General features: G+C 44.4%; 7 protein-coding genes and 1 long non-coding RNA gene across 21 annotated transcripts; 4 read left to right on the top strand and 4 right to left on the bottom strand.

The window, feature by feature from the left end:
* The first annotated feature begins 990 nt into the window (after positions 1–990).
* Positions 991–6,093, top strand: DDIT4L (DNA damage inducible transcript 4 like). Of its 2 annotated transcripts, none has more exons than XM_083459364.1 (3): positions 991–1,105; positions 1,738–1,879; positions 5,543–6,093. In XM_083459364.1, exons 2-3 carry the CDS (start codon positions 1,792–1,794, stop codon positions 6,025–6,027), a joined length of 573 nt encoding a protein of 190 aa, XP_083315490.1. In that variant the 5' UTR covers positions 991–1,105; positions 1,738–1,791; the 3' UTR covers positions 6,028–6,093. The 2 variants fall into 2 exon arrangements, with proteins under 2 accessions (XP_083315490.1, XP_083315489.1); XM_083459363.1 differs by lacking the exon at positions 991–1,105 and adding an exon at positions 1,171–1,389.
* Positions 6,094–27,140: 21,047 nt separating this feature from the next.
* Positions 27,141–49,077, bottom strand: LOC310686151 (uncharacterized protein). Of its 10 annotated transcripts, none has more exons than XM_083459370.1 (7): positions 49,033–49,077; positions 47,171–47,883; positions 41,851–42,130; positions 37,702–37,843; positions 37,046–37,091; positions 28,738–28,824; positions 27,141–27,726 (listed from the first exon to the last, which is right to left on the bottom strand). In XM_083459370.1, exons 3-7 carry the CDS (start codon positions 42,043–42,045, stop codon positions 27,633–27,635), a joined length of 564 nt encoding a protein of 187 aa, XP_083315496.1. In that variant the 5' UTR covers positions 42,046–42,130; positions 47,171–47,883; positions 49,033–49,077; the 3' UTR covers positions 27,141–27,632. The 10 variants fall into 10 exon arrangements, with proteins under 10 accessions (XP_083315496.1, XP_083315499.1, XP_083315492.1 ...); XM_083459373.1 differs by having other exon boundaries at positions 47,171–47,819; positions 49,033–49,062; XM_083459366.1 differs by lacking the exon at positions 49,033–49,077 and adding an exon at positions 28,575–28,631 and having other exon boundaries at positions 28,734–28,824; positions 47,171–48,581.
* Positions 48,695–53,142, top strand: H2AZ1 (H2A.Z variant histone 1). Its single transcript, XM_083459382.1, has 5 exons — positions 48,695–48,874; positions 49,406–49,483; positions 49,998–50,111; positions 51,717–51,846; positions 52,594–53,142. Exons 1-5 carry the CDS (start codon positions 48,872–48,874, stop codon positions 52,653–52,655), a joined length of 387 nt encoding a protein of 128 aa, XP_083315508.1. The 5' UTR covers positions 48,695–48,871; the 3' UTR covers positions 52,656–53,142.
* A 1,771-nt stretch (positions 53,143–54,913) lies between these two features.
* Positions 54,914–86,749, top strand: DNAJB14 (DnaJ heat shock protein family (Hsp40) member B14). The gene is made up of 8 exons (XM_083459424.1): positions 54,914–55,405; positions 73,093–73,267; positions 76,802–76,947; positions 78,160–78,342; positions 79,263–79,357; positions 80,141–80,250; positions 82,071–82,243; positions 83,593–86,749. Exons 1-8 carry the CDS (start codon positions 55,273–55,275, stop codon positions 83,715–83,717), a joined length of 1,140 nt encoding a protein of 379 aa, XP_083315550.1. The 5' UTR covers positions 54,914–55,272; the 3' UTR covers positions 83,718–86,749.
* LOC310686233 lies at positions 86,377–92,023 on the bottom strand. Its single transcript, XR_014515781.1, has 2 exons — positions 88,850–92,023; positions 86,377–88,577 (listed from the first exon to the last, which is right to left on the bottom strand). It is a non-coding gene; the product is annotated as an uncharacterized lncRNA (long non-coding RNA).
* A 2,143-nt stretch (positions 92,024–94,166) lies between these two features.
* Positions 94,167–101,019, top strand: LAMTOR3 (late endosomal/lysosomal adaptor, MAPK and MTOR activator 3). 3 transcript variants are annotated; one of them, XM_083459383.1, is made up of 7 exons: positions 94,167–94,311; positions 96,415–96,457; positions 96,712–96,746; positions 97,626–97,684; positions 98,783–98,916; positions 99,379–99,442; positions 100,191–101,019. In XM_083459383.1, exons 2-7 carry the CDS (start codon positions 96,449–96,451, stop codon positions 100,262–100,264), a joined length of 375 nt encoding a protein of 124 aa, XP_083315509.1. In that variant the 5' UTR covers positions 94,167–94,311; positions 96,415–96,448; the 3' UTR covers positions 100,265–101,019. The 3 variants fall into 3 exon arrangements, with proteins under 3 accessions (XP_083315509.1, XP_083315511.1, XP_083315510.1); XM_083459385.1 differs by having other exon boundaries at positions 94,292–96,060; positions 96,121–96,457; XM_083459384.1 differs by having other exon boundaries at positions 94,301–94,429.
* Positions 101,020–101,639: 620 nt separating this feature from the next.
* Positions 101,640–137,227, bottom strand: DAPP1 (dual adaptor of phosphotyrosine and 3-phosphoinositides 1). Of its 2 annotated transcripts, none has more exons than XM_083459350.1 (9): positions 136,913–137,227; positions 113,868–113,990; positions 112,970–113,103; positions 107,975–108,105; positions 106,634–106,681; positions 106,165–106,227; positions 105,675–105,760; positions 104,198–104,285; positions 101,640–103,029 (listed from the first exon to the last, which is right to left on the bottom strand). In XM_083459350.1, exons 1-9 carry the CDS (start codon positions 137,011–137,013, stop codon positions 102,976–102,978), a joined length of 828 nt encoding a protein of 275 aa, XP_083315476.1. In that variant the 5' UTR covers positions 137,014–137,227; the 3' UTR covers positions 101,640–102,975. The 2 variants fall into 2 exon arrangements, with proteins under 2 accessions (XP_083315476.1, XP_083315475.1); XM_083459349.1 differs by having other exon boundaries at positions 105,675–105,751; positions 136,913–137,226.
* On the bottom strand, positions 129,872–132,475 carry LOC310686579 (syncytin-1-like; the record flags this gene model as incomplete). The annotated part of the gene is made up of 2 exons (XM_083460411.1): positions 132,258–132,475; positions 129,872–132,086 (listed from the first exon to the last, which is right to left on the bottom strand). The coding sequence occupies exon 2, from the start codon at positions 131,891–131,893 to the stop codon at positions 129,872–129,874; it is 2,022 nt and encodes a 673-aa protein (XP_083316537.1). The 5' UTR covers positions 131,894–132,086; positions 132,258–132,475.
* Positions 137,228–141,876: the final 4,649 nt, after the last annotated feature.

The raw sequence follows: 141,876 nt of genomic DNA, 5'->3' as shown, positions 1-141,876 counted from the left end.
GGAAGGACAGATCGTGAAGCTGAGGCTCCAGTACTTTGGCCACCTCATGAGAAGAGAAGACTCCCTGGAAAAGACCCTGATGTTGGGAAAGATGGAGGGCACAAGGAGAAGGGACGACAGAGGACAAGATGGTTGGACAGTGTTCTCGAAGCTGCCAACATGAGTTTGACCAAACTGCGGGAGGCAGTGGAAGACAGAAGTGCCTGGCGTGCTGTGGTCCATGGGGTCACGAAGAGTCGGACACGACTAAACGACTAAACAACAACAACAACATGTATTTTCTATTGTTATAATTTTATACTTGTAAAACCAAATAAGGAAGGAAGGAAGGAGCCCTATTTGCCCAACATGGGGCTTGTACCTATGACCCTGAGATTAAGAGTCTCATGCGCTTCTGACTGAGCTATCCCGTTGGCCAGAAGGAAATGTGTCTTTACCCCTGAGTTAGTGTGCCAGGCTAGGACCTGGGTTCAAATTCCCATTTGGCCACAAAGCTGGGGGGGGGGGCTGTCACCATCTCTCAGCCTGAACTACCTCACTGGGTTGTGATGAGGATTAGGAGGGGGTTGTGGGGGCTGGTTGTGAAAACCACGTGTGCCCCTTTGAGCGATTTGGTGGGCTTTAAATGTAGCCATCAATAAACTAATAAACAAGTGGGCCTTCGGGAGCGGGGAGGTGGGAGGAGAGGAGAGGAAACGACCACTTGCTCCCATCACGTCACCCATTCACACGCACACGTGCGCAACCAGGTGAGCAGAAAAAAGCAAGAAGAGAAGCGGATCAAAACACTGCTGTGAGTCAAACATTGACAGAGAAGGATGGATGTGTGTGTGAGAGAGAGACAGAGACTGAGAGAGAGGTCAGGTGACCGATGTTTTCCTCTCTCCCAAGTCTTTCTGACATTCAATCTGACCAATCCAGTGATCAGCTCGCCTCCCCCCCCCCCCGCGCCCCGCTCCGCATCTCTTCTTTCACATGGGTGAACTGAGTTAAGAGGCTGTTTGCTCCTCTTCCCCCGACGCGCAACTCACCTTCACGCAGCCGCCAATGGCGAGAGAGATTCGCCTGCAAAGTTTGCCGCTGCCCCCAAAGACCTGCGGAGGAGGTGGAGCATTGGGCGGGGGTAGCAGAGAGATATATATTTAGATATCTGTATATATAAGTCGCTCTCGTAGTACGAGAGAGAGAGAGAGGAAGGGTGGGTGGTGGTGTGGAACAACGGGTGGAAGTTTGCACTTATTTATTACTTTTTGTATACCTAGGTGGGTTGTTGTCGTGTTTCTTTTTTTTTTACACTTTTTATTTAAAAACTGTGATTTCCAATGAAAGCTGAAGTTGCTTTTCTAGAAAATTAAAATTTCCGTGCACTTTACTTGACATTTCCAGCAGGTAAGAGGAGCTGTTTGTCTTGGGGGCTGAATTAATGGATTGTGTTTATTGTTCTGCAATCTGCCTGTGAACTGCTCTCCCCTTTTTAAAAAAAATAAATAAATTCTCTAGTTTTCTTTAAAAAATAAGTGTTTGATTTCACTCTCTCCCCCATCCCCCAGACTTTAAACTGCTAAACTGCTAATGGATTGTAAATAACACATAGATTGTTTTCTTCAAAACCTTGTGGCCTGATGCATATCAAATTTCTCCTGCTGCAGCTTTTCCAGTTTTGAGAATTGTGTGCTGCTATCTTTTTATTGTCTAACGGCCTGTCAATAAACTATATTTGCTTTTTTTCCCCTTCAGTTAACCCAGAGAGGTAAGCCCGCCTCTTGGTGGCAAGGACAACTGTTCTTCAGAATGGTGGCATCCAGCAGCTTAAACATTAAAAATTCTGCATGTATCTCTGAACTGATACAGCAACGCTTTCAGCCAGCACCCGTGACTGGTGAGTGGGTTCAGATGCTGGTGGTTAATGCCACACTTACTAACTGAATGCAATCCAGGATCCATTAGGCTGTGATGCAAGATGTGCAATTGTGCTTTTGGGCTTGCATGTATACACAGAGAGAGGTGCTTAGGCTACAAGTCTTCTGCAATAATAATAATTATTATTATTCATGCAGTTTGTTGGTTTATGAACGACCCTAAAATTGAACTTGGTGTCAGCTAGTGTGAACAGCTGGAGGATATAACACTCCCCCCCCACCCAATTTCAACTTCCAGAAAGATCGAAATGATGATGAGATTCACACCGAATTAAAATTGTTTGTGGATGCGTCATGGAAAATTATGCAAAATGTGTGTAGCATGTGTGGAATGGATCACAGACTCTTCCTAAAGCCCTGAAGCTCTTCCTAAAGCCCTGAGGTTTGGTCATTCAACTGCATGTTAAGCAGCAACCCCCCCCCCCCCCATTTAGCCTGCAAGAACTGAACAGTGTACTATTGTTAAGCCTTTGCAAAACATTGCGCAACACTCTTAGCAACTTTTCGCTATGCTATGTGTGCTGTGCCCAAATTATCACACCAAACAAAGTAGTTGGAGACAAATCACATTTTCATGGGGAAAGCATACTGTTTTCCTGATAGGAACATGGGAAGCTTCCTTATACTGAGGTCATTGGTCCAGCTAGTTCAGTATTATCTACACTGACTGGAGATTCCCTATCTGGCATTGCTGGGGCTCAGACCTGTGGCCTTCTGTATGCAAAACAGATGCTCTACCACTGAGCCTTGTGACAACTTTGAAGAAAAATAGTATACACAAAGGACTGATGGACTTGTTAATTTTGTTTCAATAGGTTGCTTTCAATGCCTTTAGTGATTTTTCTCTCTTAATGCTAGAACTTCTGGTCATCTCATGAATCTGAAACAGACAAGAAGTACTTCTCCCCCCCCCCCCCCCCGGGCATGGTTACACAATGGAATTTGCTAGCACAAGATGGCTGTGAAATGGAATTTGATAAATTCATGGAGAATAAGGCTATCTGTGATTACTACAATGATGGTTATATCCCCTGAATAATAGTCACTGGCTGAGGAGCAATACTAGTGACTCATTGTGTTCATGTACTGCTTAGAATCATAAAATTGTAGAGTTGAAAGGGACCCTGAGGATCATTTAGTCCAATCCTCTGCAATGCAGGAATCTCAACTAAAGACAGACAGATAGTCATCCAACCTCTGCTTAAAAACCTCCAAGGAAAGAGAGTCCACCACCTTTCTAAGGAGTCTGTTCCACTGTCAAAGAGCTCTTGCCATCAGAAGCTTCTGCCTGATGTTTAGTCGGAATCTCTTTTCTTGAAATTTGAATTCATTGGTTCAGGTCCTACCCTCCGGAGCAGGAGAAAACAAGCTTGCTCCATCTTCCATGTGACAATCTTTGAGATGTTTGAAGATGACTATCCTATCTCCTTTCAGTCTCTTCTTTTACAGGCTAAACATACCCAGCTCCTTCAACCATTCTTGGTGTCCAGACCTTGAAGCCCTCCTCTATGCACATTCCAGCTTGTCAATATCCTTCTTGAACTAGAACTAGACACAGTACTCCAGGTGTGGTCTGACCAAGACAGTATAAAGTGGTACTATTACTTTCCTTGATTGGGACACCATGCTTCTGTTGATACAGCCTAGAACAGCATTGCCCTTTTTGCTGCTGCATCACACTGTTGACTCATGTTAAGCTTGTGGTCTACTAAGATCCCTCAATCCTTCTCACATGTACTACTGGTAAGCCTGGTGTCCTACATCTTCTATTTGTACATCTGGTTCTTCCTGCATAAGTACAGAACCTTATATTTCTCCCTGTTGAAAGTTGGGGCCCAAGTCTTCAATCTGTTAAGGTCATCTTTAATGCCAGTTCTGTCTTCTGTGGCACTTTGGCACCTGCACATTTGATGAGCATCCCCTCATTTCCTTCATCCAAGTCATTTATAAAGACTTTGAACAACAACAGGCCCAGGACAGAACCATGAGGTACCCCACTTGCCTCTTTTTCCAGAATGATGAGGAACCATTAGTGAGCACTTTGGTCAGCCAACCAGCTACAAATCCACCTTACTCATCCCACATTTTACCAGCTTCTTTGCAAGAATTTGCAAAAGACTTTGTCAAAAGCCTTACTGAATTCAAGATACACTATGACCACAGCATTCCCCTGATCCACCCAGCTTGTTTGTAGACTTCCCAAAGCATCTGGTTGTCCACTGTAGGAGACATGATGCTGTACTACATGGACCATTGGACTGATCCAGGAGAGTTCACCATATAAACTGTTCTGAACACTAACCACAACCAATAGGCGACATTTGCAAACCAGCAACATGGCTGTGTTCACCAACTATGGTGAAAAATCATACCTTTTTTTTTTTTTACACCAGCTGGGTATCAACTTTGATTTTTTTAGGGCTGGTCCTTGGAATGTGTTCTACCAAAAGAAAACTACACAAAATTTTGCAGAGAACCTTTCACCCAAGGACTGGAGAAGTTATTGCTTACCAAAATTATAATGCCATGAAATTCATTTTCTAAGCACTATCTTTATCAGTATGCATCCTAATATGAAAGTCAAAATGAATAAGGACTAAATAAGTGGTTGTGATTTTAGCAGAGCTATCAAACTAATTCAATAGTTTCCAGATGATTAGTATCTGTGTTATATTTGACATCTGCAGGCTAAGCACTTATTGGAAGTAAAAGAGCTACCACTCGGCCCTCTCTGGCAACACTACCTGAAATATTTCTAAAAGTTCCATCCCCTTTTAAAACTATCCTGCCACAATCAAAATAGCCCCAAGAAAAACAAGCATGTTTGCTGATGAAAACTAAACCTCCTCCTCACCAGCTTAGTGACCGGATAGAGCAACTGAAGCTTGCATCCCTAAATTTGCACATAAATATTAGCAATGTATTGACATATACCTTTTAGCAAAACTGAAGCATTGCTATAGGTGAGAAATAACTTTTCATCCAACTGGACTCAGCAAAATATTAATTCAAATTGATTGCAGCCTTACAGTTTTGCTTGCTACTCTCTTTGCCACATAAAAAGATGTGGTGAAAACTGTACCTAACTTTCATCCAACGTTTAATTCAGTGAGGTAAACAAGTTGCTTCGTGTGTGTGTGTGTGTGTGTGTGTGTGTGTGAAGCAATTTGGCTCAGCTTCTGACAGCCTGCCCAAATGTAATCTATTAAGAAAAGCATGATTGGGTCACTTGCTTAGGAGTCTTGTATGTCATCTCTGTGTGTTTTTCTACTAACATCTTCTTCTGTTCCTTTTTAGTAAATAATCAAATGTTTGTTAGTGGCAAAAGGGCCATATCCTGATTGCAGTGCACTTCATGACTCTTCTGTTGTAACCACTTTGTCAAGGGAAAGGCAATTTGATAAACTGTTTATTTCTGCATGAAGTCAAAGTGGGGTTGCTTGTTGGCAGCCGATACAGTAGACCTAGCTGCTATTTTACATTAGCTTGGGGGGACAACAAACACACTATATGTAATATGTGAAATCTTGGCTTGCTGTAATTATTTGATACTGCAGGTGATGGCTGGCTGGCTTCTTGCCTGGTAACTGAGAATCTCTTTCCTCTTCTCCTATCCTTTACAGATTTTGACTACTGGGATTATGTAGTGCCCGAACCCAACTTTAATGAGATGGTGTTTGAGGAACAGAAATGTCAGAGTCTAGTTAGAATGCTGGAGAGCTGCCTGTCTAAATCAAAACAGACTAAACTGCGTTGCTCTAAGGTTCTAGTCCCTGAGAAGCTAACCAGGAGGATAGCCCAAGACGTCTTGCGTCTCTCTTCCACCGAGCCTTGTGGCTTAAGGGGGTGTGTCATTCACGTCAACTTAGAAACAGGAAATGTGTGTAAAAAGCTGGATAAGATTGTCTATGACCCCACTGTTGTTCCTACTTTTGAACTGACGCTGGTGTTCAAACAGGACTGCTGTTCATGGCCGAGTTTCAGGGATTTCTTCCCCAGAGCTTGCTTCACTTCCGGCATCAAACGTACTCTGATCCTGAGTCCTGGGTTTCGTCTGATTAAGAAAAAATTGTATTCCTTGATTGAAACAGTTGTTGAAGAATGCTAAATGCACACACATAAAAACACCTGTTTTTAACATTTTAAATAACTGAGCCTGAAACCCTTAGAAATATGATTTTTATTTTTTTTAAGAAGATTGCGACTTTTGCACAGATGCCCTCTATTTAGGCTAGCTAAACCTCAGTAAAGCTACTTGGTACTGGGTAGAATGAGAAGGAACACAGCTATTAATACTTGAAACATTCCGTGATCAGCACCAGAAAGTCCCAATAGCCAACATGATTGCTGCTTATTGCTGGCCGCTATACTAAATGTTCCCTGTTAACAATTTGGCATTCTTGACCCCTACCTTCCTTTTTTTTTTAAAGAAAAAAAACTAAGTTCTCTAAATTCAGCTTCTTTAAGAAGAACTAGGGGAAGTTATCCTTTATAGCCTTCAAAGAACAAAAACAGCCGGCAGTGTCCTTTTGACATAAATACAGGAGTTGGGAACCTTTGGGTCTCCAGGTGTTACTGAACTACAAAGGTCACCATCCCTGCACATTGGCCATACTGGCTGGGGCTGATGGGAGTTGTAGTTCAGCAACTACTGTGTTAATCGGAACCATGCTTCCAAATGTTGTTTGTAGCACCAAACACAGAGGTAGAAAGTATTGGAAGGAGGTGGAACTAAAGTCTTTGTGGGGAACCTGTTCTTCAGCTGTTCCTGGGCTACAACGCCCATCATCCCTAGTCGTTGGCCATGCTGGTTGAGGCTGATGGAAACTGGAATCCAACAACAACTGATGTGCTACAGATTCCCCATCCTGGAATGAAAAGTTAAAGCTTGGGTGGCAAAGCAACAGTAGCTTCAGTTTCATCCTGCTAGTATTTTGTGGGGGACGTAACAAAAATTAGCATAGTTCTGTTCTTATGGGATCCTCAAGATGTGTTAAAATAGTTTCCCTAAAGTGTCAGTAACAACTGCACTATATTTCAATTGAAATGTGTATTTTGAATTTCTGGCTTTTGGCACTAAATGCTGCATTTATTTTTTCTCAGTCTCGTAGAAGTGCTGGTGGTGTCCATCAATACTCCTGACCTACCTCACATCTATTTCTGAAAAAAGAGGGGGGCTATTGCTCTAGTACACAGTTGCCTTCCATTTTTGGTGTGAAAGAACACCTCATACGACCACTTCTTGGGCTTCCCTTCAGTGGTGGTGATGCCTAAAACGATTGCTGGTTTTCAGGTGACTGCTTGATCATCTGAAAACCACAGCCGGTTGACTTTATTATGGTCCCACAAACGATTCGTATTTGATGGGTTCAGAAGGCTGCTTTACCACAGACTGGGAGGAACACTTTGGTTTTCTTTCAGCAGGATATTTTTAAAAGGAGTACCCAATTTGATGTTCACTGTTGTTTCCCTCTTAGAGTTTCTTGGCTTAGCTAAGGGGAAATCCACATGGCCATGGGGGCAAGAGAGGCCAGCTGAAGATTTATTTTTTATTTTTGCTGACTTGCCACCCATGCGTACTCCAGACATGAGCCATCTATGATCCAAAGAGCAACATATATGTGTGTTTCCTAGTCTCCATAATCCTTTTGTCAAGGATGTTCCCCTACTTCAGCAGCATTAGGAAAATGTTCCTTATTAATTTTAAGGCTATGAAAGGCTTATTTCCCTTGAAAGTGCTAAGATGGAGGTATTTCATCTTGGTCATGCCAAACCTCCAGCTTTTGTCTCTTGCCAGGGCTCCATCTATTAAGTTGCCCATTACTGTCCTTTCAGAAACCCAGTAATCACATTGAGGGTCGAGGGGGGTGAGGTTTGCCACTCTTTTAGCCCCCATTGAATGAAATTGGCTGCTTGTGTCAAGCAAAGGTATTGCACTGAATGTCTTTCTTTAATGCCTCTTGGCTTTAAACTCCTATAGCTCACAGCGCTGAGATTTAAGCACTGTTCATGCAGATGGGTCATGTTAACATACCAGGATTTGTGGCTTTCTTTGGAAAAAGCACTTCATGAGGGACCAGATCCTACCATACATAAATATCAGTGGCGTAGCGTGGGGGGTGCAGGGGGGGCCGGCCGCACCGGGCGCAACATCTGGGGGTTAGGGTTAGGGGGCGCAAATACACGGGTTAGGGGGCGCAAATTACTTGCCTTGCCCCGGGTGCTGACAACCCACGCTACGCCACTGATAAATATTGAGAAACAGGGATATTGAGAAAAGACTGTTGTAGTGGGAATAGTAGGCAGCATTGTCTAATGCCCCAGGAATTTTTGTTTCTGCGTCTGTGCTAGTTTAGCATTTTGCTAATATGCAATGAAAAAGGGGTGTGATCTTGGAAGCTTCTACAGGTGACACTCCTGATTTCCTTCAAATGCTATTATTGGGGGGGAGGGCAAACTTCTATGTACATGGCATATATTTCAGAAAGACTAATAGACTTGGGCGGGGAGTGTTGCAGAGAAAGGGGTGTCTCTGTTGCCTGATAAGTTGCAGAACACTAAATTTTAAATAGCTGACATTGGAATAAAAATTGGCCCATTTCTCTATACCAGCTACTGAACTTCTGTCTTGTTGCTATTAGGACCATTGTAAACTCACGATGCACTTAAAACCGCTGTTAACCTTCTGGTGTTAAATGGCCGCCATTTGTATGGGTGGATGTTGCACTGATGCAGATGCCAGAATTGTTTTGAAGTTGCAAAATGTTTTTGGTTCTTGCATTGCCTTGTTGTTATGGTCTTAGCATTGATCTTAAAGTGTTGGTTCCTATGGAAGGAGATGTAAGTCTGTCTTATAAATAAAGGTATATTTTTAATTCTCAGATCTTGGGTTTTCATTTTTCTTTAGTCTCGAGAATAATTAAGGTGTCTGGCCTGTCACTTCAGGAAAAGGCCACCAAAATGTAGAAGGGGATGTAGCGTTGCAGAAAAGTTTTTTTCATAACACTAGAAATTGTGGACATTCAATGAAGCTGAACTTAGGACAGATAGACTATGGAATTCGCTCCCGCAGAGACAGTGATGGCCACCAACTTGGGTGGCTTTAAAAGTGGATTACACAAATTTATGGAGAAGAGGAGTATCAGTGGCTACTGTCATGAAATTCTGCTCAATATTGATCCAGAGTAGATTCCAATGTATAGTTAGCAGAGTAAAAACTTTAACATGTTCCAGGATTCCCAAAAAATAGATCAGAGGCAATTGCATTTCATACAACAGAGCTTTACTGCTACTGAAGGCAAATGAGCATAATGGTCACAGATCCAATACATTCAGGATTGGCACTGTCCATAAGAAATCCAGTTGCAGCGTACTTAACTTAAACTTACAATAACTTGTAGTAAGTCTAAACCTTAACATTATAGCATACTATGTACAGAACACCACACCAGAAGGAAAAGACATAAAGTGAAACCCAGGCTCCTTCTGGCCGTACAGTGGTACCTCGCAAGACGAATGCCTCGCAAGACAAAAAACTCGCTAGACGAAAGGGTTTTTTTGTTTTTTGAGCTGCTTCGCAAGACGATTTTCCCTATGGGCTTGCTTCACAAGACAGAAACGTCTTGCAAGTTTGTTTCCTTTTTCTTAACACCGTTAATACAGTTACGACTTGACTTTGAGGAGCAACGCATAGAACGCAGTGTGGTAGCCTTTTTTGAGGTTTTTAAAGACTTTGGTGATTTTTGAAGCTTTTCCAAAACTTTCCCGACACCGTGCTTCACAAGACGAAAAAAATCGCAAGACGACAAAACTCGCGGAATGAATTAATTTCGTCTTGCGAGGCACCACTGTACTTTTATAGTCAGCAAGATTTTGACAGAAGAGATAAGAGAACCAGTTTGAACCAGCTGTACAGTGGTACCTCTGGTTGCGAACGGGATCCATTCCAGAGTCCTGTTCGCAACATGAGCAGAATGCAAGCGGCATCTGTGCGTGCGCTGCGTCTGCGCATGCGCGTGACGTCATTTTGCGTGTCTGCGCATGAGCGAGCAGTGAAACCCAGAAGTAACCCTTTCTGGTACTTCCGGGTTGCGGCGGAACACAACCTGACAAAATGTATCATGTAGCAAACACAACACGAGGTATGACTGTACTCGGCTTCTCTAGAAGTATAACCCAAACATCATTAACCTTCTGCTTTCAGAACCCTCTAGAATTAAGTAGAATAGGAAAGATCTCTACACATCAGATCAATACTTTCTGCACCAAGAAAGGCAAACTGACAGCTACAAGGCATGGTGGCTATTCTCTGTCTCCACATATGGAGGCAGCAATGCTTCTGAATTCCAGTTCCTGGGAAATCATGGGAGGAGAGACTTCTCTTGTGCTCATGTTCTGCTCCTTGGTTTCCCATAGACATCTGGTTGGCTACTGTGAGAACAGGATGCTGGACTAGATGGGCCATTATCCTGGTCCTGCTGACTATTCTTAGATATGCTTCACCTTTTGGAAAAGCAGCATGGAGGTGGGAAAGAGGAGAGGAGAAATTCCACATCTCAGAAATGCCCCATTCAATTCTTAAAATAGAGGGAGATCTGAATTCTTCAGATTGACAGAAATAAGCCTAACTAGCCTGTGTTTGACAAGGTGTATTTCTAGGTACAGAGTGAGCTCCCATTCATTAAAACATACAATGCAAATTTTGACTGAGTGGCCATACGTTCTTTTGCACAAAATGGAAACTTCAAAACCACAGGTTATGCCAAAGTTAAGCTTCTTAAGCATACATTGATACTTAATTCTCCTCTCCAACGTGTTGTTAGACTCTGGAAAAATCATGCAATTTGTTCTGCATCCACCGTGGTCTTGGGGCTTGAGGATGGGAGCCTTATATGACAAACTGCTTTGGAAATTGAGGAGATTTCTCAGAAACTCTGTGATGTGGCTTTGGAACTTGCAGAATAGCTGCTAATGTAGTTCTGTCCAAGTAGCAGCAAAGAAAGCTTAGTAAAATTGTATATACATATGCCAACCACAGTTTTCTCAGAAGCTAATGTGCTTTCCAACCTGTACTCTGCAAACAATACTTACACTAATAATAATAATAATAATAATAATAATACATTTTATTTATACCCCACCCTCCCCAGCCAAGACCGGGCTCAGGGCAGCTAACATCAGATATAAAACAGTTGATTAAGATACAACTTAAAAACAAGATTAAAATACAACATTAAAATGCAGCCTCATTTCAATACAAACTCAAATAAAAAACTTTTGGGGGATGAAAATGTCAAATCTTCACCAAGGATAACTATTCAGACTGGTCCTACGTGGGTCCAAAAAAAGCCAGGGAAGTCCCCAAATAGGAGTTCCATCACAGAAGGAAAAAGGAAAGAGGGGGAGGGGATCAAGTTGCTTCCAAGCCAGAGGCCAGGCAGAACAACTCTGTCTTACAGGCAGAGGAAGAAATCAGACACTTAAAACCGACTTGGGTCCCATTGGGACTGGTGGTGTGGAAGGCAATGTGCTTAATGGCTGGTGGAGACAGGTACAGCCAACTAGTTTTAGCTTGGTTCCTATTAACAAGAGCAATGCTGAGCCTAAGGAGAAGGAAGCACACAGCCAGAACCAGCCTCTGGATTGGTTGTAAGTAAGGACTGACAGACAGTAAGAGCTGTTCAACAATGTAATGGTCTCCTTCGGGAGGTTGTGTACTCTGCTTCATTAGAGGGTTTTAAGCTGAGGATAGATGGCCATCTGTCCTGGATGCTTTAGCTGAGATTCCTGCATTGCAGGGGGTTGGACTAGATTAACCTTGGGGTCCCTTCCAACTCTACAGTTCTCTGATGCTATGATTCTATGAAGAAAGCACAGGTGGTTTTGGAGGAATCAAGACCGAGGTTGGTGGAGCAGTGCTCCATTTGCTGTAATGGCCCAGTCTTCACTGCTCAAGGTCCTCCACTTTCTAATGGAATTACACTGTTCTGAAAGCAACTCTGGGAAGAACTGCATACTTGTAGGAGTGATATTGCAAGGTGAGGGTCATCAGTACACTGGAAACATTAACATGGAGCGAGGGTGGTTGGGGCCTGAGTACCAAGTATCTTGTGAGCTTTTACGTTGCATGGAAGTTTCCTTGACAGGCAAGGCTTGTTCTTAAGTTTGCTCTTAAGCACTTTGGGCTAAACAAGCTTCCTAGGCCTGGAATAAGGAGTACACATCTCAGGGTACACAGAGATCTGAACGAAGAGCTTCCTGTTTGCTGAGACATGCTTGAACAGTCTGTGTAGAACACCCTCGCATCTAGTCCTTTCCAAAATAAGCACTTGGATTCTTAAGACTCTTAATACATCCCCCTCATGCTTATTTTGGTTTTCAAAAGATGTTTACTTGCAGAAGCGACTTTCCCACCAACGAGGCAGCCCTTCTCCAACTGAAATCAACCGACCCAACTCCCCATTGATGGTGTCATTTATTTTGTTTTCCTGGAGCACAATCTTCCCCAGAAGAAGAATTCAGTGAAACTTAAAAGGCTGCACACTTGCAAGAAGATGTGGATGTGAAAAGCACAACTCGAGGATTAATTGGGGAACAGAAAGGTTGTTACTTCAACCATTTCTGACAGGCTCTTGTGCAGTCAAAGTTTCAGAGGTTGCATTCATCTTTATAGTTAGGCAGCAATGAATCAAATTCTATCCCACACTTTTCTGTGCATGGAAGAAGCTTGAACCTTATTTATAAGTTGATTTACTTTATTCCCTTTTCCTATACAGTTGTCTTTCCCCCATCCTTAAAGTTATTCTGTGGTTTGTCACACTGGATTCCAGCAACATGAGACAGAAAGCCATTCCCTCTGGACTATGAGCACTGTAGTTTACTCCTCACAGAGAGAACAATTCCCAGCAGCTGTGCCTGGAATTCTCTGCTCTGAAGGAAATGATATGCTCCAAAGGTATAGTGTGTACACAGCTTTAGTAATGAAAGTCAAAAGCAGATATAAGTGCCTGTAAAAGGGCTGAAACAAAACCCTTTAACAGGGCTGAATAAAATTAGATCTGTATGTAGTTTTTCTCCCTTGCAAAGCATCCTTCAGAGGGCAATTTTGAGGGAGTAGGGTGTTAGAATTCCTGCTCCGTGACTGCAGTCATAGGATTGTTGTCTAACCCCAGGAGGGAGGGAACATGCCAACATGTGTCTCTGCCAGGGTCCTACTCAAGTGTAGGACAAGCTCCTGACAAAGGGTGCTTCATCTTTTCCTTACCAACCTGCTTTTTTGTTTTTACCCCTGAAATCCCCCCCCCCCGCCCCACAAGCTCATTTTCTCCACATGGTATTCTGAAGTATGCTGGTGGAAAGAAGTTCAGGGGAGGTCAGGATACCAAGGAAAAGGGTTCAGCACTCCCTCCGCTTCAAGTAACCCATGCTGAGGTTGCTTCTCAAAGGAAAAGCAGTTGCAGAGTTGACATGACACCTGGCTCCCTCAGTGCAATTTTAGCTTGTTCCTGAACGCTTTTAGCTTGTTTGCTTTGGGTATTCAGAATGCTGCGCTCTTGTTGTTGTTCTTGTCGTTCACAAGACATTAAGCACTTTTGAGGCATCTTCCCTTGATGGTGGGTGACATCAAGGTTGGACATCAAAGTAATGGCTGATGATGACACAGACTAGACCACATACTGTGGAGTGCAAGAGACTCCAGGGGTGTCTGCACTTACCCATGATTTGGCTTCCTTACAGTGAAGGCCAATGGAGACTGTGGTGTCTTTAGGACAGTGTTTCCCAAACATTTTTGGGCAACGGCACACCTGTTTACTGAAGAAAAATCTCGCGGCACACCACCATTAAAGCCCCGCCCCGTGACGTCAGCGCGCAGCGTCACGCCGGGAGGGACGCACAAAAGTGAAAGTTTTTTCCCTCGGCGGCTCCTCTCAGCTGCGCTCAATCCGCCTCGGAGCGCAGGAGCGATGCCTCTCTCTGGCTCTCCCTCCGCACAGGCTGAGGGAGGGAGGGAGGGGCGCGTGTGACCCGTCTCTGCTGGGAGACCAAACCCAGCGAGGCAGAGTCGCGCGGAGGCGCCCAGGCAGCGCTGCCGGCTGCGAGGAGGAGCGCCAGGCAGCAGCAGGAGGCGCGGCCTCTCCTCGCCGCCGCCGCCCCACCTCTCGCCGCCCGACTCGCCCGCCTCCCTCCAGGCATCTCGCAGCACACCAGCCGATGTCTCACGGCACACTCGTGTGCCGCGGAACACCGGTTGGGAAACACTGCTTTAGGATATAAGGTTTTATTTACACATACATACAACCAGTGCTTTAAAAAAAAATGTTTAGGGGTACTCTCATTTTCCTACTCATATTGAAATACTGCCCCTCAATGAGGCCAAACTTAGATTCACAAAATGTTTAGGGGTATGCGTACCCCTGCATCTCCCCAGAAAAAAGCACTGCATACAACCTGAGTGTAAAAGGGAGGGACTCACAGGATTAGCACACCAACAGCTCTTGCCCTCCTCGTTTGGTTTCCTGGGAGCCCCAAGCTACACCTCTTGGGTTCAGCACAGAGCAAGACATGCCTCTGTGTCCCCGGCTTCTTGCATCAGTCAAAACACACAAATTCTCTCTCCCTCTCTCTTGGCCTATTGTTTCCCATCTTAGGATGTCTTGGCACCCAGGAGATGATGTGGAGAAAGGCCCACTTATTTGTCTCCATGACACTCTCTTTGGGCATCTACATGGCACTACTTAACGGGCCAGCCAAGGCCATTACCTTAACAAGGGAACTGGTTGGGTTGGTTTCTTCTCATAGTTTCTAACCTCACATGCACAGAATCATAGATTTGGAAGGGACCTATGGGTATCATCCAGACTGACACACACACACACACACACACACACACACACACACCACATACACACACACCCTGTAATAGTAGATACTACATATGCCTCATACAAGGAAGAAGGTAAACAAAACAAAAGCAAAACCTCCAAGCTGTGAAGCAATGAGTTAAAAAGGAATGTTGGAAAGTAGAAGTGCCAAACCAGTACCACTGTTATACTTGCTTTTCCTAATCTTATTATTTGATAGGAATTGCAGCAGTGTAGGATAATCACAGCATTTTTTTGCCTTTATGTATCAAACCATTACGAGCTCCACATGACACCTATTAGGTTCTTTTTCACCCTAAGCAAACAGAATATTTGATGTCGGCTAACTACAGATTCTCCCCCCCCCCCCCCCGCTAATCTGAATCAATGTGATGAGATTAACATCATTTTTTTAAAAAAAAAGAGTGCAAAAGTAATAAAGTTGCATAATCAAGTATCTGTAGGGGGGGATAACATTTCAGTTTGTTGGAACCATTTATAACTTTGAATGTCCTGATTTGCATAGCTTGTAGCAACGAAAATGATGCTTAGTCCTGATTCAACATTAGTTTTGTTTTCACTTAACAAAACAAATATATCTCTTTGAATGATTAAATCCAAAAATATATTGAACACTGGGCTTAGCTCTTTTTCTCTCTGCCTTTGCATACTGGGATTAAGCTGCACCTTCCCAGTTTGAAAAGAATCCTTTGGAGCTCTTACAGGAATGATTTGGTGTTTGTTTGCTTGTTTGTTTGCTTTTCTAAACCACTTAATATTGAACCAATGTCCTATTAAATGTCCCATTTTAAAACTTTTACCCCATTGTTCAGTTCAGATGAAAAGTCAAAGTAGCTGACAAAAGAAGCAGAAATACAACATGCAATATTAAAATTGCTAATTGTTGCTGCAACAACAACAACACGGGGCATTCATTAGCAGCAGCAAAGGAAGTGTTGCATTTACCTGCAAAATTCAGCCACTTCACTATTCACACCTAACTTCGGATAATTTATGAACACACTGCTGAATCTTAAATACTAGATGCAAGGACAAGAATGTGGAATGATATCATGCAGAAAGCAAGCAAAATGTCTGCATTGTAAATTAACAAGAATTGACAGCGACAGGCTTTAAACCTACCCTTTAATCTTCTCATAACCTCTTCTTGTAAACTAAAGAAAATGCTGCCTTAAAAAAAAAACTTCCAGAAATGCTGGCAGGATCCCACCCCACGTCTCCCTTGAAACCAAGGCAGAAAGTAGTAAACAACCCATTCATCATTGGGTGCTGTGAAGTGCTGAGAGGTGTGAGATTCAGCAACAGGGACATGATAAATTGTCCCGAGCCCCTCATGCTTCTCCACTGCAAAAATATATTTTAAAAATTTGCAAGCTGATAGTCACATTTAGTCCCTCAGCATGGCAGATTAGCAGCAAAGGGCAGGATTACAAAGATACATGGGTGGTGCTGCGGTCCAAACCACTGAGCCTCTTGGACTTGCCGATCAGAAGGTTGGTGGTTTGAATTCCTGCGGCGGCATGAGCTCCCAGGGATCCCAGCTCCTGCCAACCTAGCAGTTTGAAAGCATGCCAGTGCAAGTAGATAAATAGGTACAGCTGTGGTTGAAAGGTAAACAGTGTTTCTGTGCGCTCTGGTTTCCATCACGGTGTTCCATTGCGCCAGAAGCAGTTTAGTCATAGTCATGGCATAGGATTTGGTTCCCCAGAAGTACTCATGCCCCACAATACCCATGCCCAGGAAAAGAGTATTTGCCTTTGGACATGCTGAACCAGAAGTTTGTTAACTCTGGGGAGCCAGAGTGGTGTAGTGGTTAAGAGCGGTGGACTCGTAATCTGGGGAACCGGGTTCGCATCTCCGCTCCTCCACATGCAGCTGCTGGGTGACCTTGGGCCAGTCACACTTCTCTGAAGTCTCTCAGCCCCACTCACCTCACAGAGTGTTTGTTGTGGGGGAGGAAGGGAAAGGAGAATGTTAGCCGCTTTGAGACTCCTTCGGGTAGTGATAAAGCGGGATATCAAATCCAAACTCTTCTTCTTCTTAAGTGCTCAGTGTTGTGCTTAAGAATAATTCTGTTGTATTATTCGTGTGGCATTTCTCGGTAGATCATTAAAAAAATTCCCAGAGTCATCAGAGTGCAGGGCACTGACAGGTTTTGGACACTTAGTCAATGTTTTTGTTCATTAGCTCCACTGGCAACTTCAGAATACCTCTGACACAGGCAGTCATTGTTCTGCATTAACTCTGCAGAGAAGGTGAGGGGAGTATTTATTTCGTTTGCTTGCAGGCTTGGTATGCCAATCTTGCTCTCACTGTAGTCAGCAAAAAAGAAAAGAAAAAAATCATGCTGGTATATTATTTATTTTGGGCATAATCCAGCCAAGGGTAAGCAGTTTTGAAACCCATGTATATTTATTTATTCATGGCAACTGTTTTAAACTAATGTTCTCTGGGAGACTTACACTAAAAACATTTTTTTAAAAAAATTAAAAACCCCAAAACCATTTAAATGCAAATTTTTTGATCTCAATAAAAGAGGAATCAGCATGTGGTTCATCTCGTGAGGGCCATGGAAGGTGTGCACCCACCAACAATTCTTTTTGCTTAACTGTTGTCATGGACTGGCTGGCTGCAGAGAAGTGGTGGAAGGCCCTAGTCAGGGAATCGCCGAGGGCAGTGTTCCCCAACCTTGGGCCTCCAGCTGTTTTTGGACTGCAGTTCCCATCATCCTTGACCACTGGTCTTGCTAGCGAGGGATGATGGGAGTTGTAGTCCAAAAACAGCTGGAGGCCCAAGGTTGGGGAACACTGCCCTAGGGAACCCCCAGGGGAGGAAGGCTCAGAGCCAGGGGATTGGTGCTGGGACAGTGATGAGTGCTCAGAGAGAGAAGGAGCAGACTGGGAGGAGGAGGTGTCAGCAGCAAGAGAGGCAAAAGGGTTTAGTGAGCAGGAAGAGTCCGTGGCAGAGTGCAGTTCAGATTTGGAGGCTGAAGCAGAGGGTGGAGAGAAGTGAGGTGAAGAATCCAGGGAGTCCCCCTCCTGCTGTGACCAGCTCCCTTCGCTCCCCCCCCCCCCTGGTCTTCAGGAACACGCAGAGAAATGAAAAGAACAGAACAGAAATTAGTTGTGCACAGGCACAGCTTGAGACTGCATGGGAAAAACCCTGGAGAGAAGGAGCCTTAGAGAGGGGTGGGAAGGACCTTCAGTCCTCGCAACTGCTTTATTGGGGCAAGACCTCCTTGGAAGACTTGCTGAGACCACTAGGCCGGAGTTCTATGGTTTGTTTCATTGAATAGAGATTTAACTTCACTGGCCTCAGGTGATTTGTTGTTTTTGTTGCTGACCTTTGCCTGACTCAAGCCCTGACAGCTGTGCTGGCCAGCCAGGAGCATCACTACAACTGCACAGCTGTCATGCGGCTTAGAAGTATCAGCAGCTTTGGAGCGGCACCTCAAGGCTCCACCAAAGCCTTTTTATGTGTGTGACATGGATTTGTGTGTGTGCGCGCGCGCTTGTGGCAGTCATTCCAGGCAACATCCTATGAATACCAAGTGTTCCACTTGAGCTGGCCCTCACTGAACAAGATCACCTGTTTTCATCTGACAAATGTTTTAATGCATCTCGGCAGCTTTGTTTGCAACCTTAAGGCCAAACTCAATTCACTTTCAATGATTCGGAGGGCACGGTTTCCGATTGCTTTAATTTGTCTTCCCATTTCTTTACTTATTCTTTAGCCTGAGGTGCAGCCAAAGGCATCCAGGAAATACAAAATCAGCTCACGGTTCTTTGGCGTATCCGACACCTATCATTGCTGAATGCAGCTGCCTCAGCAATCCTTTACGCCAGGCTTTGCCAAGCTGGTGCCCTACAGGGGTTTTGAACCACAGCTAGGAGCTGATGGGAATTGTAGTCCAAAACAGCGGGTGTGCACCAGATTGATGAAGGCTGTCCCATAGAATTGCTGAGCTGGTTGCATTCAGCAGGGGTCAGCAGTGTACAACTGGCAAAGTGGCTGACATATTCTCTATCAGCACAAAACAGAAAGGGAGAAGAAAACATGATAATTCAGAAAACTGTTCAAACTGCCCACCACGGAATAACAACACCCACATTGCAGCCCGTGTAGCCAATAAACTCACAGCAATGAGGATACGTTTCCAGAGCACAACTCTGCATTGCTACACACAACCAGCATGCAACACCCAGCACCCTGCATCACCCCAGCCTATCGGTCCCTGTGGCATAGGCAGCAATGGCCCTGCTTCTTCCAGTCTTTGGGCATCACTCCAGGTAAAGGTTTGATTCCCCTGTTGCTGCTCATGAGCACAATTTTGGAGGGAAAGTAGGAAAGCCTGTGCAACACAACACAGCACCTAAACAGTCCCTCCCTGGGCAGGAGGTATGCCCAGTCCTTCAGAGACAAAGGGTCCAGAAGACCCACTTAGAGAGGGAAGGGCCCTTTTGCAATGCAGCCCAGGTCACACAACTAGAGAAGTCGCAGAAAGTACTGGTAGCAGCCGCATCTAGTGATTCACTGCACGGAGTGGAAAAGCAGGAGGTGTGTGTTTGGTTCCAGCAGGGGCTCAAAACTCATACCTTCTGCTCTGACACACAACTTTTTGCACACCTGGCCCCAAAATCATCATGTCAGGTCCAAAAGAAAGGGAGTTCCCAGGAATCAAACTCATTGTCAGGAACTGGCAGGGCTCTGAAGAGTGTGCGGCAGGGGACCAGGGAGGGACCCAGAAGAGATCCAAACGGACCTTGGTCCTTAGGAGTTGGATCCCATGCTCAGTATTATTGACACTGACTGGCTGCAGCTCTCCAGAGTTTCAAGCACATTTCTCTTCCAGCTCTACCTGGAGACACTGGGGATCAAACCCGTGACCTTCTGTATTCAAGGCAGGTGCTCTACCACTGAGCTATGGCCCTACCCCCAAAGCTCTGCTTAAGTGCAACCCTCCATTGAAGACCTGTCTAATCCAATTTCGCTTTAACAAAATAAAGAACCATAAGGAGGGAGAGCAGGGACCTTGAAGTTGCCCAGCAACAATAAGCCAACAATCTGGGTAGCAGATGGAGCAGACACATAGATAACCTGGTCGCAGTCCTCTGCACCAGGATGAGATTTCTATTTACAGGATGAGATTTCTATTTAAATTATAGCCCTTATTTTGAAGTTTGCATTGCTGCAAATAAATTAGCACCTGCAAGCGTGCCCCCTGACCTCGGCCCTTCTTTTTTGGTGGCCGCTGTGGGTTAAACCACAGAGCCTAGGACTTGCCAATCAGAAGGTTGGCGGTTCGAATCCCCGCAACGGGGTGAGCTCCCGTTGCTCAGTCCCTGCTCCTGCCAACCTAGCAGTTCGAAAGCACGTCAAAGTGCAAGTAGATAAATAGGTACCGCTCTGGCGGGAAACGGCATTTCCGTGCGCTGCTCTGGTTTGCCAGAAGTGGCTTAGTCATGCTGGCCACATGACCTGGAAGCTGTATGCCGGCTCCCTTGGCCAATAAAGCGAGATGAGCGCCGCAACCCCAGAGTCGGTCACGACTGGACCTAATGGTTAGGGGTCCCTTTACCTTTAAGCAGCCACCTTACCAACAAACCAGCATCCCAGCCAACAGGCATCACTGTCCCACTGCTCCTCCCTCACCATCGTCCAACATTTATCCCTCACTCTCCTTCCACTTCTGCCGATTTGCCACCTCAGTAGTGCGTCCTGGTAGGTCCGTCTTCTCACAGTCCAGGAAACCTGAGTGAGCGGGTTAAGGAGCCCCCTGGCCCTGAGCCCATCACACTGCCTGCCTCCTTCTGAATGTCACCCTGAACTCATATTAGGGGGTTGGAAATGGATCTCTTACCTGCCGCCCCCTAGCGACCAAGAAGCAACACATGGGACAATGCCAAAGTCTTCGCAGAACAGCATCTGGGCTGGAGGAGGTCCCGAAAGGGAAAACCATATTGTGTGATGCTTCCAACTACTCACCCGAGCACCAGCTAGAGACTTGGCACATGCAGTAGAGTAGCTGTAGGTGCCGTGTCCCTTGTGGCACTGGCTCCATGCTAGGAACATCTTCACCTGTTGCATAAACTATGTCACATATGTTTTGAGGCTACAGGAGCTTGTCTGCAGCAAATACATTGTCATTCACATACAGGCTTTCAGGCTGCTATCTCTCCCGACCCCCACCAGGAGATGCCAGGAATAGAATCTAGGGGAGCTGAGGGATAGCTCAGTCAGTAGAGTGTGAGACTCTTAATCTCAGGGTCGCGGGTTTGAGCCCCATGATGGGCTAAAGCTTCCTGCATTGTATTGGACTAGATGATCCCTGTGGTACCTTCCAGCTCTATGATTCTATGACTTTCTGCGTGAAAAATAGATGCTTTACCACTCAGCTAAGGCCCTGTGTTAACTAGCCCAGTGCATAAATAGATCACCAAAATGTCTTGGGCCGGCCCTGGTTTTAAAGCTTTATTATACCACTTTAACAGTCATAGAGAATCCTGAGGACTGTAGCTCCATGAGGTGAGACTTCAACTACAAGCTTAACAAACGAAGAAGAAGAGTTTGGATTTGATATCCCGCTTTATCACTACCCTAGGGAGTCTCAAAGCGGCTAACATTCTCCTTTCCCTTCCTCCCCCACAACAAGCACTCTGTGAGGTGAGTGGGGCTGAGAGACTTCAAAGAAGTGTGGCTAGCCCAAGGTCACCCAGCAGCTGCATGTGGAGGAGTGGAGACGCGAACCCGGTTCCCCAGATTACGAGTCTACCGCTCTTAACCACAACACCACACTGGCTCTCCAATGCTCAGGATTCTCTGCAACTGTTAAAGTGGTATAATAGTGCTATAACTGCATAGTGTAGATGTGACCACAGTTCGGAAGGGTGCTAAAGCTGGTTGTTGTGTTTTGAAGGGAATGTGCCATGCAGCAGTGTTCTTGCAGTGCTCACTTGCAGAGAAATAACTTCAGGACCGAATTTGGCTGGGACTGCAATGGGGGGGTGAGGATAGTTTTTTAAAAAACAAAATCACATCCCCACACACCATTATATCTGTCCTGAGTAAACTCCACCCCTCCCACCTCCAAGGAGGTGTTTTAAATAATGAGGTGTGTGAAATGCATATACGTACATATGACCTCAACCCTTCAAGGATAGTTCCTGATGTTGAATGCACCATTAAAACATTCTCTCCTCCTCAGCTATTTTAGAATTCCAAGCAGTTTCATAAGAGACATGAACCAGTAATTCCCTTTTGGCAATTATAGGGGCGGAACTACCCAAAACGTATAGAAATTTATTCATGTATGCAACTACAGCGGCAAGAATGTTATTTGCCCCAAAATGGAAAGAAGATGAAGTCCCGATGAAAGAAGAATGGATACAAAAACTTGTGGAATATGCAGAAATGGCGAAACTTACCAGAAAAATAAAAAAATCAAGATAACAAACATTTTATAAAAGAATGGAAATGGTTTATTGAATATTAACAAACTGTAAACAGATAAGAACACTAGCAGGATTATTGTAATAACCTGCAGTTTTATAAGAGTATATATTTAAAGTAGATGAGTAAATGAATAAGTTAAGTTAATTTGGAATATGAAGGATATATAAAAGAATAAATTTAAGGAACTGCAGAATGAGGGGGAAGGAAGTCAAGTTTCAAAATGTTGAAATGACTGTAAAACTATTGAAATGTATATAACTGAAAAATATAAATAAATTGATAAAAAGAGATATGAACCAGTAGGCTGAATTATATCTGAGCTCAACTTTTGTCAGGGTTTGTGCATTGGTTAGAACAGACCTGCCGTGCAAGATCTGTGGCCCACCTTGCTAAATTCAGCCCACTTGACTTGTACATGTAGCCCAACAAAGCCTTGCCCTCATATCGAGGCTGTAAAATAGGAAGCTTTTCAAGTGTTTTTGGTAGGCTTCAACTCATGGTTGGTGAGTTGCTTGGCAAAGCAGGTCATGCATTAGTTTGGGCAGAGGAAAAGGACACAGGTCTGAATGTGAAGCGGCTTGGTGTGGTTAATGTTCATTGGATTGGTTAAGTTGTCTCCAGCCTAATCTAGTTGGGCTAGATACAGTGGTACCTCGGGTTACAGACGCTTCAGGTTGCAGTCACTTCAGGTTACAGGCTCTGCTAACCCAGAAATAATACCTCAGGTTAAGAACTTTGCTTCAGAATGAGAACAGAAATCGTGCGGTGGCAGCAGGAGGCCCCATTAGCTAAAGTGGTGTGTCGGGTTAAGAACAGTTTCAGGTTAAGAACGGACCTCCGGAACAAATTAAGTTCTTAACCCGAGGTACGACTGTACCAAGGGGCTGAAACACCTCTCTGGGCTGCAGATGGTGACAAATGGAAAAGGCAATTACAGGGTACATCCCTTAATGAATTTCATCCCCATGATCATGTTCACTTAATTGCAGCACCTCCAGCCTGAAAGCTATTTTGCAAAAACGAAATAGAAGCTAATTAAAACATATTACCTGCTTTCCTCAGGAAAATGACTGCCTCAGCCTAACCAAGCTTTGGGGCACCGCTCTGCAGAAGTCCTCTTTGCCACCAGCAAGTGAGTAGCAGTTACAATATGTGTGTGTGTGTGTGTGTATCTGCACACCACTTTGAAGGAATGGGGGTGGGATATAAATGGCAATAAATAAAGAGTATTGTGCTATCTGGGAGGCTTACTGTATTTCACCAGGCACAAGGCATTGTCCTTTTGAGTCTGGAGGAAATGTGAGAACTACAGTAGAAAGACTACTTTAATTTCTGCATTGCAAGGTGTTGGACTAGATGACCCAGGGACTCCTTCCAACTTACAATTCTATGAATCTATGATTTTTCCCCCCCAAAATTTTATTGGTTTTCACAATATTATAAACAGACAAACAAGCACACAAGACAAACAAACATAAACCATAGCCTTATTGAAAATTACACTTATTAACTTTGTTAAGTGACTTCCTCTCTTTCTCTTGGTTGAATTTCATTGCATGTCCTTTTAACGGTTTTCCAAATCCCAGTTCTTATGAAATTTAACTTAAACATTAACATCCTTAAATCTTCACCTTATGGAATTAAACATATTAATTCATCACTTAACATAAATAAAATCCTAAGCCAATTACGGTAAGTATCTGCAAGCTATTTTCAATTAATTTAACTTAACAAATTTAACTAGATAATCATTAAATTTATTCCACTCTTCTTGATACTCCTCCTCCTTCTGGTCGCGGACTCTTCCGGTTATGTTGGCTAGCTCCGAAAAATCCATCATCTTCATCTGCCATTCATCTGCCATATGAATCTATGATTTAAGGCTTCTGGACCCTCTGGAATGCCGTAAAGAAGAGGGTGGAAAGTGGATGGGGTGGGATGAGGAAAGGTCCTTATTGAGGGACATCTCTTATTTCTGGAGGGACAGTGGGGAGGGATTTGGAGGTTAGAGAAAATTCGTGAGTTGCAAGATGTGCAGGAAGGCAATGGGGTGGGGTGGGGGTGGTTAACTTCAAATCTTCACATTCTAACCTCGTCTACCAACCTCAAGCCTATTTGATATTCACATTTGGCCGTGGTTTTCACTTAAATTAATGGCATCGGTTGCTGATTGGTATTAGGAATTCAGCCAAAGAATTGGCTTCATTCTCCCGGGCCAATCCAGTACAATACACTTTTAATTGTTCCACTCAGTAACCCTGAGAGGACAGGAAAAGCAATCACAGAGGGCTGGAAGAGTCAACAGTCTGCTCCTTCCAGAGTTATTGAGCTCATTTTATCTGCCCTAGGCAGAAAATACCCAGGAGACTAATCTCATTAAAGCAGGATTTCTCCAACCTTGGACTTGATATAGTTGTATTTTTCCAAGCCAAGATACTGTCGTGATGAGGAGACATGGGGCCACAATCCTACACATACCTCAGAGTAAGCCCCATTGAACTCAATGGGAATTGCTTCTGAGTTGGCTGTAAGTGGAGACGATGCCACTTTGATCTCCCCAAAGGGCTCACATACAATGTTTGAACTTCTTTTCTTCTTTTCTTTCACATAGACTATTAAGTTAAGAACTACTACCGTTAGCTGGAAGACCGGGTCTCTAAAATCACCCCTCACTTTCACAGGAAACAAATGACACTGGTAGAAAGAGGGGTAATTTTCTGTCCACATTTAGTTCAGACTAGTGCAGGGGTTCTCAGACTTACTTACCTGCAGGGCCCACTTGAGACGACTGAAAAGTTCTGAGGTCCATCAGTCACAACATGGTTGTGCAGGGACAGAGCTAGTCCCAAAATGGTGGCAGATGGAGGCAGAGTGTGGCATAGTAAGATGGCAATCACTAGCAACATTTTCTACTGGTATCTAAACCATCTAAGGAAATGACTAAATTCTTTCCCAAAACATTTTCCCTGTAGCAAGGAGTTTCATAGTTCTTCCTTTCCATCACCTAAGTGCAGGCAAAGGCTGTGGAATTATAGTGACTCAGTGCTCTCATTTTAGGCAGAATGAGTTGACCCAGAGCCTCTAGAACTCTCTTATATTTTTCCCTTCCCATTCCTACATGCCTCTCAAAGTTTTTTTTATCCCATCTCCTATAATTTCTTCCTCCAGTCTCCCTTCACACTCAGCCCTAACCCTCCAGCACTCCAGTTTCTTTCACACCTCCTCTTTGGTCCTTTTACATTCACTTCTTCCTCCTGCAATGCTTTTCTGCTCTTATGCCCTTCCTTTCTATTCCCAGTTTGCTTGTTCGTTGTAAAAAAAAATTATTGCCCAATACCTATTAACTTTTATCTCACTTTCTGATTTCCTTCACCACCTCCTCCAGCCCTTCTGTTCAGAGAAGGAAGTTCTTCCTCTCCTCAACCCAACCCATGTTGTATTTCTCTGTCTCCCAACCACCTTTACTCAGCAAGGAGTCCCTTGATTCCAGGGTATTAATCATCTTGAAATGTATTGATCATTTTGATGAACAATTTTTGATATTTTGAATGACTATGTTCTTATTAAACTGATTAATTCATTGTTGTTTGCTTTATTTGCATGTTCTTGTGTTTGATAGTATAGCGGTTGTAATGTTTGTTGTCTTTTGATGCTTTTATGATTATTGTGAGCCGATTTGAGCTCAGTGTTGGTTATTGGAAAAGCAGAATAAAAATGTCATATCAAATATTAAATCAAAATAAGGGTGGGGCAGGCAAGTGAGGAGGCCCTGGGCAGGTTGGGGCGCCAGCGACCACCTAAAACGGGGCCCAAGGCCCACCATTTGAGAAGCACTGCGTTATATATATTGTCTGTACTGCTGTGACCTACACGAAGAACTGTGTCCCTGTGAAAAGTTCAGACAGTGCTTTGGGGACTCCTAGTGTTCACTACATGGAATGTCACATCCTTAAACCAAAACTCATCACCTTGAAATCAAAAGCAGCAAAAGAGGAATCATTTTATTAGGAGGACGAAGGAAAGGTTGAAAAATAGTGGTCAAGCTTTTGAGTAAGCTCACTGTTTTGCTTGGGGGATTCCCCCCTGAATGGACTAACATGGCTGGATGATTTATATTGTGGTTTTATGTTGTGAACCACCCTGAGACCTGCGGGTATAGGGCGGTATACAAATTCAATGGACGATGATAAGATCAACAACAACAGCTCCATAAACCTTAAGGGGAAGGGCCACAGTTCAGTAGCAGAGTGTCTATTTTTCCAAGTATCTCTTTATCATATCCTCCAATACCTCGCAGCCCCAAACAGGATGTCCATGGCACATACCCATCAACTGTCCAAGACATCCTCTTTTGGGGGTCCATGCTGTTGCACAAGACCACAGCTGCCCAAAATGTGTGATATGGCGGACAGACACACATCTCACATGAGAGCATGGTGCCCAAAAATGCACTGGAGCGCAGCCTGGAACATAACAAAAACCACCACCAAGATATCAACATTTTCAAAAGTAGGGGGTCTTGGCTTTTGAAAAAACATGGGGTGCACAGTACTTAGCTAATAGGGATCCACTGTTCTAGAAGAACACTAGAAAGGACGTGAAAGGATATGACAAGTGAAAGGAAACAACAAAAAGCTCCCAGAGCCAGACTTTCATCACTTAAACTCTTATAGTTTTGATTAAAAACCGCTGTAAAATGGCAACTCTTCAAAACTGGACTCTGTCATGTGCCTTGTGATCCTGTTCCTATTCCCAGGTGCTCTTGTAAACCCCAAATTTGACTGTAGCAACAACCTTCCAGATCATGCTTGTAAAATGCCCCATGTTGCGTCATAAATATTTTTTACCGAGCAGTCGTGACAAATATATGAGAGAGCACAGAGTGAAATTTCTCATGAAACAAGACTTTATTACCCACAAAAATCATATATATCTAGGCCTAGGAACTGTGCCTTCTGCTCAATGTAATTATTCCCCTGGTAGCTTGAAAATGAGGGTATCATGAATGTGGAGGCAGCTTCTGTTCAATGTAATTAGTTCCCCCAGCTACTTGCATTGTGAAAAGTGCAGCTGTTAAGCCATAGTGAATGCTAAATGAAGGTAATTTCCATTATAGATTGCATGGTAAAGATGCGCCATGTTCGCTTCTGTCACAGCCGACTATTACAATGCATAAATAAATTCTACTGCTCCAGTGATGGCCTTAAATCCTAAACCACGCTGTCTGGTACACCGTGTTGTCATGAATGGGGTATTTCTTCCTGCACCATGCGGTAAATCATGCCAATTAACTCCACATATAAGGAAGCAGCAGAAACACAAGCAGAACCAAAACACACAAATATACTTGGGAACCATGTTGTTCAATAGCCCTGGTCTCTCAGGGTAGATGTCTGTTTCGGATGTTATCCAGGAGATTTTGGGCCTCTTGGAGTCCATGACCAGCAGCTACATTCAGAAGCTTTTCTACATCCCTGGAAGATGTGCAATCATTATCAGATAAACAGGCAGACAGAGAGGAGAAATGAGAACAGTGTGGGAATGGGCAGTTTTGTGCTTGCGTTGCTTCTTCATTATCTATATGTTTGCAGTGATGCCCATTGGTGTGTCCAATGCATTGCCAAAAAAATAAAGACTGGTGCAGATTTGCATAACATTTGCATATGCTATTGCATACAATGCAAATTAAGAAATACTAACAGAATATAAGCAAAAATAATAATACACCTCACCAGTGAGGAGCAAGACTGTGACCAAGTAGGTGCATGCCTGCTTAGTCTGCTGTGGGGAGCTACTTGTTGATGGGCAACTTGAAGCCCCCTCCTGGGTAGCTAGATTGGTAAAGAAAAAGCATTGTATATGCAATATAACACTGTGACACCAGATGGCGCTGTGGAGTCCCATCTTTCCCTATCGGGTTTTTCCGTTAGGGTTGCCATATTTTGAAGAGCAAAAAAGAGGACACTTTTGCCGACTTCTGCTATTAATTATGGATCTCTGTGACGACTCTCATCATGAAAAAGAGGACGTGTCCTGGAAAAAGAGGACATAGGGCAACCCTACTTTAAATTTACAAAGTGTTTAATTGAAACGCTTCTTTGATGTGTCTAGATCCAGCCCTGCTCTCCCTTCTTGGGGTTCTTTATCTTTAAGTCACACTTGGACTGAACAGCACTTCAAAGAGAGACAAAGAACCTTGTTCAGCTCAAGGGCTGCATTCCCATCTGGCTAGTTTTCTGGGGGACATATGCTGGCAGTGAACAGGGCCTGAGGCAAAAGTGGATGAATTGTAATCTTTGTGCTATAGGCTATGCATACTCACGCCCCCATTCTGTCCTGTATCCAGACAGAGAAGAAGCGCAATCAGAATTTAAGGAAACTTTTTAGTCAGGGAAAGACAAGGAGGGTTGGTCAAGAACATGTTCATGGAGAAGGGAGAACTTTGATTGACTATTGCCCTAGGAGCAGAAAGAAATGAAACATACCCTTCTTCAAGGATAGTTGTCATGTTCTTCAGTTTCCCTACAGCCAGGTTGAAAGAGGAGTGTGGGTGGCCTTGCTCTGCTGCTTGTCTGAAAGAGAGAAGACGAAGGAAAGAGGCTCCAAATTAGGGTCAACATGGTGACCAGGTCAGACAGACTTGCAGAATGTGGCACCTTCCAACATTTCGCTGAGGAAACGGGGGCATGCTTGAAACACCTTTACTGCCACACCAGAGACATCAACTTGTGAGGGAGATTGGGGGAGAATGTTGATTTAAAGCAGAGTCTCGTGCCCAGCGGAAGGATGAGGAGTACGTGCTGCATACTCTATATTGCTTTATTTATAGTTCAAAGCAGGTATATTACAGAAAGACATCTTGCCTCTGCCGGAGCAGAAAAATGCATCCTCTCTCCTCAACAGCTTGGAGAGAATCACCCAGTGAAAAACAGGAAACCAGTGTACGTCACACCCAGCCTCCCTTTCCCGTGAGAAACTCCAACAGTACATACTGTGGAATGTAAACACCTGTCTTGTGACAAGCACTTTAGCTGCACAGTGAAGGAAAGCAGAAACCAACATCCTCCCCCTTTCTGTGAACATCACTGGGCAGCGTGTTCGTACAATATCAGTACAAACCCAACTTCTGCACATAGGTACAGTGTTGATCCCTTGATACAATCTTGGACAATACATCAGCAGGAATTTCATTACCTGGCATATAGGACACCGTTACGAGTCCCTTCTGAATACATTCCCTAGCATGCTGCAACTTTAATTGCAAGTGCTTCGTGCTTTGCTTACAACCTTCAGATTCCAGCAAAGCCAAACATGCTTTGTTGTCCTGGTAAACCTGGATTGGACATTTGACAGGAATTTTCATATCTTTGCACAATCGTACTAACCATTCACAATCCTTAAGTGAATAAGACAGTGCGTTCAGTTCAGCTTCACAAGTACTTAAGCTAACTGTTGTTTGCTTCTTGCATGACCAATCAAACAGACCCTGATTGTACATGTAGCAAACTCCAGATGTACTTTTCCTGTCTGTAGTGTCACTTCCAAAACTTGCATCTGCAAATATCTCAAGACCACCAGACTTCTGATTGTTAAGTCTCAGTCTGTAATGCATAGTGCCTTTCATATACCGCGCTATGCGTTTCAGAGCTTTCCAATCCTTGACACTAGGATTGTTGACTTGTCTGCTTAGCAAATTACAGCTAACAGCAATGTCTGGTCTTGAACATCTGGCAATGAAGTTTAGCTTGCCTAGCACACTTCTGTACAGTGTAGTGTCAGAAAATGCTTCTTCAGTGTCATCTACCTGATAACCTGTTGTCATCGGTGTGTCTACAGGGTTAGCATCCATCAGGTTTAGTTTACTTAACACATCAGCAATTTTCCGTGACTGGTGTACTAGAATGTTACCATCTTGATCTTTCTCTATTTCCAGAGATAGGTAGTTGTTTACCTCACCAAGATCTTTCATGTCAAAGTGCTCTTTCAGTTGAGCTAGGGCGTTATTGTACATTGCGACATCTTTCCAAAAGAATAATAAATCATCAACATAAAACAAACAGTACAGTTTCTTTTGCCCCTCCTCTTTGACAAATACACATGGATCAGCTTTCCCTTGCTGAAAACCTAGAGAAAACAATACTTCAGTGAGTTTTGTGTGCCAACACCGTGCACTTTGTTTGAGACCATAAAGGGATTTCTTCAGAGCACAAACAAATCCCTGTTTTACCTGTACGCCATCAGGTGGAAGCATATAAAGTGATTCATCCAGAGATCCGTACAGAAAAGCTGTATTAATATCATGGTGACTAATGTGTAGATTTTCCTCTGCAGCTAGCTTGAGCATAAGCCTAATGCTTTCATACCTCACTGTGGGTGAGTAGGTCTCATGATAGTCTTCACCTGGTACCTGTGCAAAACCTCTGGCTACCAATCTGGCTTTGTGTCTGACTATCTTGCCATTTTGATCTGTCTTCGCTTTGAAGACCCATTTGCTTCCAAGCAGTTTCATTCCTGGAACTACTGGAACTAGTTCCCATGTTTTGTTCCTTTCTAAGGAATCAAGCTCAGCCTTCATGGCATTTAACCATGGCTCAGCTTCCTTTGAATCCAAACCCTGGATTTCTTGGAAACTTGAAGGTTCAAATACCTTCTTGGAGCTTTTAACAGCTGTTACTGCTATCGTAGCAAACTCATCAGCAAATCTCTTTGGAGGTTTGCCTTTTGTGGCTCTCTGTGACCCGCGAATTAGCCTTAAGTCTTCAACACTCTCCTCTTCCTTCTTGGGAGAAAAACGACCTATTGTGAACAATGGTTCCTCCAATTCCTGATCAGAGCTTTCAGAGGGTCGCATAGAGGCTTTCGCACTCTTGAAATCCTCTGAATCACCCGATTCAGTTTCAGATTCAGACTCAGAACCTTCATCAGTGGGTTGTTGTGGTTGCTTTTGACTATCCTCAGTCTCATCACCGTCATCAGGATAACATTGGAAAATTCCCACATTCTCCCCCCACTTTGCATTGTACTCAACACTTCTCGTGAGCTTAATTGTTTTAGAGTCAGTCATCATTATTCTGTAAGACCCTTTCTGATAACCTAGAAAGATACCATGCAATCCACGCTTGTCTAACTTGGAGTTTTGTGGTGAGTGAACCCACATGTCAGAACCAAAAATCTTCATGTGTTTGATGTATGGCTTCTTGCCAAACATCTTCTCATAGGGGGTACAACCAATCGCTGAAGATAACCTGCGATTGTAACTGTAAACAAAACACGAGAGAGCTTCGGCCCAATAACTCTCTGGAAGATTGGCATCATGCAGCAAAGTTTTTAACCCTTGAAGCAATGTCTGATTTGCCCGTTCCGCAAGTCCATTCTGCCATGGCGAGCGAGGACTAGACAAATCGTGTTGAATTCCTTTCTCAGTCAGAAAAGCTTCAAACTGCTGAGAAGTGAATTCTCCCCCGCGATCACTGAAAAGAGTCTTTATCTTCTTACCATGCACATTTTCCAACCAAGCACAGAATTCCTTGAACCTAGGAAAAGCCTCTGATTTCTGCTTGAGATTATACACAAAAATATATCTAGAAAATGCATCAATGAGAACCATGAAGTACCTATTGCCACCCAAAGAGGGCGCTAGTGGTCCAACCAAATCTGCATGAACAACCTGGTATGCTTCTGTAGCTTGCCTACTAGACACCTTACCTTTCGCAGCCATTTTCACCTTGTTTGCTGCGCATGCTTTGCACTTCATGTGGTACCTGCAAGGTTTAATAGTCATACCTTCAACCAAGGCAGGCATTTTAGATACTGCCTCAAAATGCAAATGACCAAATTTTCGGTGAAAATCATGAATACATTCTGCATGCAAACTTTTGTTAGAACCTGCAATGCAACAAATGTCATCCTTTTCAACATCATCATAATACAAAACAAACAAACGATCAACATATTCAGCATGCAATACATAATCATTTTTCTTTGTGATGATGCACTTCTTGTTCTTGAAGGACACGTCAATGTTCCGCTCATTCAACTGTCCAACGCTGAGTAGATTATGTTTGGCGTCTGGCACGTAAAGCACATTCTGTATCGATAAGTCCAAACTGTGAAGAACAACAGTTCCGTAGCCTTTACTGGGAATAGTGTGGTCATCCGCCTGGTGAATCGCACCTTCCTGCGGTGTAAAAGACACAAACAGTCTCTTATCGTTGCACATGTGGTGGGTTGCCGCTGAATCAACAACGAAGAAAGATCTAGACGTCTTCTGGACCTCTGCAACCTTTGGAGTGAAGCGTGAAACCATAGCCTTGTGCTGCGTTGTCCTAGACACCGGACCTTTGCCTTTGCCTCGGCCTTTTCCACGCGATGAGCTTTCGCTGCGCTGCTCTGTCTTGGCCCTGGGATATCTGCATTCCCTCTTCATATGGCCTAGACGTCCACACGAGTAGCATTTCACTGCCTTCAAAGCTTTGGCGCCATCTGGTGGTTCCACTGCACTAAGGGATGACGTCTGTGAAGACTCCCCCTTGCCCATGCAGCTAGCACCCCGGCAATCTGCTTCATTTTGAATCACGGCAGTAACAAAGTCCACTGTTAGCTGAGCGGTTGGCTGCACAGCAATCTGGGTTGCAACAGACTCCCAACCTGAACCCAAAGATTGTAGTATCATGAAAGAATACACAGCCTCTGGAAAGTTGAGTCCTCTCTGTTGCAGCTCATGTCTCAGATTTTGCATCTCCATCAGATGTAAACGCACATCTCCACCTTCAGCAAGAGCCATATTATGCAGCTTGTTAAAGTAAAACATAGTGGATCCAGCTTCTGTCCTTAAGTGAGCCTCTCTCAAAGCTTCCCAAATTTCTCTGGCTGAGGTCTTATCACGCAATAGACAGAGCTCTTCTGGGGATACTATCAATGTAAGAGTTCCCCTTGCTTTGGAATCTTTAGCTTCCCATGCATCTGTAACTGGAACTGGGGGGGTGTCTGTAATCACCTCAAACAAACCCTCTTTCCGCAGAATTGCCTCTGCATATAAAACCCAGTCGTGGTAGTTTTTCTTGTTGAGCTTAGGAATCCCACAAGCATCCTGAAGGGCCATCATGACTCTGGCATTAGCCTTCAGCGTCATATATGCTGCTTTAAATCTTGCTGCGTCACTGCTGCAGCTGCTTTATTCCAAAAGCGCACTTAAAAGTTACTTTCGATTTCCCCAGCATAGTGACTTGTGCCTGGGAGCCTTTTGCCTGTTCCCGGCAAAACGGCTTTAAAAGTTCAAAGTCCAGCCATAAAGCAATTAACTAGAAGCTGGCAGGCTGCCCGGAGCAGTAGCACATACCTCATCAATCACTTTTACGCGCAGAGCAGATTCCGATCTGATCTGTCCCTCTGCTTTCCGATCCTTTGCCGGCACTCCGATTCGACTTCTGGAGCCCATAACCACATGTTGATTTAAAGCAGAGTCTCGTGCCCAGCGGAAGGATGAGGAGTACGTGCTGCATACTCTATATTGCTTTATTTATAGTTCAAAGCAGGTATATTACAGAAAGACATCTTGCCTCTGCCGGAGCAGAAAAATGCATCCTCTCTCCTCAACAGCTTGGAGAGAATCACCCAGTGAAAAACAGGAAACCAGTGTACGTCACATCCAGCCTCCCTTTCCCGTGAGAAACTCCAACAGTACATACTGTGGAATGTAAACACCTGTCTTGTGACAAGCACTTTAGCTGCACAGTGAAGGAAAGCAGAAACCAACAGTTCTGGGAACTGTAGTTTACCCCTCTCAGAACTACAATCCCCACACTCTTAACCAATTATAGGTCCCAGAATTCTTGGGGGTGGGGTGGGGGCTTTAAACATATGTGTGTTATGCATCCATACCTAGCTAGGCCCAAAGATCCCATACCAGAATATGACGTGAATTAAGTGCAGGCCGCATAAGTCCAAAGAAATCTTATGGTGACCATGTGTCCTATTTTACAGAGACTAGACCTCCATTTTGAAGGCCTCATAGAGAACAGCCCTTTATTTAACGTCATCCTCAATTTGAGGACTGTTGAGAAGTCTGGTTTACAGTTAAGGAACCATAAAAAGAAGACAGGAAAAGCCTTGAAGTTGGCCATCCACAGTCAGGAGTGCCTGGTCAACAGACTGAGCAGGCACACAAGTCACCTAGTGTCTTCTGTACTGTAATGAGATGTATTGTATTTTTATTTAAATCATGGCAATTATTTCTTAATTTGCGTCTATACTTATAAATTACCATGTACAAACTGGCATCCTCCTTTGTCCTCTTCTTTTTGGCTATCCAAATCTGTTTTGGCAATGCATAACTGGCCACCCTAAAAAAAACCCTGTCCCATCTGGACTTCCTGCTGGCGTGGGACCTTCAAACCGCTCTCCAGATGGCTATAAGCTCAATTACTACAGCTAGAATAAATTATTCTCATCGATTACTTCTTCATATCAAGGTGCTTAATGGAGAAACATTTAGGAAGCATGTTGAAGAGATAGGTCGAGCATGCCCGGCTGCAGGATTTAGCAGAGGAAGGGCGATCAAGGGCAAAGGGATTTAGCTACTATCCGTGGCTACTAGACACGTTGGCTATGTTCTACCTCCCATATGCCTTTGAATCCCAGATTCTGGGAGTCGCAGGTGAGGAAAGTGCTGTTGCACTCAGGTTCAGCTTGCAGGCTTTCCAAGGCCATCTGGTTGGCCACTGTTAGAACAGAGTGTGAGGCAAAATGAGCCTTTGGCCTGATCCAGCTGAGCTCTTCTTATGTTCTTAAATTCAGCAGGTGTTAGTGGTACCATCAAGGCAGGGCTTTGGAGCACATGTCCAGGGCCCCATGTAGTGGATTGATCAGGAGGACCCCAAATGCAGAAATGGCTTAACACATCAAAATGTATGTGAGGGAAACCCTCTTAAGACTATTTCATAGAATCATAGGATTGTAGAGTTGGAAGGGATCACAAACAAAGGCTTGGGGGCCGGATCCAGCCCAATCGCCTTCTAAATCCGGCCCACGGACAGTCAGTGTGTTTTTAGATGAGTAGAATGTGTCCTTTTATTTAAAATGCATCTCTGGGTTATTTGTGGGGGCTGCCTGGTGTTCTTACATGAGTAGAATATGTGCTTTTATTTAAAATGCATCTCTGGGTTATTTGTGGGGCCTAGGAATTCATTAATTCCCCCCCAAAAAAAAATATACAGTGGTGCCTTGCAAGACGAAAAGAATCCGTTCCGTGATTCTCTTCGTCTAGCGGTTTTTTCGTCTTGCAAAGCAAGCCCATTGACGGATTAGAGGATTAGCGCTATTAGCGGCTTTTAGTGGCTTTTAGTGGTTTATCAGCTTATCAGATCAGCTGGTAAGCAGCTTAGCGGCTTAGAAAAAGGGGGGGAAAGGAAAAAACCCCCGCAGGAACTCGCAAGACATTTTCGTCTTGCAAAGCAAGCCCATAGGATATTTGTTTTGCGAAGCATCTCCAAAACGGAAAACTCTTTCGTCTAGCGAGTTTTCCGTCTTGCGAGGCATTCGTCTTGCAGGGCACCACTGTAGTCCGGCCCCCTACAAGGTATGAGGGACAGTGGACTGGCCCCCTGCTGAAAAAGTGTGCTGACCCCTGATCTAGTTCAACCCACTGCAATGCAGGAATCCTTTGTTCAAGGTGGGGCTTGAACCCATGACCCTGAGCTTAAAGATCTCATGCTTTACCAACTGAGCTATCCCATGGATAGCAATCCCAGACCCAGAGGCTAAAATTGCCTATTTGCAATATCAGCAGGTAAAAGGTAAAGGTAAAGGGACCCCTGACCATTAGGTCCAGTCGTGACCGACTCTGGGGTGCGGCGCTCATCTCACTTTATTGGCTGAGGAAGCCGGCGTACAGCTTCCAGGTCATGTGGCCAGCATGACTAAGCCGCTTCTGGCAAACCAGAGCAGCGCACGGAAACGCCGTTTAACTTCCCGCCGGAGCGATATCTATTTATCTACTTGCACTTCATGCTTTCGAACTGCTAGGTTGGCAGGAGCTGGGACCGAGCAACGGGAGCTCACCCCATCATGGGGATTCGAACCGCTGACCTTCTGATTGGCAAGTCCTAGGCTCTGTGGTTTAACGCACAGCACCACCCAATATCAGCAGGTACAGTCATTTAATTCTTACTTCTTCTTCACGAGATGCACTTGCCCACATTACAGTATCTACAAAGAACTGTTAAATGCTCAGGAGCCCTTTGCTTTTGACCATCCCAATGGAGATGGCTGTTTGTTGTTGGAACTGAGCCCTCAGATCCCTCACTATGCCTTTTCATAAACAGGGGAGTTTTAGAAACCAAAATACCAGGAAATGGTTACTTTGCTGTTCCTCCCATTGGCCCTGGAACTCTGGACAGCTATGGATTTATTTACAGTGGTACCTCAGGTTACATACGCGTCAGGTTACATACGCTTCAAGTTACAGACTCCATTAACCCAGAAATAGTGCTTCAGGTTAAGAACTTTGCTTCAGGATGAGAACAGAAATTGTGCTCCAGTGGTATGGCGGCAGCAGGAGGCCCCATTAGCTAAAGTGGTGCTACAGGATAAGAACAGTTTCAGGTTAAGAACGGACCTCTGGAACGAATTAAGCACTTAACCCGAGGTACCACTGTATTTTTAATAAATAGCCACAGCAGGCACTGCGAACTTCCAACAGTTTGACTTCACCCCCAAAGGTTCACTCCTCCATTGTCTCCTGAGACAGACGGATGCCAACAACAACAATAGAACGAATCATTACCCGCTTCTCACCTGAACCACTGCATGGCTTTCTCTTCATTCTTTTCCACACCAGCTCCTAGCAATGAGGCAAAGTCACAATCAATATGGTTGCTAACTTTTTTTTACTGGTCCTTGCTTCTGCATTGTTAAGGGCAGCTTGGTTTACAGACCTTAGCAGACAATGGTGATACTGATCATCTCCATGCTTTGAAAAACTTGGCTTGGCTCATTTCCGCAAGTTGCTGTTAAAGCAACACGCCAGACCATCTTTTGATGATCAGTTGACAACCTCACAATACAGGCCTGTTAGGTGAAAAGCCTACCCCTATTATCCAAAATATTGGGGACAGCTATCACAGTAGCTGAAAATACAGAGGGGGAACCAGGATGCACTTGTGATCATGCTGTGCAACAGCTGCTGCAAGCCCACACATTCAGCCTAATATCTGAAAGGGTCCATGTACACACAGAGATCTTCCATCTAATCAAGAAGCCCAGATTATTTATCTAATGTTTTCCAATGTTCTTGTTCTCTATTTGGTGCAAAAAAGAAGTTCAAGTTCAATCACGGGTAGCCTAGATCTGTGTGAACAGGGCAGGATCCTGCACTGATGTCCTTTTCACAAATTCAAAGGTTGATAATTGGGCACAGAAGTTATCTGATGGCGACCAAAGTTAAATATTACCTTTTAGGTATCTCTGTCCCACAATGTGCTGGGCACTGGGGTACCCTAGATGAGCGTACATGTGAGCCACATGGAAATGGAAGTTCTCATAACACAGCATGATGTAAAGCAGAAGAAAGATGGAACCAATGATAGCCACCAGCTGTGAAGAAAGAAGAAAGGACTGAGAGGTTTGCTAGTAGTATTTTTAGACCAAAGACCACTAATCCCCAGGCTTGTGACTGTAGAAATGTTTCTCCTCCTCCCTCTGTCTCACAGTCATTCTCCTTTCACTCTTTCTTCTATCCTGGGTGTGTACACACACCATATATTTTAACCCCCCAGCCCCCCCCCAAAAAAATCCTGAAAACTGTAGCTTGTAATAGGTGCTAGAAATTATAGGTTTGTGAGGTTAGGGTTAGGGTTAGGGTCCTATGATGGACGGGCTCCCAGCATTACACTCTAAGAGGGTTCTGCGTCTTCTGTTGCTGCAAGCCTCAGAAACAAACAGAAATCAAACAGGCTCCAAAATGTGACTCTGGCCCTCTCACCAGCTTTCCGACTTTAACAAACTGAAACGATTTTCCTCCAGCTCACATCAAGCAAAAGCTGCTAACCTGAAACTCCACTGCTGGCCTTTGTTTTTCTAGCTAACCCTGAGCTCAACCCCTACCCCTCCACATCCAGCAAAGAGTGTTTGCCTTCTTGATGGCTTTCCTGATGTGTCACCACCCTGTCTTCGTTTGCTTAATGACTTGGCCATTATCAGGCTGGATATGGGAAGCTAAGTGTGGCTATTAAGAGTGTGCTTTCCAGTTTAACCCTCCAGGCATTGATTACATTCTAACACTTACTAAATCTAGAAATTATGGGTGCCTGACACTCACAAACTCTGACACCCGAACCTGCTAACAAAACAGTCCACAAACGGGATAACAGGCGCTCTCAATGAGCAGTTATTACCCACCTAATTCCACCTGGAAGGGCACTCAGAAAAGGACCTTTGAAACAGATGGTTAAATTTTGGACAGCTCCATGCAGGAGAAGGCAGTCCTTTAACAACTCCCTTAGTCCCCAGCCATTTAGGGCTTTGAAGGTTAAGACCAGCATTTTGAATTGAGCCTGGAAACAAAATGGTATGATTCACTGTACTGTACATGAATTTGGATCTCCATGGTATTCTAAAGACCTTCTGCGGGAGAGCTCAGTCGGGAGAGCATGAGACTCTTAATCTCAGGGTTGTGCAAAACGATTCTTGTATTGCAGTGGGTTGGACTAGATGACCCTTCATGGTCCCTTCCAACCATACAATTCTATGATTCTGCAATGGCTGGCTGCTTCTTTGGATGCCAATGGGGTTGTGATCTTCATCCAGAGCCGCTACTTGTTGCATCCAATAAGAGATCATTTAGAACAATGGAATTCATTTTAAGAAAGCAATTTAGGAGATACTGCCACGGCTAGAACACTAGTTATTGTGGACTTTTGAGTTCTTAATAAATGGTTTCAGTTCTTAATAAATGGTTTTCTAATATGCCTGGATGGACGGACGTCTCTTTAGTTGGGTTATTGCAATTCCCCACTTCTATGTGATAAATGAGGAGCACAGGCTTCTTTTGTCTAGGTCGCTGATTGGCCAGCTTATCAGCATATTTGCAGGCCGTGGCTGACAATTTATGCAAAGCAAACAGTATCAAACCTAAGAAATCTCTGCCTTTCACAATGGACTCAAATTGCTGTTAGACAGCTCCTTCTTAGATAAAGCCCATCTAAGTCCTTTAAGCATGACAAATGTGCTTTTATCATAGGGCACACAGATGTTTTCAATGACAAGCTGTTACAAAGGGTAATGGATCACCCTGTCCGAAGCAAAAGGTGGGTACCACTTTGAATGAGGCTTTAGAAAATAGGACCCTTGCAGCCTTGATATGCAATGATTGTTTCTCCTCTACCTGTTGATTTCCTGACTAAAAGTGCTTGATGCCTTTAAATGTGTTCATTCTGGATGTAGCTCAATGAGAGCTATTTTTCTTTTTGTTATCTTTGTTGTCAGGAGGCAGGTCCTATTTGCAGCATTTGAAAAATAAATAAGAAGCAGGAAACAAGAAAACAGAGATATGTATCAGCAATGAGAAAGTTGAGGGGGGATATGGGAATCTGCCTTAAACCAACTCAAGACTATTGGCCCATCTAATCCAGCATTAGGGACGCGGGTGGCCTGTGGGTTAAACCACAGAGCCTAGGCCTTGCCGATCAGAAGGTTGGCGGTTTGAATCCCCGCGACGGGGTGAGCTCCCATTGCTCAGTCCCTGCTCCTGCCAACCTAGCAGTTCGAAAGCACATCAGAGCGCAAGTAGATAAATAGGTACCGCTCTGGCAGGAAGGTAAATGGTGTTTCCGTGCGCTGCTCTTGTTCGCCAGAAGTGGCTTAGTCATGCTGGCCACATGACCCGGAAGCTGTACACTGGCTCCCTCAGCCAATAAAGCGAGATGAGCGCCGCAACCCCAGAATCGGCCACGACTGGACCTAATTATCAGGGGTCCCTTTACCTTTACTAATCCAGCATTTGTCTACTGTTATGGGTTATTGGTGAAATATTATGTGGAATTAGCCTTGCACTGGTCTCATGAGCGTAGCATTTCCTGAAGCCTGGAGCAAGAGGGCAGAAAACCATTCCGTTGGAGAAGGAGGACCATAGCTCAGTTGTGGAGCACAGGCTTTGTGGGGTTCAATTCCCGGCATGTGCAGGTAAGGGCTGGGAAAACCTCCTGTCTGAGATTCTGGAAAGCCTCTGCCATTTAGTGTAGCCAACATGGTGCCCCTCCAAATATGGACTGCAACTCCCATCATCCCTGACCATTGGCCCTACTGGCTGGGGTTGACAGCAGTTGTAGAGCAAAACATCTGGGTGGCATCAAATTGTCTAGGCAGTTTAGATGGACAGTCAATATAAGGCAGCTTCCTATATTTCTATGAACAAGAAAGGCTTGGACTCTGGAGTTTCTCAGCTGTACAGTGGGTGGCGTCATCACCATCATCTTTAGCACTGTTGCTGGTTGCATTATTACTACTGCTACATAATAATGGCTCCCAGTACGTTTCCGGGCACAATTTAAAGTGTTGGTGCTGACCTTTAAAGCCCTAAACGGCCTCAGTCATGTATACCTGAAGGAGCATCTCCACTCCCACCGTTCAGCCCGGACACTGAGATCCAGAGCCGAGGGCCTTCTGGCGGTTCCCTCATTGTGAGAAGTGAGGTTACAGGGGACCAGACAGAGGGCCTTCTCGGTAGTGGCGCCCGCCCTGTGGAACACCCTCCCTTAAGATGTGAAGGAAATAAGCAGCTATCTTATCTTTAAAAGACATCTGAAGGCAGCCCTGTTTAGGGAAGTTTTTAATATTTAATGCTGTATTGTTTTTAACACTCGATTGGGAGCCGCCCAGAGTGGCTGGGGAAACTCAGCCAATTGGGAGGGATATAAATAAAATTATTATTATTATTATTATTATTATTATTATTATTATTATTATTATTATTATTCATTGTGCTGGGCACTTACAGCGGAACAAGAAGAACACAGATCCCTGCCCTTTGTTGCTTTACTGTCTAAAATTCATAGTGTAATAGCAGCGAACTGGCAGGGATACAGCGTGTCTGTTGCTCTCATCCAAAGTACTAACACTAAACTAATTCACTGTGTGAATCCTTATGCAGCAAAAATGGCAACATTCCTACATAAGGGAAAGGATGAAGCAGGATCAGGGGAACCCTGAGATTTGCAGAAGTTCAAAAAAAAAAATTACAAATATAAACCCTTTAAAGGGAGAGGGGAAAAAACCCAAAAGCAGTCCAATGAAGACTGAGTGTGCCCATTTGGCATGGAATATTGACTGCTGGGGTGGGTAGGGGGAGAGAAAAAGGTTGGGGGAGGTGAAATGGAATGGAGTGCTCTGGAACAGGGCACAACTTGCTGGCGGGGGGGGGGGGAAGGTTCCTGAACAGGAGCAGTCCATGCTGCAACAATTTGTTGCAGCTCCCACTTATGCATACTTTGATACTGCCCCTGCCACCCACGACAAATAATAATCATGGCTATCCTTTCTGCCTTTGAGCAGAGATGCCCCAGAAAGTGAACCATAGCCCCAAGTTCCCATCCCTGGTCACTCACCTCCCATCTGCTCCACTCGGAAAGAGAGGTTTTCTTAATCCTCTGGGGAAGAGGAGCCTCCCTGATCTCCTCAGGACCTGCCTGGCTCCTTCTTGTCGCTTTCCTCTGCATTGTAGCCGCTTTCATGCCCCTGCTTCCTCTTGCATGCTTCTTGCTAGCCAGTTTTTTACTCCAGCGAAGAACAGCCTGCTTCATTCCCCTCCTCCGGATCCCATTCACAGTTTGCGCTCAAGCCCAGATCTTCCCGTCAGCGGGCAGGTGCTCAGTGTGGCTTCAACCTCTGATTTATGGGCAGCAAGAAAAAGAAAAATATGCACTGCTCATGGAAGCAAAAAAAAAGGGGGGACAGTTTTCCTTTTGTATGGGTTCATTGCTTTTTCTTCCCCAGCAAGGCTTCCGTGCTTTGGCTGCACAGTAGACAGAAATTCAACAGATGCAGCTTTCAACAACATATAGTGATGTGGGGGGAAAGCCAGCAATCCCACCTAAACAGAAAGAGGGGAATGGTGACTTTTCCTTCAGGGAGCTTCTCAGCAGCTCATATTTTAAGAACAAAAAAGTTCATGTTAAGCTTCTTGGCTTCTCTCTGATTTGAGTAGCCATTATGCAACCCATCGGCTATGAACATTTTTTTAAAAAGCATTTTTGACCCTTATGTTTTCAGCTCATTTCTCAACATATAAAGGTAGAGGGACCCCTGACCATTAGGTCCAGTCACAGACGACTCTGGGGTTGCAGCGCTCATCTCGCTTTGTTGGCTGAGGGAGCCGGCGTACAGCTTCCGGGTCATGTGGACAGCATGACTAAGCCACTTCTGGCAAACCAGAGCAGCGCACGGAAATGCCGTTTACCTTCCTGCCGGAGCGGTACCTATTTATCTACTTGCACTTTGACATACTTTCAAACTGCTAGGTTGGCAGGAGCAGGGACCAAGCAACGGGAGCTCACCCCGTCGTGGGGATTTGAACTGCCGACCTTCTGATCGGCAAATCCTGGGCTCTGTGGTTTAACCCACAGCGCCACCCGCATCCTCTCAACATATAGGTTTCATATATAATTCTGAGTTTCTTGTTAGCAATGGAGATCTCGCTGCTAAGAAAACTGGAGCAAAAAATTATGTTCCTAATAATTTTATTACATGTAAAAAGAAACTGTTTTTGCTGGGATAGCTCAGTCAGTAGAGCATGAGACTCTTAATGTTAGGGTTGTGGGCTTGAGCTCCACATTGGGCAAATGATCCCTGCATTGCAGGGAGTTGGACTAGATGACCCTCGTGCTCCCTTCCAAATCTACAATTCTATGGTTCTATGATCCTTCAGAGGAAAAGAGAGGAACATAGAAAGCTGCTTTAAGTAGAGTTGGACCAATTGCCCATTGAATGTCAATAAACCAAACAGAATCAGTTGGCTCCATCTGCCATCAGCTCTGGTGTGTTTTTTAATCTTGTGTTTTTGTGCTGTGAACCTCCCTGACATCTATAGATGAAGAGTAGTATACAAATTTAATTAATAATAGTAATAATATACAAATGTACTTGTTTGCGGTTCTTATCTACCAATTTGTGCACTCATTCTACTGTTTATCATCATCATCATCATCATCATTCAATATGCTGCAGCTCAATTGCTGACAGAAGTAATAACAGTCAGCAAATTACGCCTACTCTAACGCATCACTCTGCACTGGGCTGGCCCACTGGAAATTGATGGGTGGGTTGTAGCCTATATTTTGTCCTCTGCTGATAGAGTGGCCATGTTAGAAGCAGTGATAAAGAGCCATCCTTATACCATGCTGCCATCGTGTGGCCATGTTAGCCTTTTAATGCTACAATTTCCAGAGGGTTTTTAAAGAAAATGGAATCCATTTTAGCTAGCATTTCCAGAGACAATCAGCTAACAGCACACTTGGGAAATTCTACACCCTAGTCCAGATAAGGAGCTCCATGTGTGGCAGAGTGGACATGCATCTCACGTCCTAAAGGACGGATATCTATTTTGAAGGGCTGTCAGAGGACAGTCCTCTATTTCAAGGCATACTGCCTGGTCCAAAGATAAAGAGCCATAAGAAATAAGAACAGAGGCTTTTCAATTGCCCATCATATAACCTCCAAGTGTCCCTTTTTTTCCCAGGGACAGTCCCAGAATTACAAAAGCCACCCCGGCTTCAGATTTGATCCTGGAATGTCACCAGTGCCGCCACCGGCACTTGTCCTGAGTAACTGTGGTGGTGACAGTGGCGAATGCAAGGGAGCACCTTGTTGCTTCTCCATGGCTACTGCTGCCAGTCTCCTCCCTTGGGCAACTCATAGCAACGGCTGGAGAGCAGGTAAGGAGGAAAGACTGCCACCTCTGTGGCCCAGCCCTGGGTGACACACCAGCTCTGAGGTGCAGGCAGAGGGCAGGGCCACCCTGGGCAGAAAGAAAAGGGGAGCGGAGCAGAGTGCAATGTGTCTTGATTTTTTAAAAAAATGCTTTGTGCATCTGCATCTAATCTTGCCCTTTCTAAATGTAGTTATTGGTGTGTGCTATTCCTTTGGTAAAGCCACCAAATCTGTTGGTTGCTGCAGCTCAGACTGAATGGCTCTTACAAGCCACTGTTGAGTTCCTAGACCAACAACTCAGGAACTTTCACTGCTGTAGCCAAGTCAAATTTTACTTTTTCTAAATGCTAAATGGGTAAACACATGAACCTGATCTTTGGAGTTTGTAAGGAAACCATTTTTAACTTACCAAATGTGTAGGCTTGTTCTATGCTAGAGGAAGAGGGGGATTCTGGAAGAAACTTTAAAGGGCATATTTTAAAGGTCTAACAGTCTATATTTCCACACTTCACATTGCAGCATATTTTGTCATTTTAAGCCTCTGCTGAGATTCTCTCACTAAAGAGTACTTGCCTCAAACTTTGATCTTGGTGTCCAGGAATTTATTTTTCCTTGAACCAACAGTAATGAGATCAGGCAACCCTGCCCATCAGTCAAAGTGGCCTACGGGTGGGCGTGGTGGTTGAGGAGCCAGCCTGCTAGGCTGTAAATGTTCCCCGTGCTGTTATACAACTCTATATGGATTGCCAGCATTATTTAAGTTATGTTCACAATTCCAGTTGAATGGAAAGCTTGGTGTGCTGCAAGCCTGGGGGGAAAAAAAGGATTTCTGTGCAGACTTCTATTTTATTCCAAATGCCTCTCTGTGACTTTCCATATGCCCACCATGACTCAAACAGAAATATGAAACCAACCTCCTTTGTCTCTTAACTGCTGTTGCCAGTAGGGTGGGCCCACACCTTATACCTACTACTTCCATTGTTCTCATGTTAATTGATAAAATTCCCTGTTCATCAAGTTATTTTCCTTGGGGAAAATGACATGCCTAGTAGAGGAAAATAGTGGGTGACTATGAGCAGCTAATTAGGTTGGGTCTAGACTGCAGACCCAATTTAAAGAGCTGTTTCTGGCTGGATGTAAGAAAAGCCAATTTAATTTATCTAGATTTGAGATTAATTTGGTCATCCTCTTTTGACTCCAGCTTTCTCTAAACAAGTTGGCTCTCCTTTCAGAAATATGCAGTTTGGCACTGTAAGGTAACTAGATGTAAAGGAAGACAGGGGTCCCAAAGCTTGTTCAGGAAAAGGCAGGACATTGCTGGAAATCATTCTAACCTCAGTGTTCATAAATTACCTTTGTGTTCTAGTAAAAATCCAAAAAAAAGTACATACAGTAGCTGAGACAAGATGAAGGTTGTGTGTGTTAAAGTGGACTACGTGAAAAAATTGTAGGGCTAGTGTGCAGTTACTAGAATGCTGCAATACTAAGACCCATTCAGTATGGTAGAATTTGATTTTGGAGTAAATGAATGGCCTTGGATTAAGTGAAATGTGTAAACTCAAGATATAGAAAGCTACCCATGTGCAGTGTCCTACTTAAGAAGCTAGGAAAAGCAAAGCTAAACTAGACAAAACATCTAATCTGGCATCCTGTTCACACAGTAGTGAACCAAACATTATGTGACTGTTTTGATTATATGTAAGCCACTCTGGGAACTGTTTTGGTTGAAGAGCAGGGTACAAATGCTCTAAATAAATAAATAAAAATAAGCCCGCAAGCAGAGCTGAGCATTACAGTCCTTTCTCCCTACTTGTGTTTCTCAGCGATAGGTATTTAGAGACATACTGCCACCAACACTGAAGGTAATATATATGGCTAGCATCCGCTCATTTTCCTCCTTCTCCAGAGAAACTGGTGTGTGATTCACAAAGGGTATAGAAAATACGTTTGTTGTCCAACTCTGTGTTTACTCAAAAGTAGGTGCCACTGTATTCAAGGGGCTTGCACATAAATGAACATAGGAAATCATCAGAGCTGGAAGCATGTCACAATCTTCATTTGTAATTGTGACCTTGAAAGTAGGGTATTTAGAAGGCTTATAGCTGAGCTAACGCCTTTGTAGGAGGAAAAGAAAAGACAAGGCAGATTCATGAGAAGCTCTTCTTTTCTGTATAAACTGAAAGTTGCTCTAAGTACTCTTGGGGTGGATATTTGGCATGGGCTGTTCATGCAATGCCAACAGAAATATGCCAACAGTTTCTAATTACTGGACTGTGTCACACAATTGGATTGCACAAGGGCCACCACCCCCATTTTGTGACTCCTTATGTTTTAAGCAGGGACGCGGGTGGTGCTGTGGGTAAAACCTCAGCGCCTAAGACTTGCCGATCGCATGGTCGGCGGTTCGAATCCCCGCGGCGGGGTGAGCTCCCGTCCTTCAGTCCCAGCTCCTGCCCACCTAGCAGCTCGAAAGCACCCCTAAGTGCAAGTAGATAGATAGGTACCGCTTTATAGCAGGAAGGTAAACGGCGTTCCTTGTGCTGCTCTGATGCCGGTTCACCGGAGCAGCTTCGTCACGCTGGCCACGTGACCCGGAAGTGTCTGCGGACAGCGCTGGCTCCCAGCCTATAGAGTGAGATGAGCGCACAACCCTAGAGTCTGCCAAGACTGGCCCGTACGGGCAGGGGTACCTTTACCTTTATGTTTTAAGTGCTGCAGGTTTGACCCACAGTATTGGAAAGACACTGGAAGAAAACCATGAATGGCTCACTGATTACTGTGCTCACTTCACAAATGCACTCAAGTTTTTCTACCCACTTCATCCATGCAATTCATAACTTTATAAATTGAAATACTTTACACGAGCACCTCCCACTCAGCTCTTAGTCTTAATTCCCCTTGTTTAACTGACGCACACCCACCAAACCCGAAGGTCAGTTGCCCCGTTGTTATCTTTTCATTCAGCAGCCTAACAGCCCACTGATAGAAGCTGTTCTTTACCCTGTTGGTGCAACTAATCATGCTTCCGTATCTTCTGCCTGAGGGCAGGAGATCAAGAAAGTGCTGGCCAGGGTGTGAATCATCCCTGAGAATTTTCCTTTCTCTTGAGACAATGTTCTTCTGCTATTTCATCCAGCGGATTCATGGGACAGCTCATAATATCTTGTGCTGTATTCACTACCCTCTGTAGGCACTTCCTATCAGTTGTTGTCAAACCAGCATACCACACCATGATGCAGTATGAAAAGAAATCCCACCTGATTTGACCTAAAAGTCATGACAAATTAGATGCAAATTCATTTTAGTGCACTGGGGAAAAATCAGTTCAGCCTTTACTGGAGAACCCACACGATGGTGTACGCAGGTGAGGAACTCAAGGCCCTCCATGTCTTCCTGGCTGACTGCCCATGGCTCAGTGATAGAGCATCTGATCTGCATGCTGAAGATCCCATATTCAATTTCTGGCATCCACAGGTGGGCCAGGAATACCACCACTAGCCAATGCCTACTGGGGATAGCTAACATGGTATCCTCCAGATATTGTGGATCATCATTCTTGACCATCAGCCATGCTGGCTGGAGCTGATGGGAGCTGCAATCAAGCATCATCTGGAAGGCTCCAGCATGGTCATCTTAGATGTGGACAGCACTGAGGAAGAGGGAAGCAATGAGCAGACTCAGTATAAGGAAGCTTCCAACATTTTATCATGATCCTATAAAGAAAAGAGAGGTCAGATTTGCAGTTCTGGTGGCAACCTAAAATGCAGATTTCAACAAACTGTTTGAGCATAGAAGTTGCAAAAGGGGCTGATCCCACTATGGAACACCTACTCCCTTAATTTTCTCCATCTAAAAACTGTGGCATTGCACAGAAAATTTCCCAGGGAAAGAGAATCTCTGTGTGTGCGTGCGTTTCTGCTGGGCATACTTTGCTGTTGTCGTTGGGGGTTCTGTTGGGCCTACTTTGTTGTTACTGCTATTATTTAAAAAGTATGTACCAATCTTCATTAAAAGTTCTAACTTTTTAAAAAAATGCTAATTATGGTTTCTAACCAATCTGTCCATGAAATCCAGCTTTTGTGCCACTTGCCTGAAAAGCTCAAACTGCATTTCCCCCGTTTGTTTATTAAATTTCTATACCGCCCTTCGGATGAGGATCCCTGGGCGCTTTTAAAAACACAAAGGGCGTCGTTAGGCTGAAGGGTGGCTTTAAAATCACCAACAGGAAACCTCCTTCGACTGGTTCCCACCCTGTTCCCGTGGGGTGGGGCTAAAAGAAATAACCCAAGCCGTGGGCAAAGGCGAGACCACTCGCCCCGCGGGGCCTCGGCCACCTCCTCCCGCCTCAGACGACCAACAGCGTTTCAACAGGCGAGCCGCTCTCAATGCGGGCGGAGTTCGAATGGGCGGCTCGACACGAGGCGCTCCGAACAAGCGGCCTGGTTCCCGCCCCGCTTTCCCATTGGCCCTCCCGGAGCGCAGAGGCGCCCGCCCCTTCGCCGCGATTGGCCGACGTCGCGATCCGGGTTCCCGGATGCGAGGACGTTGGAGTCGGGTATAAAGGGATCGTGGAAGGCGGGAGTGGACGCAGTTTTGAATTGGAAGCCGCCGCTAAAGAATTGGGAGGGGGAAAGGCGTCCATTGAGCTCCCTTCAACGTCTGTGAAGCGCTTTCCAGGAGGAGAAGCAGTACCCGTTCGAGATGGTGAGTAGAGCCACGGACGAGGGGAAAAGGGTGGCTGAGGAGAGGGAGGCGGGCTTGTTCGCAGCAGGCACGAGCACGCGCCTGAGCCGGGGGGGGGGGGAGTTGTTGCCGCCGCGAGGCGAACGTTGGGGACTCGAGACCCGCTTAGGTAAACGTACGTCTCGCGCGCTACCAACGGTTCTCTTTAGCATACCCGCCTGTTGTGAGGGGGAAATAGATAAGGAGGAAAAGGGGCGCGGTCACAGACATAGCGGACGGGTATGAGGTCCCTGCTGGGGCGCATGCGCCGCGCAGCCGGCTCGTGGCGGCGACTGGCGCATGCGCGTCGAATCGGCGGCTGGGGGGGGGGAGCGGGCTGCGCGTGAAACGCGGCCAAATGTGCGCATGCGTGGGTTGCTACTACTATAGTTGGCTGTGAGATTTGCCCGCCGCCCTATTTCTCTTTCAACAGCCTGGAAAGTAAAGCACGTGGTTCTAGGGGTGGTAGATACGACCAGTACTGATTCTTCCACTCTTACTTTTGTGCACCAGGCTGGCGGCAAAGCTGGGAAAGACTCTGGCAAGACTAAGACCAAAACAGTGTCCCGTTCGCAAAGGGCTGGCTTACAGGTATGTATGTGTAGGAGGTTTAAAGTGGATGACCTCCTGTGTGGGGGTTATATTTTGACACATTCTGCAATGGAGGGAGCGTCCGTGCTTCACTTCCCTACTGCACACTTAATGGATAGGCTGGCTTCTAGATATTCCCATGAAAATATGGAGATCTGTGTGTTGGCGTCATCTGTTAAAGACTAATTTTGAGGCTTTTAAGATTGGGTCTCCTGCCAACCTAGCAGTTGAAAAGTACGTCAAAGTGCAAGTAGATAAATAGGTGCCGCTCCGGTGGGAAGGTAAATGGCGTTTCCGTGTGCTGCTCTGGTTCGCCAGAAGCGGCTTAGTCATGCTGGCCACATGACCCGGAAGCTGTACGCCGGCTCCCTCGGCCAATAAAGCGAAATGAGTGCCACAACCCCAAAGTCGGCCACGACTGGACCTAATGGTCAGGGGTCCCTTTACCTTTTTAAGATTGGGTATGAAACTACTGGTATTTATTTGGGCCTTGACTACTTTTCTGTGTGTGCAGTTTCCGGTGGGTCGTATTCATCGGCATCTAAAATCAAGGACTACAAGTCATGGACGTGTGGGAGCTACAGCTGCTGTGTATAGTGCTGCTATCTTGGAGTACCTCACAGCTGAGGTAAGAATCTGGAAAGGAGAGAAACCACTCTGCATTGCACATGCACGATAAAATATAGCTTGACTTTTTGTCTTGTTATCCCAATAAAATGCCCTATATTGAAAAGTGCAAGGTAGTAAAATCCTGTAAGTTACTAATCCTGACCAGTAAGAACCCACTGAGGCTGTATGCTTTTGGAAAACATGCTGGTATTATTTAATGTATTTTAAATCTGCTTTTCCAACAAAGATTGGTGCAGTCCACAGTGTATGAAAAATCCCAAACTATTAAGCTTAAGGAAACATGATTTGTTTGTCTGAAATTTGCTCATCAGGAATGGTTGTGTAAGGGCTCTAGCCCGTGCATTGCATGTAGAAGGGTTCAGTTGCCAGCCAGGATTAGGAAGGCTTTCTTAAACACAGAGCCATTGGTGTTGAGTCTACACCAGCCTAGTGTTTTCCAGATACTTTGGACTACAAATATCAACCCCATCCAGCACAGGTGACTGATGGGAGGTGCACTCCAAAACATCTGGAGTACACCAGGTTGGCAAAAAGTGGTGTAGGCATCACTAACCTAGGTAGACAAATAGTTTCCTTTGTACAGTGGTGCCCCGCAAGACGAACGCCTCGCGAGACGAAAAACTCGCAAGACGAAAGGTTTTTTCGTTTTCGAGTTGCGCACGCCTTCCCCTCTGTCCCCGGAGATTGCGGGGCTGGCAACGGGGAGAAGCAATCTTCTCCCCGCCGCCCCTTGCTTCAAAAGAGGGGACAGAGGGGAAGGCGCGGGCACCTTCCCCTCTCCCCGGACCCCTTTTGAACCAAGGGGCGGCAACGGGGAGAAGCGATTCTCCCCGCTGCCCCTTCCCTTGCTTTAAAACAGGTCCCCTCTGTCCCCGGACGGTCTCCATAGGAACGCATTGATTGATTTTCAATGCATTCCTATGGGAAACCGTGCTTCGCAAGACGAAAAACTCGCAAGAAGAAAAAACTTGCGGAACGAATTAATTTCGTCTTGCGAGGCACCACTGTATAAGGAAGCTTCCTGTTTTTCTTTATAATTTCCTCTGTTAAGGAACATGACTGGTTGTGTTCCTTATAGTTAGAAAGTGACAAGAAGTCAACAAAAATCGCTTCCAAATAACTGAGGCTGGTGGGATGCCCTAAGTACACAGGTGTTTAAGCTTCTAAATTTGAAAGAACATGACTTTTTTTACTAAAACCAAAAACCACTTGTTTAGACCAGGGGAAGACACCATGGTGCCCTCCAAAGGTTTTTGAGTTCTAATTCCTATCAGTCCCAGCTAGTGTGGCCCACACTTAAAAAAAAAAAAAGCTAACTGAAGCCCAACAGTTGCCATAAGGACACTTTGACACTCCCCAATACTCTTAACCCTGTGTGATTAGTACTATACTGGACATGTCTGAAACAAGAGGCTTGTTCTCTAGGAGCCATGAAATGTTAAATGTTATTTGGAAAGTGGGAGGGGTGTTTGTAAAGATATGGGCTAAATTGGAGGAAGCCATTGCTGACCTGCACCCAGAACTGCTGTTAGACTGAGAATATAATGTACTGTTTTCTCGGGTCCCACTTTTAAGGTGTACTTAACAGTAACAACTGTTTCAGGTTCTTGAATTAGCAGGAAATGCATCCAAAGACTTGAAGGTGAAACGAATCACTCCCCGTCACTTACAGCTTGCAATAAGAGGTGATGAAGAACTGGATTCCCTAATCAAAGCAACAATTGCTGGTGGAGGTACGTGACAATTTAAGTGACTTAGAATCATAGAATCATAGAGTTGGAAGAGACCACAAGGGCCATCGAGTCCAACCCACTGCCAAGCAGGAAACACCATCAGAGCACTCCTGACATATGGTTGTCAAGCCTCTGCTTAAAGACCTCCAAAGCAGGAGACTCCACCACACTCCTTGGCAGCAAATTCCACTGCCAAACAGCTCTTACTGTCAGGAAGTTCTTCCTAATGTTTAGGTGGAATCTTCTTTCTTGTAGTTTGGATCCATTGCTCCGTGTCCGCTTCTCTGGAGCAGCAGAAAACAACCTTTCTCCCTCCTCTATGTGACATCCTTTTATATATTTGAACATGGCTATCATATCACCCCTTAACCTCCTCTTCTCCAGGCTAAACATGCCCAGCTCCCTTAGCCGTTCCTCATAAGGCATCGTTTCCAGGCCTTTGACCATTTTGGTTGCCCTCCTCTGGACACGTTCCAGTTTGTCAGTGTCCTTCTTGAATTGTGGTGCCCAGAACTGGACACAGTACTCCAGGTGAGGTCTGACCAGAGCAGAATACAGTGGCACTATTACTTCCCTTGATCTAGATGCTATACTCCTATTGATGCAGCCCAGAATTGCATTGGCTTTTTTAGCTGACTTAGTCTGCCATCGCCACAGCTAGTAATGTGACTTCGTTTTAGCACTTAATAATCTAATCAGGTTGGTGATCTCATAATTTGAATCAGTCTTTTTATTTCCTTCCCACAGGTGTAATTCCACATATCCATAAATCTCTGATTGGAAAGAAAGGACAGCAGAAAACAGTGTAAAGAAGGAACTTGGGATTCCTTATTAACTTGGGACTCAAATGCTCAGTTGTCCAGTGTTGGTGGATTTCCAGTGGACTGCATCTGTGAAACACTTTTTGCCTTTCTGTAACCTTGAAGCTGGAGCCCATCAAGCTTTCTAACAAACCAAAATTCTATATTTGAAGTCTTAACCTTATTTAAGTGTTACATGGCTTCAGAGAAGCTGTTGTCGTGGTTCTTGACTGTTTTAGATATGTTGGATTTTAATGAAATTCTTGACATTGTTGCTCATTTTTTTATGCTTGAAGTTGCTTTACTCAGTTAAAATTTAACTACAAAGGATTGGCATAAGCATTTTATGAAATAATTAAAAACAACTAGAGGTATTAAAACGCTGTTGCGGCTGTCAATCTCTTGTAGTTAAATAAGAATAACCATTCTGACAAGCAGAAACAACAGACCTTATTCTATTCTGGTCAATGAGTTCAATAAATGTTACATTATTACATTTTTATCATTTTACTCTTATCTTTAAGAAGTGGAATTGCAATTAATTTGCACTGACTGGTTCCTAACACAGACCAATGTCTACGTGTAACCAAAGGAAAGCTAAGGTAAATGTAGATGCAAGAATCGGAGAACATTGGTGCAGCAATAGTAATTGTTAATCATGTAGGTACTTGGTAATTTGTATTTATTGGCAGTTGGCCAATTAACACAGGGAAGTGTTTGTGTACAGCATATGCTGTAAGAGGGAACAATGGGTGATTCCATTTGGTCTCATAAAGTGGGAATGAATAATTGGTCTCTATAAAAGGGGTGAAGATGTAGACAGCCTGCCAAACTTCAAGCAGATTCTTATGTTTCATATACTATCTCCAAAGAACCAACTACTGTACTAGAAGTATTACATTTACGTTTACATTTTTTTTATTCCAGATATGGAGCTCTTTAAAGTGATGAGAAAATCTGACCTTTTCTAATTACACACCTAATTAGAAACCAGCAGTTTACATGCAGTGCTTCCTCCTTACTCTTCAGGGTTTCCCAAAGTTGTGGTCTCCAGTAGTTTTTGGACTACAGTTCCCATCATCCATGACCACTGGTCCTGCTAGCTGTGAATTATGGAAGTTGTCCAAAAACAGCTGGAGACAATTTTGGGAAACCCTAAATTGTTACCTCCTCCTGGTGTACAGTAAATGTTGGAAGGGAGCTTCCTATCCCAGCGTCACCATTGCATTCTGTCCCCCAACACTCCACTGGACCATTTTGGATTCATTGGACTTCTTACGGTCTTTCTAAGAGGCTTGTTTTATACTTCTGTGAAGCTTGGCCTCCTAGAGTGGATTGTGCAAGTTTAGCTACATGAATTTTTGTGCCCACTAAAGCACAAAAAAGAAAACATTTCAGAGTGCACTTGAGTGACAGTTGGCTTAAGAAGCCTGTATGGAGCTGAAAAGCAGGTGCAGGATGGGTTGATGAATATTACCGATTTCTTATATTCCACCATGAGGCACCAGGGTGGGGTAAAGGTAAAGGGACCATTAGGTCCAGTCGTGACCGACTCTAGGGTTGCAGTCCTCATCTCGCTTTATTGGCCGAGGGAACTGGCGTACAGCTTCCGGGTCATGTGGCCAGCATGACTAAGCCGCTTCTGGCAAACCAGAGCAGCATGTGGAAATGCCCTTTACCTTCCTGCTGGAGCAGTACCTATTTATCTACTTGCACTTTTGACATGCTTTCGAACTGCTAGGTTGGCAGGAGCAGGGACCGAGCAACGGCAGCTCACCCTGTCACAGGGATTCGAACCGCCGACCTTCTGATCGGCAAGTCCTAGGCTCTGTGGTTTAACCCACAGCGCCACCCGTGTCCCGATGATGCTATTAAGTATGATTTTAAAACAGCAATAAATCCATGTAGCCAGCATGGTGTGAGTTGGGAGTCCAACATCTGGAGGGCCATGGTTTCCCAATCCCTGTTGCACAGCCTAAAAAACTGATGTGGTCCTCTTAATATCTCACATTTTTGGGAAGGAGAGATCTAATTCAGCTTGTCCTAAAACCACAGCTCGGATATAATACACCACAAGTATATAATTCTGTAAGGTACAAAAGAGTGCTCTTCACCCAGAAAAAGCATCCTGAAGTGTATTGAAAGGTGAGGAGCAGGCAGGTACGTTGCCCCGTGAGCCCGCCGGGGTTGGGCTGCGCCCTCGACTGGTCGCTCGGCGAAGCCGCGCTCGCGTCGTGGCATTTGGGAGGCGAGAGCTCCTTTCGGCCGCGCCTGCGCAAAGCGATCCTCGCGGCCGGTCACGGAGCCTGTCCCCGGAAGCGAGAGCGGCGGCGGCGGTGCTGGGCCCGGCCGGCTCCGGTGCGTCGAGCAAGCGGCCTTAAGCCGACGTCGCTGACTGGAGAAGCGGAAGGCGATGCAGCGGAGGACGCCCGTCGCCGCCGGCAGCGGCCCCAGAGGCGCGGAGTGAGGCGGCCCGCGGAAAGGCCCCGGCGAGCGCCCCTCTCGCCAACCCCGCCACCCCCGGCCTCCTCAGCGCCCCGGCGGCGCTCGCCCGCCCGCCCGGCTGGCCCCGTCAGGCGCCTTTTCCCTGCGCTGCGGCGGGCGGAGGCGGAGGAAGGACAGGCCCATGGAAGGGAACCGCGACGAGGCGGAGAAATGCATCGAGATCGCCCGCGAGGCCCTGGAGGCCGGCAACCGGGAGCGGGCGCTGCGCTTCCTCAACAAGGCCCAGAAGCTCTACCCGACCGAGACCGCCAAAGGTGAGCGCGGGGCTCTTGGCCGAGGCTGCGCGCCTCCCTCTGAAAGGTGGCCCTTGTATCTCGAGAGTGCCCTTGGGATCCTAGCATGGCTTCCCTTCACGGTCAGGTGTCCGGAGTCTAGAAGGAGGAAAAATAGGGGGGGCTATAAGGAGGTGTCGGGTAAACTCCGTCGCCTCATCTCTGGGGTCTGGTCTCGGGGAGCCGGCAAGAGAGAGGCGGCGTTTGCTGCTCTTGCTCTTTATAGCAGGCAGGGGAACCAGCCTTTCTCATCTTTGGGCCCCCAAATGATCCTGTTCCTGAAGCTGCTGCTGAAAACAGAACGGGCCAGGAGTCTCATCAGATCGTAATGAAAGACGCTTGGACATTATTAGGGCATGCCAACAACCCTTCCCCCCTTTTTTTTGCACTTTCCATTTAGAATATATAAACATTTTTGGGAAACATCAGTGATGGGTGAAGCTCTTTGGTTAGATTTGAAGTCAACTTGGTAATTTTGAGGTTTATTGGTTAACTTTTTGGGGGGGTGGGGGACCTGAGAGTTCCATGCTGGATTGAAGTATCAGTATTATAGAATCATAGAATTGTAGAGTTGGGAGGGACTATGTGGGTCATCTAGTCCAGTCCCAGGCCATGCAGGAATCTTTTGCCCAATGTCGGGCTGAAACTCATGACCCTGAGATAAAGAGTCTCATGCCCATCACCCTGACCAGTGGTCCTGCTAGCTAGAGATCAGAGGACCATAGAATCTTAAAGTTGGAAGGGACTCCAAGGGTCATCAAGTCCAATCTGCAGTGCATAAACCTCAGCTAAAGCATCCATGACAGATTGCCCTCTGACCTCTGTTTAAAAACCTCCAAGGAAGGAGAGTTCACCACCTCTTGTGGGAATCTGTTCCACTGCTGAACAGCTCTTACTGTCAGAAAGTTTTTTCGAATGTTTAGTCGGATGTTTAGTGGTCCCCAGAATTGGACACAGTATTCCAAGTGTGGTCTGACTAAGGCAGAATAGAGTGGTACTATTACTTCCCTTGATCTGGACACTATACCTCTGTTGATGCAGCCTAGAATAGCATTAGGTTTTTTTGCTGCTGCATCACACTGTTGACTCATGTTAAGCTTGTGGTCCACCAAGACCCCTAGATCCTTTTCACATGTACTGCTAGTAAGCCAGGTGTCCCCCATCCTATATTTGTGCATCTGATTCTTCCTGACTAAATGCAGAACCTTACATTTGTCCTCATGAAACTCATTTTGTTAGCTTGTGCCCAGTTCTTCAGTCAGTCATTTTGAATTCTGATTCTGTCTTCTGCGGCATTAGCTACCCCTCCCAGTTAATTGTCATCTGCAAATTTGATGAGCATCCCCTCAGTTCCTTCATCCAATTCATTTATAAAGACATTGAACAACAACTGGCCCAGAACAGAACCCTGCAGCACCCCACATGTCACTTTTTTCTAGGATGACAAGGAACCATTAATGAATACTCTTTGGGTTTGGTCAGTCAATCAGCTACAAATCCACATAACAATTACCTCATTCAACTCACATTTTATCAGCTTCCTCGTGAGACTATCATGGGGGACTTTGTCAAAAGCCTTACTGAAATAAGATACAGTATGTCCACAGCATTTCCCTGATCCACCAAGTTTGTAGTTGCATAAAAAAAGAAAGAAATCAGATTGGTCTGGCATGACTTATTTTTGAGAAACCCATGCTGGGTCTTAGTAATCACAGCATCCTTTTCTAACTGTTCACAGACTGACTGTTGAATTATCTGTTCTAGGACCTTTCCTGGTATCAATGTCAAGCTCACCGGTTGGTAGTTACCTGGGTCTTCCTTTCCCCCTTTTTTGAAGATGGGGACAACATTTGCCCGCCTCCAGTCTGTAGGGAACTCACCTGTTCTCCAAGAATTCTCAAAGATAATAGACAAAGGCTTTGAAATTACCTCCACAAGCTCTTTTAGTAGCCTTGGATGCAGCTCATCAGGCCCTGGAGATTTGAATTCATTTGACGTAGCTAGGTGTTCCCTTACTACCTCTTTTCCTATCTTGGGCTGCAGCTCCCTCCTTACATCATTTATTCTGTTATCACCAGGTTGGGCATCACTTTCCTTTTGGGTGAAGACAAGGGCAAAGTAGGTGTTAAGTAGTTCCGCCTTTTCTCTGTCACCCAATTGCATTTCTCCATATTCCCCATGCAGAGTACCTACCACTTGTTTGTTCTTCCTCTTACTTCAGACATAGCCAAAGAAGCCTTTATTATTATTTTTAACCTCTCTTGTAAGCCTGAGCTCATTCTGAGCTTTAGCCAGCCTGACTTTCCCCCTGCAACTGTTGCCACACTCCTTTGTGATTTCCCCTTTCTTCCATTTCTTATACATGCCCTTCTTAACTCTCAGCTCATCTGTAAGCTTCTTATACAGCCACATCAGTTTCCTTAGATGCCTCCCACTTTTCTTTCTTGCTGGTATTGTCTGCATTTGGGCCTTCAATATTTCTCCTTTTAGAAACTCCCATCCTTCTTGGACTCCCTTCTCATTCAGTATTTCTGACCATGGGATCACAACCAGTAGCTGCTTCAGCTTTTCGAAATTGGCCTTCTTAAAGTCCAGAGTACATGTCCAACTACACTCAGTTTTCTCATGCCTCTGTATCCTGAAACCCAGGGGAACCTGATCACTTCCTCCCAAGTTTCCAAGCACTTCCACTTCATCAATCAGTTCCTCCCTATTGGTGAGGACTACGTCCAAGATGGATGATCCTCTTGTTGGTTCTTCCACCTTCTGAGAAATGAAATTGTCAGAGATGCAATGGAGGAATTTGTCAGACCGTACACTCTTGGCAGAGTTTGACTCCCAACCATTATTGGGAGTAAAGGTAAAGGATTAGCAACAACACCTGGGGACCCAAGGTTGAGTAAGGCTGCTTCAGACTATACTTCCCCAACCTGATGGTCTCCGGATGTTGTGGACCCCAACTCCCATTAGCTGCAGGTAGCATATCCAGTGGTTGGGTATGGTGGCAGCTGGAGAACTTCTGGATAGCTGTGGGGCTTGGTCATCCCCGCAGTGCCACCCAAAGCAAGTGTGTATTGTGTGAGCTGCTGCCTCTATACATTTATGCACCCTCCCTTCATGGTACACAGTGGAATTGGGAGCGGGTGGCACTGTGGTCTAAACTACTGAGCCTTTTTGGCTTGCTAATCAGAAGGTCGGCAGTTTGAATCCTCATGACAGGCTGAGCTTCTGTTGCTCTGTCCCAGGTTCTCCCAACCTAGCAGTTCTCCCAACCTAGGTTCTCCCAACCTAGCAACCTCCCAGGTTCTCCCAACCTAGCAGTTCGAAAGCACACCAGTACAAGTGGATAAATAGATACCGCTGCAGTGGGAAGGTAAACAGCATTCTCATGCGCTCTGGCTTCCGTCACTGTGTCCTGTTGTGCCAGAAACGTTGTGCTGGCCACATGACCCAGAAAGCTGTTTGTGGACAAACACTGGCTCCCTTGGCCTGAAAAGCAAGATGAGTGGTGACTGGTCCATTAGGGCAAATAGGACACCAGCTCCTCCAACCTCAGTCAGCCATGGCCAGCCCCAACTTACCTGTCTTCCTACTTAGTCATTCTAGGGGGTGGCCCTGGCTGTCAGCTTCTACTTGCTTAGTTTCAGTGCTGCCATTGTAGAACTCAGCAGGAAGGAGGATGGGAATAAAACTAGATTTAGTTGGCTCTGCCTCTTACTGGCTTTGGCTCCACCTGCTGTTTGGCTCTCCACTTTCCACCTCACCCAGTGGTTAGCAGTTGCCACCGGTGTCCCCATATCCTGAAACCAATCCTGATGACGATATTATGTAGTATTTATAAATAAGTTTCAACATGTTTCATGCCCATTATTTCATTGATGGATTACAACAGCAACTCTGTAAGGTAGCCCAGAGAGTCAGTTGCCTAGTTACCTAGTGAGTTCACCTAAAGTTACCTAGTGAGGCAACCTTTGAACTGGGTACTCCCTTGCTATAGAAATCCTGTTGTCATGTTTCGTAACTTCTATAGGATAACTAGCAGAGATGATTCTAGCCACAATTAGTAGGGAGTAGCTGTAATTAAATTTCACAGGTCTTACTTCAGTATCGACTTAGTTAGCGCTGCACTGTATTAAAAGTGCCTTAGTATATTTGCAACTCCCCCCCCACCTTTCTTGTTATACAACTGGAGCCAGCACCGTTGCCTCTGTTCGTTCTTTCTTTTTGCTATTGTAAAAAGCAAAAAAGTATGTAGTCTTGTTGGAAAAACACTTGGTAATACGTGAGTTGTACCTGTTGAAATTTTAGAAACTTGATCTCTGGGGTATATCTACACAACAAACAAACCAGTTGTGTAGTGCAATCCTATGCAGGACTATTCAAGTGCCACTGAGTTCATTGGCATTTAGCCTTAGGTAAGTCTGCATAGCGTTGTAGCTGGGTGGTCTGGTTTAGCTTGTTTTGACTTCTGTAAGGGGATCCCAGGGAATCTGTTTCCATGAGGGCACTGAGAAATGTTAATAAATTTCTAGTTTCTTAACTCTAGCTTGCTGGCAGGGGTTCAGTTTTAAGTGTGGCAGTAAGCAAGTTCAGGTTTCCATGAAATTACATGTATATCCTGGGCTTTTGTAGAAATTTTAAAAAGGGTGACCTAGATTTTCCCCAAGATATATTTGCTTATTTTACATGATTTTAGTTTCATCAACCATGCATATCACTGAAACCCAGGTCGCTCAAAATTCTACCCAGCCTCCATCTTTCTTGCCCACATGCTTTAAGCATATCTTTGCAGGTTTAGAAGCAGTAGTGTGAGTTTTTTTTCTAGGCAAGGGTAACTTGTAATGGAAAAAGTTTCTGATACCCTAGAGAGTGATCAAATTTAGCATGTCTATTGTACTTTTATTTAGTGAATACAGCAAAAATGTGAAGCTTCCAGACTTGCCTGATACTGTATTTGCAATTGGTATCCATTCATTGTTACTAGTAAATGTATAAAATGATATTTTTTCCATAGAAAAATGAAGTACTGGATTTTTTTCTTATGGAAGATTTCCCACATGAACATCACTGGCTTGCTTCTTTTAAAGTAAAACCGTAGATTCTCAGGAAGCTGAATTTATTGGATGTCAGATTCCTACATATGATTGTGGAAATGTGCTCAGCCCTTAATCTTTTATGCTAAGCCTGCCTCCAATTTTCCATTTCCTTGTTTCACTACTTAGCTCTTCCCCATGCCCAAATTATTTCCTGTACGCTGTAGACTGCACAATTGTCCCAAGTTCCCTTTTATTCAAGCCAGTTTCCAACTGCTAAAAGCATAGGAGGACTTGAAATCTGGTTAAACTGTGGAATCAAGGCTGGATATTTGAAATACAAAAGTGAAGAGATGGTAATGTTTTGAAATTATCATTCCCTCCACAGTTTAGAGCTTTTTCTGGGATCATACAAATATATGTTGTTCCTGAGATACCTGCTACACATTACTCACTTAGCCTAATCTAGGCTGATCTGTGACGAAACCCAGTCTATGAAAGTACAAACAGCTTTGCTAATATATGTTGGCTCTGATAAACCTCATTTCAAATACCTGGTTATATTTCAGGTCACAATATGTGTACCCTGGTAATCTGGTGTGAAGGTAACATGTTCAAAAATATATGCGGCTTTCAGAGCAATATGTATCGTCATTGCCCTGGACCAGTACATATATTACTTGAAGATTCTTCTGCAAATAAGAAAAGTAACATTATTATTATTATTAATTACATTTGTTAGTTACATTTTGCAAAAAAAAAGAAAAAAGTTTCAAAACAACTTAATAAGATGAAATATAACAGTTAAAAACAAATTAACTTAGAAAATTTAAAGCAGTATATAATACAAAGTACCTAAAGTGCTCATCCAATAACACACTAGAGCAGGGGTCTGCAACCTGCGGCTCCGGAGCCGCATGTGGCTCTTTTACACCTTTGCCGCAGCTCCGGGGCGGATACTAGTGAGGGGAGGAGGCGCATTGTGCACCCTGACACTCCCCACTGTGGTGGGCACTGTACTGGCTGTGACGACGCATGGGGGTGGTGCGTGCGTTAGTCACGCACCGCCCCGACGTCACCTTCCCGCCCACTGTCAGATTGCGGCTCCAGAGATATATGTTTTAAATGTTGCAATGGTTTTGCGACTCCCAGTTGTTGTTTTTTCTTCGGAAACGGGTCCAAGTGGCTCTTTTTGTCTTAAAGGTTGCAGACCCCTGCACTAGAGTCATGGCAAATCCTATGCACCCCATTAAAAGATAAGCACCACTGTAGCGACCGGCTTTGTTGCCAAAAGCCTGAGTGAATGAAAAGATTTTGGGCTGGCACTTAAAAACTGACAATGATGGTGCCAGGCACTTTTCCCTGGGGAGAGCATTACACGTATGGGGGACCACTTCTGAAAACCTCTTGTTTTCACGTGGCTCCCTCTGTATCTCACTCAAGTAAGGTGCATGGAGAAGGAGCTCTGATGAAAACCACAGGGTCTGTGCTATTGCATACAGGGAGAGGTGGTCCTGAGCTGCATAGGGTTTTATAGATCAAATGTTGTCCTTAAGGCTTTCCAAATGATACTTCCTGTGGATGTCATGTTTTGAATAGCAGTATATCCAAGTTTGTAACTGGCATGGACCTAATATTAAAGATGAAGGTAATGAACTGTATATTTTAAAAGCACAAATAAGACTTAGCAGATAATTTCTTCAGTAAACGCCATCATAGAATGTACACCTAGCTGAGCTCTGTTTTATTTAGAGATTCTCCAACAACTATGATCCAGCTGAAACATATTGCCAGACATTTTGTAAAACCCTTGCAGCATTCTGTGTCTCCAGTATCTCAGATAAGCCAGATCAACTCACCTGGGTGTGCAGTGTTAGCATGTCACATACCTAGCAGCAGAGGTCTGCAGGGTTGTGAAATGTTGCGTGTCTAAGTTCTTGCACTCTTAGTGTCATGTTTAAATTGAACCCTATAATTAAAAACCTGAGGAGTGGGCAGTTCAGTTTAAATTTCTCAAAAGAGCAGATTTACCTGAATAATTTAAGTGAATGGTGTGCGTTTACGTTCCCTTCTGAAAGCATCTACTGTATTCTAGGCCAGGCACGTACAGTGGTACCGCGGGTTACAAATGCTTTGGGTTACAAACTCTGCTGACCCAGAAGTAGTACCTTGGGTTGAGAACTTTGCCTCAGGATGAAAATTTCACGATGGCGGCATCGGGAGACCTCACTAGCGAAAGCACGCTTCAGGTTAAGAATGGTTTCGGGTTAAGAACGGACCGAATGAAGCTCGTAACCCAAGGCATCACTGTATATGTGGCACTATATGTCCTGGGGTAAAATCCTTTTAAAAAGCTCAACAACTGGGGTAAATTTGTAAAAAAAAGCTCAACAACTTTGGGGTAAACTTGAATCCCCTGTTCTAGGCCAACCCAAAGGCCTGATGCTAGTCCATGGGAGTTGCTCTTGTTTATACTGCTGTTTACTTCAGTAGATATAAAAGCAGTAGTGCAAATTGCAGTAAGCAGTGGAACTGGATCTTTGCAGCACATATAACATTATTATAGCCCTGCTTCAAATCCAAATTTGTAGTCTTCACCAGCCATAAGAGCTGCAACCTTGGCAAATAATCAAAACAAGCCTAGGCACACCTAGTTTTTGCAAATTCAGTTTAAAGTAAGTATTAAAGAATTACTCCTAAGTAAGTTTCACAGGAATTCACTTTTGTCAGGGGTTCAGAGACAGAGACACAGGTGAGGGAGGAGACGGAGAGCGACGAGGAAGAATCCCAGGACAGTGAGGAAGAGGAGGACAATGACTTGAGATCTTCCATGAGTCTCTCAAGTGAATCGGAGGATTCTCAGGAGGGGGCGCCCCTAGTCAGGACAAGGGGGGTCACAGGGGGGACCTGCCAGGAGCAGGGAAGCAGCAGGGAAACCCCGAGCGGGAGTGGGAGATCGGGGCCGACTTCCCAGCAGGAACGAAGGGAAGAGAGGGGGGTTCCCAGTGTGACACACGGAGCGGAGCAGGAAAGAGACAGGGGAAGGAGATCTGGGGAGAACGTCCTGCCGGAAGAGGGGGAGAGTAGTACAGGGAGTAGTGTCAGTGTCAAAAGGAAGGTCAGGGGTAGCGAGCGCGCGCCAAGTTCAAATGTGGAGGCGCGCGGAAATGAAGAAAGCCCGGAGGAGGAGCCCAGCCCCAAAGCACGAAGGAGGGGGGAACAGGCATCTCAGGAATCCGCTTCAGGAGAGAGCAGGAGGGAAGGAACCCAGGGGGGCAGAAAGACCCTGCGGAAAAGGAAAGACAGGAAGAGGTGGTCTAGCACAAGCCTCTTAAGTTGGTGCAGGGGAGGGAGCGAGTCAGAGGGGACTTCAAACGTCTGACGTTAAAGACACGGGGCTGCACGCCTCGGTTGTGGAATCTATAATGAACTGCAATAAACATCCCTGTATATAAGAAGAGCTTGGCGTTGGTCTTTTGTGAGCTGAGACCTGAGGCAGCCCCTGACAGTAAGTCCCCTCCAAAACTACGCAAAATTTTTTTTTGCAAAGCTCACGAAGTTTGGCAGCCCTGAGTATGGAGCAGCAGATAGCTGAGCTACGCAACGCAGTCTCCCGGCTTACCACTGAGGTAGTGGTCTCCCAGAAGAAGGGGGAAGAGGCAGAAAAGCGGTGCCAAGATCTGCAAGCCAGGTGGGATCATGCATGCCAGGTGGGGTTCCCGGGGACCAAAGCGGCTGGAGTAGCACTGGGCAGAAGAGGGGGCAACTTGGTAGCCCACTTCGATGGGAACCTGCAGCAATACCCCAGTTTTAAAGCAGACGTAGAATATGCGTTGCACTTGCTTCGCGACGACTTTAAAGATGAGGAAGAGAAAGTGGGGTTCATTGTGTCCCACTTGCATGGGGAAGCGAGGGCTTGGTTGCGCAATCTGTGGCGTGAGGATTGTCCTGCTCGAAGGGACTCTGATGAATTTATCAAATGCATGGACGCTTGCTTCCAGTCTAGTGTGGATGTGGATGTGGCACGCCATCAAATCCATGGTTTAAGGCAGGGCAAGGCTTCCGTACGTCAGTATCATGCTCGCTTCTTCGCCTTGCTGAATGTGCTGCGCTGGGAGAAGGATTCTTTGGCTGTCAGAGACTTATTTTGGGAGGGGCTATCTGGCCCTGTGAAGGACGAGTTGGCTAGGGGGGACAGACCTAAAACCCTGGCAGACGTGGTGCAGCGAGCGCTTGCCATTGGAGTGCGCCAGGAAGAACGCCCTTGGCGCAATGAGGGGGGTAGCCAGCTTCACGCACCGCCCAGAGTGCCTCCTTTCTTTCCCAGAGATCCAGGACGTCCGCGTCTCTCCCCTCAGCTGCAGCCAGGGGAGGAGCCTATGGAACTGGGGAGTGCTAAGGCTCAGTCAGTGGCCGGAGCCCCAGCGTCTGGAACAGTCAAGAAGAAGCCTCCTAGAGGGAACAGAAAGTGTTACATCTGTGACTGTGCAACGCACATGGCGAAAGAGTGTCCCCAGAGGCTCCGGCAGCACACTGCAGCCTTGGCAACAGTAAATGCAGCAGCACAGCATGGAGAGCTGTTTCAGGGAAACGACAATGCCTGGCTGGAATCAGCAATGTTGGGGCACAGCCAGGCAAGTCAGTAGAGCAGTCCCCAGCGCTTTTGCAGCCTACAGACCCCCTGCCACCCAAACCTGTAGTGCAGCTCACTGCAACCCTCCAGCTACCTAATGGACGCACCCTGGAGGTCCCCATCACAATTGACAGTGGGAGCAACGCAGACTTCGTGGGGGTGCAGTTCGTCAAGCAGCATCGCATAGAGCTTCTGCCAGCCACGCTGCCATTGAACGTCGTCACAGTGGATGGCAGGAAACTGCTGGGGGGGCAAGTGGTACAACAGACGCCGCCCATGGTGATGCAGATTGGCAATCACCGAGAAGTCATCAGTTTCAACGTCACCCGCCTGTCAGACACGCCTATAGTGTTAGGCATGAGTTGGCTGGATAGGCACAGCCCGACCATGGCGTGGTACCAGCGGCAGCTCACCTTCGGCTCGTCCTATTGCGCGCAGCATTGCATCCAGACCGGTCAGGAGGAGGAGGGCCAAGAGGAGGGGCAGCAGCTACGTCTCAGCATGGCGCAAGCAGTACCCCTCAAGTACAAGGGGTTTTTGGAGGTTTTCTGCGAAAAGGAGGCTGACCAATTGCCACCTCACCGGCCCTACGATTGCGCTATTGACCTCTTGCCAGGGACAACACTGCCGCCTGTGAAGCTGTATTCCATGTCCGAGGAGGAGCTGCAGGAGCTCCGGGAATTCATAGACCACAATCTGCAGCGGGGATTCATCCGAGAATCGAAGGCTGTAGGGGGCAGTCCTGTGTTTTTTGTGAAGAAGAAGGACACGCCCCAAAAGAGGCTCATCGTAGACTTCAGATTCATAAACTCAAAAACAAAGCCCGCGGCCTTTCCCATGCCCAAGATCGACGACCTGCTCGCGACGGTGCGGAAAGGGAAGATCTTCACCAAGTTGGATCTCCGCGGAGCTTACAATCTCATACGTGTGCGAGAGGGTGATGAGTGGAAGACGGCCATGTTCACGCCGTTGGGCACCTACGAATACAGAGTTATGCCGTTTGGTCTCCAAAATGGCTCCCACTTTTTCCAAGCTTTTATGCATCATGTGCTGGCGGGACTCCTCTACAAGAAGTGCGTATGTTTCCTCGACGACATTCTGATCTTCTCAGAATCGCCGGAGGCTCACGAGAGCGACGTGAAGGAGGTCCTGCAGAGGCTACGGGAGCACAGGCTCTACGCCAAGTTGGAGAAGTGCCAATTCGACGTGACGGAGGTGGATTTTCTGGGCTATAGGCTGTCCGACAGGGGACTAGCCATGGACAGTGCCAAGGTCCGCGCGGTGTTGGACTGGAAGAGCCCGCGAAATCGGAAAGAGGTCCAGAGGTTCGTCGGCTTCGCCAACTTTTACCGCAAGTTCATCAAGGGTTTCGCCAAGGAGACGGCAGCTATCACGGACACTCTCAGCTCCAAGAAGAAGAAGTTCACCTGGACGGACCAAGCGGAGCAGTCCTTCAGGAGACTTAAGAGTCTCTTCGCGTCCGAAGAACAGCTGCTACACGTGAATCCTGGCAGGCCCATGAGGGTGGAGACTGACGCATCTGACAGAGCGGTGGGGGCCGTCCTCTTACAGGAAGACCCGCAGGGAAACTGGAGGCCCTGTGCTTTCTACTCCCGGAAGCTCAGCAAGTCGGAGCAGAACTACACCATTTGGGACAGGGAGTTGCTGGCCATCCACGCAGCTTTCAAGGCGTGGAGGCACTTTCTCATCGGAGCCAAGCACACCGTGCAGGTCCGCACGGACCACAAGAACCTAGAGTACTGGCGCACGGCGAAGCTACAGAGCCAGAGGCACATACGCTGGGCAGAGTTCTTTGCGGATTTCGATTTCAGGATAGAGTACATCCCAGGCGACAACAATGTCATAGCAGATGCGCTCTCCAGGAAACCGCAGTATCTCGAGGCAGCGGCACCGGTGGCAGCCAAGCACATTTTTGCACCGCAGGCGTGGGCGTGCGCTTCAGCCGCCGTGGACCTGGAGGCGGTGCGTCACGCGTTGCAGGCGGATCCATTCGCACAGTCCAAGATGGAAGAGGTGCGGAGGGGCACAGCGAAGGACGACGAGTTCCAGATACGCGACGGCCTGCTGACCCGTAAAGGTGCTCTCTACATTCCGGGAGACGATCTCCGCGCGAAAGTTCTGCAGCAGTTGCACGACGCACCCAGCGCTGGCCACTTCGGCAAGGAAAAGACGACAGAATTAGTGGCCAGAGACTTTTGGTGGCCCCAGATGCGAGGGGAGGTCGCGGAGTACGTCGCCAGGTGTGACACGTGCCAGAGGTCCAAGCCAGTGCACCAGAAGCCAGCGGGACTGCTGGAACCACTGGAAACGCCACTGCAACCGTGGGAGAGGGTGGCGCTGGACTTTGTCACTGATCTGCCCAGTTCGCGAGGCAAGACGGCGGTGCTTGTGGTTGTAGACCTGTTCACCAAGATGGCGCATTTCATTCCTTGTGCGAAGGTGGCGACAGCGGAGCAGACAGCCAAACTGTTCATCGACCACGTGTTCAAGGTGCATGGCTTGCCACGGTCCATTCTGTCTGACAGGGGGCGCCAGTTTGTGTCCAGTTTCTGGCGGAAGCTCCTAGGGATCCTGCACGTCAAAATCAACCTGTCGTCGGCGAGACATCCGCAGACCAACGGCCAAGCAGAGAGGGTCAACGCGATCATGCAGCAGTACCTGAGATGTTACGCCAATCAGCGACCCGCGGCTTGGGTGGATTACCTGCCGATGGCTGAGTTTGCCTACAACAACACGAAGCACGCGTCTACAGGGGTGACGCCGTTCTTTGCTAACAATGGAAGGCATCCCAGAACCTTCCCGGGGCTCGTAACGACGGGGGAGGGGGAGCCACAGGAAGCCGACCATTTCGCAGCAGAATTGCAAGAGGTGCACGACGAGCTACGGAGACATTTAGAGCTAGCTAAACAAGCCTATAAGGTGCAGGCCGACAAACACAGGAGGGAGGGGGAAGACATCCAGGTGGGAGACTGGGTATGGTTAGCGGCCCAAGCGGTGCCGGCCAAGTCGTTAGCTAAAAAGAAGCTAGGACACAGGCAACTAGGGCCGTACCAAGTTGAGGCCAGGATCAATCCCGTAGCGTTTCGATTGACCCTCCCCGAGGGTTCCAGAATGCACCCGGTCTTTCATAGGTCGATGCTCACCCCCTACAAGGCCCCACACAGATTTCAGGAGTCAGGGACGGCACCAGAACCAAGCAGGGAGTCGCCCAAGAGGGGGAGGTCACCTAAGGACGAACCAGTCAACGAGGTCACAGAGATTCTGGACTCGAGATGGGGGGAAGAGGGAGTAGAATATTTTCTCGCCAGGGAGGGCGCCCCGGCCAGCACCAACAGTTGGGTGCCAGACTACGCTTTGGACGAACCCCTCCTCAAGGACGAGTTCCATGCCCTTTTCCCACACAGGCCCATGCCAGCACAGTTTTTCGACGATTGGCTTTTTACGCCCACACTTTCCGCCAGCACCTTCCGAGGGTTCTCCTCCGCAGAGGAGACGACGCCAGAGTCGAGCCCTCCAAGGGGATCGTGTTCGGGGGTGGACACCGACCCTTCTTACTGGTGGGACGATCAACCAGAAGAGGACTGGCGCATGAGGTGGCGGGTGGGTCCTTGGCAAGCAGACCCCACCCAGGCAACAGGGGGAGGGGAGGACGTGAACATGTTGGGAGAGGACAATGGGTTCGAGTACACAAACAATGAACTGGAAGCAGAGGAGATCGACGTCGACGACCTGTGTCCGGCAGCGACCTCCGCAACGACGGAGCCCCCGGAACCTGCGCCCGAGCAGCGGGAGGGGGGAAGGGGGGGCTTCGAGGGGGGGATGGATGTCAGGGGTTCAGAGACAGAGACACAGGTGAGGGAGGAGACGGAGAGCGACGAGGAAGAATCCCAGGACAGTGAGGAAGAGGAGGACAATGACTTGAGATCTTCCATGAGTCTCTCAAGTGAATCGGAGGATTCTCAGGAGGGGGCGCCCCTAGTCAGGACAAGGGGGGTCACAGGGGGGACCTGCCAGGAGCAGGGAAGCAGCAGGGAAACCCCGAGCGGGAGTGGGAGATCGGGGCCGACTTCCCAGCAGGAACGAAGGGAAGAGAGGGGGGTTCCCAGTGTGACACACGGAGCGGAGCAGGAAAGAGACAGGGGAAGGAGATCTGGGGAGAACGTCCTGCCGGAAGAGGGGGAGAGTAGTACAGGGAGTAGTGTCAGTGTCAAAAGGAAGGTCAGGGGTAGCGAGCGCGCGCCAAGTTCAAATGTGGAGGCGCGCGGAAATGAAGAAAGCCCGGAGGAGGAGCCCAGCCCCAAAGCACGAAGGAGGGGGGAACAGGCATCTCAGGAATCCGCTTCAGGAGAGAGCAGGAGGGAAGGAACCCAGGGGGGCAGAAAGACCCTGCGGAAAAGGAAAGACAGGAAGAGGTGGTCTAGCACAAGCCTCTTAAGTTGGTGCAGGGGAGGGAGCGAGTCAGAGGGGACTTCAAACGTCTGACGTTAAAGACACGGGGCTGCACGCCTCGGTTGTGGAATCTATAATGAACTGCAATAAACATCCCTGTATATAAGAAGAGCTTGGCGTTGGTCTTTTGTGAGCTGAGACCTGAGGCAGCCCCTGACAACTTTAATTAAGGAATTTGTCTTAATTAAGGAAATCTGCTTGAATATCTGGATGAGGGGTGTCATATGGCAGAGATGGTGAGCCAGTGTCACAAAGGCACTTGCAGCAGCCCACCAGCTCTCTTTCAGATGGAGGTATCTTTTCTGCCTCTGGCGTAATGCAGTTTTTAGTAGGCCTTAGTGTTTGGGAAACAGGGGAGTGCTTAGAGTAGACCTTCTAGGAGTGGCTCCATGCCAGAGGGAGAAGAGGCATCATTGTAAGTAAGTCGGGGCTTCCTTGCAATCACAACACTAGCCTGTGGAGGAGAGGTTCCTCTTGTAGCCCAGCACTATGATGCTCTTCAGAGACTGATATCTCTGAAGAACAGAGACAGTGCTTTTATTCCCTGTTGGAGTGCTAGGCTGATCAGCAGAAAGGAGGGGTGTGCTGCTTGAATGTTTCTGCCTGCCTCTCTGAGTGTACCTATGTGTGTGGTGAGTGTGTGCATGTGAGTGTACAGTGGCATGCAGTCCTTGAGGGGGACGGTGATGATACTATAGTATAAAAATTTATCACACACCCTTCACTCGAAGTTCCCAGAGCAGGTTACTGCAATTAAAACACAATATTAAAAATAGTTCTAACCAACCTTCAGTGTGGTTTTGGGGCTGCAAAATGTTAGCCACCCTCTTCTTACAGGACGTTGGCCCTCAAAATGTCAGGTAAACTTGTATCACTTTATTTATATTTATTTTAATTCATTTAAGTCTGTTCTTGGAAGGAAGAATGACTTTCGATGTCACTTTAAGCCAGTGGTGTTTCAGTTAGTTTGACTTCTTTCTTACAGAGGTAGTTTGCATGCTTAAGACTGATGGGACTTCAGCAAATATTTTGCTTGCAGTCTTTGATTCCCTGGAGGGACCTGTTAAGGGACTATATAGCACCTGTAGGCCTATTTGTTCCTGATTTATTTGTGCCTTCTTTGGGAGCAGAAGAATCTGTTCTTCCATCTAAACAGCTGGTATTTTTGTTTTGTGCTTTGAGAAGCCCAGGCTGGTTTTTTGTGTTTCCTTTAGGCATGATATGTCCATATGTACTGAAGAGTTTTTGGAGGTGGAGAGTTCTGAGGGATAATTTCAGTCTATTTACAAATGAAAGCATCAAGCCAGGAATATGGGACTGTATAGACACGCCCTTTGACATGGTTCTATATAACATGATAGCAACCATATACAAGCAGGAGAATAGATTGTAGTTTGCATGTAAATAGTATGTATACTAATGTGGATTATTTAAAAAATCAATTGGATATGTTTTGTCTTATTTAAAAATTATTATTTTAATATTCTAGTGAATTTGTATCCTTATTTCTGAGTGCAATAATAAGAGTTGCCATATTAGCATTTCATTCCTGGTACTTGAGGGACAGCCTTTCTGTTGGGATTGCAAACTGACTGGGGATAACAACACCAACCTAGCCTGCTTTTGTGCTTTTAACAGCAGCTTTATTTGTAGAAACTGGCAGATGCAGTTCTTCATATCTTAGTGAGAAGGATTATAACGTTCTTAGACATTTTAATAGAAATGTGAATGGACTAGAAAAGCTACAAGTCGGTAATCCCATTTCCTACCTACAATATTTGTCTTCACATGCTTCACACTAACAGACTTTTCATTCTGTTTGAAGTCCTGTTAGTTTCAAAAATGTGCATTTTCTTAACAACTTTGATTAATTAGAAAATAGTTTTCTTCTAAGGCTGTTGAAGGGATTGTTTCCTTGCAGTTCTGATTTAATCCATTACAAGACAATGGCTGTATTTTACAGATCCCAAGCGTATTTGCTCAGAAGTGACCTGCACTGAATTTGGTGGGAAATGCTCCCTGATAAGTGTGCTTAGGATTTTCCAATCTTAAAACTTATTTTTACTAATTCAAGAAAGTCTTTTTAATCTAATATTAATATCATATACATTTAAAATTACATTGCTTGGGTAATTTAGGACGTGTATCAGTTGATTGCTCAAATACAGTACTGTCAAAGATTTCATCAAGCTGGGATGGAGGCCCTTGTGAAGGTGGCAGCTTATATTTCTTATTTTAGTAATTTAGTTGCATCATAGTATCGCCTGATGGTATCATCTAACTCTATCCTATTCTATTTTGCTTCTTACAGCAAAAAGATCTTGATTAAACTATAGGTTTCAGTTTTCAGGAAGAAATAACTCAAGTTTAGCCCCTTCTTGACAAGAGAATTTGGTTTTCCTTTCTGTGGATTTAATAATTTAGATGTCAGAACACAGTCTGAAATGGGTCAGAATCAGCCTTTTTGGGTGCTACATTTTGCTGTGTGATTCTCCATAGAAGACTTTGCAGGCAGGACTGAATCAACCAGACAGCGTGGCCTCAGCAATTACTGTGAAATGATTGCTTGTTCTCTTTGCCTTAAAAGCTGTGTATGGAGATGCAGGAAAACAATTCTTTTCCTAGCAAAAGGAACTACTGAACTTACTTTTTGTGATAATAGTAGCAGCATAGAATCATAGAATTGGAAGGGATCCCGGGGGTCATCTAGTCCAGCCCCTGAAATGCAGGAATGATTGAGCAGGTACTTATAGTAGCGCATAGGCACCTTTTGTATGGCACTCGTGACATCAATCCAGATGTCTTGTGTCACTTTTAACTACTCTATTTTATGTGCTTAAAAAAAATATATTCTGAGGATGTGTGATTGAGCTGTCTATAGCAGTGTGTCAGCACAAAGATAATAAATGAATAATAAACCACAGTAATAAACCAATTAACTGATCAATCTTCTGTACAATTCAACAGCTAGTTTGGCATAATCTCTTTCTGTTATATGGGGGACAAGGATATTTCTTGCTGTGGGATGTGAGGTGGAGGCCTGTGTGTATGAAGCAGTGGATCCAGCACTGCTTCCCTAACTTTGGGAAGACGGTTCTTCCTTCCTTTTCATTGTGCGACCTCCAGATTGGCATAAAGGAAGCTCGGGGATTGCTGGTGCCACAGCCCTTCAATGCCTTGTTTGGGGGCACTTGCTATTGCTGGCAGGAGAACGACTGACAATAGCTTTCCATTAGCACTCATCTCTGGGTGGCAGAAAGGCACATATGCACTGTCTTAACTCCTTGGGACGTTGGTGGGATGGTTCAAATTGTGCTCTAAAATTCTATCCTATACACACTTACTTGAAAGTAAGTTCTACTGAACTCAGTGGTGCTTATTCTGACTAGACCTGCTGCATAGGAATTCATTGCAAATATTAGCCTAGGAACATAATTATTTTATCTGATTCTTTCCCCCATTTGTCCTCAAAATGTAAGCCTATCAACAGTATCTTCTATGCTTATGTAGCTTACACTCCTTCTCTTCTGTAGTGTTACTGGAAGCAATTTCAAAGAACGGGAGTGCTGCCGGGAGTGGTGCTTACTGTCGAAAACCAGCAAGTGGAAGTGATAAGAACAAACCCAACAGCATGAAGGACAGCAGTGCATCTGCTGCAGGTGAAAGTGGGAAGACCTACACCAAAGATCAAGTGGAAGGAGTGCAAAGGTATTTTCCTAAATAAACAGATTGCCTGTTGATAGTACTGATAATAAATTACAAGTGTATCTGACAGCATAGCGTTCCCCAACCTGGTGCCCTCCATCTGTGGTTGGACAGCAGTTCTAATAATACCTGACCAATTGCCATGCTGCAATTTCAGGAGAAGAAAAGGCTGAAGAGTAAACCCTAGGAAAATCCTAAGTGGAGTCTCTAAGGCATCTTGTAAGCCTCCTACAGGCAACTCCTGGTGCCAAGCTGGTGCAAAACATATTGCTGTGCTTTCCTTTGGATCACATCAGCGAGGCCAAAAGGGGAGTCTTGTCATCTGGGCAGCCCAGGACTTTCATACACACTGCCCAGGCTAACACAGTCATTTGACTTCACCCCCAGAGGCACACTCCAGACGGATGCCAACAACAACAACATTTGCCATGCTGACTGAAACTGATCAAAGTTGTAGTCTAAACGACCTGGATGGCACCATGTTGTGGAAGGCTGGCCTAGGTAAAAAAAGTACCTCTTCAGATGTTGCCAGTGTGAGTTCAGCTTAAGAATATTAGCTGAGAACATCACACTGCTCTTTACGAAGGTTTTAAGCCAACCTTTTAGAGCAGTACAGCTGTCACTTAAATGTTCTGATGCGAGAGCTAAACTCATGGATTCAATTTTTGAAAGGTCTCATAGTTTGAGCGCTATGTTGACTGAATGCTTTGTCAATATCAGCTAGAGCCTGATGTAGCTTGTTATCATTTCAAACAGTAAATGAGATGGCTAAGAAAGTTTTGCCTGTATAAACAGCAGCTGTTTCAATATGTTGAATTGTTCCATATACTGAAGTATTTTAATTTAATTCTACTATTAACATGGTAGGTGAATAGGTCCTTTCCTACTTCTTTTCCTTTAGTGCATGTATTAGTGACTCTTTCACCTCTAACCTGAATCCAATCAGCAATTATATTATGAGGAACATGTGTTCCTTGACCCAATTTGCAAGCGATAAGGAGAAAGAAAAGCAGGGCCATGGAGAGCAAGCCCAAAAGCAAGAGGGTGCCCCCCCCTTGGACTTTGGCTCCCCCACCACAAGCTTCAGTCCTATTCACTTTAACATGCACGCCTAATAGATTGCCCCAAGGGGATGTGGCCCTCAACAGAGGGGAAAAAAGGTTCCCAACTCCTGATTGAATCTCTCATTGAAGTAAGTGAGATAACTTTTCCAGTGCAGGAGGAAAGGGTAAAAGGCCCCTTAGTCCATGCCAGGGTCCTGATCTGGATTGGCCCCCAAGCTTGCAATCTATTGTACTTCTGGACTAGCTGGGGTCCCATATGCTATTGGCATGAATGTCAAGGAGGAGGGGCAAAACTGAAGAAAAGAGTTCCTAGTGGCTGATGGGAATCTTCTGGGAGCCAGATATTGCTGGCAGGCCAGAGATTCTCCATCCACGTTCTAAAATATGATGCAAATAGTCTAGTCACGCATTTGCTGCATCCTGAGGTTTTTATTCTTATTGTTATTTATTGAATTTCTATTCCGCCCTTCTTCCAAGAAGCTGACAGAGATGGACAAGATTTTTCTTATCCCCAACCCCAATCTAATTTAACAACAATTCTGCGGAGTAGGTTCAGCTGAGAGATAGTGACTGGCACATAGCCAGTGAGCTTCATGGCTGACATAGATTTTTCTGCTTCTTTTCCAGCATGCTTAGTCTCTGCACCTCACTGAATATGACAGAATTATACCAACAACATTTGGATTGCATGTACATCACCTGAATGTTTGGACAATAATGTTAAGAAGCACAGGAGAACCAATTATAGAGCAGAACAATCTCCAAGTGATTAGTTTAAGGATATTTTTGCCAGGTTAGAATCTAATAATGTGTGTTGATAGCAGAAATATAAACAAGCATTTTAGTTTCTTCCCCATCCTATACACAAGAGAGAGTGCTTGTAGTTCTTCAATAGAGTGTTGCTCGGTGACAGAATGGTTCAACTGGGAGCAGTGCAAGATGCAATAACTCTTTACTGATTGCATAAGGGTTAAGCAAGCTGAACAGAAGGCTGCTCACTTTATTGCACCAAAGAGGTCTGGTGATAATGTCTTCTCATGTGGGCAAAATTTCATTTCCAAGTTTCTGAAACAAAAAATAAGGGCTTAGCTTTCTAGTAAAGAGCTATCATCTTCAAAACCTGCACAACTACCAATGGCAGCATAAAAGTGAAATGGAGATCTTTCTTATTGTAATGCTGGTGTCTCTGGAATATCTATCACAGCATTTAATCTCATTAAGTTGGGGGGGGGGAACCTGATGGGTTGATCATTTTCGTAACTATTATTAGTAGGAACTACTACGTTATCTTATTGGATTAGTGTTGCTCTGAATCAAAGTGGAATTTTAAAAACCATTTAGCCACTATATCAGTGTTCCTCCAAAATATTTACCAGTTGTCCTTGGTGCACTTTTAATTCCTCTTCAAAGAGGAGCTGGAACCAAGATGAGACTCCAAGGAGTGCACTTTCCTTGTTGAAGAACTACAGTCACTGTAAATCTTATTACCCTTTCAGGTTCCATGCAGATTCCTTGCTTTTTTTGTTAAAGAAATATTCAGATCTTCTTTGAGATGTTACAAATTATTTTACCTAATGGAAGTTTACCAATTCTTTCTTCAGTATAATGAACTGTATCTGTCATGCATGATTGATATTCATACAAGCAAGAGTTCATGAAAATGATTTGCCTCTTGTTAATACGTAGATGTATCAAAGTACTCATCTGTTTTAACAGAAGAATTTTGTGATTTAATTTCTTTAGAAATCGCTAACCTATCTACTGCTAGGTTTTTCCATAATATTCCCTCCTATGCTTCTTAACACTTTTGTCCAAACTTTCAGATAAAAATGTACATGCAGTTCAAATATTGTGAGTATAGCTTTGAGCCACATTTAATAATTGTACCTCAATAATAGTAATAATTTCACAAGTCAGCTGCTGGATTCTATGGCAATAGGATAAAAGTGTCCTTTGGTTTGAGGAGAAGACACAAGAGCTTTGCTTGAAACTGCCATCATTTTTTCTAATCCATCCCCGTAAGAATAGTTGTACTGTTTGTCCCTGGAGTTTATCCTTTATAGCCTCTGGTGTTTGAAGCCACCTCTTTCTTGATGGTTACATCATTGACCTCATAATGCTTTTGCCATCATGAACTGTAAAGTTATAACAGGGCAAAGAATAAAAACTGCTGCCCACTTAAATGGGTTTCAGGTAACTAATATTGGATGCGTGTGTATTATATCTGGGATTCCTTTGTTAACATTGCTTTACAATAAAATACATTACCAACATTATGCATAGTTCTACACATGGATTTTTCAATGTATGTGTAATATTACTGCTAAAAAAAGGGGGGGGAAATCAAAATACTGGTACTGTGGTTTCTGTACATAAGATGAAGCTGTTTGAAAATGAACTTCTCAAATTGTGCTTTAAGAGTTAATAGTTGTGTTTTAAAATTGAAATCATTTTGTTTAATGACCTCTTGCAGTATAAAAAAGTGTAAAAATTACTATGAAGTCCTTGGAGTGTCCAAAGATGCAGGTGACGAAGACTTGAAGAAAGCTTATCGAAAGCTTGCTCTGAAGTTTCATCCGGACAAAAATCATGCACCAGGAGCAACAGAAGCTTTTAAAAGTAATATTTTCTAATTCACTTGTAGAAAAGAAAACATTTCAGGGGCAGGTGTATCTCTTCTGCCCAACTGGTTGTGTTAATGCACAGCCTTTTAACAATGGGTTGGGTCCAAAGGTGCTCTTTTGTAGCTGCAAAAGGATGGCTTTTTACACCTTGCACTAAGTTGTACACCTTGTAGCCAGAGCATTTTATGTGACAGTGAAACTAAATCTGTGATCATCTACTTCTGCAAGTGGAAGGATAAAAACTGCTGTAGAAGTAACTTATTGCAAACCTTTCAAAAATAGCACTGGTTGTTATTTTCCTCCCATTTATGGTCCTTTGGTTGTAGCTCAGTATATTCAGATCCTCATACACAAGGTGGTAGGCATTGGGTTGTAAAAGCAAACCATCAGCTGGAATCCAGGCTACTGGGAACCTTGTTTCATGTGCCCAGGGGGTGCTGGGTTTGTCAGTCTTGAGCAGGGTCCCTGTAGGTTGTTTCAAAAGCATTCTTAAACAGTTTGTGATATGACATGAACACTTACTACAGTGGAACCTTGGTTGTCAAATGTAATCCGTTCTGGAAGACTGTTCAATTTCTAAAAGGCTCAGCAACCGAGGCGCAATTGCTGGTCTGCAAAATCCTTTGGAAAAATGGAGAAATGCGCCTCAGAAGCTGATCGGCGTCCGAGGTGCATTCAAAAATGGAAACATTCCTTTCTGGGTTGTTGGCGAAAAAACTGAGGTTCCACTGTATTTAAATAAAAAAATCAACTGGGCACAGCTATGGCCAAGCACTGCTTGCACCAAAAGAACACAAGTTTATATGTTACCGAACACACTTTCTGTTGTGATACCTACTTGCATTGTTATTTATTTTATTTATAAATAAGTTGCTTCCTATGAGGCATCCCAAAGCATTTCACAGTACTATAGTCACACTGGTATCTGTACTATACATTTGTTTCCATGTTTCAAAGGGGAGGGGGAATTGACAACAACAACTTACTCCTTTTAGACTGTGTGCCATGCATCAACCCCCAGACATGTTTGAGACCATGTCCAATGTTGTCTATGTGCAGTGTGGAAAAGTGGCTCACTGCAAGTCAGGCAGTCTGGGTCCCCGCCTGACCTGTGAATTAATACAAGTACAATGTATCACTCCCTTCTCTGTGTATCTAAAATGTTTCTTTTCTCCCATGCTTCTTTCCCCTGCACTCTGCATTTCAGAGATCGGAAATGCATATGCTGTGTTAAGCAATCCAGAAAAACGAAAGCAATATGACCTCACAGGCAGTGAAGAGCCATGCAGCCATCCTGGCAACGGTAGATTTAACTTCCACAGGGGATGTGAAGCAGATATTACTCCAGAGGACCTTTTTAACATGTTCTTCGGTGGGGCATTTCCAACAGGTATGTTCACTGATCACCTCGCCTTAGCACACCACTTCCATCTCACTCCCTCTGTATCATCCTTCCCATTCACTTGTCAGTCCCAAATATCTCCCACTTCCCTTTCCTAAGGTAGATCAGCCACCTTGAGTTGTACATATGTATTAAATGAATGGGGTGTAAGAAGTGCTTTTGTAACTGATTAAATCTATTCTAGCATGCTCAGCCTCCTGCCAACCTAGCAGTTCGAAAGCACACAAAAAGTACAAGTAGATAAATAGGTACCGCTCCGGCGGGAAGGTAAATCCCCGCAATGGGGTGAGCTCCTGTTGCTCGGTCCCTGCTCCTGCCTACCCAGCAGTTTGAAAGCACGTCAAAGTGCAAGTAGATAAATAGGTACTGCTCTGGCGGGAAGGTAAACGGCGTTCCTGTGCACTGCTCTGGTTCACCAGAAGCAGCTTAGTCATGCCACATGACCCGGAAGCTGTACGCCAGCTCCCTCAGCCAATAAAGCAAGATGAGCTCCACAGCCCCAGAGTCGGCCACGACTGGACCTAATGGTCAGGGGTCCCTTTACCTTTTAGCATGCTCAACAACCATTACCTCATGTACCAGCAAGGTTCTCATACAATGATATCAGAGCTCCCATGAACTATTTAATGTTTCCCAGTGCTTTGCTTAAAACCAAATTTGCTTTTCCCAAACCTGAAGAACGAGTTTGTGAAACTTAAATGCTTGCCTTACCCACTAGCAGCCAGTGGTCCAATAAACTGTTATGCCTTTTTCTTGAAGGTGCAATATATTATTTGTACTAATTAGTATGGCATTCTGCATTGCCTATAGTGTTGCCTCAAAACGAGTACAGCTGAGTACTTACTTTTTCACCTTGTCATGTTTTTTCTGCTCCCAATACGATCTTTTAAATGTTTTCTCCCCTGTAGGCAGTGTGCATTCATTTTCTAATGGAAGGTCTGGCTACAGTCACCATAATCAACATCGTCATAGTGGGCATGAAAGAGAAGAGGAGAGGGGTGATGTATGTTTGTCTTTTGCATGAACTTATCTTTTTTGAAATATCATCCCTAGAAGTAATATTAATGAGCAGCATGCCTTGCAGCTCTGTTGTCTAAATGAGTGCCTGTTTAGTAAACAGATGCAAGGAAACAGTAACAGTTAAAAACCTAATTCCGAATTTTCTGAACTAGCGTATCTAATTTTAATGGCGGAATCCTATGCATGATGTTTACTCAGAAGTAAGACCCATTGTGGCTCACCCCCAGGTACCTCTTCATAATATTCTAGCCTACATTAGATTTTGGGCTACAGTAGTGGCACCCTTGCACTTAATTATATATGCGGCATAAAGTTTATAAAGAGGAGCTAGCAGCAGCTTGCTTTTGCTCCTCTGTGGGAATTCCTGCAATTCCTCTAAGCCAGTGGTTCTCAAAGGGTGTAGCGAGTCACACTAGTGTGGCAGGAGAAGATGGCAAGTGGCGGAGAGGAAAAAGTTTAAGAACTACTCTAAACCATGGCTTCACATGAGGATAGGACATGAAGTGATAGGTTTTAACAATATGAAGTTAGAGAAATACTACACATAAGGCAACTATCCACTAGTGCAACCTATCTCCTTCCAAAGCTTTCAAGAAAAGACTGGACAGGGACAGGAACAGGAACAGGAAGAGGACAGGAACCCAATATATGTCTTTTGGCGTGTACACATCTTTCCTGTCTAGGAAAGTGGTGGTGATGGTGGACTAGATTCCTTCCAACAAAAACAAAACACCCTGTGATTTGTTATTGCTGTTTCCTTCTCCAGGGCGGCTTCTCTATGTTCATTCAGCTGATGCCAATTATTGTGCTGATCCTTGTCTCTTTGCTGAGCCAGTTGATGGTGTCTAATCCTCCATACTCCTTATATCCAAGATCGTAAGTAGTACTATTAATATTTGTATGGTTTACATGGATATTTTAAAATACCTATGCTGTTACTGTATTTTTTCAAGCTTTATGTATTGCAGAGCTTTTCTCCTTTGTGTGCACCAATTCAGAAATGAACAGGAAAATCCGAAAGCAAGAAATGCTCCTATTACCCCCTTGAAAAACTAGCTCAATATAGAAGCTCAGTTCAGCTGAACAATGGCTTATTGTGGGTCTGTGCTATGTTTACATCACTTAGGTCATGTAAGGGGTTCTGCGCCTTATTTTTGACCTTCACTGGGAAAAGAGGCCTTAAATCATTCTCACATGGTTGTCCTTGACAAGGTTTAAAGTAGAGCTTACAGTGAAATTTACCCATTTGGTTGCACTTTAAACTAGCAGCATGATGCTGTAAATCAGTGTTTCCCAACCCTGGCCCTCCAGCTGTTTTTGGACTACAACTCCCATCATCCCTAGCTAGCAAGACCAGTGGTCAGGGATGATGGGGACTGTAGTCTGAAAACAGCTCAAGACCCAAGGTTGGGAAACACTGATGTAAATAAGAAGTATTTACAAGTGGTTCTGAGTTTTGATTTTTAGAATTAGAGATCTGGAGATGGCAACCGCAGCTAATTTCAGGCTTTTTGTGAGTGGAATCCTAGTGCTTATTTGGATTGCTTAAAACAAATGGCTTTCCTTCTGGTACTTACTTCTATTGGTAGTTTATCTACTAATGCAGGGGTCAGCACACTTTTTCAGCAGGGGGCCGGTCCACTGTCCCTCAGACCTTGGGGGGGCTGGACTATATTTTTTTGGGGGGATGAACAAATTCCTGTGCCCCACAAATAACCCAGTGGTGCATTTTAAATAAAAACACATATTCTACTCATGCAAAAACACGCTGATTCCCAGACCGTCCACGGGCTGGATTTAGAAAGCGACTGGGCCGGATCCGACCCCCGGGCCTTAGTTTGCCTACCCATGTACTAATGCAATGTGCATTATGTTTTCATGCTAATAGTAGATTCGTTGTTAGTAGCTAGACTGCAGTCGCATGTGTCAGACGCCAGGACCTCCTACCCGAGTGATAGCCTCTCCCTAGAAGGTGAGAAGTCCTCAGCATTACTAGCTTCCAGTTTCCTATGGTAATGGAAGCCACTATCTTAACCTGGCTGACTCTGTAAATATAGGCAATTAAGAACAGAGGGAATTTCTTAATTTAACCCTTTAGTATGAAAATATATTTTCTTGTAGATTAATAAAAAAAATGAAGCAAAGGTAAATATAGAGGACCTCTCCAAAATGAACTGTAAAATTCAATTCAGGGTAAACAAGTGTAAAGTGTTACATGGGGGGGGGGAATCTTTCACACATCCACTCATGGGGTCTGAACTGGCAGTGACTGACTCAGGAGTGAGACTTTGCTGTTGTGAATAGCTTGATGGAGATGTTGATCCAGTGTGCAGTAGCTGTGAAAAAGGAAAATTGCATGCTAGGATATTGAATGTGGAGCCTTCTAATTAGGAGCAATCTAACTCAATAGAATGCCCACATCATTGTGATAAGTTCTAGACATGTTTTAGCAAACCAACGACATGGAAGGTATAGAGTTTACAGAAAACCAGACACCAGATACAAGACATCATTTACAACATTTTTGGTTCCTTCTTTACAGACATGGCAAATTGGTGTTGTATATATGTAAAGACTTTTGTGAAAACTCTAATTTATGTTGCAATGAATCTGAAACCCTCTTTGATTTTTCTTTGCTGACAACAACATTGCGGACAGTGACACAGGCTGACAATTAGTATGGGATGTCTTTACAGGGGTTCAGGACAGACCATTCAGATGCAGACACAAAACTTGGGTGTTGCTTATTATGTCAACAAGGACTTTAAAAATGAATATAAAGGTGCAAATTTGCAGAAGGTGGAAAAGAGTGTGGAAGAGGACTATGTGTCCAACATTCGAAATAACTGTTGGAAAGAGAGGCAACAAAGTAAGTAGACTTTATGATTTTTTTTAAAAAATAAAGGCATTATACCAAAATAACATGTAGCTCTGAATAGAATGAGATACTGGCATGGATCCTAAGGGAGTTTCCCCCCTTTTCAGAGGTTTGTGAGATCCAGTTTTATTTTCCCTAAACCACACCCACCTGCCCTCCTTGTTTGACTTATAAGGCTCTTCTTGTATAAGAATTATTAAGGTGATCTTTGTAGAGTGCTTCAAACAGTTGCAGTGGAAGTGCTATATTTGTTGTCAGCAAGAGGGGGAATGACCCCAACCTCCTCAGAAGCAGTCATAAATTTTTTGGGGGGACGGACTTTATTTGGACTCCGAATACTTCAACAATTATATTCTGGTGGCTAGCATCCTCTTCCTGGAGAAGATGTTCAAGCAGGTTGCTGACCAATTTCAGACACTCTTGAATTAAACTCATTTTATAGCTCCATTTCATTCAGGGTTTAGCCTTGGTTTTGGCACCAAAACTGTCTTGGTTGCCTTGTGGGATTATGTTTGCTAGTAGGGAGACACAGTGTAGCCCTGTGGGTTTTTTTAGACACTGTTCTTAATAGTATCTGTTATAGTAACCTCCTAAAGATGTTGCTTGATTGGGTGTGGACAGCATTGCTGTTCAGTAGTTCCTCTTGTACTTGGACAGAAGCGGGTGTTCAACTCCATCCCTGGCTTTGGGGTCCTGAAGGCAGAAGCCTTATCCATGCTTTTTAACATCTACATGAAATGGCTGGGTGAGGTCATCTGGGGACTTGGAATGTTGTGTCAGCAGTTTGTCAGTTACATCTAGGGGTTCCCCCCTCCTTTATATTGAATCCAGATGAGGGTGTCTATCTAGATCAATGCTGGGCTGTGGTAATGAGGAGGATGAAGGCCAATAAGCTTAGGTTCAGTGCAAACTATAGAGAGGTATTCCCCCTAAAGGACTGGGTTTGTAATTTGGATAGAGGTAGCCCCTCTAAAGGACTGGGTTTGTAAGTTGCATGAGTGGCTTGGAGCACCTTCTTCCAGCTTGGGTTGGTACACGGCTTCTATGATCCATTGTTATAGGGTGGTTTATATATTAAATAAAAAAGGGGAGAGAGAAAACTGAAAGCCACATGGCATCCAAGAGAAGAGGGTACTCTCTGGCAGGTTGAAAATTTGTGGATCTGAATCATTTTAGTATTGGCATCATATGAAAGAAGTAGATGACATTTTATTGTTTTCTCTTTTTGTAAACCACTTTGAGGTTTTTTTACACTCAAGTGGTGTATACGTTTTATGAAATAAATAACATTTGTCAGCTATTGCCAATATGTTTTATTTACTTTGTTTTTGTTTTTAAAGAAACAGATTTACTGTATGCAGCAAAAGTGTACAGAGACGAACGTCTTCGAAGGAAAGCAGAAGCCATCTCCATGGATAACTGCAGAGAGTTAGAACGGTTGACCAGTATCTATCGGGGAGAATGAGCTAGATCCTGAAATGTACTGCCTGTACATGCTCTCTCTCTCTCTATGTATAAAAAGAAAAATCTGTAAACTGAGAAAATACTATTCCGTCATGAAAAGGAAGAGGGATGTAAAACTGCTGTCTAGCTGTTTCCAAAAACCTTATCCTGAAGTACCAATATAATTTAATAGCCTCTTAGTCTGAAATATATGACAAGGTCATATATTTACATCATTGAATTGTCATTTAAGTTTTACTCCCAGAGCTTCTGTGATTTCTTTTTCTACAAGAAGCAGCTCCAATGTGCTGCTATGCTTGTGGAGATGTAGACATAGTGGTTCTTCTTCTGAAATACTTGCCATGTAAATATGTGTGGAAAAAGAAGACTTGTGTATATAAAAATGTTTAAAGAAATCTCAAAGGCATTTAGATGCATTAAACCCTTTAATCTCATGGATGGAACAAATAGTATGACTACATCATTCCTTATTCAGATGTCAAGTGTGTGGTACTGAAAGAAAACAGGAACAATTTTCTCTCTGCATAAAATCTACTAGGTTGAAGGAGTATTTTTTTTAAAGTAATTGGCCATGTGGATTTCTTATGAGACGATTGGATAAGACTGGCTGATACCAGAGTTTCAGCATTCATGCTGTAGTTTTAATGCTGTATATCTAAGCAGTGACAAACCAGACATCTGTACCAGACTGTTTCTTGCTAAGTGGCACACTGGCACCAAAAAAGAGAAGTACACAGATACTTTTGGTACTTAATCACATTCTGTTTTGGTGTTCCAGAAAAGAACAAGGTGTATTTAAGCAAGTGCTGCTGTACAACCCACCTCTCCATACTTTTTAGTTTAGCATGACTTAGGGTCACATGCAAATCCTTTAGAAATGGAAGGTGTTAAATCCACTTGCTAAATACACAAGCATGCTAAATCTACATTCATAGGCTGCTTCTCTTTCACTGAAAAGCAGAGAAAATAATGGAGTAGCATTTTTTTTAAAAGTTGGGGAATTTGGCAGTTGCGTTCATTTACAACTCTGTTTTCTGTGTAGGTATCAACAGTTGATCAAGCCACTTCTAGGGCATTATCCAATGTCACACCAGTGGATATAATGGGATTTTCCTTTCTTCTCCTCCCCGATGTGCCCCCATAATTGACTCGGAATATTCCCACCTCTGGAGCAGATTTTGCGGATGAGCAGAGGAGAGAAAAGGAATAAGTCCCCTTGCACAAGGAGAAGTCCACTGTGCAAGGATAACACTGTTGTATGTCACCTCTAAAGTTCAGCCTTGTGCCTTTGAACCCTTTGCTGATTCTTTTACAATTAGCTTGTCTATGAATTGCTGCTTTAAGCTGTGGTTTTGCTTGTTGACAAGAGCTAAGAAGCCACAGTGCAACAGTTTCTGTCCAGATGTGTACAGGGTAGATTTTTGTACAGAGGAGCATTGAGATCACTGATGAAAGAAAAGTGCTATAGTTCTCAGTGATCACATGCTTTAAAAAGGATATAGTCACTTTTGCTGATGTAAATTTAATATGCGGTTTTGGAGAAAATTTAAACAGGAGTCTTGGTGCCTGAGTTCCGAATTAAGCAAACCTTTGTAAGCTATTTTGCGTCTAATACTGCATATAAAAATATTTATGTTCCATTTGTTTTGTTCTAAGGGCAGTGTAGTTTATCTTAGAAAATATTTACTTTAAAATGAATCTGCAAGAGAAAACACGATTTCTACGTGTTAATGGAAATATAGTACCTCAGCTGACCCCCCCCCCCCTGTGAAACTAGTCATTGTAGTCTGGTGTATACAGAATTCAATTTTTAAAATAGATTAAATGTTACCTGAGTGGCTCTGAAATCCATTGGCCTTCAACAGGCTTAGGCAAACTCGGCCCTCCAGATGTTTTGAGACTACAATTCCCATTATCCCAGACTGCTGGTCCTGTAAGCTAGGGATGATGGGAGTTGTAGTCCCAAAACATCTGGAGGGCTGAGTTTGCCTATGCCTGGCCTTGATTTAGGAGACCACATTAACAGAGAGTTCGATGGCTGAATACAGAGCAAAACTACACCATTATTTCCAAGATGTTGTTCTGGATTATAACTGCTTTGCATAATCTTTCCTAGATATTTATAACTGTTGCAGGTGGAGAAAGAATTTTGGTTGGAACAGACTGACTGGAGTAGGACAAGTAGTATTAGGCACAGGGAGAGTGTTTCCAAAGTGAGCTTCAAAGAATATGTGGCAGTTGAGCACTTTAATCAGTTTCCCCTCATTATTCTCCCGGTTAAGCTATGGGGTAAACAAAAGAAGCCATGCAGCAGTACCTAAGCATCTTTATATGCAAGGTTCCATAAGTGATAATCAGTAGAGGTTCCCGATGCCTGCATTATCTGATCAATATATGTGAACCCTGTGAGATTATTTTGTTTTGAAGATCATGCAATTTGTATTGAATTGCAAAACTAATGTTGTATACAGTACTTTCTGATACTTAGAATGTACATGCAGTATCATAACTTGAATAACGCCCCCTCTGCCCCACCCACTTTAATTTGCCAGTCTTCCTTGCATGAACAAAATGGTAGAGAGGCATTTTCAGTATGGGTGGAGCCAAGGTGCCTTTTGGATTTCTAGCAAAGTAGATATTGTAGGTTCCATTTTTTCCCCTTCAAAATCTAGGGATATGCCTGGAACTAAAATATGCCCAATTTGGTTTAATGTATTAGATGATTCTGCAAACCTCTTTTACTTGGAACTGAGTTCTCTATTCTTCCTACTAATTTAATTAGGATTGCATTCTTAGATACCTAAGTCACATCTGTTCATGGTTTGTTTGTCTTGCGGGGCCGGGGTTCTTGACCAGGGTTAATTGATTGGACTTGATGTTTCTTTGAATTTTTGACAACTTCCTTGTTTTTTTTAGTGGCGCCGCACAGTATGCTGCCCATTATTTTCTGAGTGTTGAGGTTCCCCAGATGACTTTTCCTGAATTAGCAAAACTAAATGTTGCAAGAATTATTAAGCAGTTACTAAGCTTTGGGGGAAAATTTACTGGTAACCAAAGGTTAAAATACATTAATGGTCTTCAGTTTGGTTTTGTAGAAGCTTATCCAGGATTCTGCCATGAGAATATTGGTGAAAGAAGAAAAGCTTTCCATTGACACGCTTCTTCCCCTGCCATACTGCAGGTGCAGCAAGAATGTAGGGCAGGCATAGGCAAACACAGCCCTCCAGATGTTTTGAGACTACAATTCCCATCATCCCTGACCACTGATCCTGTGAGCTAGGGATGATGGGAGTTGTAGTCCCAAAACATCTGGGGAGGCCGAGTTTGCCCTATGCCTGAGGTAGGGAATGCTATAGGCACACACAGTATTTGTGACAGGCTACAACCAGATACAACAGCTTTCATTCGAGTAAACGGAATGCTGTACTCACCCCAGCAATAATTGGACCTACTTCCCATGATAAAAGCTAATCTCAAGCAGTTAACACTTCCATTGTAAACCTGTGGGGATTGGATACAAAGCTGTTTTTGTCCTTGCAGAAGGTTCATCTGCTCATACATGAGGCCCCCCATCCTTATTGCCATTGATTCTAGTCTCCTTTTTGTCACATCCCATGCCATCCAAGTCTCTCCAAACCCTCAGGAGCAGCGTGGGAGGGGAGGAGGGAGGTTGCAGAGAATAGGATTGGTGGGAAAGTCCTCTTGTGTGTAAACTGACTTCCACCTGTGCATCTTTCAATCCAAGTGGTAATCTTGAAAAAGTACTGAAATGTACTTGGAGAATGCTCATACTGATTACAGTTAAACTTCTAAATCTGCAATATTTGCTGAACTGGGTCAACCTTCAGTAACAACCAAGACCTGGTATACTAGATACTTTATTATTGCAATGCAAACGAGTGTCTGTTATTCACAGCATACAGTCCTCCATTTTTAAAAGTGGCCTGAGAGATCTGCTTTTAGTATTAAGATGTCATTCTTTGATTTTGTTGTTGCTGTTGTTGTACATTGTTGTTCTCCTTAGACTTTCAGGAAACTTTTTTTTGGGGGGGTGCTCTATGACCTGTAATTGAAAAATACATTGTCAAGCAATATGTTTAATTGAAAACACAAGCAGTCTTTTCTTCTTAACATATTCTTCTCCCATAATTATGGGTTTGTGATGGCATGGGAAATAGTCTGTTTGCAATTAGAATAGTTTACTCTGTAACTTTCATGCCTTTCATGTCTTCTCTTCTCATGAGGTGACCAAAATATTGGAGCCTCAGCTTCACGATCTGTCCTTCCAGTGAGCACTCAGGGCTGATTTCCTTAAGAATGGATAGGTTTGATCTTCTTGTAGTCCATGGGACTCTCAAGTGTCTCCTCCAGCACCATAATTCAAAAGCATCAATTTGGGTAGACGAGTCTAAAAAGCCCGGGACACAAACTTTCATGGCCCTCTAGCAGCGATGGCAGTTAATTTAGCATTAACTCTAGAAGTGTATACTGTACTCGATTCTGACCAAACTAAGCCTCCTGATCTATATTGTGCTCTAGGATGCTTAGTTTGGTCCAAACACTTTCAGAGTTAATGCTAAATACATTTATTCTGGCAAATGAGCCGCCTAAAGATTTGTGTCCCAGGCTTTTTAATCTGAAATCAAAGGGGCACATTTGTTGCCAGATATGAAATACATTGGTATTTTGGTTGGGGTGGGGTAGGAGAGCTGAAAATAATGCCAATTTCTCACCCTGAATCTATTAGCAAATTCCGCTTTAGATTTTGGTATCAGGAGTTATTTATACTGGAAACAGCAGAGGAATCATTATTAATCTCTTGTATAATTTAGCCTTTGGTACCCACTACCTAATCTATAAACTAGTTACAGTGGTGCCTCGCAAGACGAAATTAATCCGTTCCGCGCGGTTTTTTCGTCTTGCAAAGCAACCCTATTAGCGGCTTAGCGCTATTAGCGGTTTAGCGGCTATTAAAAAAAGGGGGGAGCGAAAAAAAATCGGAACACTTGCAAGACGTTTTCGTCGTGCAAAGCAAGCCCATAGGGAAAATCGTCTTGCGAAGCAGCTCAAAAACGGAAAACCCTTTCATCTAGCGGGTTTTCCGTCTTGCGAGGCATTCGTCTTGCGGGCCACCACTGTACGTCTGAAGCCCTTGAAGATGCCAGATTTGATCCTTTAATGCTAAGTGAAGCTGCACAGAGTTAAGAGTACTGTACTTGCTTTGATTTACCGTAAGTAGTTCATTGATTGAACTGTCATTTACTTATTTCTGAGCCATCGCAATTCTCCTTATAGGCTGCCTTGAAGTATAAGAGGACTCCCATGCAAGATGTTTCATTTTTATGAATGGTGTACAGCTCCTTCATATTATACATTGTAGGTTCTGTGTTTTTTCTGTAAGTAAACCAGGTATATATTTATTTATTTTTTGCAAAAGTTTCTATTACCACCAACATCAAATAAAAACATGGCAGTGAACATTATAAAATCGACAATAAAATTGCATCCATAAAACAAATACAAAATACATCAAAAATCAGTAGATCAGTCTCATACACCAACATATCTGAAACCCTCCTCAAAGCCTGAGTGAGCAGTTGAGTTTTGAGCAGGAGACTAAATGTCAGTACTGTAGCTGTAAAGAATAAATCTTGTCCCTGAGCTGGAAGCCTAACACGGGTGCTTTGCTTCTGCTCTGTTCAAAAATCCTTTTTGTGCTCTGCATAGACATTTCATTTTTTAAACTGTCTGTGTAGTTGGCCAGTGAACGCATTTACAAGATACAGCAGAACTCCAATTCAGACCATTTCTCAACTACTGAGACAAAATTGTGTCCATGCCAATGGACACCTTTGTACCTGCCTGTTCTTTAGCTCCCCTATTATTTAAAGCAAGTTATTTTGAGGGACTTGGAGGCAGCTATGATACAGCAGGTAGAGAGAAAGAAAAGGACACACTCTTCAGAAAATTATTGAGAGTCAGTGGCCTGGCTGGCATATCAAGGTAATTGTGAATGAGAAGCAGGCTAGTGCGTGCTCCTATTTCATTCTGCCCTGCTCGGAGTAATAAACCAGTAGCCTTGGCTTAACCATGTGTCAACCTCTGCTGTTTTTTGGGGGGAAACAAGCCTTGATTGTTTTGGGGGGGAAACAAGCCTTGATTGCTGGTTTGCAAGCCACTAAGCCAAGGCTCATGTTTTGTTGCTGCTACCTCCAGGCAGAGCAGGACAAAACAAGCAAGTCAGGAATGCATGTTTGCACTCTGCTCAATCACAGCCATCTTAACATAGGTGGAAACAGCAGGTGAAACAGTTGTTGTCTTTCTAACTTTTATAATGATAGCACTGTAAATCCCAATCTATGTCAGTTTTGCAAAGACAGCCCATTTTATAAAGCAGACATTATAAGACGACCTTGAGGATCTCTCCTAAGTGTTCTATGCCCTCGATGCTTCTTCCTTTACTTCAAAAAAAAATGCTGTCTTTCCCCCTTCTCTGCTGCAAAAAATTATGGGATGGCAACAGCAGCAAACGTTGCATGGTTTTAGCAGGTAGTTAGGACTCACTGAGCCACAATCCACAGGATGAGTTCATAAGCAAAAGCAAGCTGCCTCTTGGAATAAGATTCATTTAGAGCAGATTAGAACATTTCTTCTAATTTGGAAAGAGACTGGGGGGAACAATGTAGTTGAAGTGCAGCTGATTATTCATACATAACTATGCCTCAACCATATTTGAGGGAGTTTTTGCAGAGGCGGCGTATGTTAGGTGGGGCAAGAAAGTTCAATTAACAGCAATCTTTTGTGCGAGTTCAGTTAGCGCTGATGCAATCCATTGACAGGTCAACCTCATTCCCCTCAGTAAGGCTCGTGAGGATTTTTAGGCAAGCACTACCGAACAAATGAAAGTTGTCCTATTGAAGTGCCTAGCATATTGGGCCCCATAGATTTAAGGAGCATGTGAATCGTCTAGTTATACTGCAACTACAAATTTAATAAATAAAAACAAACTTTTTAAAAAATTGAAAGGCAGCAGTATGTTCAAAGGTCAATTGCCAGTTTAGGTTTTTTATAAAAAAATATATATTGGAAAAATGTATACCTTATGTTAAGGATTATTTCAAAGTTTCAGGAGGTCTTGAAAAATAATTTGGGAAAGCATCTTGGAATGTGTATTTTGTCCCTCACTTTATTTTCACTCTGCACTAAAGTCTATTGGTTTGGCAACTACTGTGTTTGCAAATTACTGTGTGGGACCATTTGTGTGCGTAGATGTATTGTCCAGCTTCATAAGTCAAACTTGGGTGTAATATTTTACCATTGTATGTTTGCACAGAGTACCACAGGCAGTTGGGATTTCGGTGTCATAATGACAAAAAGCATTTTTGCCTGCATATTTCTCTTTCCCTTCCATCCCCACCCCCCACCTCCCATTATGGCCCAGTGCAGTCATAACAATTAATTGTGATTAGCAGCAGCCTTTGTTTGTTGCCAGAACTTTAGTTACAATCCCACATAAAGTGAAACCCTGGTTTCAGCTTGCTAAAGTAAGCTCTGCTACTAAAGAATGTATACAAGAAAAGACAAGCAAGCCGCCTGATAAGAGCTTGGAGAAGGGAGAAACAGCCTTAATCATGTATAGAGATTAACACCAGGGATAATGGTTTAGGTATTCCAGATGCAACTTTGTTTAAATACTATGTCTGCACGGGGCCTGTGTGAGAGGACAATCAAGTTTTCACAGGGTCGACATTTCAAGGGAAATCCCATGTATTGTTTTTCCCTGGAGTGGGAAGATAAACAGAAGCATTCCTCCACTAAACTGTGAAATAACATTGGAAATGTCCTAAGGACCAAACAATGTTTCCAAACCAGTTGCTGACCTTGGATGTTCTTCTGATAGTAACCACTGTTTTTCCCACTGACGTTTCATAAGTTGATGTCAAAAGCCTACAAGCTTAACTTGGAAGTAAGCTCTATTGGCATCAATAAGTTATTTTTAAATCAATGCGCTTAGGGCAGAACTGCTAGACATGTCTTTTGCTAGCTTTAAAAATCTGAAGGAACTTCAGTGTTGGCTCTTGAAGGGCTAAGATGAGAGCTTTGATGTTTGTGAATCATGCTTTTAAAAAAAATGAATGCAAAGAAAATTCAACTAAATTTACGGTGGCATCTTAAAGAAGATCCTATTTTATTTAACTGTAGATTTAATGGTTAGGTTTTTAAAAAGATCGGATTTGTAATGTACCTAATGTAATATCAAACTTATATCAAAATAAAATTATTTTCAATGTGAATAAAAGACTTTTTACCTGATTATATAGCCCTATTGCATTCAGGAACTGGCATGTTAAAAGGAAGCATCTACAGCAGGCATGGGAAAACTTTTTTAACCACATTATCTTCCAGGCAAACTTCTGGGGGCCACATACCAGCAGTGGGCAGGCCTAAAGGCAAAAGTGAGCAGAACAAACATAGCTTTTCCCATTGTACTACAGATTACCGTAGTTTCTACATACATCCCTCTCTATTCTCCATCCAGGCAAGCAAGAGTTTTAGGGCACATTAGATAAAGGTAAAGGGACTCCTGACCATTAGGTCCAGTCGTGACCGACACATTACAGTCAAGGGTGCAGAGTATGACTGGGGAGAGTTTCAAGGATCAGACAGATCCCAGCAACCCTTGCTCAGGACTCTCTTCCTATCATCTCATACCCAGTTATCCCAGCAACCTTCCAAATGTCACAGTTGGAATAAGACATATTTTCATTGCATTCTCATAGGAAGAAACTTACAGGTTTGACAGTACCAATGTAATATATCTGGGTACATTCAAGTCCTTCACAAACAGTTTGAGTACCGCACAAGAGAAAAAGTCAGCTTTGCAGTATCTAATCTTTATTTTAGCTTTCACGCCATCTTACCTTCCTGCCGTTGTAACAGCAGCCATCGTATCCTTGGCCGTGTGATTTTCCTATTCTTAAGCCAATAATAGTATACCCACCAATAATTGTATAGCATCAAACTCATTTAGTATTCCAAAGCTAATGAATTCTTCCCACATGATATTTTTAGTACCAGCTGCATCAACAAACACCAGGCAACAATTACAAATACACAGAAGAAATTCAATAGAACATAATCCCTTAGTGTTCATTTTCCTCTGCTAGATGCTTCACAGCACTTGTCAGTTTGACACACATGGTTATTCAGGTTTGCTTCCAATGGCCAACAAATTAGTTGCACACACTTGAGCACTTCTGTCCAAGTACTTGAAGTATGATTTCTTGCACTTTCATGAAATACTGTTTGCTTCATAAAAGGCATAGTGGTAAAGTCTGTGCATGTTGAAGGATCAAGGTTCAGCTTCCCGCATAATGAAAATCAAGTGCACCTTAGGCACCATCTTTTTGCACAAGAGTCAAAGTAAGTTCATTTGTATCTATTAGGAAGTGCGTAATCTCCCTTGAGTTCAATGGGGCTGACTTCCAGGTAAGTGTTTACAGGACTGCAACCTAAGCAGCTCCTTAAAGCACTGCAGTGGAAGTTATTTCTAGAGCTGGTCACTTTGTGTCAGTGCCACTTCTGGCTGATTGAGTTGACTTATATGCTGCTTTCCCACAAATAGCTGTGCCCAAAATGGCTTACAACGAATGTTCAAAACATCAATATACAAATATACAAAATATGCCAGTAAATTAAAAAATGACACCCAAAAATGTTAAGTCACGACGAAAGAAGAATGGATACAAAAACTTATGCAGAAATGGCAAAACTTACCAGAAAAATAAGAAATCAATATAAACTTTTTAGAAAAAGAATGGAAATAGTTTATTGAATATTTAGAAATAAACTCTAAACAGGTAAGAACATTGGCAGGATTATTGTAATAACCTGCAGTTTTTTAAGAGTATACATTTAAAGTAGATGAATAAATGCTTAAGTTAATTTTGAATATGCAGAAAATACAAAAAATAAATTTAAGGAACCTCAGAAAGAGGGGGAAGGAAGTCGAGTTTAATGTCAAAATGATTGTAACATTGAAATGTATAAAATTCAAAAACGACATTGTTAGCCGACACTGCAGTTGTCTGGTACCAGTCTTCCTGCACCCCAAGGAGGCTGGAATAAAACACAGTTCAGGGCGACATATCGCTGGCTCCCGTCTTCTTACTCTAGAGGAGGCTGGCAGCAGCAGCAAAAAAAAAAGGCAAATGCCGGGGTCACTCCTCGGCAGCCTGATTGAAATACACTTCCGTGTGGGAGCCTAGACCACACACAGCTGGGGCCTCGACGCTTTGCGCGCGCACCCACCTGACGCAGCAGCAACCACGCGTGCGCAGAAGCGGACGCCTCTGCGGCTTGGAATCGGACACTCTCCCGCCCAACCCCCGTCCCCTCTCCAGACCGGAAGTGGCGCGTGCGTCTGCCTTCCCGCGCCCGACGCGTCCCCGGCGCCGAAGCGGAAGCGGAAGCGACCCGGAGAAGTTGCTCTGCCTCACGCTTGGCAGTCACGCGACCTGGTAGGCGGGAGGGGGAAGGAGCTCGCTTAAAGGGAGGGCGGCCGTTAAAGGCGTTGAACCCGGAAGAAAGTGGAGGTGCGTATGGGGGACCCGACAGTTAAGAGGCCTTCGGGAGACCTGCAAGGGGAAGGGAGGGAGGGAAGGCAGGAAGGCGCCGGGTGTTGACCCTCCCTTGTCGCTGTGGGACCAACAAGTGGGTTACTGTCATTATTATTAATTATTAGGCTACGCTTACTTCATTCCGTACGCAAAAGAAGGAGTGGCGATATAATAATAATAAATAATAATAATATTTTTTATTTGTACCCCGCCCATCTGCCTGGGTTTCCCCGGCCACTCTGGGCGGCTTCCAACAAAGATTAAAAATACATTAAAATGTCAAACATTAAAAACTTCCCTGTCTTCTCCCTTTCCTAATAATTTCGGAGCTGAAGCCGAGAGCCATCGGCCCTTGTTTCCTCAACTGGGTTTGTGCAGCGACGGCGGGAAGTTTCTGGCTCCGTCGGGCTCCTTTGCCAACTTGAATACAATACTTGGGAGGGGGGCTGGGCAGGTAAACCCCCCCCCCACCCCGCGTTATCGATCACACCATTTGAATGGCAATGCCCGTCGAGGGAGCCCGACCGCTTCAAATACAGTATTTGACTGAGGGGGCTGAAGGGACCTCTGCCCTAGAAGAGTCGGCTCCTATGCAGGGAGATAATGATGGCCCTCCCTCTCCCCAACCCCAATATATAAGTACCAAATGGTGTGTATTTGGTACATTTTTGCTTTCGCCTTTTTGTCTTTGCGTGGGCGTCCAGGAAAGAACTTGGGAGAGTCACAGCCCCACCTTGGTAGACCGCCATAAGATACTGCTGGTGTTGTATCACCATTGATACTTGAAAGAGAGAGAGATTTTGGTTTTGATTTCTTATTGCTGGTGGTGCACATGACTCCCCCCCCCCATAAGCCGCAGGAGCACACATTTATGATTATGATCCTTTCACCTGCAGGTTCCAGGGCGGGTTATGACAATTTAGAATTAAAAACAGCTAAAGCAGATTACAATCACAAGAATGGGGTAGGTCAAAGGGTGTGTGGTGAAGCAGAGGAGGTCTAAAGGAAATGACTGAGCTTATCTCCAGCAACTGAAGGGCGGATCTATCTTAAGGTTGCAAAATTAGGAAATATAGTATATGTATTCTGCAATGTAATGTAAAGCGCTGAGTCGTTTCAAAGGAAGAGTAGCTGTTACTCCTTTAGCCCAGATATTGCTGCAACCTGATAGCCTTTTTTTTTTTTTTAACCAAATGGGGTCAATCCAGTTAAGCCCATGTATAAACTCTTCTGCTGCACTGGACTTTTCATCCAGCCCAACATTATCTCCCACCAACCCCTTCGGGGTGGGATTTAGCATTTGCCTGAAGAAGGGTTCTAGTGAACTCAAAAGATTGTTCACTTTTTAGTTGCTCCAAATAAAGGCTTTGGGTAGTAGTCAACTAAGTTTTACTTAAAATAGACCCATTGAAATCGATGGACTTAATAATGTAAATTACTTTCAATGGGTCTGAGTAAAACTTTGTTCAATGCCACACATACTACTACTCTTGCTATATGAATTGGTTCCTCTAATGGATCAGCACAGTAACCCTGGGTTTTTCTTTTCTTTTTGTGTGGGAGGGGGCTGTTGAAGTCCTGTAACTCTGTATGTTTTGTATTATTGTCTGGCTTTTGTTTACCATTCAGAGGGAGTTCTGTTTACAATATTTTCCTCCTCCTGTGTCTATAGGATCCCTGTAGTATAGTACATTAGCACTCCAGACAAATAAGTGGGTATACCTCGCTACTCAGAATGTTTGTGGCCACAGGAGAAACTAGGTCATTTAAAATCATTGCCTTCAGCTTATCACATACTCTTTTTGGGAGAGTTGTTCTGTTGTCTAGAAAGTCATGGTCCCATGCCTGGGTGTTGGGCTTCACAGATTTGGCTAGTCATGGGTAGGAATTGCTATGGGCTGACATTTCCCGATGCCAACTCTGCACTGAGTGACTTTGAGAATAAGCTTTGCTATGCAAGGCAAAGCACCGTAAGTGCCAAGTGTAGCAGGGGTGGTGTAGTAGAAACTTGTCTCTGCTATATTCACATAGAAGGACAAATCGTTTTGTCACAAATCATGCAACTTTTTTCCCCCAAAGGGTTTGGACTGTTCATTTGAACACTTCTGACAACATGGCGGATGTAAGTATAATTAGCACTATAATGCGCATTTTGAAGTGGCTTGTTGAATGTGACAGAGAGCTGTGTACCAAAGTATTATGCCTAAAAGAGTGGCCATTTTCCCTGCTTTCAGGGAAAGCTTATGGTGTAATGGAGGGTTCCAGTGAGTGAATATGAGTGTGAATGGAAGAGGTAGTTAATTCTCCAGTACATGACCTCTTAATGTGTGCTGTAAGTGACTAAGGTAAACAGTTTCCTTTTCTTTCCTCTTCTAGGAATTGAAAAGGTTCCTGTACAAAAAGCTCCCAAGGTAAGGTACCTATGTAGATTTACATTCTGAACTTTTGAGTTTCACATATCAGGAAACCTGTGTTGAAATTTCAAATCCAGTGCTAAACCTGTTCTCTAAATGGGACTTGGGAATAATTATCATTTATCTCAGTGCAACGTCCTTCTAAGTCAGTAATGCTTATGGAGTCAGCCTTAGTAGGATTTAATGTGTTCTATGAATTCTGTACCTTGAAAAATTGTTGCTTTCAGGTACATAAATTGGAAAGTGTTGGGGGTGGGTGGGAGCTGTGTCCCTCCACTTATTGAGGAACTTCATACTGGGGCTGTAGGATATTGCATGGAGGTACACAGCTTAAGACAGGGAAACTTGCAACACATACCAACTATGTTAGCAAGAAACTTCTGTTCTCTCCCTCTCTCACACACAGACACACACACACACACACACACACACGTGTGTGTCTGTGACTCCCAGCCTTGATTTAGTAACCTAATAATTAGGTAACCTAATGTTAATATTAAATGTTTCCAAAGTTTTGACACTACAAGCCGAGACATAATACTTCATTAGAATTTTATCATCCTTTCTCCAAGTAGAATATATGCATCTGCTTAGCTTCAAAGTTTGGTCTGTATTTCCCATCAAATTCTTTTTTGGACCAAGAATGGGAATAATTTTCTGAACCTTTAAATTCTTCAAAGGGGTTTGAGAATGTTGCAGGTTTTGATTGAGGCATTAATACAGTGCTGTAATTGTTAAATTGCAGGTTGTAATGTTAAAGTGATTAATTGATTAGCTGGGTAAGGCTAAAAAAAGATGCAGGGGGCACCATCAATGTGAAATAGTTGACAGTATTTCTGGTTAGGTTGCTAAAAATTCTACCTCATACTTTTCCAGTGTTGAGGGACTCCATGCTATTGTAGTGTCCGACAGAGATGGTGTACCTGTTATTAAAGGTAAGACCTGTACATTTATCTGGATAGGATATTTGCATCAATTTAATGGAAATATAAAATCCTTGTTTGCTCAAAAGCAAGACGTTTCCTCCTACTTTGAAATAGACAAAAACATGAAATCATTTTCACCTTTTAAACTCTTCCCTTGTGCATCCTGATTCCTAAGGGAAAATTTTAAATATAACTAGGCACACATATCCACTCCCTGTCACCCTAGTCTTCTGTTGGCTTCTAGTGTAGACATGAGTCAGCAGAGATCGCAATGCCTATTCATCAGCTGTGATGCACTTTCCTGGATAGAATAAGTGGAAGAAAAGAATACTGTTTGAGGAAGCTGTGTGTGTAAACCACTTTCTTGGTGCTTTGGTCTTTGGTGTGAGCTGGTTTCCTTCCGAGTTACATTAGAAGAAAAAGCTGCATTCAGGGCTATGTGCACTCAGGCCTCAAAACTGCAGTCTTCATTGCCATACTATACTGCATTAACCAGTGTAAAATGGCAAATGGTTGCTTGATGTTTACATGCTTTGTATATTTGTGCCTTTACAAATATAGTTGGACTATAACTTCCATCATCCCCGACCATTAGCCAGTGGTGTAGGATAATGGGAGTTGTAGTCCAACATCTTATTGGGCCCCAAGCTTCAAAAAGGCTGGTATGTTGCTTGATGATTTAATTTGTATACTGCCTTCAATTCTATTTTGGGGTGGGGAGTGAGGGAGGTACGGTTTAGGCAAGGAAAGGATGGAGATGGAGTTCAGGAAATTCTTCCTGAAGCAGATGATGGATAGTTGACCTTGGAGGGCACTTTAACTCCACTTGCTGAGCATTAGGAACCCACTGGAACACACCTTGGCTTTGTCAACAAGTTCTTCCTTTCACAGTCATGATTGTTGATTATTTTTCTTTAAAAAATGTTAACTGTGCCATAGTATTGCAAGATCTTTTGGAATTGCACTGTGCTTCAATCTCACTACACTTGCAAGGACTAGTCCCTTGAGTTTGTGCTGCTGGTTCAACTAACAAAATGCCTGTTATCTGTGCAAAATGTGTCTGTTACAATATTTGGAGACTGGCTATAGAGTGTCCTCTTGTTATAGTTGCCAACGATAATGCTCCAGAGCATGCTCTTCGACCGGGTTTCTTGTCAACTTTTGCACTCGCAACAGACCAGGGCAGCAAGCTTGGGCTTTCAAAAAACAAAAGCATCATTTGTTACTACAACACATATCAGGTAAGATGTGTTGCCTTCCTTCCAGAATTGGCGGATGAATGGATTTTGCAAGTAATGTAATGAAGCATTGTATTGGAATGGGAGGAGTGGTGTTCTGTTTCAGCAAGCAATCTGCTTGTGCCTAGCTGTTTTGGCCAATATCATAATCTGGCAAGATGTTTCCTTCACCTTTTTAATTGGTCTAGAAAATTATTGTTAACAGCACTACTTTGCTGATGCATTGTGTGCCAGTGTCTTGTAAAAATCTATTCTCATCCTTACCCCACCAATGGCTGCCAGTAATGTTGTGTAATGTTGGGCTCCAACTGCCATCAGCCCCAGGCAACATGGCCAATGGTCAGGGCTGATAGGAGTTCAGCGACAAATGGAACCTGGTTAGAACCATAAGAGGCTAGTGAACTGCCTGCTGGAAAACATTTACTGTGTGATGGATTTTGAAATGAAATGTCTTTCTTCTTGTAGGTGGTTCAGTTCAACAGGTTGCCTTTGGTTGTGAGTTTCATCGCTAGCAGCAATGCCAACACAGGTACGTCTTCAGGACTTTGCTGCCTTCAGCATCCATATTGCTAGATTTAAGTTGTAATATGTGGGTACACTTTTGGTTTTTCAAAAAGCTATGTACTTGCTTAAAAGAAAAGGGCCAGTTGCATGAATTGGCAGGCAGTTCCTCTCCAACCCCCAAGTTGTGGATAATATGATAGAAGCAGAGCCTTACAACAAAAGTCACAGTGACAGGACAGCTCCACTAGTCCCCCCACCTTGAAAAAGCCATGTGAGATTTTCCTAGGGCAGGGGATGGGCCAACTGGGAGCAAGGCATCCCTCTTTCTCTTTTCCTCCTTGCCCTGTGGACTGTGTGGGAGTGGGGAGGGACAGTTTGCCCTTGCTAGAGGTCTGGATTTCCCCCACTTGCATAAAATTATTCAGGAACACAGCTTCTCCACTCCTGTTAAGGGATGGCTCAGCAAAGGTGATTGTGTATACTGCTGCTTTGGCGCAAGGAGCAGAGTGTGGTCTCAGCACTTGAGCAAAGGCAATGAAAGCTCTTATGGGCCAGGACCAGATCCTGTGTTACCTCTGCAAGTATCTAGTTTATAGACGGTGGCAGTGAGAATGTCTTGCTCCTGTGCCCAAATGTTGGCATGAAGTTCAGTTTCCCCAAATAATGTATAGACAGGTTATCAGTTCACGTTTACAAATGGATCCTTCTAGTATGAAATATAAACTTTGTTTTTCTATCTCTTCCCTCCCCACTTTGTATATGTGTTTGTGTAGGGCTGATCGTAAGCTTGGAAAAAGAGCTTGCTCCCTTATTTGAAGAGTTATGGCAAGTAGTGGAAGTCTCTTAACCTGGCACTTTATCTCCAGAGTGAAGCATCTCTTGAGTTCTGGACAGGAGAGAGATTGATTTCTTTTTTCCAACCCACTGCCGTGTAACAAGTGTCTTGGAGCAAATGCTACTTTCTCTTGTTTTAAATAATTTAAACAAGTTGCATATAGAGCAAAATGTAGAATACGATGGGGAGAAGGGGGTTCGGGCTGCAGGTGCATTTGTTAAAACTACAGGGTATTGTGGAGACCAGCTGATGGACTCCCATGGAGTTAACTTCAGGCATGCAGAATATATTTCATAGGAAAAAAATACTGTTTTTTTCAGAATTGGCCACCTCCAGCTCACTTGGTATACGAGTAATGGGTGTGCCTGTCTTTGAACTACTACTATATGAACCGTGCAAAAATACTTTTCCCTTCCCAGTCTTGCAATGAAGGCTTCCTAATATTTGCTCACATTGTGAGGAGAAGCTTTTCTAGCATTGATGCACAATCAGTGAGTCATGGTTTGTTTGGATAGAGAAATACTAATAGCCTGGAAGCTTTTTAAAAAAACAGGTACATGCTAGTTCTCTTCAATACTGCTACAGCTGAGCTCTTACAGAGATCACATCAATCAGTGTTCTTTTTGCATACGTATTTGTAAAACAGAAGGATGAAATTTCTTGTTTTATCCCATTTCTATTTAAGTTCATGTAATTATGTTGCTTTGCTGCTTCATCTTACCTTTTTGCATGTCCCTAAACAGATTGAAATAAAAGTGTGAATAAGATGTGTAGCCTGATTATTACCAGGAAGAAGAATCTTGCAAAACAGCATTCTGGCTAACTTGCTTAGATTTGGATAGTGTTGTTTCTGTGGTGCAGATGTGGAGAGAACTTTGGCCCTCTATATGATGTAGAATTACAACTCGCCGCTGTCCGTGCTTGCTGGGGCCGATGGGGCTTATTGTTCAACAGCATCCGGAGAACCCACTCCTGCTTTGATGAGGTAAAATGAAAACCCAGGCAAGTGTAAACTTAGTTGGACACTGTGCAGAGAGAGAAGAACAGCACAATCGCTGTTTAATTCAGTGGTGCTTATTCTTAGCCCAAGTATGCAGTTGTAACCCCACTTAGCTGTGAGTAAGTCCTGTTGAATTCAATCGGGCTTCTGAGTAGGCAAGGGTAGGACTGCACTGCTATTATCTCTTTGCACTGTACTACCTATGTCCCAGGGAGAGAAGCGTGTGTCAAATTCCAGGAAAGGAAGGAAATGCTGCAAGTATCTGAGCATTGCACAAACATTTGAGACATCGTGACATTTCCCGCTAAAAGATGCTTAAAAAACAACAACACAACAGGTCCCTACTTGTGAAGCTGGACCCTGTTACTCTAGCATACAGACATGATGTTCTCTTTTCTATTTATTAGAAATTTTACAAGAGATACAAAATGCATTAAATTGTTTCAGATACAGCCTTGAAAAGCCTTCCTTCGTATGGTCCTGTTCTCTACACCTACCCTGATTCCCAGCACTCACAGTATATTTTGAAATGTTCCTGTTGCTAACACAGAAGAATATTAAATAATAAAACACAGAGAGAAAAAAAATGGTTGCTTTACAGGTGTTTTTTTTTAAAAAAAACTAGTACAATAGGCTGGTCCCCAGTTATCTTACTTTACAGTAATTAGAAGAGCGCTTTGAATGCTGTTGGCACTTATGCTCATTAACACGCACATATAAAAAGGACATTTCACCAAAATACATTGGCAGTTGCATCTGCTTTTGCATGCTTCCATGGTGACTTTATGTCTTGTGCTTGGTTTCTAAAGAGCATGTGGAAGAGGCTTGGAATTATTGGCATTGTATGCTAAACACATGCCCTCCCATGCGCTGCTGCTGGTGTGCTTCCATAAGATTTGGCTGGTCACCATGGAAGACAAAAAGCTGGACTAGATGGCAGTTTTGTCTGACGCATTTTTCATGATCCAGCAAGTGAGAGAAATAACTTCCTAATGTGGTTTTCCCTGCTAGACCAAAGAGATTTCATTGCTGGGTGCACATTCCGACACACAAGTTCCATTTGAATTAGCCAATGTCTATGGAGATGAATCTTTCCATTTGTGCTGCAGTGCACATGGGAGCAAACATTCTCAAACACGGTCATGGGTCACTAACAAATCACAGAAGTCTGTGTGGGACCAGAAGTCCACTTATGCTAGAGTACATAGTGTAAATGGCTGAGAAAACAGTCCATACCAAATGTGTAAGGATGAACATCTTCATAGGTAACACAATGACCCATTGCTATGAGAAGATCCAAGACATTTAAGCTGAAAGTTCATTCATCTGGTGCAGCAGGTGTGTGGGGGAATCACACCATGGAAGTGGAACCTTAGACATCAGCGTATGAGGATCAGCTTTTAGTGAATACGTATGATGGCTTTTAAAGAGGGTTAGACAAATTCGGGGAGCATAGGCCTTCAGTAGCCATTAGCCACAATACCTAAAAGCAGAATATCCATCTTTAAAGGTTGCATTCTTCTAGTTCTCAGATGCTGGGAACAAAGATTGGCATCTCCAACATGCCACCTTTGTAGGTTTTCTTTGGGCATCTGGATGGGCTTGATGGGTTTTTGCTTTTAACCAGTACAGAAGTTCTTGCTGTCACAATGACAGGTTTGATGGAGCATTAATTTGAACCAACCTGGGCCTTTGTGGCAGTTAAGATTTGCTGAAGAAATAGCTACGGCCTGAATGTGCCTGAGTCACGCTGGCGTGCTTGTCTCCTTATCTGCGACTACAAAAATAAAAAGAAAAACCTGGTATTAATATAACAGAGACATGAGTTTATCAAACAGGATTTTCCCCCCTTTATAATCTTCATTAAGGTGCTGCTCTTTTTTATTGTTCCCTAATCATCCAACTTGGTAGGCCTGCACTGGCAGGTAACAGAAGTTAACTGGTGGCAGCGGTGCAGATAGTTGGCCTGGTTTTGTTTATCACGCTAAACCAAACCATAGCTTAGTGCAAGCATGTGGGTTCCTGGAAGGAAGGTCCATGGCCTCTCTGGACATTTCTGCTTCTGGGCTGAGCTGTCAAGTTTTGGCTTAGAGTGACATGCAAACCAGGCTACTGTTTTCGCTATGTGCTGCACAAGAAATAACAGCCTAAACATGTGCAACTGCTAGGCTTGCAATCCTTTCCTCCTGAGTCCTCTGCTGCCGTCACCCATCGCCTCCAGGGCTGAACAGCTATGCCCTCCATGTGTCATCCAAGGTAGCCCCCTCACATCTGTTGCCCTCCTTCCTCAGTATAGCTATGCCCGGTCACCTCAGTGAGCGGGGCTAGATGCCCACACCCTAGTGTACACTTATAAACAAACCGTGGCTACAATTCAGCCTGTGGAGCAGGGATTCAGTTATTTCCTTCTTTATGGTTTTGTCTCCCTCCACCAATGAAGCTCCAGGTTGGAGGCTACCGAAGTCGTCTCAGATGCAGTGCAAAAGAGCAGCAAATGGAATGGAAAACTGGGTCTGTGTTGCACAGAAGCACCATGACTTCTGCACTGGCTTTTGGATAGGAAAATAGGAAGTTGCCTTACCCTGAATCAGAACATTGGCCCATCTAGCTAACTCAGCGTTGTCTAAACTTTATACTCTCTGAGAGTGGCTCTCCAGGGTCGCAGACTCACTCCTCTGTGTGGAGAGGCTGGGTACGAAATGATATTGTTTAGGTAAAAGCATGTGCTCTATATTTCTGAGCTACAGACCTAGACCTCCTTAGTTTATATATTTGTTTAAAGGCTAGGGATATCACTTTCTCTTTTTACATGCATAGTAAGGCCAGTGAGGAAATAAAGGGTTCGGCGTTACACATTTTCAGCATGAAATGTTTCCTTTTATCTTAAATGCACCAAGCGAAAGCTAAAACACTCATCTGAACTTGAGGGATAGGCACTTCCTTACCAGTTTCCATTGCAGTATTTTAATCCATTCATCTGCTTCTACTCCAGTCTTTGCATAAAGGTAATAGGTTCTCAGTGGGAATACTAAACTGTAAAAAGAAAAATTGTAAAAAGACTTTGTATCACAAGCATAAGCAATACTAGCTGCAGCCAACACCCACACCCCATTTTACCAAAGAAGAATTGAAGCTAAAGTTTGGTTTTAGTTTTGGTTTGTTTTATTTAAAAAAAAACAAAAATGATCCCACTTTTATTCCAAGTAAGAATTCAAAGCAGCTAACATTAAAAAAACTGAAAAGAAGGGTCAAAACACCAAAGTAAAACACAGAGCCAGTGGCAAAATAAATAAAACCAGCTGAAAAAGACATTTTCCCTCTGTCACTTCATCAGCATACAGAATTAACTTAGGGTCTTCAGCAGCACTGCTGGCTTTGGCTACATACACAAAACCAGCTTAAAATGCTTCTCTTCTCAATTTGGAACAAAGTTGGATTGCAGGAAAACATGTTAAAATGCAGCATATTTCCTAAGGAACTACAGGATAGATACAGATTCTGGATAATGTAGATTCAGTATACTACTTCCCAGACCCACAATGGGAACACACTGGATCCAGAGTAAACAGAGGGTGTACACCAGGCATGGCCAAACTTGGCCCTCCAGCTGTTTTGGGACTACAGTTCCCATCATCCCTGACCACTCGTCTGGTTAGCTAGGGATGACGGGAGCTGTAATCCCAAAACATCTGGAGGGCTGGGTTTGGCCATGCCTGGTATATATATAGCCTTGAAGGAGAACTGGAGATTTAGAAATATGTCCCTTTTTCATGTGTTAAATGCTGGAGGAGGGTATAATTGGTTAAAAAAAAATTAGAACATTTTAAAGCATATATATTATTTATCAACAGAATTTTGTAAGGGTACGTGCTTCAGGGCATTTTTGAATAGCCAAGGTTCTGCATGCAGAAAACACAACAAATGTGGAACTCAAAGGCTGCCTTGGTTAAGAATAAGCTCATTCATAGACACAAAGGGAGTTGCCTTATACCGAGTCAGACCACTGGTCCATCTTGCTCAGCATTATCTGCTCTGACTGATAATGGCAGCTGTCCAGGGCTTCAAGCAAGAGTCTTTTCCAGCCCTACTTGGAGATGCTCTCTGCTAGCAAAACAGATATTCTGCCACTGAGGGATGCCCATTCCCCCATGCTAAGCCACAGTAAGACAGAAAGCAAGAAGAATAAAGTCAAGGAAGGGGCAGCTGTAGTGTAAAGCTGTTGAGACACCAAGGAAAGCAGGAAAATCACTCCGTGGAGTTCAGAGAAGGGGCTTGTTGATGGGGCTGGTAAATTGAAAGAGTGCGCATTCACTGGGCTCCTGAGACGACAGACTAATAAATTTATTGTCTTCATTTGTGATAGTTCACGAGTATTGAAGTAATTTTACAAACACAGCAATTTTCATCTAGGTCTCAACTTACCAAAAACAATTGACTTTGTCCTGGGAATAGTCAAACTGCACAGCTGAGCATTCTGTTAGGTCGAGCGCTCTGATTGGCTCTGTGGACTTAAAAGTAAGTTATCTTTGAAACAATCATTCTTCCCCCTCCCCCTGTAATGAGCACAACCCCCAACTCCCCAAATAAAGATGCCGAGGAATAAGTGGGGCCCTGTCTGCACAAGCACTGTTACCCACATATATACTGGCACCCACCTATATAATAAAGAAGCGATGCTTGCGTCATCCACCCACTCCGCATTTTGACTGAACTGACAAGCCAGAAATGACTAAGACTTCCACGGAGTAATGTGAAGCGTGTGGGAACCACTGGGAGCCATTAGCGGGAGGGTGTTTGCTTGGCAAAATTGCCTTTGGCCCACATGATTTGGAAGGATCTCAACACTCATGTCCATATGCAACAAACTCAAGGGATCAAAACATGGCCGCCCAAGTGCAACTTGCCAACTCACCGTCTGGTCTTTGTAATATTTCAGCTCATTTCTATGCAATGTAAACCACCTGGTTTTCCAATTCTGAAAGAATAAAGAGGGTGATATTAGAGGAACTTAGGCATTTGAAAAAAATACAAGAATGAAAATGGCAACACAGGCATTGAAAATGAGCTCCCTTTCTTCTCTTCTGCTTCTGAACATGTACATAGTACTAACAACCATGTACTTGTTGCTGTGCAGGTCATATGTATTATTTTATGATTATTACCAGGGCTTCTTTTCAGCCAGAACTCACTGGAACTCAGTTTCGGCACCTCTCAGGTGGGCTCCATTGCCATGTTAAGAGAACAAGAGATGTTCCTAGTGAATTCCAGCACCTCTTTTTCTAGAAAATAGCTATTTTTTAATTAATAAACTATTATTAAATTTGCATTGGCTTTCTACACAGAAGGAAAGGAGAGGCACACAAGTCACTGACATTTCTTACCTTAACTATTCTGCCTTGTTTCGTCAAATATCCTTCTTTTGTGCCTAACTGCAAGGAAAGAGGTAAAGGTTAACAAAAAGGATGGGGATGAAGGCAGGAAGAAGTACACATTAGCCTTGATCATGGTCTTTACACAAGCTGGCGAAGCAAAACACAGCAGGAGCTTTTATGACCTCATAACTGTCTGTTCATTTTAGCCTTAAAACTGGGTCACTGTGTTCTCTGCCAAAAGTATGGGCCCCTGTCTACACCTGAGGTAAACACACAAAATAATTCTGTTGGTTCTGATGAAATGACACCCTCTTGTATCACAGATTAAACCAGGCACTTGTCATAGTCTCTGAGGTATATGCTGTCAAAGGGCACAGAGGGTCAAATTTTAAATAAATCCTAGGGCAATTCAGCATTGTTTGACTTCCAACAATGTGTTTATTGTATATGTGCAGTAACGTGGCACTAAATGCTGAACTAGGCCTTGATAGCTAACAGCATGATGTGTCTCAGATGGTCAAAGACCTTTAATGACACAGACAAGAAAGCAGAAGTGGTTTTTAAAAAACCAAAAAAAACCCCTTCCAGGCAATGACAGCCCTTGTTCTCTACAAGGACTATTATTATTATTATTATTATTATTATTATTATTATTATTATTATTATTATTTCACTTTCAATTGTTTCCCCTATGAAGCTTAAGGCAGCATACATGGTCCTCCATTTTTTTCCTCACAACAACCGTGTGAGGTAGGTTACAATGATAGACTCTGACTGAACCAAGGTCACCCGATGAGCTTCATGGCTAAGTGGGGATTTGAACATTGGTCCCACGAGTCCTAGTCTGACACTCTAACAACTCACCACAAATAGCCAAGCTCAAATAAAGAAATAATACTGTGCTTTTAGTAGGGTTGCCATATTTTGAAGAGCAACAAAAGAGGACACAGTTGCCAACTTCTACTTTTAACTTTGGATCGCTATGACAACTCTACCCATGAAAAGGAGGATGTGTCCTGGAAAAAGAGGTCATATGGCAACCCTACTATGCATTATTTATAATACCTCAAGGATCCTAGAATGAAATTATCAGCAGCCTGAGACTGGGATCACTTATTGAACGAATGACTGAGATAAGATTCGAACCAGGAACCCCTGACGCAGTTCACACACCCTAAGGGCCAATCTAGATGCAATGACAAAGATGCTGTTTGCAAATTGCAATCAGAGGAAAGGGAGGGAAGGTGACTAGATACAATCAGGACCCACATTGCAGACCTGGAGGAAAACTATAAATCTCCCCCCAAGCTGCTGCTGAACAGTGAGTAACACTTAAAAGCAGTGACTCACTGACGGCGCGTTGGGGACAAGGTCAGTTTCCGTCTTTCCGGTCTGCATTGCCGTGTGAACCCGCACAGATTCATAAATGGAGGGCTCTTCCACCATCTTCGGATATGGGTTCTTCAATATAATCAGGGTACCTAAAAGAAAGTGAAAGCTAAGTGACCTGTACAGAAAAGGAAAATGCAGCCACTACCCTGCAGGAAACACTCAAAAAAACAAAATTGCAGATGAGCTGGCAGCAGATCAAGCAATAGTTCAAAAAAGCCACAGGATCAAGCCAATTGAGAGACCTAAATGAATCATATAGTTTAGTCCCTTACCCTTGACACAGGATATTTATTAGAGTGCAGTAGGCACACAACTTACGTGGGGATCAGGGGGTTTGTAAGCAAAGGCAAAATTGAGCAAATTCAGGAAGACCCACAGAATCAGCCCTACCTCATTGGGCTCTGGGAAGGGAGTGCGAGGCCTCTGCAAAGCCTTCCAGAAACCTTGATGTGTGTCTCAGAAAGAGGTGGTTTCATAAGCTTGGTATCACAATGGAAAAGGACTACCTCCAGGTTGTCACAAGAAGAAGAGGAGGAGGAGGAGGAGTTTGGATTTGATATCCCGCTTTATCACTACCCGAAGGAGTCTCAAGGCGGCTAACATTCTCCTTTCCCTTCCTCCCCCACAACAAACACTCTGTGAGGTGAGTGAGGTTGAGAGACTTCAAAGAAGTGTGACTAGCCCAAGGTCACCCAGCAGCTGCAGGTGGAGGAGTGGAGACGCGAACCCGGTTCACCAGATTACAAGACTACCGCTCTTAACCACTATACCATGTTGGCTCCTCACAACCATAGCAAGCTGTGGCACAACCAAAGACCTTAGCTCATGGGCAGGTGAGGTCTATGTGTCCCAGCAAATCTTGGAGTGCCACACCCTGAGATTACGTGCCACTTCTTTGGTACCTCTTAAAACATTGTCCCCCTCAAGCAGACCTTCGGCTGGACCAGCCACTGACCTGCCAATGTGGTGCAATCTTCTGTCAGGCAGTTAAGTAGTGGAGAAAGTCTCTCAAGAACCTGGTGTGGCATGCTGGGGTGGGGCGAACTGCCCGGCAGTGCGCGCAACACCCAAAATGGATGCACACATGGCGTACAATATGGACGCACAGACAGTACTGCCAGGCCTCAGCCACCCTACAGCTGGAGGGATGGAAGCGGGCGGACAGCGCGGAGCCTGCGGGCACCCAAGACGCATGGCTCGGGTGCGTTGCAGGCCTCACAGTGAGTGCCGCCTACCATTTTGTCACACACACCCCTCAGGGTGACACCCGGGACAGACCACACACCTCCTTCCTATGCCCCTGAGGCATTTTCTCCTCTTAGTCGCTGTTATAATGATAGGCAGCAGCCACATTACCCTGAGTGTGACCTGTGTCACCTTCCCCAAGGCAACACAAGAGCTTTGCAGAATTTTAATTGGGCAAAGGAAGGTTTGAGATTTTTAATCTATTGAGCCGTTTTTTAAATCTCCCACGCTTTGTGGAATGTGGATCGCTTGCATTATGATCTTGGGAATTATTTAGCTCAAGTGTCAACCTTCTGTTCCTGAGTATTGTTTCACAGACGCAAGCAAAGTGGAAGTGGTACTGTGAAGTTCAACGCCTGTTTTCCAGCTGGTGGCACTGTCCATTTTAGGCACATGAAAGGAGCTTCACAGAGCTCGCAGAATCTGATTAGGGAGCTGGTAAGCCACTGGGCAAGTCTATCATTCAACACTGGAGATCAGATTCACTGATCTCAGGCGGCATTAACTCCTTAACTGTTAATGGATCTAGCAGATGGCCGGGGAATTGGTGGTGGGGCAAGGATGGAACAATTGTGTGCAAGGTTAATCAAAAAAGAATTAGGGTGTATAAGTGGGATAGGCATTTATTCTGTTGTATTTTTAACAGTTTACAATGGAGGGGAGGGATGAAGGATTTACATTGGGCAGGGAAGTATCATTTTTCTGTTTCTTTTTCTATATATATTTGTTTGCTGAATATACTGAAATGATTGTTCATTCTATTTATATTGTGGTGACCTATGGCTTTCAGCAATAAAGTTTTATTCAGTCATTCAAAAATAAACCAATTACTGTATAATCTAGCTTTTAAAATCAAGCTGAAATCAACGGCTCCAAGATAAAATAACATAGTTCTAAAAGGTCTGGAAGATTAAATGCATTTTCACCTGATGCTAAAAGCATCTTAATGCAAGCACAATACAAGTTTCATTGGGGAGGGCATTCTATAATCTGGGCACAATCAGCAAAAAGGCCCTCTGCTTAATAGTCATCCACTTCACCCCTTTAGGTAGGGGAAACTGGAGAAGGCCCTTCCATGAAGAACTTAATGTCCAGGCAAGTATAATAGGGGCTGGTGATCTCTCACCCACCCACAACGGGTTGTATCCAAAATAGTCCCAACTGCACAAAGACTTCCACTTGTGCAATTGAATTTACCCTCCCTCTCCTTTCCCTGCATAACCCCTAAATCTGCTTGAGATTTGGGGAAAATCCCAGAACAGATTTGGGGTTGGGTGGGGCAAGCAGAACTCCTTCTGTCAATAGGATGACTTTGATGGATATTATGCAAGTCTTTTATAGGAGGGACCCGGGTGGCGCTGTGGATTAAACCACAGAGCCTAGGACTTGCCAATCAGAAAGTCGGCGGTTTGAATCCCCGCAACAGGGTGAGCTCCCGTTGATCGGTCCCTGCTCCTGCCAACCTAGCAGTTCGAAAGCATGTCAAAGTGCAAGTAGATAAATAGGTACTGCTCCGGAGGGAAGGTAATCAGTGTTTCCATGTGCTGCTCTGGTTCGCCAGAAGCGGCTTAGTTATGCTGGCCACATGACCCGGAAGCTGTACGGCGGCTCCCTTGGCCAGTAAAGCGAGATGAGCGCCGCAACCCCAGAGTCGGTCATGACTGGACCTAATGGTCAGGGTTCCCTTTATCTTTCTTTTTTATGCAAATCTTTTATTTGACCATTGATATCCCATCTTCCATCCACAAAGCTCAAGGCAGTATCTACAAGATTCCCAGCTGGTCTCTCACCCAGATACTGCCCAGACTCATACCTACAAACGGCAAAGATAATGTTGCACCGATTTTTTAGTCTTTGGTTTTATTTCTGGAAGCAATAAACTTGGGAAGCTTTGGGAAAGGGACTTATATTTGTACTGTTGATTGTTCTTCCTCTCCAGCGAAGAAAAGGATAAATGACAGGAAGGTGAAATCACTCCTGACACATAGGACTTATGGTGGTCCAGACCATGCAAAGACAGGAAGAGACAGGGCTGAGTAGAGGACTGGAGTAGAATTAGGGCATGCTAAAGCAGGCCATTGGTTTGTATATGTCCCACATCCACCAACCTCTCACCAAGCAAAGGAATCCTCCGATGGATCTTTCTTTAAACCCCAAAATCTGAACAAAACTAATGTGGGCATGTAGGGAGCTGATTCAGAAAAGGATATCCCCTTCACAAAGGCCACAGGGGCAGGATTCTGTCAAAGTATGAATTAGAGCCCAGGACTGCTCATAGTCCTTGACCAGCTCTGCTTCTTTCAGGTTAGCTAGATATTTTAGTGCTCTTGAATTTCAGTCCCCATAAATCTTATTTGCCAGCTAATCAGTTGATAATTGGAGCCTTTATTTTCCTTCTGGACCAATACCAAGCACTGCAGGGGGGAGAGGACCTCGGTCACCTCTTGTGTTAAATAACAAACCTATTTAGGAGCTGTTTAACAACAGAGCTCAAGTTTCAGGGCACTGAGTCAGTCGGGGCCAAGTCAATGGGGGTTTAACACTCATGTCAGGAAATAGATATGACACTTCAAAGAGATTAAACCCTTTCTGGCCTGGAAAGCAGTGGCTCTTTAAAACTGCACCAACACCAGACCCAGGGGCTACTCTTGGTTCTCTATTACCCCTTTCATCACTAATCGGATAAGATCTATTGAAATGTAAATATTAAGCAAGGAGGATAAATTCTTGATCCAAAAAGCAATACATACAACAATGCTTGTAAAAATAAATTAATAATAATAATAATCAGACTTAACTGTTGCATCAGGAATCTACTGGCAGCACAATCCTATACATTGTGAAGTGAACCCCATAAGAAAACCCCATTGATAGGAATGGAAACAAACCCCATTGATGTCAATGAGATTTGTTCCCAGGCAAATGTGCATAGGGTTGCAGCCTTCAGAAAACAATAAGTTTTCGGATAACACAGAGTTGGGTTCAATGGGAAGAGCTGCCCTCTGGCTGAAGGAGTCTTTCCCTCGGAGGAACCTTTGGGTCCAAACCCATAGAAGCCAAGAGATGCCAGGGCCTGGGGGGCAGCCTTAACAAAGCACCTGCATGCTGTCATGAGGGAGTGTCTTCATCTGCTGAATGCCCTATAGGGCATGTATTTTTCCATAGCCAGCAGTTTTAAAGTCCCTCTTGTGGACTAGGCTGAGAGGGTTTAACTTCCCCACCCACTGCAGTGCTTTGTCTACTATTTTATTGTTTCATATCACTTCATTTCATTTTTGATGCCACCACCGAATCGGTAGGATCTTGGGGTGCCAGAAAAAATGAATGCTTGACCTGGTTGGACTGCAACTCCCATCAGACTCAGCTAGAGCAGAGATAGAAAGGGATGGTGGGCATTGCAGTCCAAAATACCTGTTGGCTATACCCTGATATACAACATATTGTGCTTCTGCACAATTGGTGGATTCTGTCATATCCTAAAAGAGGGAAGAAGAACAGAACTAATAAAACAAAGGAATATCCAGGTGTATAAAGAGATACTCAGCTCCTACTCAGAATTGAACTCTTGAAATTAATGGACATGACTAACAGAAGTCCATTCATTTACATAGATCTACTCTTAACTTAGGTCAGACACAACCCAGGTTAACAAATATAATCTAAAATATTTTTAACAGCTAGATGGATACATAAGCAAATGTAAGTTACCTGTCTCGCTGCCAATTAAAGGCTGATTTGCAAAGTGCATGATCAGGTCTCTCAAGCTTAGAAACTCGTTAAAACCAAACTTGTATGAAGACCCAGTGTACTCCACGTGAAAATGTTTCACAGAATCCCTTGCTCTGAAACAAAAATAAGGCTGTTGAAACATGAAATATGCATTCTTCTTAGCTCAGGAAGGATAGTAAATTTTATGGAGATATCAAGACACCAGGTGAGCCATCAGAGAAGACAGCCCTTTGTACGCATGAGCGGCTTGTTCCTAGTCTATCCTTACAGCCTCCCTCCATCTGCCCATTGCATCCCACCAATCACAAGAGTTAGTTGCCCATTTTCAGCAAGTCCAGTTTCATTTTCTGTTGTCCCATTATTGCTGTTCCCATGGCATACAGAGCAACCACAGTGGAAAGTAGATGGGGGCTAGATGGGGTAGATAGAAGCGATAGGTATGTGGGAAGGCAGACAGGTAGGTAGGTAGATGGATGATATCAATATCACACCAGGCTCTCAAAGCTAGCCAGCTCAACATTGAGCATTCAATGATGGTGTCAGGCAGATCTCATTTGGGAGTATATTGAATAGTCACATGCCATTACAGTAAAGGCCCTGTCTGTCGTAACCCAGACACCAAATATACGATAGAGATGGGACATCATCATCATATTAACAACAACAACAACAACAACAACAACAACAACAACAACAACAACAAATAAATTTCTTATACCCTTCCCATCTGACTGGGTTGCCCCAGCCACTCTTGGCAGCTTCCAACAAAAATACAGGAAAAACAGGAGGAGGAGGAGGAGGAGGTGGTGGAAAGGAAGGTCACAGCTGTTGATCTCAACAGTATGGGATGACGTAAGGGATAGTGATGATACTGTACCTTACTGAGAGAGAGTAAAGATCAGCCTTGCCATCGCTCTTCCTTAGGAGGTAGCTTCCATCACTGCCATTGGAAAGAAGAAGTGCCTCTGCTGCATGACGAGTAAGACTGTCATGGTACCACCTAACAAAACATCAAAGTTCAGCATCCATTAGCTACTGTATTGTTAGCTGTAGTGGTGGTGGTGGTGGAGAGACTTTTCTGTTATGAAAATCTCATAAGATCAAATTTTCATGGGGTAGCTGTGTTACTCTGTTACAGCAAAGAGCAGCAACAGAGACTTGAGGAAGATTATTATTATTTATTATGCCATAGGTTTTCATGAGCCAGTGCCCACATCATCAGGCATGGAATGTGATCTGAGATAGACAGATAGATAGATAGATAGATAGATAGATAGATAGATAGATAGAGAAGAACAGGATCTGACTGGACTGAATCCTGAACTTCACCAACCCTCCCTCTCTCTCTCTCTCTCTCTCTCTCTCTCTCTCTCACACACACACACACACACACACACACACACACACACCGTGGTGACTTGGCATCACCATAACATCTAAAGAACTTAAAAAGAAAGCATTGGGATCACATTCTAAGTGCACTCCTAATTGCTTTTTCCTTTCCTTTGTATGGGCAGCTTGTGAGCTGTGTCTGCAGTGGAAGATTCTGCCCCCCTTTGTAGTCTCTGCTGCCCTTCATTCCAACCCTCCCCCCCCAAAAAAAAAAAAATTATAGGCAAGCATTGGAACAACTGGAATCTCTCGCTGCTTGGAGAGTGGGCTGTTGTGTAGAAATGTCTACCATATAGACTCTACTGAGCAACTACACAAAGAACATCTAAGGATCACTTTAAAAGAGAAACCTGCCAACCACTCCACATATCTACCTGGGTGCATCTTCCACCCACCCACCATAAAATCTATCGTCTACAGCCAACAAGCCCTACAGTACGATGACATCTGTGTGGCTGACCATCCAACAGAGACTTCCAACTTAATGATTTATACCAGGGATTTCTTAAACTATAAAACCTGCCCCAGTGAAGTGGAGAAGCTAATCAACAAACCCAGACTGGTACCCAGGAATACCAATACTCCCCATGAGCCCCAAGAAAATTTATACAAAATAATACACTTTTCCTGACACAGAATTTTGAATGTCTGAACGCCCTTTTTTGCAGGCAGTGGAGGAGTAAGAGATTAGATATAAAGATACACACAGAGACTTTATGATATCCGTATCCAATATCGTTCTGTTCACCCCACCACCACCCCATTGGTATGCTTTTCCATGTGCAAAGTTCACTGTCATTCTTATGTTATTTATTTTAACAGGTGGGTTAGGCTGAAAGAAAGGAATCTGCCAAGCATAGTGTTAAGAATTTGTTCAAGGCATTTTGCTGCCTGAAGCACATCCTACTAGACGCCTCCCCACCCCCACCCATAGCTGTCAACTTTTTCCTTTTCTTGCAAGGAATCCTATTGAAATAAGGGAATTTCCCTTTAAAAAAGGGAAAGGTTGACAGCTATGTCCCCACCCCAAGGCAAGCTGTGTGATACCCAAGACTGGCCAAGTAATTTTGACACCCGAGACAGAAAACCCTACAAGCAACTCTGCACCCCACCTCTCTTCCTGGCTGTAAAATGACAACAAATACCTAACAACCTACTACCTTTTCAAGACACCCTAAATCAGCTGCCTGGTGCAGTCACCTTTCTCTCTGCAACGTTTGGGCCGCTCCTGATTTTACTTATTCATATATTTTCTTATCTACCCAGTAACTCCAAGGCAGGTTACAGCAATGGAAGAAACAGTTATAAAAAGATAAAACTGTTATAATGATAAAAACCAGTATGGTATGGTGATTAGAGTGTTGGCCTAAGAGCGGGGAGGTCAGAGTCCAACTCCCCATTCGGCTGTGAAGCTTGCTGGGTGACCTTGGGTCAGTGGCAGCCATTCAGCCCTCCTTCCCGCCCTCCCTCTCAGAGTTGTTGTGAAGATAAAATGGAGAGGAGCAGAACCACGTATGCAACCTTGAACTCCTTGAAGGAATGGTAGGATACAGCCACAAAAATAAATAAATAAATAAATAATAAGCAGGGCTTTTGTTCCAGCCAGAACTCACTGGACCTCAGGTGAGTTCTGGCATCTCTCTCTCAGGTGGGTGCCATTGTCATTATAAGAGAAAAAGGGAGGTGTTCATAGTGAGTTTCAGCACCTCTTTTTCTACAAAAATAGCATCATTGTTGTTGTTTAGTTGTTTAGTCGTGTCCGACTCTTCGTGACCCCATGGACCAGAGCACGTCAGGCACTCCTGTCTTCCACTGCCTCCCGCAGTTTGGTCAAACTCATGCTGGTAGCTTCGAGAACACTATCCAACCATCTCGTCCGCTGTCGTCCCCTTCTCCTTGTGCCCTCCATCTTTCCCAACATCAGGGTCTTTTTCAGGGAGTCTTCTCTTCTCATGAGGTGGCCAAAGTATTGGAGCCTCAGCTTCACGATCTGTCCTTCCAGTGAGCACTCAGGGATGATTTCCTTAAGAATGGAGAGGTTTGATCTTCTTGCAGTCCATAGGACTCTCAAGAGTCTCCTCCAGCACCATAATTCAAAAGCATCAATTCTTCGGCGATCAGCCTTCTTTATGGTCCAGCTCTCACTAGCACTAGTAATAAGTAAATTTGTTCCAAACGGAACCAAATAGTATAAACTTGGCAAAAGAGGTGGGATGAACGAAACAAAAATGCTTTACCTGTCAAAGGTCGGGTTAAAGTGCCTTCTGTGCGTCCATGTGTAAACCAGTGGTTTCAACTGCACAAGACATTCTCGAACCGTCTTGGCGAGTTTCTAAATCCGTATTTCCTGAAGTCTTATTTTCCAGGAAGCCATCTTATTGTTACACTTCCCCTTTTGGACAGATGAAGCATGCCAGAAATGCTGCTGTGCTGAGCTACATATATACTTCACACACCCCTCTGCACGCAGCCAACCTCAATAATCTACTACATATTACACGCAGTAGGTATTTAGTGACCCAAGCTAGGCAGTAAAATGCAAGATGTTTTAGATATAAAACCAGTGTAATTGAGCTGTAGAAACAGAAGGAAGGACCAAAGATGCAGTAGCGTTCATAAATATCAATCTTTTGCACAGGGCATTAGCAATCTGAGGGTCACATATTATTATTATTAATTGTTGTTATTACTATTACTATTATTACTATTATTGTTATTATTATTAAAGGAAGAACTTTACGAATATTGGTATTTTATATAGATACATAATATGTGGCCACTGTCCTGTGAAATCTCAGAAGTCGAAGAGGGCCAAGTAGAGTTCCTTACCATTATATATGGTAATGCCCATGACTTTATCTCAATTCACACCACAGCCCAGCCTTTTTCAACCTGGTGCCCCTGAAACCAGCCCCACTCAGCTCCCATTTTTGCCTCATTAACCCAATTCAATATCCCATAATGTAACGGACTAGGGAGCAAAACCCTCCACACTAATAATCCTGGCCATTTAAAAAAGCCAAAATGAGGCTACATGCATTTGCGTAATATGCTGTTATTTTTATTAGTCACTTTTGTACTCTGCTTCTTCAAGACTCTGGAAGATGAGGATTCAAATCCCAAATCAGCCATGAAGCTTGCTGGGTGGACTTGGGGCAGTCACTCAGCTCAAACGACCTCACAGGGTGCTTGTGAGGATTAAATGGAGTGGGCTGCATTGGGGAAACCATGAGCTCCTTGGAGGAAAGCTGGAATATAAAGGTAATAATAAACACAAAGACTGAGGCAGCTCACTACATAAAAAAATAAATCACAAGCTATTGTGCTATCAATAAGGTAACACAATTTAGTGTTGTGTTGTCAGAAGAAATGTGCTCATCAAAGGTTGTGGTGTCATGATAAGGAGACATAATCTACATGTGGAAGGGTCTAGGTTGGCTCCAGCTAAGACCGGGAAGGCATGTCTGAAACCCAGAGGAGTCGCTGCCTGTCAGTCTACACCAACCTTCACCAACCAGATGTTTTGGACTACAAGTCCATTCAGTTCTAGCCAGCACAGATGTTGGTGGAGACTGGGGCTGATTGAGGTTGTCCAAAACATATAGTGGCAGGGCTGGCTGCTGGCCTTGCCAAAGAAAAAGGATTCCAGGTTCCTGGATCGTGGAAGTGAAAGAAGCAAAGGCATATGGATTTGTCCTATCTTAATTGGAATTTGGGCTACTGGGTTAAGCTACTGGGATAAGCTCAATACACAGAACCCTAAATAAGACAACTGAATGGTAGTTATTGGTTTGATGTGAACGATTATTGGACTAGGGGAAGGGGGAGGTTTTGTTTGTTTTTATATGTTCATTAGTGGGCCTGACTATTGCTTTGTTTATTATTAGAGCACAGTGGTACCTTGGTTTGCATATGTCTTGGTTTGCATACGTTTTGGATTACAAACACGGTAAACCTGGAAGTGCGTGTCCCGGTTTGCAACCTTTTTTTGGATTACCACCTTCTTTTTTGGATTACGAACCAAAATTTTTTGGAGGCCCCATTGGCGAAAGCACACCTTGGCTTATAACCTGCTTTGGTTTACAAACGGACCTCCGGAATGGATTATGGTTGTAAACCAAGGGTATCACTGTATGCTTTATTCAATGGATGTTATACGAAATCTTAATGTATTATATGATTCCGCCACACCCACCCTTTTCCTGTTATGGTAATATGTATTGTATATATATTTTCTCTGTAAGTCACATGGAGACCTTTGGGGGTCTAATAAATCTAATAAACAAAATGAAAATGCTAAGATTAGAAGCTACTCCGACAAGCCCCTACACAGACCCCGTAGAAAGAAAATACAGTGGAACCTTGGTTTTCGAACGGAATCAGTTCCTTAAAACCATTCTACTTCCGAAACGTGTGAAAACCGAAAATTGGAAGCAGAAGCCTCAGTACAATAGGAAAACTAAAAATAGGAGCCGTGTGGCACATTCGGCTTCTGAAAATCGTTCAAAAACTGAAACAGTTTTTTAGTGTTCGAAAGCCAAAACGTTAGACTATGGGGGGGGGTGACAAGATGGCCCCTGCCTCTCCCAAGGGCGCATGCAGTCAGTATGGGTGCCGCTCGCGCGCTGTCCATATGGGTGACCATACAGGCTGCCATACATGTGCACTCCGTACAGGATGCCATACATGTACATGCCCATGTGGCATCCCTTAAGGTTGCCTTGCAAGCGGCAGCCTGTAGAGACAGCGTGCACGAGTGGCATCCCATATGGAGCGTGCAGGCTGCTGCGCATGCGCACTTCGTACGGGATGCTGCGTGTGTGCAGTCAGTACAGGTGTCGCGCGTGTGCCACCAGGCGGTTCGCCCCGCCCCCGGTGCTGGAGAGGTTTCCTCCGCCACTGCAGAGACATTCGAAAACCGAGGTTCCACTGTAATAATATAATCATTTTATTTGTACCCCACCCATCTGACTGGGTTATCCCAGCCATTCTGGGCAGCTTCCAGCATATACAAAAACATAATGAAACATCAAACATGAAAAACTTCCCGATACAGGACTGCCTTCAGATGTCTTCTAAAGGTTGTATATTTACTTATAGTTACTTATCTCCTTGGTTTGGAGATCACAGGGCCATCCTTAACACATGTTGTGAGCTAGTTAATAAATTTCCAGAATGAGAAGCAGTCAAAGGGCAGTTCTGAGATGATCTAATAACAGGATTAGGAAGATCAGATATAGTGGGGAAGGTAGGAAATCAAGGTGGATAAAACTAAATGATTTAAAAAATAAAAAATGGGGGGGGGGTTATTTAACTCGATTTTTTTTAAAATTTAAATCAGATTTTTAAAATAATGGGAGAAGAGTTACCGTATTTTTTGCACCATAACACTCACTTTTTTCCTCCTAGAAAGTAAGGGGAAATGTCTGTGCGTGTTATGGAGGGAATGCCTACAGCTGGCATGCCTACGGATTTTCCTCCTCTAAAAACTATGTGCGTGTTATGGTCGGGTGAGTGTTATAGAGCGAAAAATACGGTAGTGGAAGAGGAGTGGAAGAAGTTTAAAGACTACTTGCAAAAACATTGTAAAATGTTGGAGTGTTAAAATGTTAAAATGTTGGAATGTTAAAATGATGCAAGATATAAAGACAATGTGGCATCAGTGACATAGGTAAAAGGAGTACGTAACAAATGTTTCAAAAGACAAGGGTAAAAAAAAACTAGATTACATTGTGTCAAATGTAAACAAAAGGATATAAAGGGAAGAATTGGAGACACATTGGGTTGAAATCTATAATATAGATCAAGATTTGAAAGAGGGTAAGATATTTGCTGAACATGGTTGTGTAAAAAGGAACACAAAAAAGGGAGATGTGAGGAAGTCAGGAAGAAGGGTTATGAAAATAACAAGTAAAAAATTGGATTTTTATGTCTTTTTTCATGTTTTTTTTCTTTATTTCCTATCTTTTTTAGGTTTTTTACTGTATTTTTCTGTTTTGTTTTGAGTGTGATGATGATGTTTCTTTTAAGGTTTGATTGGAAGGTTTCTTTTACTGTTTAAAATTTCAATAATATTTTTTAAAATAAAATGCTTTTGGAGGAAAAATATTTCTACAGATAGGTTTCTATTTAAGTTACATTATAGTCCAAAAGCTATTCATCAGGAAATAAGGATTTGTTTTAAGTTTTTCATGTGTGCTAAAACTCAGTCTAAGGTTTTTAAAACAACAGCAACGTTCAACCACATCAGTTAACAAACATGGATACATATGCTATAATGTTACTGCATTAGTTAAATAAATTGTTTAAATTGTTATTAAGGAAATGATTGTTTTTCTCCTTCCAATAAAGTACAGCAGAAAAGTTGTCCACATATAAACAGTTAACTTATTAAACCTCACAATAATTTCATAATTATCTGTCTATGTATTTCTAATAGCATAACCAAATCAGTAATTTTTGATATAACTGTAAAAACTACACTGAATATTTATTCCAAAAATGAAACCTTCCTCTGGTTGTAAATATTAAAATTATACCAGCAAGAATGAGTCTTTCTGTAAAAAAAATTAATGATTTAAATCAAGTCTTACTGACTAGTGATTTAAATCATGATTTAAATTGATTAGATTTAAATCAAATCCACCCTGTAGGAAATGCAAAGGGACAACATATTCTGGCAAAAACAAGTGCCCACAACATATAATGTTGCAGTCATAAGCATATTTATGTGGGAGTAAGCATCAGTGAGAGGGACGCGGGTGGCACTGTGGGATAAACCACAGAGCCTAGGACTTGCCGATCAGAAGGTTGGCGGTTTGAATCCCCGCAACGAGGTGAGCTCCCGTTGCTTGGCCCCAGCTTCTGCCAACCTAACAGTTCGAAAGCTTGTCCAGGTGCAAGTAGATAAATAGGTACCGCTCCAGCAGGAAGGTTAACGGCGTTTCTGTGTGCTGCTCTGGTTCGCCAGAAGCGGCTTAGTCATGCTGGCCACATGACCCGGAAGCTGTATGCCAGCTCCCTCAGCCAATAAAGTGAGATGAGCGCCTCAACTCCAGAGTCATGCACAACTGGACCTAATGGTCAGGGGTCCCTTTACCTTTAAGCATCAGTGAACACAGTGGAGCTTTGCCCTGAATAAACGTGCATTGTCAGGAACATTGCCAGCAGAGTGGTGGCAGTGAACACCTGAGGCTATACATGTGGGACACACACCCGAGTATGTGCATTGGATCACAACCTTATACAATTTGGCACATGGATTCAAATCTATCGAGCTCCTTTGGAGAGGGCATGCAACTGGGGAGCTGCCGAGGCCAAAATTATCAACTGCTTTCACACAGTAGCTATGTACAAATTAGACAAACAGGTATACATAACCCAAAATAAAATTCAACAAAGGGGAGACAGGAGCAGAACTGGCCAGTTCTCTCTGGACAGCTATTCTGATAAAACAAAGGTCATCCTTCTTCCCAGTACAAATCAGGCACAAAATGCATTCAACAATACAGTGTTTAATTGCACTTGGCAACTTTGCTAGGCCTTATTTGCAGCTTCAAAAGGAAGACCAATGAGGGGTCTGATGCAATTTATTGGGATCAGGTCACATCAACGTACACTGATCCCAGTAAGTTACATCAGGCACCCGACTGGAGAATGCAGTAAATGTGAGTGTGGCATTGAGGTTGCTAGGAAAGTGAGCCACTTTGCCCCTTTAGAAGGAAAACGCCTGGAAGAAGAGGTCCAAAATAGAAATTGTGTGTCAACAGAGCTATTCTAAAATACCAGCATAGAACATGGAAGATGGGAACATAGAAAGCTGCCTGATACAGAGTCAGATCATTGGTCCATGCAGCTCTGCACGGTCTATACAGACTGGCAGTGGCTCTCTCGAGTTTCCAACTGGGGACATCCACAATCAGCTACTGTAGACTGAAACAGATCTTCTGCACGCAACATATGTATTCTATGGCCATTCTGTCATGGACAAGGCCTATATATACCAGGTCAGAATTGTACTCCACCTAGCCAGGTATTGCCTGTCACTGATGACTCCAGATCTTTGGGCAGGTATTTCCTAAACCAAATCTTTTAAACTGGAGATGCCAGGGCTTTAACATGGGACATTCTGGAAGTAAAGCATGTACTCTACCTCTCTGCACAAGCTGTGATGCTGTATGGGGGAAACCTAAAGGATTCCCCCTCCCCCAAGCATTCTATGTTCCCCATGGAAAATTTTCCATTGCATAAGTTCATTGGTAACAACAAATGGATGCCAACTGCAGATACGCTATTAGGCAAGCTTGGCAGCTTCCAGGTTTTTTGCTTTGTTTGCTGAATACAAGTAAAAGCACGCCAAGCTAGGTCACCCTTTAGGGCATTAGAAAATTTTCCCAGTGCAAACAGAACATTTTCCGATGCAAATTAGCCTGTTTCCCAGGTTGCATGGTGAGCCCCCCCCCCGGTGGAAATAAAGACTCGTGACACAATTATTAAGGTTAATGGGCTAAATAAGGCCACAACTTTATTGGTTACAGGTGATGAGCGGTATTGGCTTAGGCATTTGACCTAACCGACTATATCCAGCTTCAGCCCGTCCACTAGAAGTCGGGGAAGGGTTAACCACCAGTAGGGGGAGTCCTGCTGATGCACATCAACTAGGAACTCCCCAGAGTCACCGTTCAGGGGCGTGCCTTAGGCCCTCACCTCCATAGGCTTTGGACAGGCTTCGGAATCCTTTATCGGACTACCCTTCAATAAGCGGGGCAGGTGATGGCGCTTCCTCCCCTCTTCTATCTACATAACAATACCAATACTAATGCCTAACCGCCAACACCAAGAAAGTTGTAACGATTTGCTACGAGGTAGGTGAAAACCAAGTGGTCGGTGCCAATTTCCCAAGTGGAAAAATTCCTACCAGGCCCCTCAACGGCGACCAACCAAGGTCCATAGCAAGGTCAAAGACGAAAAAACCTTAAAGGGCAGGAGGGTGGAAACAGGAACAGTTGGAGGTGGCAAAAGAGGGAGATCCCTGGCTGCGCCTGCGTTAAATAAGGCAGACCACACACCCAGAGCCAGCCAATTGGCCGGCCAGGGAGTGACACAGCCGGGGATTCCCCCAATTGCGCGTGTTGGGGCCGTGATGCCTGCAACCCCACCTCCTCTGTAGGGCGGAAGTGGCTAAACCCACATCACTGAAATTGCGTGAACCCACGGTGTGTGCGTTCAAGCCTTAGATCCCTTCTGAAGTGTAGACATCTTCCCTGCAAATGGCAGGTATTGTGAAGCTTCTAGATTGTTGACTAGGCAAGAGGAGAAGGCCTCACCAAAGAGTACTTTCTGCATACCAGAGTTTAGCCCCCAAAATCAGGGACCCTGAGCTGGAAAACACACTTCCAGATCTAGATTTGCATATAGCCTTCCCCTGATATTCTGTGGAATTTAACTGTATTTAGAGGAGACATGTGCATGATAGATTTTGCAACCATCATAGTTTGAGCAGCCAGATTTCTGTGGTTCATTCAAAAAAAGTTAGCTTAGGTGGCGCTGTGGTCTAAACCACTGAGCCTCTTGGGCTTACCGATTGGAAGGTCGGCAGTTCAAATCCCCACAACAGAGTGAGCTCCTGTTGCTCTGTCCCAACTCCTGCCAACCTAGCAGTTCGAAAGCATACCAGTGTAAGTAGATAAATAGGTACTGCTGTGGTGGGAAAGTAAACTGCGTTTCTGTGCGCTCTGGCTTCAGTCACAGTGTTCCGTTGTGCCAGAAGTGGTTTAATCATGCTGGCCACATGACCCAGAAATCTGCCTATGGATAAACACCGGCTCCCTCAGCCTGAAAGCGAGATGAGCGCCACAACCCCATAGTCGCCTTTGACTGGACTTAATCATCCATGGGTCCTTTACCTTTACCTAGGTGATAAATATATGGTGTTGAGTTGAACCATTTCTTATGGTTCAGTTCAGTGGTTCCCAAACTTCCCCCTGCCATGGGCTAATGGAAAATAATGGTGGCCAAATTGGTGCTTTTTTCCTGCTTGTTGCAGCAATTGCAATTTCATGAGATTCAGATTGTAATGCAACACAATACAACATAAAAGTTAGAAGCAATTAAAATGCAATTAAAAAATCAACATGACTATTCAATGCAATTGATGTGCTGTCTCCCACCTTCAACCACAAATCCACAGACATGCCACGGACCACCTGAATTAAGTTCACTGATGGTCCATGGAGCACAGTTTGAGGACCCCTGATCGAGTTGGATGGTGCAATGACAAGAGAAGTAATTGATTGAGGGTAGGCATATCACCAGACTCTATCAAGTCTCTTCATTACATATGATACCAGAGACAAACACTGATCTTAGAGAACCCTCCACATTGACAGTATTTGAGAGTCAGTCAGAGAACAAAGCCTCATGTACAAGACTTGGCATATAACTATAGACGATACGATGGAAAGAGAAAGCAGCAGTGCCACAAATTACATGGAATTAACATGGCACACTTTTAAAATTATTGCTTGTCTCTGAACATATTGCTAAGTCCATCTATGACTCATTCGCAGTGTTTACATGTGCTGTTGAAACTGACTTGTGAAATAACGTGTTTGTGGTTGTTCCCTAGAACTTCTCTGGGTTGCATGAGTGGCCTCTGAATATTGGCCAACATCTCTTCACACATACCTCTCAGGTCTCATCAAACACAACGTGCCTTAAGCCAATTCAGTTTCATCTCCTTTTCTAGCCTACTTTGGTCATTATCTGCCTTGCAGAGCAATGCTATATACCTCTTCTGGTTCAGAAATCCCACTCTGGCAACCATAAAATCAGAGTATTTTTAGATATGTTTTACTCATGACCTTTCCTGGCAATGTATGCATGTGTATATAAACACACACACACACACACACACACACACACACACACACACACACACACACGATTTCCAGTCAAATGTGCCCATTTTCACCCCTGCATACTAGTCTCACATTGTGCATTACTGTTAAGGTGACCATGTATTCTACATTACAGAGGAAAATACCTCATTTGAAGGTGTCCTCTCTTTGAAGGGCTGCCTAACCAACGTGTGGTTTAAAGATATAAGACCCTAAGAAGAGAGGACAGCAGGGGGTCTTGAAGTATATTTTATGATGTAAATTGCAGTCAAAAGTGTTCTATACATACATCAGTTAATGAATGATGGGGTGGCAAGGCTAGCATGTGAGCGCTTGTCTGGTATGATTCTAGTTGTTGATTTAGTGGACAATATTTTTTAAAGCCAGAATCTTAATCTGTGATGGATGGTCAATTCAACAGACAAAATTAACAAAATATAACCATAGATGGAATATTAAGCCCCAAATGGCTATCTGCTACTTCACAGGAAAATGGCTGAGACCAGGAAGATGATTGTCAGCAAAGTTTCATAGAATTGTAGGGTTGGAAGGGACCACGAGGGTCATCTAGTCCAATCTCCTGCAATGCAGGAATCTTGTACCCAACTTGGAGCTCAATATGTTTAGTGTTTCCTCATTTGGTCAGTTCTGCCATTTCTACCCACTGACAAAAAAGAAACAGAAGTCGGCATAGATGGGAAGTTCAGTCCAAAAGCAGCTGCAGAGATCAACCCTCAGTTAAAGCATTATCTGGAGATACTTGCTGCTCTACAGAAAAGTCACTGAGGCCAAGATGATGTCACTGCAGTTTCTAAGAAGATTTTAAAGATTTCCTCATTTTAGAAACAACAGAATAGCCACTTTCAATTCAGCTTAGCAAACTAATGAACATTTGTGTCCAAAAGCAATTGTGCCATGCACCCATGGATATAAAAGAAGTCTAAACACTGAGGCCAGAAGTCCAAAAAAATACAGCCTGGGACATTTCTATGCAAAGCTAAGCACAGTAACTGCTTACAGCAGCAATAATTGGTGATAACGCAATCCACTGAGAAAAAAACCCTGGTCTTGATTGAGCCCTAATCTTTATCCTAAGATTCCTTACACTGAATGCATGAAATCCTCTTAACAGCTTGTGAGCTGTTTAAAGATATTTGTTTCTATAAACCATTTAAGTTGACCCTCTGAAGATGGTACGCATACCACAAGAGGTGAACACTCTCACAAAGAATTCTGTGTGACACCTTCAAGACTGATGGATTTATTGTTGTGTAAATGTCTATGGATTAGAGCCCAAGTCTTTTTAGTCATTAAGGTGTCCTAAGACTTCTGTTTCTATTGCCTTTTATGAGAAGGTGTTGGAAATTTCTGTTTTCCAAATTACTTACAAGCACTCCAAGACAACTACAACCGGTGGCTTTACACAAGCAAATACCTGTGATGTTAAATTACATTACCATTATTTGCTTGTGTACATGACATCTTCTTAAAAGCTTTCCCCACGCAAACATGTTCAATCCTTTTTTGAAGGCTGGAATAAATATATGAGAAATAAAAGCATAAATAAAATGCTCTCTCAGCTCATACAAAAGACACAAGTGTCCAGACTCATAAATGCCTAATTATGTAGTAACTCCCTCTTCATTCCTAAGATCACTTAAATACAGCCTTTATTTCGCTCTGGCTTTTACAACTCCACATTCCCATAGTATCTCCTGGTTAGCTTTGTTCCTCCAGAAAAATAGAGAGCAATTTCTGCCCCCTGTGTAATAAAGCCAGTCTGCCATTAGTTGAAGCAGGGTTGCAGTGAGATCATAGAATTGTAGAGTTGCAAGGGACTCTGAGGATCATTTAGCCCAAACCTCTACAGTGCAGGAAGATGCAGCTGTCCCATATGGAGATTGAACGTGCAACCTTGGCATTATCAGCACCATGCTCTAACCAGTTCCGCTATTCAGATAAAACATAGTCTGTGGCTTCTAAATCTGGGCACTTCCAGACTGTTGGCATTAACAGGTGGGATTCAATCACAAACCAACTAGTTCAGGTTGCACAGTTTTAGACGATCTGGAGATCTTGTGCAACAAATCTGCTTCCCCGAAAGCTCAGACCTTTTGCAAGAAGGGATGGGGAAATGCACTAGAAAGTGGGAGATAACACTTGTTTTGACACAACATCAAACCTCACAAATAAATCAGGGTGAATGCTTATTAAATAGCCTAATCTCATTAAGTTGCCTAATCTCCTTGCAAACAAATCAGGATGAATGAGGCCTCCTGGAAACTCCCTCTGTGTTCTTTTATGTATACAACTGAAAATACGGTACAGGGAGAAACCACCTTGTGTTTTTCAACATGGAAAACCAACATCAGACTCTGCCCCCTGCCTCCACACAGTTGCTCAAAGAAAACCAAAAGTGTCATGAATAACTGCTGAATCTTAGGAACTTCTGACCCACAGACTTTTATTCCCTTTCTCTTTTCACAAGAAATCACATAATCACACGCTCATTTATGGCAGAGAGAGAGAGAGAGAGAGAGAGAGAGAGAGAAAAACCTTAATGTCTGAGACAGTTTAGCATCTCAGTGAGAACTAGATTTTAGTTTTACAAGGCACAGTGTGTCTCCTGTACATTTTTCTGGCTGGCTACATGGCAAATGTAACTTACTTAAGACTCGGGACATCAGCACAAGGGAAGTAGATCTGATGGTGAAGAACACACATACACACTGCACCTTTAGGGACACTGTTTGTGTGGCTTTAGCTGTTAGTGCTACACTTCTTTAGGGGTTTATTTATCCAGGCAAACACAAGAAGAGCCCAGCTGCTGAATCGGAACAAAGGTCTAGCCAGTCCAGGGGTCAGCAACCTAAGACCAATGGGCTGGAAGCGGCCCGCGGAGGTTGTTTGACCAGCCCACAAGCCACACCCGAACTGAGCCACCCGCTCGCTTGCTGTGCTAAACTGGTGCGGCGTGGAGACTCGCTTCCACGGCGCTGGAAATTGCATCTGTGCATGCACAGATGCCCAAAATCATGGGCAGGCATGCTCACACGGGCACGCAGTCCGGCCCACGGAGGTATCTCCGTGGCACCGATCTGGCCCAGGCAAGAGAAACCTTGCCGACCCCTGAGCTAGTCCTATGACAAGACCACAATCAGGACAATTATTATCCCTCACTGTTGCCCCTCAGCAATTGGTATTAAGGGCATTTAGAGGCTGCAGAACATTTGGGGGGGGGGAGTGATTTGCTACACAGGAAGGACTTAATTCAAAATGACAGTCCACATCTCCCTATCATAGTTTGGAGATCAGGGGTGTGCCACAAACTCCCATGCCCTCACACCACATCCTACCCTGCTCTTGTGCTCAGATTTCCCTTTCTCTTCCATCGTTGCTGTTACGGAAAAATCTGGGTGCGTATTTACCCTGCCACCCAGCCAATCGGACCAGGTCCGTGGATTCTAGCGGAGGAAAAGGAAGCTCAGCCGGACGCAGGAGCAAAACGCAAAGATCCGAGTTTATTGCGCAACAGGTTCAAAATGGCATTGAACCCCGAGCATGGGGCGACATCAACTTTTAAAAGTTCCCTCCAAGTCCCAGAATACAGTGCAACAAAACGTCATGAATACATTAAAAGAAGGCTGGGTTTTCCAGGTTACATCATGAATACATTACAGGAAGGTGGGATTACATGGATTAGCATTTCAGGAAGGGAGGGGGGAAATATGCAGAGTAAGAGATATGCACAGATAAACACAGATAAGCGTTTCCTGAGTACAGGTGATGGGAGACAATAGCGGAGATATGCATCGTCTGCCACCTGGCATCGCCCGGAGGAAGGGTATGGCAGAACGATCCGACAGGATTAAGGTCTTCCTGAGTACGTGACCTGTCGCTCAGGGGATCATGGAGGCAGGGGCAGCATCATGGAGTCCATAGGGAGCCGAGTTGAATGACACCAAGAGGAAAGAAATCGGAGTTACGGTTGATTTTATATCAATTTTTAAAGGTTTCCTATGCTGTCTGACCTATTCCGTATCGGTGATTGAAAGTGGAAACAAAATGGATACATTGTAGCAAGAATGGATACATTTTGACAGCTTTACGAGGCCCTTGGTTTCGGATCCATTGTTCTCGCCGTGGGGGGCCGTCAGCAGCTTGTCAGTAGGCTCAACGAGGCGTGCAAGGGCTCCGTGAGCTAGCTCGTGCAGGATAAATGCATGGCTGTGATTGGCTAAGGCGCAGCCATAGGAATTAGCGGAGAAGCTGGAACGCCAGGTCTACCCGTTCTAAGAATGGAGCGTGAATAGCCATAGGAAGAGATAGGAGGATTTGAGCTTATTTCGCTCCAGAAAGAAAGAAGGAAAAGGGGTGACGGGAGACGTGTGGTGCTTGTGTAACGGTGAGGGGGCTGAGGGTGGGTGTATTGTGGGCACCCTCGAGGTCATCGCCTCGGTTGTTCAAAGGAGAAGGGGAAAGGAGGTACCCCCCCCCCCTTTCCCGGTCCGTATCAGTCCCCCATTCGGAGATAGATTTGCATTAAAGTTCTGTAAGAACTTGCAAATCCTTTCTCCGCACCATTGGAGCATCAAATTTCGGTGATCTCATACTCCCCTTCTCCCAAATGCCTCATCTGTACGTAGTCCGGGAAAGTGGGAGCATGTCGGGAGTGGGAATAGGCTCGAAGAGGGAAGGAGCTAGGCGAGGCAGAATGACGGAGGAAAGAGCAGCAAGGGGTAATACAATGCATAGTACAACAGAGGATGGAGACACAAAGGAAAACAGTTAAAATGATGAACACCACGACTTTCAATAACTGCCTGAGCCAACCCAGCTTGGGCAACCATCCCCATAAGTCCACGTCGGATAGTCCCTCATGCTGGATGTCGTGGAGCTTCCCTGCTAGCTCATGAATGTTATTTAAATGTCCAGTTATATTCAAAGTCTGGTCAGTCACATATGTGCAGCACTCTGTGCCTATTAATGCGCAGGTGCCTCCTTGACTGGACAAGAGGAAGTCTGTCGCGATTCTCGTCTGTAGGCTCAATTGTCTTACCTCGGATAGTTCCGACATGAGAGAGTCTGTGATCTGAGTCGCCTCCTGCATGAACTTAAGGAGGATGTCGGTGAGTCGGAGAATATCCACATGATTTGAACCGGCACCGTAGGCGGGGAAAAGCGACCGGCCTACGGTCTCTCCATTTGCAGCGACATCTGACAGATCTGACAGCTCCTTTTGCTCCCTTTTGTTTCGTTGTCTTCCAGGGGGTAGGTGTGGTACTATTCTAATTCCGGGAACGATGTAGCCAATGAAGCAGGATCCGGACATGTGTGGGCTCACCCATGTGTAAGCGCGGTGTCCACACACCCAGAATAGTCCGCTGAGGTAAGATTCCATCCGGCCTGAGGCAAAAGTTTGCAGGAGCATGGTATCTGTGGGTTGTGGCTTCCAGTCCAAGGGGTGTCCGACCGCAGCGGCCCAGGCAACAGTAAGGTTAGGAAAAGTCCGGGAGTCCCTAGTGTTGGAGACGGTGACCAGTCCAGTTGGTAGGATTTCTAGAGTGTTGATGCATGTACTGGATCCGATGAAGGTTCCTTCCCCTGAGAAGCTGCGGCAAAGGGGTCCCTTTGTGGGGCCGGTGAGGTAGAGGTATTGATGTGTTAAGTTGAGTGCGGTCAAGTTCCAGGAGGTAACATTTCCGGAACGGAACTGTTCTAGGGTCACTGGTACAGGAACCAGTGGGAGGCTCTGTTGGAGATGGCTGGGTGCGTGAGCGCAAATCCAGCAGTCCGGGTAGGGTGACTCCTTCGCCACCTGGCTGAGAAGCTTAATGTAGGAGTTCTGCTCCCAAGATGATAGGAGATCTTCTCCCGGGAGTGCCGAGTCAGTGCCGAATTGTCGGGGTGCCGTACCAACCGGATGGAGGGGGTCGGTGGTGTTCAGTAGTCGCCTATCCCTGGCGATACCGCCGCATCGCAGGGGTCCGACGTGGTCCCAGGAGGGGGAGAGTGAGGGGTGTATAGGGTGGTGCCACCCTTCGAGATATTCAGCCCCTTTCCACTCATGAGTGACCCCTAAGTCCCATAAACAGCAGAACCGTCGCAGGCAGAGTCCTTGGAGTTGGGGCTTTCGGGTTTCTGGGGTGGAGTGGAGGCATTGGAACCCGAAAATCAAGTTTCCAGAGGGGTGGCTTGATTGCGTATAAGCGTGAGTAGCCCCTCCTGTCTCGACTTCGGTCCAATTCGGGGTTTGTGAGACCTCTCCACTCTCGTAAAGAAGATAAGTCCCATTTCTGCAGGTCAGCCGGTAAGAGGAGTGGTCAAGAGTGAGAGCCGCAGAGCCGATGCGGTGTAAATCCTTGTTCCGGATGAAAAGTTCCCAATATTCGTTTTCGGCGAGTTGGGGAACTAGGGAATGGCGCAGCAGGGTTCGGGACTCAGGGAGGCAGAAATCAAAGTCCCCCATTCGATCAGGGTTTGACCTTCCCGTCTCGACCTCATGATAGTCCAAGAAGTGGTAGTTCGTTTGCAAGCCCGTGCAGTGGTCTGATGAGATGGACGCGACCGAGGATAGGGCAGCGAGGAGAAGGGCGGTGCCAAGCAGACCCATGGTTCGGATGCGTGTAGGGAGGGCGCAGATGGTCTAACGAACAAAGGTGTTAGGTAGGGCGAGGCTGCAGATCGAAGTTATCAAAGGAAGCTGTTGAATGGAGCTGTCAGATGAGCTGTCAAAAGGCGAAGCTGTCGACGAAGTAAGCTGTCAATGGAGCTGTCAAACGGAGCTGTCAGATGAACGAAGCCAGCTGTCAATGGAGCTGTCAAACGGAGCTGTCAGATGAACGAAGCAAGCTGTCAATGGAGCTGTCAAACGGAGCTGTCAGATGAACGAAGCAAGCTGTCAATGGAGCTGTCAAATGGAGCTGTCAAATGAACGAAGCAAGCTGTCAATGGAGCTGTCAAACGGAGCTGTCAACGCGTCTGAAACGTAGCTTGATGGTGTTGGTATCTGGGATGATTTCAGACGTCCAGTTGGGTGTCGCGGTGTCTGGTCCGGTCTGTTGAGCCCGACCTTGGCCCCGATCTGCTGGTCCGGTCTGTTGAGCCCGACCTTGGCCCCGATCTGCTGGTCCGGTCTGTTGAGCCCGACCTTGGCCCCGATCTGCTGGTCCGGTCTGTTCCTCGTCGTCGTCGATGTACGAGGTCGGTGGTGTGGGAGGGGTCGAGAAAGTGAAGTCCTCTCCGGGGTTTTCTTCCGTCTCCTGAGGGGGTGGCGCGGGCTTACACCTCGTGTGATGGATCCACGAATTCTTCTCTCCTACCTTCACAGCGGTTGGTGATGTGAGGAGGATTTGGTAGGGGCCGTCCCAGGCGGGTTGAAGGGGTTCCTTTTGGTAAACCTTGACGAGAATCCAGTCGCCGGGATTGAAGGAGTGGGCTTGCACGTCGATGGGCAGGTTCTGTCCCTCGATGGCCGCGTACTGGTGGAGGCGCTGTAGTTGCGTCTGGAGCTGAATGACATAGTTAGTAAGTTCTGCTTCCCCTAGTTCGAGCTCCGAAAGGGGAAACAGAGTATTATAGACGGGAGGGGGCCTCCCGAATAGGAGTTCGTACGGAGATAGTTTCAAGGGTCCTGTGGGGGCACTTCGTATATTGTGGAGAACTAATGGGAGTGCGTTCACCCACTTTAGCCCAGTAAGTCTGCAGAGTTTTCCAAGTTGTGTTTTAATTTCTTGGTTCATACGCTCTACTTTGCCTGAAGATTGTGGGTGATAGGGTGTATGGAGATCCCATTTTATTTGTAGAGCCTTTGTGACCGATTGCACTACTTGAGCCGTAAAATGGGTTCCTCTGTCGCTGTCTAGGCGGCGGGGAATTCCAAACCGGGGAATGATGTCCTGCAAGAGGGCTCTGGCTACTACGGAGGCGGTTGGCTTTCTACAGGGAAATCCTTCTACCCAGGAAGAGAGTTTATCTATTATAATGAGGGCGTGTTTAAAGCCTTGGCAGGGTGGTAGGTCGATAAAATCAAGTTGTAGGCTTTCGAAGGGGACGAATGCCCATAGTCTGGCACCCGGAGGTGCCCTGGGTTGTCTCTTGGGGTTGTAGGAGCTGCAGGTAATACAGTTCTTAGATGCTGTAGTGGCTGCGATTGCCAAGCCTGGTGCGTACCAAGATCTCCTAACATGTTCTATCAGTCTCCCTTTTCCCCAATGCGTTTGTTGGTGGAGAATCCTCACCAATTTTGGAACCCATGTTTTTGGAAGAACGGGTCTGCCATCGGGGAGGACCCAAACGTCATTTTGTTGTACTGCACCCACTGAACGCCAGAAAGTCTTTTCTTCCTCAGGGGCTTCTTTGTAAATCTGTGTGGGATCTACATTAAATGGGATCTGAAGGGCTTGAAACTCTGATTCTTGGTTGGGGGGGCGGAGAGCGGCTGCTTGAGCCGCGCAGTCGGCCCGTCGGTTGCCTCTTGAAACTGGGTCCCTTCCTCGGGTATGTGCTTTGCAATGCACAACTGCGATCGCGCTGGGCATGTGGATAGCGGTTAATAGTCTTTCCACTAGGGCGGCGTGTGAAATTTTGGAGCCTGCAGCTGTTAGGAAGCCCCTTTGTAGCCAGATTTGACCCGTGGTGTGGACTAAGCCGAAACAATATTTACTATCCGTGTAGATGGTAGCCCGCTTGCCCTCGCTGAGTTCACAGGCGCGTATGAGCGCTATTAGTTCTGCTGCTTGGGCGCTATATTGTGGGTTGATGGGGTTAGATTCTAACACTTCAAATTCCGAGACTATGGCATATCCCGTTTTCCTTTCCCCTTCTACAACCTTGGAGCTGCCATCTGTGTATAGTACGAGGTCCGGGTTTTCTAGAGGTATGTGATCTAGGTCTTCCCTGGGTTTCTCGGCTTGACGGACTATTGTGGCACAGTCATGATGCGGGGTGCCATCCTCCGGGAGGGGTAATAAGGTGGCTGGGTTTAGGGAATTTACTCGCTTAATTGTGACGTTCGACGGGGTCAATAAGAGGGCTTCATGGGCGCCAAGCTGTTACGGAAAAATCTGGGTGCGTATTTACCCTGCCACCCAGCCAATCGGACCAGGTCCGTGGATTCTAGCGGAGGAAAAGGAAGCTCAGCCGGACGCAGGAGCAAAACGCAAAGATCCGAGTTTATTGCGCAACAGGTTCAAAATGGCATTGAACCCCGAGCATGGGGCGACATCAACTTTTAAAAGTTCCCTCCAAGTCCCAGAATACAGTGCAACAAAACGTCATGAATACATTAAAAGAAGGCTGGGTTTTCCAGGTTACATCATGAATACATTACAGGAAGGTGGGATTACATGGATTAGCATTTCAGGAAGGGAGGGGGGAAATATGCAGAGTAAGAGATATGCACAGATAAACACAGATAAGCGTTTCCTGAGTACAGGTGATGGGAGACAATAGCGGAGATATGCATCGTCTGCCACCTGGCATCGCCCGGAGGAAGGGTATGGCAGAACGATCCGACAGGATTAAGGTCTTCCTGAGTACGTGACCTGTCGCTCAGGGGATCATGGAGGCAGGGGCAGCATCATGGAGTCCATAGGGAGCCGAGTTGAATGACACCAAGAGGAAAGAAATCGGAGTTACGGTTGATTTTATATCAATTTTTAAAGGTTTCCTATGCTGTCTGACCTATTCCGTATCGGTGATTGAAAGTGGAAACAAAATGGATACATTGTAGCAAGAATGGATACATTTTGACAGCTTTACGAGGCCCTTGGTTTCGGATCCATTGTTCTCGCCGTGGGGGGCCGTCAGCAGCTTGTCAGTAGGCTCAACGAGGCGTGCAAGGGCTCCGTGAGCTAGCTCGTGCAGGATAAATGCATGGCTGTGATTGGCTAAGGCGCAGCCATAGGAATTAGCGGAGAAGCTGGAACGCCAGGTCTACCCGTTCTAAGAATGGAGCGTGAATAGCCATAGGAAGAGATAGGAGGATTTGAGCTTATTTCGCTCCAGAAAGAAAGAAGGAAAAGGGGTGACGGGAGACGTGTGGTGCTTGTGTAACGGTGAGGGGGCTGAGGGTGGGTGTATTGTGGGCACCCTCGAGGTCATCGCCTCGGTTGTTCAAAGGAGAAGGGGAAAGGAGGTACCCCCCCCCCCTTTCCCGGTCCGTATCATTATCTAGAACCATAGTTTAGTGTTCTGTCTCTATCAGGCAAACCATGGTTAAAGCCAATAGCCTCCTAACTATACCTTGAAACTAGAATTTCAGGTGGGTTTGCTGTAGGCAGTCCTGGTTAGCTTAGCTCAAACCATAGTTATCCTAGATGCAAATGTAACATTAACAGTAGTTATGGCCAACCATGGGGATAGATTATAGCTTGATGGTAGACTACATACGGTACTTTGTATACAGAAGGTTCTAGATTCGATCTTAACATTTCTGGTTAAAAAAAATAAATCAGGTAGACAGCAATATGAAAAACCCTGGAGACCTGTTGACAGAGTACACAATATTTCTCAAAATGGACCAATAGCCGGAAATGGCACAAAGTTGCTCTCTGTGTTCATGGGAGCTAAGCATTCACATGGGAGACTGGAGAGCAGAAACCCAAACTATGGACTGGAGATAGGAAACAGTGGTTGTTACTCAGCTGTTGAAGGGGATCCAAAAGTTTTCTCATCAAGTAGCACATCTCTTGTAGAGAAACTGCATTCTCGCAGCATCAAACGAGAATGTTTCGTCACGTTATCTGAAGCAAGTGTGCTTAGCTCTGAATACTTTATATAATTGGTCTGTAGGCTGAATACACAATTAAACCGGCTGACTGAATATTTTGTCACTGAGGGAAAGCAGTATGGGATTCTAGGAGTCTTATCCTGTTGGATAATGCTGCAATATTGCTGATAACCAGTGACACAGCATTATTTCATTTAAAGAACAATTGAAGGACTTCTTTTGAGGGTGAATGCACAGGAACCTGCACTGCAAAAGATGGTTCTTGAAGGAGTTTCACGTAAATAAGTATCCCTAACTGAACACTTTCTCTCATCCCTTGCCCTTTCATAGAACTGTAGAGTTGGAAGGGACCTTGGGGTCATCTAGTCCAATCCCCTGCAATCCAGGAATCTTTTGCCCAACATGGGGCTTGAACCCAAAGCCCTGCAATTAAGAAGAAGGAGGAAGAGGAGGAGGTGTTTGGACTTGATATCCCACCTTTCACTCCCCTTAAGGAGTCTCAAAGCGGCTAACAATCTCCTTTCCCTTCCTCCCCCACAACAAACACACTGTGAGGTGAGTGAAGCCGAGAGACTCATGCATTTTTAAATTCAAGGCTCAGAGCTTCAACTTCCAGCACAGAAACACACCTGCCCTGTTTACTTCCAAAAGTGGGGAGGGCAGCAAACAGGAGTGTCAGCTTGCAATACAACTGTTCCTGTCCGCCAAGCCTATTGCCCGGCGTTATCATATGAGCTAGCACTAAAGAAATAAAGCAGACAAGGTTCAGCAGGAAAGGTACCTCTGGTGTCATAACATCAGCTTGATAATGTCAGCAGGCTTTCTCAGCCTTCTCAGAGCTTCCCTGGGAATGGAGGGTTCCTCTGTCTGCTGGAATTACGCACAGCTACTTGTTCTCACCCTAGATTCTGAAGCTCCTCTTCTACATCACTGTGCCCCAAGTGGCAGCGCTGATCCTGCTGGTAGCTCATCCTCCTTTCTTCCATCTCGGCTATGCCCATCCGTAGCACCTGTTGCAGCTCCTCTTCAGGGTACCACTGGCCAGAGGAAGAAAGAGGTGGGAGGCAGGGAACAAATGGGCACCCTTTTGCTTCGGCTTCTGCCTCCCTTCTGTGGACAACAGGAAATCTCTACAACGCAAGCAAGCATGCAAGCAAGAGGTTTCTGCTGCTTCTGCTGCTGCTTGGAGTGAATGAGGAAGTGAAAAATGAGTCCCTCCCTGCTTACACCAAAGTGCCCTCCCTTGCCTCTCCAGTTCAGGCGGAGAATGCCGCCCGGGCTGTTCCGCCTCTCCTGCTGTCATCACTCACTACAATGCTGGGAATGTGTATATACGGAACTAGCATTGCCTGAGCAAGTATTTGTCTCCAAGATTGTGCGTGTGCACATGCATGTGTGAAAGAGAACATTTGCCACTTTGCATAGCCATTTGTGCCTCCCTGCATGTATGATTTTGATAATAATAATAATAATAATAATAATAATAATAATAATAATTTATTTATAGCCCGCTCATCTGGATGGGTTTCCCCAGTCACTCTGGGTGGTTTCCAACAAAACACTAAAATACAATAACCTATTAAACATTAAAAGCTTCCCTAAACAGGGCTGCCTTCAGATGTCTTCTATTGAAGAGTCCTGGAAGGTAAAATGTCGGCCTGGATTTTGTTTGTTTGTTTGACAACATAATATGTGCACACAGTGAAGTAATTGCCTGATGGTGTCAACATACACCCTGTCTCACTCAGCGCTCTACTCAGACCATGTTCCCAGGGTTCTGCAACTTGGATGTCACCCTGGGAGCAAAGCAGCTTGAAGCTTTCTTAAAGGTTTCTTTTGCACTATTGTGGAGAACTGTCTGGAGCCAGGTTGGCCAATGAGATGCCCTCCCATGCCCTGAACCCCTGACCTGCCTGGCAGCAAGTCACCATGCCAAAGTTCAAAGTCCGAGGGCAAATCCACACAAGTCCAAAAGTCAAGAAATGCAGTTCAGGGTCAACCCAAATAGCCAAATCTGAAGTCTAGCAGTCAGGATACAGTCCAGAGTCAAACCCAAAGCACAGTCCCATAGAGGTCCAGGAGCACCCAAGCCAAAGTTCATCAACATCAGCAGTTGAGCAGACCCAGCACCTGAGCTCTGCTTCCCTTTTGTACTTTGCATGTTGACTGCAGCACCTGGGCTTGATGAGGTATGTGGCCCTCACCTGCTCCACGCCTACTCCAGTTGAGGAATCAAACCTCTCCTCCCAGAGTTAGCGAGTCCCACCTGGCCAACTAGGGAGCTGGACTGTGGGCCCCTGCCTCCCTCAGCCTCCTAGAGTGCCCTTGCCACTGTTCTCTACACCTCAGTGCCCACCATGTTCATGCAGACAGGGGCCCCTCCAATGATGGGTCCTTCTGCTGCTCTGGTTCCTGTGCATTGACCCCCATCCCCTCACCATACTCTGTCACCATGTATTTCTTTCTCCATCCCCTGCTTGCCCCAGTGTGTCCTAGTTCTGGTGACATCTCTTGCTGGGTCATCTCTCTTCATCCTTCCCATCACCCTGCCAGTTCATGACATCTGGATGTTGAGCTGCAGCTTCCATCATCCCTGATCATTGGCCATGTTTGATGGAGCTGATGGAAATTATAGTCCAATAACATCTGGAGGACACAACTTTGGCTATCTCTGGCCTAGAGCGCTAGGCTTGGATCAGGGAAAACCAAGATTTAAATCTATGCACAGCCTTAAAGACCATGTGGATAGCCTCAGACAAGCCATAATCTTCCCACCTAGTCTACCTTGCAGGGTTGTTTTGAGGATAAAAAGAGACGAGCTTAAGAGTGCCAGCATGAAACCATGGAAGAACAATGGGATGAAAATGCAGTAATTCAAGGAAATTGACTTTTTTGTGAGGCTCTTTTTTGGTGAGACCAAAATAGCCAGTAGGGATGCTTCTAGACTGAGAAAATTTCGGGTTTGCCAGGCAGTCTGATTCAGCAACCAGGCACACCACATGAGGATCAAACAGCTCAAACAACAAACTAAAGTGGCACAGCAGGTAAGAACGACTCTAGTAAATGAAAGTGGCACATTCCTCCCTGCCAACTTGGAATTTGTGTTCCCTGAGGTAGCTTCATCTTTCACTTCTAAATTAGCACTTTAACTTTCTTAAAAGGAATGAGGAACAAGCCATAAAGTTTCTGTCTGCCAAGATGAGGCCTCATTAGCAGATAGTCTCCTATTAGAGCGGCTGGCCTGGATTGGCGCTGTTTAAACCAGTTGATGCCACAATGTTAGGTAAGCACGCACTGTCTCTTAGACTGCTGCCCACACTTCATCTTGGCTTTCTGCCTTGGCTTTCTCTTCTGCTTTTGAGCTCAGTTTTTATCCTCTTGTGACCTGTAGCTCTGATGGGCATCACTCTTGTTACAGTCAACACACACAGTGTGCTCCCTCAGGTGAGCTGCTAATTAAGCATTGGTCCTCATTTCCTTACAGCAGAGGTTCTCAAACTGGGCCACGCTTTCAGAATAAAAATTTCCCATATGTGCTTGGATCTCACCTGCAAAATACTGATAGTCTGGAGTAGACACACACAAACACCTGTCTTAAACAGTGTCAAACATAACCCACCACCAAATCACAGGCAGTCTGCAGTTTAAAACAATCCAATTCCATCTCGCTTTTCTAGAGTTTTCAGGGGGTTTGTACGGGTTTTGTTTGTTTCTTTCTGTTTATTTTATGTGATTTAATTCTGCTTGTGAGGTCAGATTTCTGCCTTCAAATGTCCTGTGATAGACAAACAAACAAACAGAGCACTAACATGAACTCATAAAAGATGATGTATTTTGAAGTCTGCCACCTTTATCCTCTTTTAGGCAGCATGGTAAAGCAGGTCTGATACACCAGTCAATTTTTATTTCTTGTATGTTCCAGTCTCCAAGTGGTAAGAAACCAACGCATACATCTGGTTTGGAATGAAGGTCCTTGCGATGCAGGTCTCCGGAGATGGTGATGTCATCGTTATTTATTATTTTATTTACACATAAATGCATGCTGAACATAAGATGAAACTACTCACAGCATTAACACACTGACAGAGATTGTTCCCCATTAGGTTTCCAGGGGATCTCCAAAGCCATAGTTTTGGATTCAGTACAAAGATCAAGTCCAGATTAGTAGCTCTTCCCAGCCCAGTGGCGTAGCAAGGTAAGGTGGTACCCGGTGCTGAAAATTTCTTGTCACCCCCCTCCACATTGAAATTATTAAAAGAGAACATAAGATACAGTTGCAAGTGTTATTTTCTGGTTTATTTACATAACATTGTGAGCATAAGCACTTAAACTCTTTCTTTCATTATGGGAATTCCTTATGAATGAATTTTTTTACTTAGTTTCACTATTTTCCAGCTTTGGCTTAACATACAAATACAAACAAATATCATATATCATAACATTTACGTTACTTACCAAGCTCAATATCATAGAGTAGAGGATGATCACAATGAATCAATGAACTAAAAAATGTTACAAAAATAAACTCAGCACGGCACTTTAAGATAAGATAAGATAAGATAAGATAAGATAAATTTATTGTCATTGTCCGTATATACACAGTATACACAACAACGAAAATCAAACACCCACCCAAAGACCGGGTTCACATATACATTTGCACGTATCTCCGATACTCTCATCCTATTCAGACATAATCTATAAAACATAACATAATCCAGAATATAGCATGACCTATTAAAGGCATAACATAACCTGAAACCTATCTCATTCCTTCCTACTCCCTGCTTGCTAAACCTTGCAACTGGCCCTGAGATCATTATTTAGTGCAATCAGAGCTCTTGGATAGAAACTATTCAGAAGGCGTGTGGTTCGTGTTTTCATCGTCCTATATCTTCTGCCCGAAGGCAATAGTTCAAAGAAGTTGTGAGCAGGGTGGGTGGGATCTCTCAGAATATTATGTGACTTCTTCAAGATGCGAGACGTGAAGATCTCATCCAGGGTTGGTAGTCGGAGCCCAATAACATTCTGGGCAATTTTAATTGTTCTCTGTAAAGCTTTTTTATCCGTTTCAGAGCTGCTCCCATACCACGATAATATACTATAGGTTAAGACACTCTCGATGGTACTATGATAATAGGACAGAAGTAGGTGCTGGGATAGATTCAGTCCCCTGAGCATTCTCAGGAAATACAACCTCCCCTGCACCTTCCTCACAACCATATTAATATTTGCAGTCCATGAGAGGTCCTCCGAGATATAAACGCCCAGGTATTTAAAACTACCAACCCTCTCCACTTCCTCGCCATTTATGTGCAATGGTAAAAATACACTTTTCTTTCTCCTAAAGTCAATTATGAGTTCTTTGGTTTTTTTGGTGTTAAGCATAAGATTATTTTCTTTACACCATTGAATTAACCCCTGTACTTCTTTCCTATAAGCAGTCTCATCGTTCTCACTGATGAGCCCCACCACTGTTGTATCATCCGCAAATTTGATGATTGTGTTGGACTTATAAGCTTCAGTAATAATGCACAACTAACTCAACAGAATGACGTGGGGTGACTGACAGGCATGGCAGCGGATAGGATTGGTTGCGGGTTGAGTGATGATGAATCACCGGTTGTTTACGTCTTGCTTGAGTACAAACTGCAGAGAAAGACTTCAGTGAATTGGCAGACAGAAACACCCCCTCCCTTTTCTTATCCATACGCTCTCCACTACACAGCATCGAGTTCAGCCGCGTTTTGTTGCGTTTGTTGACTGAACTAAAAAATTTCAATACATATTATGTTGGCTTGTTGAGGTAAATTAATTGTCACATGAAGTTATTAAACTCATTTTAAATAATATTACTTTTTCCC

The sequence above is a fragment of the Podarcis liolepis genome (genome assembly GCF_965112155.1).
Source record: "Podarcis liolepis genome assembly, chromosome: 9".
Classification (NCBI taxonomy): domain Eukaryota; kingdom Metazoa; phylum Chordata; class Lepidosauria; order Squamata; family Lacertidae; genus Podarcis; species Podarcis liolepis.
Note: the sequence above shows the minus strand (reverse complement) of the source record. Positions and strands in the feature narration are given on the sequence as shown.

Excerpts from the sequence above, each read along its gene's own strand:
- DDIT4L (XM_083459364.1), top strand. The coding sequence starts at position 1,792 with ATGGTGGCATCCAGCAGCTTAAACATTAAAAATTCTGCATGTATCTCT. Across the intron at positions 1,880-5,542 it reads TCAGCCAGCACCCGTGACTG|ATTTTGACTACTGGGATTAT; the intron begins GTGAGTGGGTTC and ends TATCCTTTACAG.
- LOC310686151 (XM_083459370.1), bottom strand. The coding sequence starts at position 42,045 with ATGAAGCAGGCTGTTCTTCGCTGGAGTAAAAAACTGGCTAGCAAGAAG. Across the intron at positions 37,844-41,850 it reads CCGAGTGGAGCAGATGGGAG|CTGGTGGCTATCATTGGTTC; the intron begins GTGAGTGACCAG and ends CTTTCTTCACAG. Across the intron at positions 28,825-37,045 it reads AAAGCCATGCAGTGGTTCAG|ACAAGCAGCAGAGCAAGGCC; the intron begins GTGAGAAGCGGG and ends TCTCTCTTTCAG.
- DAPP1 (XM_083459350.1), bottom strand. The coding sequence starts at position 137,013 with ATGGGCATAGCCGAGATGGAAGAAAGGAGGATGAGCTACCAGCAGGAT. Across the intron at positions 106,682-107,974 it reads TTGTCCCCAACGCGCCGTCA|TTAGGCACAAAAGAAGGATA; the intron begins GTGAGTCACTGC and ends CTTTCCTTGCAG. Across the intron at positions 105,761-106,164 it reads AATATTACAAAGACCAGACG|TCCACAGAGCCAATCAGAGC; the intron begins GTGAGTTGGCAA and ends CTTACTTTTAAG.
- H2AZ1 (XM_083459382.1), top strand. Across the intron at positions 50,112-51,716 it reads TGGAGTACCTCACAGCTGAG|GTTCTTGAATTAGCAGGAAA; the intron begins GTAAGAATCTGG and ends CAACTGTTTCAG. Across the intron at positions 51,847-52,593 it reads AGCAACAATTGCTGGTGGAG|GTGTAATTCCACATATCCAT; the intron begins GTACGTGACAAT and ends TCCTTCCCACAG.
- LAMTOR3 (XM_083459383.1), top strand. Across the intron at positions 96,747-97,625 it reads CTGTACAAAAAGCTCCCAAG|TGTTGAGGGACTCCATGCTA; the intron begins GTAAGGTACCTA and ends ATACTTTTCCAG. Across the intron at positions 98,917-99,378 it reads GTTACTACAACACATATCAG|GTGGTTCAGTTCAACAGGTT; the intron begins GTAAGATGTGTT and ends TTCTTCTTGTAG.
- DNAJB14 (XM_083459424.1), top strand. The coding sequence starts at position 55,273 with ATGGAAGGGAACCGCGACGAGGCGGAGAAATGCATCGAGATCGCCCGC. Across the intron at positions 73,268-76,801 it reads CAAGTGGAAGGAGTGCAAAG|TATAAAAAAGTGTAAAAATT; the intron begins GTATTTTCCTAA and ends GACCTCTTGCAG. Across the intron at positions 82,244-83,592 it reads TTGGAAAGAGAGGCAACAAA|AAACAGATTTACTGTATGCA; the intron begins GTAAGTAGACTT and ends TTGTTTTTAAAG.